This window comes from Camelina sativa, chromosome 5 (assembly GCF_030686135.1).
Source record: "Camelina sativa cultivar CO46 ecotype springtype chromosome 5, ASM3068613v1".
Lineage (NCBI taxonomy): Eukaryota > Viridiplantae > Streptophyta > Magnoliopsida > Brassicales > Brassicaceae > Camelina > Camelina sativa.
In genome coordinates this window covers 3,324,935-3,439,008 of record NC_141884.1, presented here as the reverse complement: position 1 = coordinate 3,439,008, position 114,074 = coordinate 3,324,935, and the positions used below count along the sequence as shown (strand labels likewise).

At 35.5% G+C, this 114,074-nt stretch overlaps 21 protein-coding genes, 4 long non-coding RNA genes and 1 pseudogene across 47 annotated transcripts; 12 read left to right on the top strand and 14 right to left on the bottom strand.

Moving 5' to 3' along the window:
* Positions 1 to 14,069: 14,069 nt before the first annotated feature.
* LOC104785245 (uncharacterized) lies at positions 14,070 to 15,324 on the top strand. The gene is made up of 2 exons (XM_010510421.2): positions 14,070 to 14,370; positions 14,527 to 15,324. The coding sequence occupies exons 1-2, from the start codon at positions 14,221 to 14,223 to the stop codon at positions 15,190 to 15,192; spliced, it is 816 nt and encodes a 271-aa protein (XP_010508723.1). The 5' UTR covers positions 14,070 to 14,220; the 3' UTR covers positions 15,193 to 15,324.
* On the bottom strand, positions 15,196 to 19,002 carry LOC104785246 (65-kDa microtubule-associated protein 5-like). The gene is made up of 7 exons (XM_010510422.3): positions 18,084 to 19,002; positions 17,523 to 17,726; positions 17,202 to 17,426; positions 16,915 to 17,118; positions 16,338 to 16,493; positions 15,629 to 16,227; positions 15,196 to 15,533 (listed from the first exon to the last, which is right to left on the bottom strand). The coding sequence occupies exons 1-6, from the start codon at positions 18,396 to 18,398 to the stop codon at positions 15,676 to 15,678; spliced, it is 1,656 nt and encodes a 551-aa protein (XP_010508724.1). The 5' UTR covers positions 18,399 to 19,002; the 3' UTR covers positions 15,196 to 15,533; positions 15,629 to 15,675.
* A 2,172-nt stretch (positions 19,003 to 21,174) lies between these two features.
* LOC104785243 (putative calcium-binding protein CML35) lies at positions 21,175 to 22,680 on the bottom strand. Its single transcript, XM_010510419.3, has one exon. The coding sequence runs from the start codon at positions 21,976 to 21,978 to the stop codon at positions 21,304 to 21,306; it is 675 nt and encodes a 224-aa protein (XP_010508721.1). The 5' UTR covers positions 21,979 to 22,680; the 3' UTR covers positions 21,175 to 21,303.
* Positions 22,681 to 23,883: 1,203 nt separating this feature from the next.
* LOC104785242 (EMBRYO SURROUNDING FACTOR 1-like protein 4) lies at positions 23,884 to 24,343 on the bottom strand. Its single transcript, XM_019245526.2, has 2 exons — positions 24,280 to 24,343; positions 23,884 to 24,170 (listed from the first exon to the last, which is right to left on the bottom strand). Exons 1-2 carry the CDS (start codon positions 24,341 to 24,343, stop codon positions 24,010 to 24,012), a joined length of 225 nt encoding a protein of 74 aa, XP_019101071.1. The 3' UTR covers positions 23,884 to 24,009.
* A 1,830-nt stretch (positions 24,344 to 26,173) lies between these two features.
* On the bottom strand, positions 26,174 to 27,553 carry LOC104785241 (uncharacterized). Its single transcript, XM_010510418.3, has 3 exons — positions 27,114 to 27,553; positions 26,738 to 26,963; positions 26,174 to 26,314 (listed from the first exon to the last, which is right to left on the bottom strand). Exons 1-3 carry the CDS (start codon positions 27,157 to 27,159, stop codon positions 26,269 to 26,271), a joined length of 318 nt encoding a protein of 105 aa, XP_010508720.1. The 5' UTR covers positions 27,160 to 27,553; the 3' UTR covers positions 26,174 to 26,268.
* A 1,620-nt stretch (positions 27,554 to 29,173) lies between these two features.
* LOC104785239 (protein EARLY RESPONSIVE TO DEHYDRATION 15) lies at positions 29,174 to 30,300 on the top strand. The gene is made up of 3 exons (XM_010510417.2): positions 29,174 to 29,265; positions 29,501 to 29,861; positions 29,939 to 30,300. Exons 2-3 carry the CDS (start codon positions 29,522 to 29,524, stop codon positions 30,088 to 30,090), a joined length of 492 nt encoding a protein of 163 aa, XP_010508719.1. The 5' UTR covers positions 29,174 to 29,265; positions 29,501 to 29,521; the 3' UTR covers positions 30,091 to 30,300.
* Positions 30,301 to 30,767: 467 nt separating this feature from the next.
* LOC104785238 (uncharacterized) lies at positions 30,768 to 34,762 on the top strand. Of its 3 annotated transcripts, none has more exons than XM_087513074.1 (13): positions 30,768 to 30,991; positions 31,089 to 31,190; positions 31,343 to 31,435; positions 31,528 to 31,625; positions 31,782 to 31,833; positions 32,097 to 32,189; positions 32,566 to 32,676; positions 32,795 to 33,077; positions 33,259 to 33,680; positions 33,757 to 33,866; positions 33,958 to 34,016; positions 34,107 to 34,294; positions 34,376 to 34,762. In XM_087513074.1, the coding sequence occupies exons 2-13, from the start codon at positions 31,110 to 31,112 to the stop codon at positions 34,562 to 34,564; spliced, it is 1,779 nt and encodes a 592-aa protein (XP_087369200.1). In that variant the 5' UTR covers positions 30,768 to 30,991; positions 31,089 to 31,109; the 3' UTR covers positions 34,565 to 34,762. The 3 variants fall into 3 exon arrangements, with proteins under 3 accessions (XP_087369200.1, XP_010508718.1, XP_087369201.1); XM_010510416.2 differs by having other exon boundaries at positions 30,869 to 30,991; positions 31,338 to 31,435; XM_087513075.1 differs by having other exon boundaries at positions 30,877 to 30,991; positions 31,338 to 31,435; positions 32,097 to 32,267.
* A 281-nt stretch (positions 34,763 to 35,043) lies between these two features.
* LOC104788828 (glycosyltransferase-like At2g41451) lies at positions 35,044 to 37,646 on the top strand. The gene is made up of 10 exons (XM_010514608.2): positions 35,044 to 35,414; positions 35,520 to 35,669; positions 35,783 to 35,835; positions 36,055 to 36,163; positions 36,255 to 36,389; positions 36,485 to 36,529; positions 36,623 to 36,810; positions 36,907 to 37,048; positions 37,140 to 37,274; positions 37,369 to 37,646. Exons 1-10 carry the CDS (start codon positions 35,103 to 35,105, stop codon positions 37,582 to 37,584), a joined length of 1,485 nt encoding a protein of 494 aa, XP_010512910.2. The 5' UTR covers positions 35,044 to 35,102; the 3' UTR covers positions 37,585 to 37,646.
* Positions 37,647 to 37,708: 62 nt separating this feature from the next.
* Positions 37,709 to 40,851, top strand: LOC104785237 (DNA-(apurinic or apyrimidinic site) endonuclease, chloroplastic). The gene is made up of 12 exons (XM_010510415.3): positions 37,709 to 37,912; positions 38,032 to 38,221; positions 38,318 to 38,412; positions 38,542 to 38,621; positions 38,858 to 39,094; positions 39,191 to 39,486; positions 39,589 to 39,699; positions 39,799 to 39,942; positions 40,036 to 40,083; positions 40,161 to 40,241; positions 40,330 to 40,489; positions 40,565 to 40,851. Exons 1-12 carry the CDS (start codon positions 37,860 to 37,862, stop codon positions 40,684 to 40,686), a joined length of 1,617 nt encoding a protein of 538 aa, XP_010508717.1. The 5' UTR covers positions 37,709 to 37,859; the 3' UTR covers positions 40,687 to 40,851.
* Positions 40,852 to 41,144: 293 nt separating this feature from the next.
* LOC104785236 (embryo-specific protein ATS3A) lies at positions 41,145 to 42,709 on the bottom strand. The gene is made up of 3 exons (XM_010510414.3): positions 42,298 to 42,709; positions 42,064 to 42,171; positions 41,145 to 41,673 (listed from the first exon to the last, which is right to left on the bottom strand). Exons 1-3 carry the CDS (start codon positions 42,430 to 42,432, stop codon positions 41,371 to 41,373), a joined length of 546 nt encoding a protein of 181 aa, XP_010508716.1. The 5' UTR covers positions 42,433 to 42,709; the 3' UTR covers positions 41,145 to 41,370.
* A 1,271-nt stretch (positions 42,710 to 43,980) lies between these two features.
* LOC104785235 (peroxidase 25) lies at positions 43,981 to 45,768 on the bottom strand. Its single transcript, XM_010510413.3, has 4 exons — positions 45,442 to 45,768; positions 45,165 to 45,344; positions 44,899 to 45,061; positions 43,981 to 44,463 (listed from the first exon to the last, which is right to left on the bottom strand). The coding sequence occupies exons 1-4, from the start codon at positions 45,652 to 45,654 to the stop codon at positions 44,039 to 44,041; spliced, it is 981 nt and encodes a 326-aa protein (XP_010508715.1). The 5' UTR covers positions 45,655 to 45,768; the 3' UTR covers positions 43,981 to 44,038.
* Positions 45,769 to 47,140: 1,372 nt separating this feature from the next.
* Positions 47,141 to 48,038, top strand: LOC147943237 (uncharacterized). The gene is made up of 3 exons (XR_015558538.1): positions 47,141 to 47,255; positions 47,403 to 47,443; positions 47,541 to 48,038. It is a non-coding gene; the product is annotated as an uncharacterized LOC147943237 (long non-coding RNA).
* A 1,376-nt stretch (positions 48,039 to 49,414) lies between these two features.
* On the top strand, positions 49,415 to 50,059 carry LOC147943236 (uncharacterized). Its single transcript, XR_015598288.1, has 2 exons — positions 49,415 to 49,524; positions 49,736 to 50,059. It is a non-coding gene; the product is annotated as an uncharacterized LOC147943236 (long non-coding RNA).
* Positions 50,060 to 50,121: 62 nt separating this feature from the next.
* Positions 50,122 to 52,914, top strand: LOC104785232 (uncharacterized). The gene is made up of 11 exons (XM_010510411.3): positions 50,122 to 50,786; positions 50,870 to 50,957; positions 51,050 to 51,141; positions 51,245 to 51,363; positions 51,472 to 51,587; positions 51,683 to 51,810; positions 51,896 to 51,982; positions 52,103 to 52,163; positions 52,260 to 52,300; positions 52,385 to 52,505; positions 52,599 to 52,914. The coding sequence occupies exons 1-11, from the start codon at positions 50,404 to 50,406 to the stop codon at positions 52,656 to 52,658; spliced, it is 1,296 nt and encodes a 431-aa protein (XP_010508713.2). The 5' UTR covers positions 50,122 to 50,403; the 3' UTR covers positions 52,659 to 52,914.
* On the bottom strand, positions 52,858 to 53,486 carry LOC104785233 (uncharacterized). Its single transcript, XR_767333.2, has 2 exons — positions 53,349 to 53,486; positions 52,858 to 53,245 (listed from the first exon to the last, which is right to left on the bottom strand). It is a non-coding gene; the product is annotated as an uncharacterized LOC104785233 (long non-coding RNA).
* Positions 53,487 to 54,083: 597 nt separating this feature from the next.
* Positions 54,084 to 57,217, bottom strand: LOC104785231 (U4/U6 small nuclear ribonucleoprotein PRP4-like protein). 2 transcript variants are annotated; one of them, XM_010510410.2, is made up of 7 exons: positions 57,136 to 57,217; positions 56,954 to 57,028; positions 56,589 to 56,711; positions 55,664 to 56,390; positions 54,815 to 55,271; positions 54,523 to 54,720; positions 54,084 to 54,423 (listed from the first exon to the last, which is right to left on the bottom strand). In XM_010510410.2, exons 3-7 carry the CDS (start codon positions 56,656 to 56,658, stop codon positions 54,229 to 54,231), a joined length of 1,647 nt encoding a protein of 548 aa, XP_010508712.2. In that variant the 5' UTR covers positions 56,659 to 56,711; positions 56,954 to 57,028; positions 57,136 to 57,217; the 3' UTR covers positions 54,084 to 54,228. The 2 variants fall into 2 exon arrangements, with proteins under 2 accessions (XP_010508712.2, XP_010508711.2); XM_010510409.2 differs by having other exon boundaries at positions 56,954 to 57,047; positions 57,136 to 57,215.
* Positions 57,218 to 63,076: 5,859 nt separating this feature from the next.
* On the bottom strand, positions 63,077 to 68,271 carry LOC104785228 (uncharacterized). Of its 4 annotated transcripts, none has more exons than XR_015598284.1 (10): positions 67,988 to 68,180; positions 67,303 to 67,437; positions 66,414 to 66,513; positions 65,161 to 65,221; positions 64,941 to 65,072; positions 64,685 to 64,846; positions 64,549 to 64,604; positions 64,238 to 64,361; positions 63,723 to 63,782; positions 63,077 to 63,292 (listed from the first exon to the last, which is right to left on the bottom strand). It is a non-coding gene; the product is annotated as an uncharacterized LOC104785228 (long non-coding RNA). The 4 variants fall into 4 exon arrangements; XR_015598285.1 differs by having other exon boundaries at positions 64,992 to 65,072; XR_015598286.1 differs by lacking the exon at positions 64,941 to 65,072 and having other exon boundaries at positions 67,988 to 68,271.
* Positions 65,314 to 67,919, top strand: LOC104785229 (cytokinin dehydrogenase 1-like). Its single transcript, XM_010510408.3, has 5 exons — positions 65,314 to 66,197; positions 66,395 to 66,522; positions 66,631 to 66,891; positions 66,977 to 67,239; positions 67,329 to 67,919. The coding sequence occupies exons 1-5, from the start codon at positions 65,531 to 65,533 to the stop codon at positions 67,750 to 67,752; spliced, it is 1,743 nt and encodes a 580-aa protein (XP_010508710.2). The 5' UTR covers positions 65,314 to 65,530; the 3' UTR covers positions 67,753 to 67,919.
* A 36-nt stretch (positions 68,272 to 68,307) lies between the features above and the next one.
* LOC104785227 (uncharacterized) lies at positions 68,308 to 73,682 on the top strand. The gene is made up of 12 exons (XM_087513069.1): positions 68,308 to 68,797; positions 68,911 to 70,171; positions 70,260 to 70,499; positions 70,766 to 70,895; positions 71,028 to 71,180; positions 71,259 to 71,467; positions 71,565 to 71,634; positions 71,801 to 72,007; positions 72,372 to 72,607; positions 72,751 to 72,829; positions 72,913 to 73,047; positions 73,185 to 73,682. Exons 1-12 carry the CDS (start codon positions 68,503 to 68,505, stop codon positions 73,353 to 73,355), a joined length of 3,186 nt encoding a protein of 1,061 aa, XP_087369195.1. The 5' UTR covers positions 68,308 to 68,502; the 3' UTR covers positions 73,356 to 73,682.
* Positions 73,683 to 73,953: 271 nt separating this feature from the next.
* LOC104785226 (S-formylglutathione hydrolase) lies at positions 73,954 to 76,408 on the bottom strand. The gene is made up of 7 exons (XM_010510405.3): positions 75,811 to 76,408; positions 75,377 to 75,494; positions 75,185 to 75,232; positions 74,845 to 75,041; positions 74,545 to 74,643; positions 74,385 to 74,450; positions 73,954 to 74,287 (listed from the first exon to the last, which is right to left on the bottom strand). Exons 1-7 carry the CDS (start codon positions 75,943 to 75,945, stop codon positions 74,108 to 74,110), a joined length of 843 nt encoding a protein of 280 aa, XP_010508707.1. The 5' UTR covers positions 75,946 to 76,408; the 3' UTR covers positions 73,954 to 74,107.
* A 128-nt stretch (positions 76,409 to 76,536) lies between these two features.
* Positions 76,537 to 79,268, top strand: LOC104785225 (glycerol-3-phosphate dehydrogenase [NAD(+)] GPDHC1, cytosolic). 5 transcript variants are annotated; one of them, XM_087513072.1, is made up of 7 exons: positions 76,645 to 76,784; positions 77,032 to 77,142; positions 77,236 to 77,981; positions 78,071 to 78,292; positions 78,374 to 78,621; positions 78,715 to 78,854; positions 79,016 to 79,268. In XM_087513072.1, the coding sequence occupies exons 3-7, from the start codon at positions 77,324 to 77,326 to the stop codon at positions 79,137 to 79,139; spliced, it is 1,392 nt and encodes a 463-aa protein (XP_087369198.1). In that variant the 5' UTR covers positions 76,645 to 76,784; positions 77,032 to 77,142; positions 77,236 to 77,323; the 3' UTR covers positions 79,140 to 79,268. The 5 variants fall into 5 exon arrangements, with proteins under 5 accessions (XP_010508703.1, XP_087369198.1, XP_087369197.1 ...); XM_087513073.1 differs by having other exon boundaries at positions 76,665 to 76,885; XM_010510401.3 differs by having other exon boundaries at positions 76,537 to 76,784; positions 77,032 to 77,981.
* Positions 79,269 to 79,403: 135 nt separating this feature from the next.
* On the bottom strand, positions 79,404 to 81,899 carry LOC104785223 (uncharacterized; annotated as a pseudogene). Its single transcript, XR_015598283.1, has 6 exons — positions 81,631 to 81,899; positions 81,411 to 81,482; positions 81,240 to 81,308; positions 80,965 to 81,146; positions 80,606 to 80,815; positions 79,404 to 80,468 (listed from the first exon to the last, which is right to left on the bottom strand). The product of XR_015598283.1 is annotated as an uncharacterized LOC104785223 (transcript).
* A 982-nt stretch (positions 81,900 to 82,881) lies between these two features.
* Positions 82,882 to 88,214, bottom strand: LOC104785222 (calcium-transporting ATPase 4, plasma membrane-type). The gene is made up of 7 exons (XM_010510398.3): positions 87,750 to 88,214; positions 86,304 to 86,358; positions 84,297 to 86,230; positions 84,056 to 84,211; positions 83,807 to 83,978; positions 83,419 to 83,717; positions 82,882 to 83,335 (listed from the first exon to the last, which is right to left on the bottom strand). Exons 1-7 carry the CDS (start codon positions 87,918 to 87,920, stop codon positions 83,030 to 83,032), a joined length of 3,093 nt encoding a protein of 1,030 aa, XP_010508700.2. The 5' UTR covers positions 87,921 to 88,214; the 3' UTR covers positions 82,882 to 83,029.
* A 3,149-nt stretch (positions 88,215 to 91,363) lies between these two features.
* LOC104785221 (uncharacterized) lies at positions 91,364 to 92,883 on the bottom strand. Of its 2 annotated transcripts, XM_010510396.3 has the most exons (3): positions 92,680 to 92,883; positions 92,094 to 92,437; positions 91,364 to 91,803 (listed from the first exon to the last, which is right to left on the bottom strand). In XM_010510396.3, exons 1-3 carry the CDS (start codon positions 92,791 to 92,793, stop codon positions 91,626 to 91,628), a joined length of 636 nt encoding a protein of 211 aa, XP_010508698.1. In that variant the 5' UTR covers positions 92,794 to 92,883; the 3' UTR covers positions 91,364 to 91,625. The 2 variants fall into 2 exon arrangements, with proteins under 2 accessions (XP_010508698.1, XP_087369194.1); XM_087513068.1 differs by lacking the exon at positions 91,364 to 91,803 and having other exon boundaries at positions 92,090 to 92,437; positions 92,680 to 92,858.
* A 7,110-nt stretch (positions 92,884 to 99,993) lies between these two features.
* LOC147943235 (glycosyltransferase-like At2g41451) lies at positions 99,994 to 103,620 on the bottom strand. 11 transcript variants are annotated; one of them, XM_087513065.1, is made up of 11 exons: positions 103,346 to 103,549; positions 103,131 to 103,174; positions 102,921 to 103,018; positions 102,763 to 102,814; positions 102,258 to 102,534; positions 102,110 to 102,162; positions 101,785 to 101,893; positions 101,553 to 101,690; positions 101,424 to 101,468; positions 101,139 to 101,325; positions 100,748 to 101,057 (listed from the first exon to the last, which is right to left on the bottom strand). In XM_087513065.1, exons 7-10 carry the CDS (start codon positions 101,809 to 101,811, stop codon positions 101,149 to 101,151), a joined length of 387 nt encoding a protein of 128 aa, XP_087369191.1. In that variant the 5' UTR covers positions 101,812 to 101,893; positions 102,110 to 102,162; positions 102,258 to 102,534; positions 102,763 to 102,814; positions 102,921 to 103,018; positions 103,131 to 103,174; positions 103,346 to 103,549; the 3' UTR covers positions 100,748 to 101,057; positions 101,139 to 101,148. The 11 variants fall into 10 exon arrangements, 4 of the variants coding, with proteins under 4 accessions (XP_087369191.1, XP_087369189.1, XP_087369192.1 ...); XR_015598276.1 differs by lacking the exon at positions 103,131 to 103,174 and adding an exon at positions 99,994 to 100,607 and having other exon boundaries at positions 100,984 to 101,057; positions 103,346 to 103,561; XR_015598281.1 differs by lacking the exon at positions 103,131 to 103,174 and adding an exon at positions 99,994 to 100,607 and having other exon boundaries at positions 100,984 to 101,057; positions 103,346 to 103,554.
* A 310-nt stretch (positions 103,621 to 103,930) lies between these two features.
* On the top strand, positions 103,931 to 109,910 carry LOC147943234 (nuclear pore complex protein NUP93A-like). The gene is made up of 12 exons (XM_087513026.1): positions 103,931 to 104,094; positions 104,486 to 105,107; positions 105,232 to 105,548; positions 105,878 to 105,944; positions 106,245 to 106,375; positions 106,549 to 106,615; positions 107,005 to 107,268; positions 107,514 to 108,371; positions 108,449 to 108,747; positions 109,076 to 109,142; positions 109,417 to 109,476; positions 109,585 to 109,910. The coding sequence occupies exons 2-12, from the start codon at positions 104,742 to 104,744 to the stop codon at positions 109,657 to 109,659; spliced, it is 2,571 nt and encodes an 856-aa protein (XP_087369152.1). The 5' UTR covers positions 103,931 to 104,094; positions 104,486 to 104,741; the 3' UTR covers positions 109,660 to 109,910.
* Positions 109,911 to 114,074: the final 4,164 nt, after the last annotated feature.

Sequence of the window (114,074 nt, the reverse complement as noted above, 5' to 3'; positions counted from 1 at the left end):
CATAAGATTTCCAAAACGAGGCGTATGTACGTAATTTGAGTAGGATAATATAATAAAGCCAAGATCCTCAGCAATTGTCTTTTTGGCTTGATACACAACATGTGAAAGCCTGAACAAAACACCATGGATATATGTATATGTAAAGGATGTGTGTGCATGGATGAAGTGGGATAAAATGGTAAAATTGGGAGGGGAAGGTGATGGATAAGAACATAGGCCTAATTTAAGTTAAAAGACAGACAGAAGGAAGGAGTGAAATAAATTTTCATAACTGTTGTGAAATGTGATTTGATGGTTTTCTGTTTGACCGTTGGACCAATCCTCACCATTCTCCTTTTTCCTACTCTTTACTTTACTTTTTTCTTTGCTTTACTTTGTGTGTTTTTTATTTTTTTGGATAGGTATTAAATATTTCTCTAACCAGAAGATCCCGCAAACAAAACTAATTAATCCCTCGATTATACGAAAGAGCTGGGATATTCTTACAATCTAAGGCATGCACAGTAACCAAATGTAGTTAAAATATACCTAATGTCCAATTAACTATTAAGATTAACCTAGAAATATCGAAAATTTACTTATGTAACTATAAATAGGAGCCCTAAATCTTGTAAGCAACATGGATTTTTAATTTTAACTGAAAATTTCTCTTTGCTAGTTCATTTGTTGCTCAAATTGTAAATAAGTTTAGATTACTAAATTCATTTTCTTTTTTATTTTCACATGTTGTTAAGTGAGTGATCTTTTGTAAATTACATTTCTTGTGGACTGAATTATTTATTGACAATTAAATATATTTTAGGATAACTATCATGTATTATAATATTATATGAAAGATGTTAACATTTTGTATATTAATGGTGATGAAGATATGTTTCATAAATAAAAGAGAAATTGCACTAGATGGCAACATAATAGAATAACTAAGAAAATGGGTTAAAACATTTGTTTTTATGATTGATCATCCTTGTGTTTAAACATTACGAAATCCATATTTTTCTTATTTTGTGATACACTATTTTTATATAAATACTTAATTTATCAAATGTGTTTCTATTTTTTCATTTAAACATGTGATCTACTAATTTTAGGCTTTAATATACAAAGAATATCAAATAAATATGTTTTAAATGTAAAATTCATACAGTTTTTTTTTTTTCAACCAAACATTAATTAAATTAAAATAAAACTCCAAGATTGGTTACCCAAACCGGAGGAAAAGAGTTTACAAAAGAAATTTCTGAAAGTAAAGATCTTGAAGAACGGGCTAGACAATCTGCCCGTACGTTGAGCTCTCTAGTGATTCTGGTCAGGGAAAAGGAGGGGAAGCATGATCTGAGCACCAAAAACTCCTCCAACAGATTCGAAAAAGCTGGCCAATCATCAGGCATCTCCACCATCGCCACCAGTTCTGCACAATCTGTCTCGAAACTCTGACAATCCACTCCTGCCGCCAATAGTGACTCCATAGCCCAAATCAAAGCTTGTAGCTCTGCATGTAAGGATGTGGACCTGCGCCTTTGGCTCCGTGCTCCCAGAAGAAACGTCGAATTTTCATCACTACAACACCACCACCCCAGTCCCTGCAGAGGATCAGAACTCTTCCATGAGCCATCAATCTGACAACAAGGAAACACCCCCCGGTCCTCCAGCATATGCGTAATATGTAAATAGCTATCTGAGTAAGATTTGGCTTCTTCCCACAATAGTCTATCATTATTCGCCTGAAATAAAATTTCCATCGGCTCTGCCTCTAACAGTTTTATCACAAATAAAATTCATACAGTTTTATCACAAATTTTTTGAGTTTTTTTTTAATTCTTGAAACTATTTTTTTCTATTATTTGCTAGTAATTAACACTAGAAATTTGTCGATTGTGAATTAAAATTATAAGATGTCGTTTATACAAAACTTCAACTGAAATGAAGGTACAGTGGTTGTTAAAAGAAAAAAGAAAACTAAATCATATATGCTGGTAATCATCAAACAAAGCTATTATTCGACTAACATGCAAGAATCAAATCAATCAGGTAGAGAATGAAATTAATGTGAAACATCCAACCACAGAAGTCAAGACGTGGCTCTGATAATGGCGCAGTCGTGGTCCGAACCCATATATTCACCAGTTGAGAAAGCTGTATTTAACTAGTTGGACTGGACTGGACCAATCAAATTAAATTCATTCTTCTTTATATAATAATAACACATGGATGGGAGAGAGTGGGGGAAGGACATGGAGAAGCGTGTCGGCCGGATCGATAGGGTCCTTCTTGTTTTTTTTTTTTTTTTCCTTCTATTATTATAACAAAACGGTAGTATACAAGAATTAGTTTTATTACTTGGTCATTCGTAAACAAAGTTTTCTTTTTTATTTATTTAAAATACATTTTTTTTTTCTAAAAATGTAAGACCTCATATTAACATCTAAATTAATATGCCTTGTTAGAAAAGTTATTTTAGTTATTAGAATTTTTACATGTAATGAAAAAGATGATGGAATGAAGATCTTGTACGAACTATTTTTTTGTTTTGGTATATCTTTGTTATTTACGTCGTGCGTTTGAGGGGTGCACGTGCGAGATGATATTTTGAAGAAACAAAAAAAGCTATTTGTTTGGTAATTTCAGGGTAAAAAGGAAAGTGAGAAAAAATAAGAGAAAAAAGAATGACAACACACAGAAGGGCACTGACAGTCGTATGATAAGGAAGTGGTTCGATTTGACGTTTGACTTGTCTTTTCATTCTCTCTCTCTTCTTTCAATTTATACATTTTCATTTTTTTCCCTTTCAACCCATCTTACGTAGTAAATTGTAAATTGTAGTAATATTTCTTTTGTCAAACACATGAAAAAATGGTTTCTTTTCATTATTAACTCAGCGAAATTGATGTTTGTGTAATTGTGTATACAGAAATTAATAAATGTCCTATTTCTCGGGTCTTTTTTCTTCACATCTTACATGTCATATATGTGTGTATGTATATATATATAGGTAAAAGTTTGAAACACACCCTTGTCGTGATTGGCCTAGATTGCGTAAGTCTTGTTGTGTGTTGAGTTTTCCTTCCCACTCTGTCTTAGGTCAATTAATGGTCTTTTACACTATTACTAGGATTAGTGTTTTTACAAAAGACGAAAATATATATTTGGTGGTTTTCTAGAATTTGGATAAAGTCCTCAACGTTTTCACCAAGATTTTTAAACTGTTGCTTGTTAATAGCTGAGAGCTTATACATTTTGAATAGATACCTTGACGTTCTATATCTACAAACTGTAATGAAAAATACACGAATATTGTTTGTAAGAAATTACAGGTACGTAATTTTACTTTTTATCTGATTTTTTTATTTTTAAACAAAGAACAGATGGTAATTGGTAAAAAGATTGGGTAGTCATCTCAATTAGTTACCAGAGAGAGTAAATGGGAAAGCGGGTCCTGGTTTGACGGGATCCTAAAGTTTTTGCTACTTACTATTTGTATATTTTACCTATCTGAATTAGTTTCCTTAACACTCATTTTTTCTGTAAAAGATTCCGTAGCACTCAGTTTATTTATAGTTTATCATATTTCTATAAAATAAATATTTTTATTCAATAAACTTTTAATTTAGCGTAAAGTAATTATTTGAAATTTTTACAATAAATACAAAATGGTTGGAAATTATGTTTCGTTGATGTGTTTATCACCCAAACTATATAATCCATGTTATTTTTAAAAAATGGTTTAGGTCTATACTCCATCAATACTAAATTAGTAAAAAGAGACAAAGAAGACTCCAAAAATGTGAGCATAATTAGAATTAGTCTTTACTCTACATTAGAGTCCATTTTAGGCTAAATCCTTTCTAGTGACCCGACAATTCCACCTATCTTTAGTTATTGTATTGAAATTTGATTATCTTTAAATGTACTCACTAATTATATAAACTAAAGTATATACACTTTATGCTAATACATATAGATTCGGATGATTACGCGAAATATGTAGAAAAATATTTTTTATGATCAATGATTCTATGTGCATGTTTACGATCAATAATAATTAATCCAAACATAATTTAATTAACAATGAAACCCCACATTGTGTATTTCATATTCCATATATGCAACTTTCTGAAAACTTTTTTAAAACATATTTAAATTTATTCCCCATTCCTTTTTCTTCCCCTTTCTCTTTTCTTTATCTTAAGAAATTATTTTTCTGTCATTTGCTTGCTTTTTGTTTTCCATACCCCGACAGCATTAATTATTTATTTATATTACACGATTAAGGGAAAAGTTAAAAGATGCCACCTAAACATCTAAATATTAAACAATTAAAATTGATACGTGGAGAAATATTGATCACTCCATTCCTAAACTACTTAATTTTATCCACTCATACAATGCTTTTTTCTGTCATTTGCTTGCTTTTTTTTTCCTTTCCAAAACACTAAAAGCTTATAGTCTTCGTTTTTCTTTACAAACTTAAATATATAATTAAATAATATTTAAATATATAGTCGAGGTATGTGTGGATTACGTGTATGAAAAGTTAGAAAAATTGTACTAATGAATTATCTATAATAAGAACTCAAAGAAACAAGTGAAACTATTCACATGGCTAATTAATCCTGTTTAATTTGGCAATCTTCACTGTTACAGAACAGTGAACAACTAACGAAATGCTATATGAACAACATGGTTCCACACTATTTTAATGCATTACCAACTTTGACACACACCAAACATAAATATTTACATTAATTTATTAATAAATTACAGGAAGCCAATGGTCCAACTATATGCGAAAATTATGTATGTAGAATCACACTTGCAATTTAGTTCCTGACCTGAATCAGTGAATCTTAGACTACCTTCGAGAGTTTGCTAAAAGTCAGTAGAAAGTTTCCAATAGTCAAAATATCGAAAATAAATCGAAGAACTTTGATGACATATACTCCAAATACAACCGATGAGAAAGGATACATCAGAGCCCATCATTTCCCTAGCATGCTGACATACTCTCTAGGTCTAGGAAAGTGAAAACTCTAATAGTTTGAACAAGATTTGAATTAGCTAAGTATATTAGATTTTGTTGGAAAATACAAGCATATATGTACACATGCGTGTGATTGGGTGTATTATTTCTCTATATATATGTATGTTTGTATTGATACTTTCCCAAAAAGATGACGACAGCTTTGAAAGCAGCCGAAAATAACATGAACCTCAAGAAGTTCCACTCTTCAAAGCCGTCTTCAAGTGAAACTCCTGAAGCTGAAACATCAAATTAACAAACTTATATAGGTACCAAATAATTCATATTTAGGTGTCCACCAATAACCCATGTCTATGCTTTTGAATGCAAGCCCATTGGCTGAGGTCGCTTTGACTTTACTTGTAGCCTACAAATAAAATTATAGGGTTCTTGAGTATATGATATAAGTATTATTATAGGGTATGTATGTGTATATGGCCACAATGGATTCATATACATGCACGAATACATATATCTACATAAATTAAAGAGAGAGAGAGAGAGAGAGGAGGAATTTTAAGTGGAACCCAACTGAATGTTGTGAGCTGGTGATTCAAATGTTGATGGAAAATCCGTAGAGAATGAGAAGTGGATGAGCATATAAAATTAGGTTTTTTTGTGGAGGGAGTTGGGTCAAAACACCACCGCTCAAATTCTCTTTTAAGTGGTTGTGGTGGAAAATATATATGATTGTGATGATATTGTCTCTCTTAATGTTTGTGTTGAAGAAAGTCACCAAATATATTCTCCATTTCTACCATCCATTCGACTACTCCAAAGATCAAAACCTAATTGCAGTTATAGAAAAACACACACAAGAGAATCGAACTATCAGTCTACTAAAAAATAGTCAAATTATCTGATATTTAAATTCTTGAATACCAACAATATGTGGTTTTATACTGCACATAAATATAACATATCGCGAATACTTGAATAATAGTCTAAAATAGACCCAAACTTCAATTCTAGATAATAGTCTAAAATATACACACTAAAGTTTCTCTTTATAAAATCCACTTATCGCTTGAGGTCGACAGAAGTAAAATGATCCAATTTTATATCAATCCAATATTTTTAGGAATTCAAAATCCAATAACCTAATATATATGCACGCTGTTGTCTGGTACTCTTTTGGTGATAAGATATTAGATTTCTCGAGTAAACTTTTAGAGTTGACAAAAGTCACTTACAAACATTTGACCAGAATATTTATATGTTGGCCACATTATATTTATTACTGATTTTTGTAACTTTTGTGGAAAGTCCAATATGCTTCAGTTGTTGCAATGTACTAACATGGTCGTTGCCCTAAATCATTAGCGTTTGATATATACATCTACTTGACATTCCTCAATTCGTCTTTTGTCTTCACAGCTATCACATCAACCCGTCTATATATCGTGTGCACCCTCCTCCACATATTAGAATCGGTTCTAGAATTTTGTTTTTCTTAATGGGATTTGGAATGATTATACGTCTTCATTGGATTAAAACAGTTTACCTAATAATCTCGAAGACACTTCGAATCGAATCCCTTGCAATCAACTTGCCTAGTAGTCACACGAACCGACAAAAGTGTGTATGCGTAGTTGATTCCAGTTAAGAATATTCTTGCAAATTTCTCATAATACTAGCCACTAGAGACGCAAAAAAATGCATAAAGATATTAAAAATATTAAAATATTTGTCTCTGCAATATATTATCTTCTGCGTCACTGCGAGTAAAATAATAAAATATAAACTATATGACTATATCTATAGTTTATTTATAATGATATATGTTTTGCAATTTCTTACCAAAAATAGTATGACAATTTCAATTAAACCTTTATAGGATTATGTATGGTAGTCTGTAATCTAATAATACCAGAAGAAGAGATATAATTAGAAATGATCTCTCCAAGGCTTGGTACAACAACGAATGAGGAGTTTTCTAATATTAATTGAAAACATAAAATAATTCAAACAACATTTATATATTCCAAAATTATATAAGTATGAGCAGTAAATAATAGAAAGTATAATATCCAAATCAGTTTGAATTAATCAAAATTATAGGAATTAACGTATCTTCTGATTTTCATTTTTTTTGGAATTTAATGGTCATCTTCAGCGCCAAGATATTTATTTTGGTGATTTTTGGTTGTGTTTTTGGTTGCTACTATCCAGATTTAACTCCGCGCGCATGCATGTTAACAAAAATTTATGTTATGTATAATTTTATATTTGTGTTACATATGATGTTGAAAGTTTTTAAATAGAAATTTCTCACTAGTGATCATTATAAAAGTTTGTTAAACAATTCTTATGATTGGTAGGTTTCAATAGTGTATAAGTATAACTGATGTCAAATACTAATGTTTTACTAATATAACAAAGAAAGATAACAGAATACATCATTCTTGAACGATAGGAAACGAACCGCTACTTTAATCACTTAAAAGCAACCAAGTACACATATACATAATAATTCTTGATTCTATAAGTAATCTTGACTCTTTTTCAAATCGCTACTTTAACCACTTAAAAGCAACCAAGTACACATATACATGAGCTATTATAACATTATGCACTAACTTCATGATGTGCATACGACAAAGTAGTGACATATTTGTATTATGGGGTACAAGACAAGGCCCTCGCTCTTAATGTCATCCAGATGGAAGATAAGGACAAACTAATCCATCATTTCTAAACCTCTGAAAGATTTTAGTTTTAATTGCAATCTCACACTAGAGTTAAAATTGTATTCCGATATTCTACGGTAATTTTCACGAAAAAAGAGAGGAAAGCCTAAAGATTTATTTTTATAGTAATTTAGTTAGATATAATCATATAAATGATCAAATGGGAAGAAATAATCATTTAAGAAAACTAGAAAAAAGAGGAGATTAGGCGTATCTTTCTTATAATGGGAAAGGGACTTGACAGGAGAAAGCAGATGAAAATTAAAGAGGAGCACACACTTCACACTTGATGAAAAGAAGAAAGTTTGAGTTTTGGAAAGCATTTAACAATTAATTAAATAAACTATAATAGTATTAAGAGTCAAGTGGAGATTCTTTTGTGTTGTTTATTTTGATAATCTCGGTCCCATTGGCCACAAAAAAAGTTAAATTAGTAAAATAAAAGGAAACTTTTAAAGTTGGAATTAAAAAAATAAAAATACATATTATATTCATATTTAGTTCACCATCACTAAAAAATTATTTCATGGATCCCACATTATATATTTTCCCTCAAATCATCCCAAAAAAAGAAAATCTTTGGCAATTGTGAGAATCAGATGCAAATAACAGGACACAAAAGATTTGAAACTAAACCATATTTATCATCATATATTCATACCATTATACATTTATATAATGTACACATCTATATATAACCTAAATATATAGAATATTATATTTATGTGTGTATATAATTTGGCCCAGAAGAAAAGGTAGGGGATTAAAAAAAAAATAGGTGCTTGAGTCATATTGCAGGCCTTTAGGAGACCAGTAACCCATCTGTATAAATTAACACCGAATGCTAAAAGTGCTTATTGTTTTTCTTAACTATAATTATTACCAAACGATATGCGATGTTCAATTAACAATAGAAAGTTACCATATCTATATATTTACATGCAGTTTCACAATATGTATATATGTTGCATGTGTGTGTAAAAGGTAGACAAGGAAAGCTGGAATTTTACTAGGTTATAGATTGCTGCAGAAGGAGTGTTTGTTAAGGATTGCAGGTGATTTGAATTATGCAGAAAAAGGGAAATTTTATACAAGTGGTGTAGCAGTAAACTTAAGTTGCTTTTTTTCAACAATTAAAACATTTTGTTTAGCATAGATATATGTTCAATCCAAATAAGCGAATCAATCTGAATCTAAAGGGGGAAAATATCGTTCCCAAAAATCTTTTTTTTTTTCTTTTCAAAACCCTAATTAAGCTTCTTTTGTTTAATGGTAATATTTTTTCTATATACCAAAAAGTGAAACGAAATATTTTCTATATACTATCTTTTAGGTCCAAAATAAAATGAACTTTTAAGAATGATATATGTTTGCGACTGGTGTATAATAAGCGTAATATCGTTTTCCGAATGTAGCACCATATATTCCTATCTGGCTCTAACAAAACATTAACAGCAACCTAATTAACCGGTTGAGCCAATCACATTGGCCAAATAAAAATACTCATCATAACATAACATTAAAAATAAATAAGTCTTAAAATGTGTGTAATTAAAATTTTGTTGGGATGCAAAATGATAAATGACAAGACAAGACAATGGTGTGTTTTATTGCATGTGAAGAGATGTGATGTTGACTTCTATGACTTGACCTCTCAATCTCCTCCTCTCTCTGTCTCTCTTCTGCTCCTCTCTTACTTATTTTTTTTCTTTCTTTTTTTTCATTTTCTTACACTTTTCATTAATCCGAACATTTTAAATAGCAAGCAAAAACATCATCCCTCATTCCCTCTTAATTTATTATAATAGTAACATTTTATTATCAAAAACGCACCAAAACCAACACGCACATACGAGGGACTGATCAGTTCGCCCTAATATTTTTTCTCTCTCAGACACTATTCCCGAAGCGCCGCTACCAACTCTTCTCCCCGACGCCGGTAGAGCTCCGGCTCACCGGCGTCGGGTTCTACCTCTTCTGGCAAGCTCTACAATCCTCTACTGCATCGTTTTCTCCTTTGTTTCTTGGTCTCTTGTTTTCCCTGGAGTTCCCTCGAGATTCTGGATCTCAACTCCGAGCATGCTTCAGCTTCGTTCTCCCCTCCCCCTGCCTCAGTTTCTGGTGAATCGTCTCGATGTGCCTGCGCCTTCGTGGTCCCAGCCACGAGATGTTCCCTCTGAGTCCCCTGAACGCCCCAATTGCCTTGATTCCCGCCGATCTTATCGCCTCTTAAAACTGTCAACCGCAACAACTCTCCGCTCCTTGGAAGTTTTTCCCCTCACCAAGTGGTTTGCTTGGCTGCAACTGGACGGGAGCTCTGTTTTGACATTGGAGCCGATGAAGACTTTGACGGTGAAATCTACATCCTTGGCGCTCCCTAGCATAACATTGATTCCGCTCTCCAGGTTCGATTTTCACTCTTTACCCAATTTCCTGGCCTCTAGGATATCTTGGTTAGTTGCGTTGCCCCTGAACTGGAATATGCGTAGATCCGCTAAAGCTGTTTTGAACCCAACCCGTCTAGACCTCTGTGTCACCTGGTTGCTTGGTTGTACTCGACAAGAAGGTTCTGAATGTAAAGTCTGCATCCTCAGAACCGGTTGTGATAAATTTACTTCAAGCTCAAAATCTTTAGAATCGAGTTTCTCTACTTGGTCAAGTCGGGGTCCCCTCGGTAGTAGAGTCTCGGTTTCTTTTGATATGCTTGACATCTATTTGTTTCGAGGAAAGTTGATTACGTTGGTATGGAGGACTGCATTGCAGAGCTATGTTCTTAACCCTGAACCATCTCTCTGGCGACTTATGCTGCTTGCATCCGTTGATCCTATTTGCTGCATATCACCAAACCCTCAACTCCTTCAGCCTCAGTGTATAACTAGGCTTAAACTCGGCACTATGGTTCCACCTCTGCGGAGTGGGGATTACCGCTGTTTAGCCAGTTTGTTCTCTCCATTATTTCCTTGTTCCAAGCTCTCCAATTTGCATACCATCTACTTGTTGAAGTTCCCTCATTTAGGTTTGAAGAATAGGGGCATTATGATCACCATTCCAAGGAGTAGTGGTTACCCCAACCTCTTCAAGCTTCCCCCTCTCAACCTTAAAACCGCAACCACTTTTACAGTGATCGGTAATCAGAGCATTCACAACCCTGCTCACACCTTAGACAAAGCACTACTTCGTGTAGACTTTCTCATTTCGATGAGATCCTCAGCTTTGACTGCTTCATCGCCACCCAGTCTTCGAATCAAGACAGTGGCCACCTTCTCTTCCAATGACTTGTTCATGGAAGCTGCATGGATATTTCTTGACCTTACATGCTCCAGCTTGCTATTCAGCACTTGGTCCATAGCTCTCAAGATCCTTATATCTTTGCTACTATCTATCCTTGTACTATCGTTGTCTTTAAATTTGGGGTATGCCCTCTACTGTTGTTTAAGCTATTTCTACCTGCTTTGTATGTTACTTTCTAGTTAATGGAATGAAAGCATATGGTTGTTCAAAACAAAAAAAACCAACACGCACATACATGCATGTACATAGAATAGTAAAATTAAAATGAAATTTATATCGTATTTACCCTTATTTTATCTTACTTTTGGAACATTTTCTAACATAGCGGAGAATCTTGAGTACCATTGACTTCAATTTTCTAAATAAAAATTACTATTATTAAAATTTAAAACGCTATTTTTATTTAGTAGGCAATAATTACATGAACATTATTTATATATCTATCACATGAGAGGTCTCTTCCTATTATACGATTATGCGAAAATAGCGGCTTTCAAAATAACAGTAGTACGGCCGAGGCGTCTTACTTTAAACGGACTCCGTTTACTTCAAGTCCGACTCAATTTCCGACACGTGTCCAACACTTCACTATCATCTGACTAGCAGCTGCTTCTGCTACCACTCCCTAACTCAATATTCCAAATTTAATACAATAAACCAACTTTGCTCTGTAATCAAACATCATTAGTCACGTAAACGTCTAAGACAAACTTTTTCTAACTGTGCAATAAAAAAACTAAAACTATACTATTATTTTCATATTATACACAGTATCAAATGGTAAAAAAAATTATTATGTGATGAATGGTCTCCATCTACACCAGATTTGTTTTTTGCAATGACCTAAGTCCAACTTTTAACCATGTGTTGAAAGCGTCCATGTTCACGGGCTAGCTAGCTACTTAACTATGATTAAAATGAGCACTCTTAATTGAATTAAACAGTAGTTATACATGCATTATACTAAATGATTCGGTTAGAATGTAAATACTAATTTATTTGTAGAAGCACTGACTTCCACATGACATGATTAGGCCTACTACAGCTTAAGTCTCAGTCTCCGTTTCATGCGTCTCTCTCACTCAATGTTTATGTGCAGTGGTATTAAATGAATAATGATGTGAGTGAGCCTTTGCATATATAACCAGAGAGAGTGAGAGAGAGACCTTTGTGCTGAACCAAAAGCTCCTCACGAAAATTCCTTTTGTTTCAGACGATAGGGAGATAAAGAAAGAGCTAGCTAGAGAGAGAGAGAAAGTGACAATTGAAACTTGGGAGTTGGAGTTAAGCTAAGAGATACCTGAAACTTTCTGTTTTCTCTGATGACTGTGACCATTGGACTTTGCTCTTCCCAGGGTCTATTCATGCTTTTGTATGTCGTATTTTCAGTTAACTCTAGTAGAATTATTTTTTCATCATATATATTGCATAAAATAATATTTGGATTCGACTAAAGTTTTGCTGTGACGCTCTAATGAAAACATTTCAATATTTTCCTTTTTGTATTTTTTTTTTGGGTCAACATCCCAAGATTTATTATCTTACAAATTTCGTATCTTCAAATTATTTGTTTGACAAGACATATACTTGTTTGATTTGAAATCATAACAAGAAAAACGTACTTATGTGTGTGATTGATACCCACTCAATAACAATGTTTTTTGCTGGTACGTGATATATATCTACCTAAAGGAAACACATTCTTATAGATCAATATGCTTTTCAAATGAAACTAAAAATAACTAGACACAATGGCCATAAAATGTTATATAGTAACTAGACACAATGGCCATAAAATAATTAATGTCATGTAAATAACAACTAGTTAATGGAAATCTATTGATTTAATTGAAATAGGTAATCTACTTTGAGAGGCATGAAAGTGCTTTACAATCATTATATGTCCAAACATTGGGGTAAGAAGAATTATGTTCTTCTTAATTAAACAAAACAAAAAATTCAATAGTGTTTTTCTTATGTTTGATTTTGTTATTAAGAGAACAGAATGGTTTCTAATTAAATACATGTATAATGTATATAAAGTGTTCTATGCAACTCTTTATTAAAAATTAAAGTGTTATATGCAACTGTATAGTATAAATTCCAAATCAGTTGTAGAAGATAGATAAAGGTTTCTCTGATATTAATACACTTGACCGATAGAAAATGAGTATTCCCATATATCAAAACTTAATCCATAACAGCATTCTTATTATTTATTTTGAATTGCAGTACCCCGAATTATATGGTACGTATGTATATATATAGTAAATGTTTTTATGTTGTACCACAATTATTCAACTTTGATAACTTTGCACAATATGGTTCACGTGTTATAAAGTTGTTCTTGATTCCCGATATGCTATCAAAGTGTCGATCAATTTAGAATCCAAGGAAAAAAAAAAAAAAGAAACTCCATAAAGTTAATTTATAAATTACTAAAGTTAGCATAAATTAAACTATATATAGTAATGTTGCATTTGTGAACTAAAAATATATATATATATATATATATATATATATCGATACGTAAAATCAAATAAAAGAGTCAATGACTCTCAATGGTGAAACAAGTTAGTGATTATATTAACTTTATTTTTTTAATCGAGGGGCCAAAGAAAGGTAAAAATAATAATGGCCCGACAAATAAAATTCGACATGATTTAATTAAGATTTACCATTAAATTTGGTTGTCACTTTCATAGACTTTTTTCACCAATTTCCAGATCCCTTACTTTTACAATTCTGTTTTAGGGAATTCTCAATATTCTAATTCAAGTATCAGTTTAATTAATTATTAATCTCCTTTTTGAAAAACGATTTTACAACCCACTCAATTATATATATATTTTTTTTATTACAGTTACAAAAATACTCTGTGGCAAGAAATTTTAGAAAGGTACTTCCAGAGCTTCCTTCCAGTGATATCCTCCAATATGCCTTTGATAAACTGATTAAATGGGTCATTTGTTTTTTTTTAATATTGGGCTAATTAGAGTCCATAAAAGCCCATCTAAACTAATATTATTAACAATAGGACCTTCCCGCGAAAGTCACTGTATTTGATGAATTCAAGTTTGACCCTCTTCCTCTCGAATCCTTCTAACGTATGATAGATAGATACATGGAATCCTTCAAACCCACAAAGTTAAAAGATTAAAAAGCTTTTGCGTGTTTAAAGAAACAAAGTAAACATCCGGAAAACAAAAAAAAAAAAAAATGGCGAAATTATTCATCAAGCAAGCCGAGCAATACGCAGCAGCCCGACCAAATTATCCAATCAAACTCTTCGAATTCATCGCATCGAAAACACCGTGCCACGACCTTGCTTGGGACGTAGGCGCAGGTAGCGGCCAGGCCTCACGATCGGTAATTTAATTTTCCAATTTTCATGTAATTAGTCTTCAATTTTCTTTTTGTATTTATTCAACCTTTTATCTATATATATATATCATGTTATGTGTTTGATACACTTTTGATTCAATATCAATTCCGACCGTTGTTACTAATTTTAATCTTACTCAGCTAGCGGGAATATACAAGAAGGTGATTGCTACGGACACGAGTTCAAAGCAACTTGAATTTGCTGAAAAGCTTGCCAACGTCCGTTACGAACTGACTCCACCGACGATGTCATCAACATCTGAGATCGAGAAGCTAGTGGCAAAAGAATCATCAGTCGATTTAGTCACAGTCGCACAAGCCCTTCATTGGTTCGACCTCACGAACTTTTACAGCAACGTGAAACACGTTCTCAAGAAACCAAACGGGGTGATCGCTGCCTGGTGCTACACCAATCCGGAGGTTAACGCCGCCGTGGACAAAGTTTTCCAGCGGTTTTACGATGAAGAACTTGGTCCTCATTGGGATAAAGCGAGGCGGCTTGTGGAGGATGGGTACAGAGGAATTGAGTTTCCGTTTGAGAAGGTGGATGAAGATGAGTCAACGGGAAGTCAAAGTCTTCCGGTTAAGTTTGTGACGGAGAAAGAAATGGTGTTGGAAGAGTATATGACTTATCTGAGGTCATCTTCGGCGTATCAGACGGCTAAGGAGAAAGGTTTGGAGCTTTTGACTGCGGAGATGGAAGGAGAGTTTGCTGATTCTTGGAAAGAAGATGGGATTGAGAAGAAAATTGTTAGGTTTCCGATTCATTTGTTGATCGGAAGAGTTGGAGAAGGCCGTCGTGTCTGAACTCTGAATTGATGATATGTCACACACACTTACGCATTTCGTCGAACACTTGTGTGGGTCTGTCTCACCCAAGAATACATTTGCTTAGATATTATTTTTGGAATACAACTGAGGCCACAATATTCATGATAATCTGCAATGTGTCTGCTTATTATTACTATAGTAACAAGTTTCTTGAGACAAATGTTATTGTAATATGGAAACACTCTGGGTTGCATTACAATTTTGTGTCAAGAACTTGCAGGAGACAGACTTTGCAATTTCATTTCTTTCTTTTTGTTTTCCATCAAACTCCATCTTGACTCCTCTTCATATATCTCTCTTCATTGTTATACCTGCATCTGTAAAGCAACTAGTTGGAGGAAGGAAGCATAATCCAATGAACCCGAATCAATTTTAGAGCTGAAAAAAAGCCTTTCAAACCGAGACCTCTTACCTCAACAAATTTCCTCTCTTCACTTTCTTCCTTCCTCTTGTAGAAAATTAGCTGTAGCTATGACTAGTTTCCACTATTCCAATTTCTTCCTCCTCGCTTCTCCTCTGTTCATTTTCTTCCTTGTCTCTTGACTCTCTTCTTTGCCGAGAACGTTCGAGAGAATACCTCTTATACTCATCAGCACCAACATCTAGACCACCGGCAGACTTTGTAACGCCCTCAAAGAAATGTTTTGCCGCAACTCCAGCTGCTGCACCGTAAGTGGCTGACATACGTTCCTCTATTTCTGGGAGAGTGGAGAAGCTTGCAAAGAGCTTCTCCAAGTCTTCAAGAACTTTTAGAGGCCTTTCTTTACCATCGTTCGGTAATATTTCCTTCATAGTTTCTATCAGCCTGAGCGCCTGCCCCAGGAACACATACGCGTTAGCCTCATCTATCCCTTCGCAGCCTTCTCCTTGTGCATCTGGATTAACTGGCTGTTCCACCTGCAAGATCACTTGCTTTCCCGGCTGTAGCTGCTCTGCTGGATCAGACACCCGTGTCCTGTCTATGGCCATGCTTTTCTTCAGGGCATTCAGTCTTTCCACTTCATCTTTAGCCTACGAACAAAATATTAGAGTTGGGAAAAAAGTTAGATACTCGCTGACAGGGACATATCAGAATAGATGAATATGATATGTAACTAAGGGGAGAAAAATAGTCGCATTACCTCCCGAACAATGTCCAGACCGAGGCACCCTTTTTCCAAGGCATCATCAGCTGCATGAGAGAGTAAACTACTCAAACGGTCAAATCTTCTCCTCTCATCCACAGGGGTTTTCATTAGTTCCCACAGCTCATGCATGTTTCTTACCAAATTCCGTAACTGTAAAGAAATAAGAAAAATAGATCATCAATCCTAACTAGCCATGGTTTGCTTTTGTGGATTTCCAGAATTTCTTCATTCCAGTGAAAAATGGTACAAGGCTACTGAATAAGAAAGTGATTCTCCTAATCCTGAATGCTATAATGAGAAATCATATACATATACAATAAATCAGCAAAGGTCTTGACTGCTGTTCCGACCTGCATGTTACTACATATTTTAAAAAAGAAAACAAAATACTAAAAGATCGCAAAGTGATAACAATGTCTAACTTTTGTCAAACATATGGGAGAAAGTGAATATCCTTTCTCAACCCAACGTGTAAATCAGCAAACTGTGCACTACTCTATCAGGATAACAAATGGTTAAAGTATAATGCAAAAATCTATGTCAAAATAGTTCCCAAGTATTCATTGATCACCTGATGCAGCCTCCGACATTTCTCCTTCTTCTGAGACTCTACAAGTTTTGTCAATCTAGCAAGAGTAACATCAGAGATGCTTTTTGATACCCCGGTCAAGCTTTTATGGACTTTAATCAAGGCCTCAGGGAAATCAAATGACATTATCTCTGACAACTCATGGATATCACTGAGATGAGAGTTGACTTTCTGCAGCCGAGCAGCCTGAAATTGAAATAAAGGTAAGTACATAACCACAAAACGTTTTGAAACAACAAACCAATGTGTACACATAAATATAGGATAACCTTTTCATTGTGAAGATATTGCAGATGTGCTCTAAGTCCATCCAAATTTATTTGAGTCAATTCGCCAGAGTTGCCAGGATAATCATTTCCGGCTATGTGAGAAGAGATCTCTGCTATTTGAGTCAGTATTCCAGAGAATTCTTTCCATATTAGATCTTTCTTCATCCGAAGATCTTCCAGTACAGGCTTTATAGTGGAGATGCGATGTTTTAAAGTGCCTGCTTTCTTCTCAAACAGAAGGAAACAAAACAACATACATAAGAAAAACCATATCTGCTCCCTGTAAAAGAAACAGATAGTGATGCTAAGAGAGTACCATACCCATGAAAACGAGACTTGTACACCAAGTGCAGATGTGAGGCTAGTAACTTCAGCTTCGGCTTCAGCTAAGGAACGCTGTAACTCAGCTCTGTACTTGCGAGTTTCCTCAACCTTCTTAGTGTATATATCCAGACATTCCTGCTCAAGTTCTAGCGTCATCTTAACTCTCTCATTGTAACTTTCACCAATATCGATCCAGAGGTTCTACATCAGCACAAAAACAAATTCCGAACTAATCAAGGAACGAAAGAGACAGTTATCAGAAGAAGGAATCAAAAGAAAGCAATCAGATCAGAAGCATGAACCCTAGCAAAACAAATTTGATACTCAATTGTGATTAGTTCTACATCAGCACAAAAAAAAATTCCAAACTAATCAAGGAACGAAAGAGTCAGTTAACAGAAGCATGAACCCTAGCAAAACAAATTTGATACTCAATTGTGTATCAACTCGCCGGAAATCACATTCGCCGGCAATTCAAAAGGCAGACTAACTCGAAACAATCCAGGGGAATGGATAAGCTACGGAGAAAAGCGAGAGATCTGAGAACATAGGAGTTACCTGCAACTCCTTAAGAAGGGAAGAGCGAGCAGTCGCGGTGGTGCCGGGAAGCGAAGCGTGACTGGTGATCAAAGAATTAGGCAGTGGCGCTACTTGTTCCGGCACCGGCAGATTTACTAATGGTTCAAAATCAGGATTCTCCATCCCGGAACAGAAGGAACAAGAGTGCGAATTGAGCAGCTCCTCAAGAAGGGAAGAGCTAGCGGTGGTGCCGGGAAGCGAAGCGCGACTGGTGGTCGATGATTCATGCGGTGGCGCTACTTGTTCCGGCGCCGGAAGACCTAGTGATGGTTCAATTTCACGGTTCTTCTTCATCTCGGAAAAGCAAATCGATCTAGGAGGAGCAGAAGATTCGAAATTGTAACTGCCTCTTTGCGTTTGAGTTTGGCGCGATGATCAGAGAGAGAGTAGTAGTAACACATGTTTTGAATTCTTCCTTTGGATCCTGATGGGCCTTTCATATTTACTGGACTTTGGGCCCCTTGTTTTTTTCTTAATCCTCTCGCCATATGCAATCGCACAAATGGCGGCGCCCTTGAGAGCGAGGATCCAGTGACACGTAGAGAAAACCGGACCGACTGTTTCGATGTTCGGTCACCGTCAGCTGATTCGAGGAACTCCGCATCATACTCGTAATGGACGACGTCGACGGCGACGATCGTTTCATCGAAGTTTCCGTTGTCGTTGTAACTGAAGAAGAAGAAAAAGAGGAGCATCATGATACCCAAAAATAAAATAAAAAAAGGAACATTTTTATTTAGCGTTGAGTGAGAGATTGAAAAGGTGACTTCAATTATGGGCCTGACCGTAGGCCCATCAAGAACTTCTAATGAGCCCTTTTTATCTTTTTTCTTTTTCTTTTTTCCCTCTAGTGTAGGTTCCCGATACATTTGTTGTGTTAGATAAGAAATGAGAGTATGGGACCGTAAGTGATGATGACAGTAGGGTGTCGACGTTAAGAAAAACCCGTGTTCATGTTTTATGTTTTGTAGTTCCAGCTTTCCTGGGGATCTAATCTTTCCCTGAGCCACACACACATACCGCACGCGGCATTTGTCCTATTCTCTCTTTACCGCACGCGTAAACTACACAACAATCAAAATAGTTTCCAAATTCCAACTCTAGTACAAAATTACACTAACTTATGTTTCTACACATCTCTTTTTTACAACACAATTATACTTTACTATGGTTGGTATGATTTGGGAGTTTTAGTGAGGATTTGTAAATACTATTCCAATTTTTACTGTTCTTACTTTTTATCCCAGTTGTTTTTGTTTGATAACCAACTAGGCAACAACATTGAAAGGAACATGCCTATCATCATTCTGGATGATGTTTCGTGGCTATTTCTATCCAACAAAATGCCAAAACACGTTCACACCTCTCAGAACTTGGAAGATATTACAAGCAGCCAAGTATACAATAATACAAATGTGTGTATTTTATATATGCGTGAGCAGACGAGGAAGCATCCCAAGAACTTTCAAAATTTGTAGCTATATGAAAAAGTCATATATAAATGTCGATAGATCCAAAAACACCACTATTATTGAGAAGTGCAAAACCAAAATCTAAAATACCATATCATTCTTGTTTGAAACATTTAAAACTGAAATAAGAATATTCAAAATTGAAACATTTTACCGAGAGTTAATCTCGTTGAGTCATTTCCATGTCATGAAGTAACACATTCGCTGACTAAATAAAGAGAGCCATGTGGAGTTGTACCCTATTCTAATCAACAGAAATCTCATAAAAAACTTAATAATAGAAATTAAAGTATTATTGAACTATACTTTCATATTATTTCTGTCGTCCCTAACATTAAAGAATTCATAGAAAGCATTTATACCTCCTCCGGCAGAGAGTTTGATTCTTTAAGCACAATCATGTTTCTACGCGTTGCTTCTTATAAATTTAAATGCATTGATAAAGTCCATTTACTAACTAACTAATTAAAAATTCTTGTGGTGGTTCGAACATTCTACACGTATGTGTGTGGTTACGATTCGAGAGAGACTCGGCTTTTATTGTTGGTTGGACCTTGTGGTGCATGTATCTTTTTCCGTTTACTTCCAATTTAGAATTCGGCGGATTCTATTAGGATTTAGAGTAAAATAATTTGCTTGTAAAAGGTAAAAATATATTCGCATATTTACCAAAAGAAAAAGAAGAAGAAACATTGAAGATGGGGAGGAGGGTCCATACTCTCCTCCATACACTCTAGACCACGAGTCGAGAGTGGAGTACAGTTGGTTGGCGCACTTGCTCTTGACAAATGTTGTGGACATAGTCCCTCCAAAATTTAATTACCATTATTCTTTTTCCTTTATACACCAATCAAACATCGTTAGAAAGTGTGAAACGTTTTCGGTAGTTAATACATGAAAAAAGATTGTTGACCAAAAATATTTCTGTAATTAGAATTTAGAACGTCGACCAAAACATGTATGATGTATATAGTCAATAGTCATAACAGTTTACATCAAATGTGTGATAACATTATGAATAAAACTCTTAAAAGAATATTATCTTCTATTCTTTTTTTTTTTTTTCCCAAGAATATTATCTTCTATGGAGCATATTGAAATTTTCTAAAGTGAGACGATTGATTGGTCCTAGACTCCTAGCTTTCAATTTTAAAGCAATTCGAACTATAACCCCAAGAATCACTCTGAATCCTTAATCATCTCAATCTCAAGAAGAACAATAATATTAGATTGAGATGATAAAACGATTAGTCAAAAAAAAAAAGTAATTAAGAAAGAGATAATGCATGCTTAATAATTGGAGATAGAGAGAGCTGATTGGTATATTTAGCCTTGATCTAGTCTTTCTCCTTCTCATCTACTTATTTTTAGCCACCTCAAACGCATCATCAAGTTATTAGTAGTAGATAATTACTTACTAGTCTTTTCACCTAAAGTCATATCTTTCAACAAACGGATGAGTGAAACTAGAAACATTTGTTCACATTAGAGAGACGTCTGGTTTAAATTAATTGTATTAAACCAAGGGTGAACGATTTAAGTGTTTGCTTAATTGCCGTTACGAAATTAATTAATTTAATAATATCCCCACCGCAAAATAGAGATTAAATAAATATATTTCTTTATGTTTATATGAAAAAAAGAGAACAAAAATAAAAAGAGCAATATATAGTGATGTCACCATCATCAATCAAACAAAATGATACTAATGATAATGATGATGATGATCAGATCATTTCATCGCTGGAGCTGCTTTGAAGCTCCATCATGCGGCAAAAGTCTTCAAAGCAAACAAAACCGTCGCCGTTTCTATCAACGGTCGCTATCATACGCACACACTCATCTAACGTGCACCGTTCGTCACCGATCACACCAAAGACTCTATGCAACTCCTCCGCCGATATTTTCCCGTTACGATCCGCGTCAAAGTACTCGAACACCTCTCTCAGCTCCTCCGTCTCAACAGATCCTTGTCCTGACGTACCAGCTACACGGCTAGCAAGGTCTTCAAGGCTGATACAACCACCATCGTCGTTATCTCCGTCGACTTCTTTAAGCATCAAACTTACCTCTTCTTGACTCGGCGGTTCAGGGCTTAACCTGCTAAGAAGCGCAGCGAGATCTCCTCTAGAAACAACACCGTCATCGTCACGGTCGATGAGTTTAAACGCTTGGACAAGCTCAGTGTAAAAATCTCCGGAGCTTTGAGGAGGGAGAACACTTATGGGAGTAGCGGTTGGACCTGCAGGTTTGATGAGGTTTCCGTAAGAACCATCTGAGGAAGAGGAAGAAGCATTTGAGCTGAAGGAAGAAGGATCTTCAGATCTGGAGACTGAAGCTTTTGATTTGGAACGGAAGAGACGTTTTGGGCTGATACGGCTGAGGCTAGCGGCGAGCTTCATTATCAAAGAAGAGAGATATAGAGAAAGAGAGATGAGTTTTGATTCTTGTTGGTTTGAGAGGAAAGAACGAGGAAGGAAGGGTATTAAATGGGAAGAGAAAGAGAGTAGCCATTGCAGCTTCCACGAAGCTTCCTTAGGAGAGAGTAGTGGTTTCGTGTTTTTTTTTTTTTTCCTTTTTTTTTTTTTTGATACTTCCTATATATACTCTCAACACTATCATGAATCATTCTTTATTTATTTATTTTTTATTTGATTTTTTCTTTTATTAGTTTGATTACATTTATTTACTACTATAATGAGTCCGATTCATCTGCCGTTTTTTAAAATAGTTTCAACGTATCTGTTGGGTAGGAAACAAATAGTATTACCTAATTTAATTATTTTGTTTAAAGTTTATTTTTCTCCTAAACATAGTTGGAGTAAAAGAAACAAAAAATGTTAATTGTCTGATTACTATGTTTTGGTGTTTTGTTGGATTCGATTTACAATTTATGGGTTCTGACATCGTCACAGGTATGCAGGTGCAGTGGTCGTCTAGTCATCCTCCCTCAAGAACCTAATTTTCTTTTTTAACTTTAGATTAATAGGTGCGTAATTATGAGGATGTTTTTGGGGTATTTTATTACTATGATTTAATTTTGTACTTGGCGTAAAGTTTGGTTCATGTCTCTTTTTCGTGACACGCGAAAGCATAAATCAGTAAGAAAATTGTGGTCTTTTTTGTTTTTTTTGGTAGTCAATCAATATTTTGTTCCTTCCAAAAAAGCCAATATTGTATTGTGTAAATTTCTCAACATTTGCATGAGTTCTTTTTTGGTGGGTTAACCTCGGCGTGGCCAAACACGTTGTGTGTTCCTTTTTTCCGTTATAAAGGATTTTTTATGAAACCAAAAGTATCGACAGCATTAGCAACAACAATATTAATTCAACTTTTTCGGCTATAAAAAATCGAGGGAAAATATCTACAGAACGAACGTAAGACGCACTACTTGGTTTGGTACGGCCGTGACCGCCTTTCTTCTTAAAAAAATAATTTGTGTGTCGAGAAATGATAACAAAATTTGATCGAACCGACTAGTTTATAACTTTATCTCTTGACATTTCGAAGATATTATAAAATTGCACTAGATTGATGATACGAGGCAAATTAAGAAAGTCTTTCTATTTTAGTTGCCTTCTCAGTATTTGAAGAAACTTTTATAAGGTTAATATATATATATATATATATATATATATATATATATTGGAATTAGAGCCGCCCCAAGTAGTAGTACGTCCTATGAATTATGTATGAATCTCCCTCTACTTGAAATCTCTCTAGTGTAGCATTTTTGCAAGCTACGTACTCCGATCCCTCGTCCAAAGACAAACTCTTAACAATCAAAGCTTCTAACTAAATAGCAACTCTTGTCCCCTTGGAAAATCAAAGTGATTGCTTAATGGATGTTGCAGTTTTGGATCCTGCTTCCATCTCCGAGAACATGACGTATATTTAGTGATTCGGGTTCATCAAGCATTAGAAGAGTTAACAACAACAAAAACATTTTTGATTTGTACGTATATCATTTTTGTGCGGGGACCATGCTAATCTACTCCAAAGAGATGCATATGGTTAAGTGGTTGAAAGAATCATCATGTGATTGACGACTAGAGTTCGAATCTTCATACTACGATTTCAATCATTGTAGGCCACTAGAAGTCTTAAATGGCAAGAGTGCCCTTCTTGTCGGTTGTCACAACTCACAAGTCTAAATGCTGAGACTCCCGGCCAGATTATGAAAAAAAAAGAAAAAAAAAAACATCAATACGAATCTTATTGTATATTACTTGTAAACGAAGTATCCGTACATATATAGTAACGATTACAAGATCTTTAAACCTCAAGATCGGGTCATGTGACTTGGGTCCAGTAGTATGTGTAATATGGAATACTCTTATTCTCATCGTTAAACAGATGCGAACACAAATGACAATAGATGTATATCTAAAAATGGAACATGTAGATGTAGATGAGTACTATATCAAAGGGTTTTAGCTTTGAGATTGACAATAAGTGGTGCAGTAATCTTTTTCAGCCCAACAAAGAGCTGGCGTTTTGGGGCAGCAATAACAGCCGCCTTCGAAAACATTGTTGCAGTCGCCAAGGAAGCATGCAGACATATCCACTTTGTTTGATCTTCCTATCCTCGCACCTACACATTTAAGTTGAAACACACATATATCAACTCAACTTTGACGGCTCCAAACCAAAGAGATATTTAGTGAACATTACATATGAGCTAGACAACTAATTATACATACATTGATGTAGAGCCAATAGAGAAAACAATAGTATGCAGACGAGAGATGCATGTGATGATTTCATGGTTTGAATATCTTAAAAGGATATGATGTTGTGTTATTTTAGTTATCTTACTGAGTCGTTGTTAAAAATCCAAAGCGCAAGCTTATATATATATAGGGAGGAAATAGAGAAGCTTAAATTAGGTAATACAGTATTTAAAGATAATATATACATATATATTTTTCTGCGGTCACAATCTTTGAGCTTTCCAAATATTTCGGTTTGTTTCTGAGGGCTGATCGTAGAAATTATGAAATTTCTTCTTAATCTCTAGTTTAAACATTTTGACATTTTGCAAACTAGAGATCAAGCTTTGTCAACAGAACACCTCTTACTTCAAGCATTTAACAAAACTACTCTTTTGTTCCCTGAAAAATCAATAAATGATTGCTTCATGGATATATATTGCAGTTCAAATTTCTTAAACCTCAAGAAGGGCACTGCGGTGAGACTTGGGACCAAGTTTTGTAACTAAAGGGTCGTCTTATTCTCGTTGCCAAACAGATGCAAAAACAAATGACATGCACCGAAAGGCCAAAACACTAATAAAACAGAGCACATTATTAGTGGTCATAAATACAACTTCATTACCACCCTCACCCTCTGCGTCGTTCCTAAATCTCAATATGCCAGGAATCATCAACTGTTTTTGTTGTAAATTGGAGACATATAAAAGTTCATATTTAAATAAGGAAATTTATGAAAATTCGAGTGAACTGATATGGAAACAAGAAAAATTAGAAACCATCGTTGCTTTATTCTTCTAGTTGTTTCTAGATGCGTGATTAATGTCAAAGGCGCAGATTAAAGACTTTTCAAACCCTAACCAATCTAGACTTTTTCATCAAGCAAAACTCGTAAAGCCCAAGAAACTTCAAAGTCCCAAAATCACTCTGAACCCCTTATTCCACATTCTATATATATAACGAAATAAAAGGAATACGAACCACACGAAAAATACTTTTATACACACATTCACAAAGTTGTTGAGTTTCGTTCGATTTGATTTACAATGTCGGGCCTTCTTCAGTTCAATTTTTTCCCAACCGATTTCTATTATCCGAGGCCAAGTCGAGTAGAATGTGTCGACAAGACTAAACCTTGTGTTCAATCAATGTCGACAAACGGATTTAAGAAAGAGAATGCGATTGTAGTCGGGGGAAAGAACCAAAGCTGTTTGATTCTTTATGTCAACGGCGAAACAAAACGGTATGGGTCGTCGCCTGATGATGCATCTACGTTTCTTGAGTCTTCTTCTCGTCATTATGACTTCACCAATTCGGCTTTTTTAATTCATGGGTCATGACTGTGATGGATGTCATGACTGTTTGGGATTTTTTAAATAGATTATTGCGATTGTTATGTTTATGTTTGTACTAGTTGCAATAACTTATCATACTAATATCTTCATTCCCCTTGATGACAATTGCTATATCATTTTCATACTAATCTTTATTCTCCCGGATTAAAACCATCACCTAACAGCAATAATGGAACCAAACCAACCCATGTGGCCATGTGGATCCGAAGACTGTACACATTCAGTGAAAGTTCCACGCGAAACGATTCTATTTCTTTCAATGATATATGGACGAACCTATAATCATTGAGATATGAATTATGAACATAGAGAGAGATTTTTTTCATTCTAAAAGCAATTAAACTATGGCATAGAATAGTGTGTCTCCCCACCAATTTACATTCCCATTGTAAAAAAAAAACCAAAAAAAGAACAAACTAAGCCAGAACGTCAAAGAGACGAATAGTTAATGTGATGAACCGAAGAACATAAAACATAAACGAAAGAGAATCATCAGAGAGATCCAAATTTTTTTTTTAAATGCCCACAAATCAATTAAAAGGTTTTTTTTTTGTTTAACCAAAAAAAAACCCTCTTACAATCAAATCCCGAAGAAAGCTTTTAATAATGTAGAGAGACTCCACAATCAGAAGCAAACATCCAAGAGACAGCAACAGCACAGTGCAGCCATACTGCAAACACAAAAGTAACAAAACATTGTTCACATCTCAGTTTCAATAGAACACAAAACAAACAAAACCTTGAACAAGTAAGATTCGCAAAACCAAAACAAGAGGAAGCAAAATCACAAATCTAGTTTGCTTTTTAAACATACAATGTAGTAGTAGTAGTAGTAACCAGTACATGCAAAATCACAAAACCAACATCAGATTCACACTCTTCTTAAGTAAAAAAAACAAGAAGCAAAGACATAATAAGCAGACGCACACAAAAAAAAAGTCAAGATACAGAGAGAGGAATATTCTAGCTGGTAGCACATGCACATATAGTCTTAAGAATCTGTAATGAAATATTCAGATAAGGGAATAAAGTCAAAATTATACTAATAAAAATCAGAGTGTGAGAGTGAGCGTTAGAGTGAGTGTTAGACTAACCATCCTTCAAGAAAGCCAGGACTGTTGTTCTGTTGTTGGTGATGCTGTGGTGGAGGAGGGTACTGTGGAGCGTACGGTGGAGGATAGCCTTGCTGAGGAGGGTAGCCTTGTTGAGGAGGATATCCCTGAGGAGGATAGCCTTGCTGAGGAGGATATCCTTGCTGAGGAGGATATCCTTGTGGTGGATAAGCATCTTTTGGTGCTGGATATCCCTCTGGTGGATAACCTAATAATAACAATTCAGATCCCAAACACACACACATAAATTCAGCATAATCAACAAACAGATCTAATGATAAAAATTAACAATTCTATTCAATTACTGATTAATACGAAACCGGAATTAGAGAAAAGATAATTGAGAAAGAGGAGGGACCTTGGGGAGGAGGAACACCAACGGGAGGTTGATTGTACTGGCTCATTGTTCTTCTTCTTGATCTCCTCTTTTCTTCGAAATATATGAAAAAAGTCGTAGAAGAGGAAGAAGGAGATCACACGAACCCTAGAGAGAGAGAGAGAGAGATCCAAAAGTGTGAGTCGGAAGAAAAGTTTAATAGAGAGAGCGATAGACGAGGAAAAAGGAAAAGGAGGAGAGTGTTTTAAGTAAAACGCGTTTTTTAATTTTGGCAGTTATTATTATTATTTTTTCTTGTTTTTATCCATAACTTTAGCGTTCAATACGATGATGAAAACGAATCAACAAGATTCACGCGGTTTCTCAACTGTTGCTTTTTCATTGGTTGTTTAATTGTTCGTTCTTCTAGTGTGTTGTGTTGTGTTGTGTCTTAAAAAAAAAATGAAAATCTAGTGATGCCTGAAGTTGTCAGTATATTTTACTTTTGATTTATACTATTAAGAAGAAAATCAATATCTTATTGACTCTTTGACTTTAAATATTACTTAACTTGTTAAGATATGTTTTTTTTGTAACATGGTAATTGAATGCATACGAATACCAAAATACTAATTGAAATTAGTTTTTCTTCTCTTGTTGATCACAAGTTCACAACCATTCAAGCTCAACTCATAATAGAATAGAAGATAAGCCATCTAAATTATTCTTTCACATTTTTATACAAAGGTCCTTATTGTATCCAGTGTTTACACAATCGTATCCCTCAAATTCTTAATTAGCTATTAAAAGTTACTAATCAAAGATGTCACCTTATTGAAATAAACTTGAGATCAAGATCAAAACCAATAATGCACTTTTAGTTAGTCTCTTTAACTAGCTTACTCACACTTGATGTCCTACAAATTATGTCATGTTCACACATTACTTAAGACGATGGCATATGCTATAATATACTTTTGGTAACACGATACACCATTAATCTCATTTATTGCCCCAATGAGATAGTCTAGCAAGAAGATGAAACACAAGATGCTAAAAAGCACAAGCTGAGAACTACTATAAGAATACTGAACGAGCGTTAAATAGTGTATTATGTGGGATTCTATCTGCAATTTAGCAAATGCTAAAAAAAACTTCAATGTGAGTTCAATTTCGAAAACGATGGTACAATATTGCAATGACTAAAAGAGGGATAACTTTCTCTAAATCAGATCACCACACAGATCTAGCATGGAAAAAAAAAAGATAACATAATCATATAATCTCCTACTCTTGTTAACTTACAGAAAGTATACAAACTATCATATTGGTCTAATCCAAGGATGATCTTAAATTCATATCAAACTCCTCATTAAACCAGTTATATACAAGTTGAATGATTGATATTGCACGAAACCAGTTACAGTGACACACACTTGACAAAATATGGCAGACCCCACAATCATCAGATCAAGCCAAAGCCCGAAAATAACATCACTATTGAATATTCCTAGTCATCCTTAATCAATAGTCTCCTCTGAGATATTTTCCTCTTCTAAATCGATCACAAGACTAACTTGGAAATTTAATTATCGACCGAGTTAAACAGAGATCACCTCGAATCAAACAACTACAATATGTAACCAAACAATCTCTTAAACAATTCCTACCGTATTTTAGTAAGAGTAGTGTGATGTCTGCTCAGTAACTAAAAAACAAATCATGAGTGTGTTAGGCCCATTACGTAGATAATGGGCTTATATATTGGATTAGGTTCTTCCTAGACTTCTCTACCTTATCCTCTTCCGACCGAATTTATTAAAGATATTTTATTAAAAAAGAATAAAAACAATTTTAACTTTTAGTGTGAGTAAGCCAACAGGATTGGAACGCTAGCAAAAGAAAGTCAAAAAAAGCCAACAGTAACGCGTCAACACGTGGACGGCAGATTTAACTCAAAACCATGTTAGCTATGGGTCCAGACCTACCCACTTGTCTCTCATCTTTTTAATCATGCCCACGACTTTCCGAACCTCAGCTTCGTCACCGAACCTCACTTTATATATTAACTACTCCTTCCTCCCTCATCTTCTCGCAACGTAGGTTCTAGTCTCATTCATCCTAATCCATTTCGCTTTCTTCAACAAACAAAAAAAAAAAAAAATCAACTTGCAGATATTTTCTCAGCCCCAAGGTAAAAAAAGATCATCTCCTTCTTCTTCTCGATTTTGATAGATGAATCAAGTGATTTGTATCTTCAAGTTTTAGATCTTTGTCATGATCGTGTTGATCTATCTGAGTTTGACTAGTTTTGAACATATGTGATGATGATCAGTAATTTGATTTTATCTTTTAGATCTCAACTGAGCTATCGGAATATATACAGATCTATTGATTTCACTGTGTAATCTCTGTTATTGTGTGTGTAGATCTAAGAGTGTTTTTAAGAAATGGCGATGGTATCAGGAAGACGATCTACTCTAAACCCGGACGCACCTCTTTTTGTTCCGGCAGCTGTACGTCAAGTGGAAGATTTCTCACCGGAGTGGTGGCAATTGGTGACGACTTCGACTTGGTACCATGACTATTGGATCAGTCAGCATCAAGGTGCAGATGGTTTCTATGACAACGGTGAGAATGAGAATGGTGGTGGAGGTCATCAGGTCGATGTAGCTGATCTTCTCCCAGAGTCATTTGATTTTGATGACATGGAAGATTTCTTCGACACTGCTGAGTTTGATCAAGGTTTCGATGGTCAAATGTTGTACCAAGCACAGCCTTCTGAATTTGGTAAGTTTGGTTTTGATTCTTCTCAATATGCAAAAAGCAAATCCAAGCCTAATTGTGTTGTTCTATCTATGTATCAGGGTTAGGAAAGAATGGTGAGATGATAAGGAAATCAACTGGGAACAGGAGTCCTAGATCGTACGTAGAACCGGCTAAGTATGCGGAGAAGCCAGCCAAATGGGGAAACCAGAGGGTTGCTGCTGCTCCCAGAAACATCCATCAGCCTCGCTAGAGGGTTTTGGGTTTGTTGTTAAAACTAGTCAGAGCAGTTTGGGTCTGTGTATCTTATCTTAGTCACCACCAATGTACCCTTTGTAATTTTCTGTAACTTCTGTACCTTTATGATGTTCATTCTCAACTTGTTGTTATCACAAAAATGTAAAAACATAAAAAAAACAAATGTAAACTTTCAAGAGATATGAGAAACTAGTGTTCATTTCCATTAATGTTTCACCAAAGTCTTCTGATTCAACTGTCTAAAAAGAGACAAAAGTACATTTCTATGATATAGAAGAGTTTAGGAGTTGGTTATACTGAATCCGTGATGGCTAAAGAGGCAGTTGCATCAATCAATGTTGCTTTGGCTTTAAGACCAGGAGAAACCAATCCAAAACTGAGATGTAGAAGCTTTTCACTTGCCAACTACTGAAATGTTCAGTTCTCTACCAACTCTGGTTTACTGATATAACAAGCAAAGACGCATTAATTCTTGGAACATACTTCACCAAGTGAAAGCACTTGTTGTCAACCTCTGTTTCCAAATATAGTAGCTCTTTCCTGATCTTTACCATATGTGTTCAATGTCATTGTCAACCACACCAACCTGAGATACCCATCAACAGAACTCATGAACACATTTTTGAATTGTTAACCGGATTTAGTAAAATTTCCCCAAAAGAACGAGACTTTGACATTAGTATACTATAAACTCGAAAGCGTTCCAAAACACTGAACTATTAATTACGTAAATGCCCTTTGAGTAAATGTATTTATTACATTCGACGTTTCGTTTCGTTTCGTTTTAGTATTTTTCATTTTTCTGCAAAGTAAAAAATTTCGAAATCCCGCTCGAAATTTTACTATGGCGCCGAAGAGGAGAGCATCGCCGCTGCATTCTTCTCTCTACCCTATCGGTAAGAACAATCACAAAGCCCTCGATTTTTTTATTATTAATTCCCCCGATACTCAATCAAATGAAGCGTCGTGTGTTTTTATTTTGATTTCTCAAAGGTGATTACGAGGTCGCAGTGGATGGTAAGAGTTTCACCTGTGAATCAGGAACCAAAAGCATTGAAATCAAATTCCCCAGAAACAACAGAGTTAAAATCTCAGGTTCGTGTCCTAGGATTTGATTATTGAATTCATTTTCATCTGTTAATCTTAGACGGCTTCTATAGCCAAAAAAAAAATGTGTAGCAAATGCTAAAGTTCTCTCTTTTATCTGCTGCTTTTAAGTAGTTTATTTTGTTTTATGTGCAGAGAAGGATACAATGGTTTCTGCGGATCCGAAAGAACACATGTTTCTTCTTCTTAATCCTCGGGATGAAGATGAGTTTTTTACCAAATCTCATCTTCAGGTAAGTTGGTTTCTGACCAAAATCACTTGACAGTTGATTTGATTTCTTATGAGAAATAAAGGCATTAACTTTAGTAACTTAAACTCTTTCAGGAAGTGTTGATGTTATATAGCCAAGAGTTACCTGACATGAGATACGCTTCAAACACTGGGAAACAATCTGCGTTTCTTGAGAGATGTGTCTCTAAAGGGTATATAAATCTTCTTCTTTACCATAAGTTCATAACCTTTCTTTACTTGTTTCAAGTTGGACTTTTGTTGAGAGTTGTTTTGGCTATTTTTCACTAAAATCATTGGGAATGGAACACATTTTCTAAGCTCTATTTGCACATTTCACTCTCTTGCAGAAAGTATTGTTCATTGGTTTTGAAGTCCACGCTTGGTGGAGTCTCAGATGAGGTAATTAAGAACCTTTAGTTATTTTCTCTAGTAAGTTCTTGTTCAAAAGCAGCTTAGGCCCTAGATGAATTTTGATGATATCATTGATATGTATACACTATGAAATTTTCACAATTTTGTTAAAGATTTGAAATTTTTATGCACTTAGGAGTTTACTGTTTTGTTCCGACAGGCAGAATCTGTTTGATTTAATCTACCAATGCATTTTAGATTATCTGCTTTACTGCATCTGAGTTGTATTATTTGGCGTGTGCTTTTTGTAGATCTTGGCTGCAATCACCTATCAAATAGTCCCTGCTGATACACAGTATGCTGAGATACCTCTTGCTGCTGTAACATACACACACCAGAAAAAGGTTCGTTTTGCTCTGACTCTTTGACACTTACTGTTGTAAGTCGCCATTTAAACAGTAACATACACACACCAGAAAAAGGTTCGTTTTGCTCTGACTCTTTGACACTTACTGTTGTAAGTCGCCATTTAAACTTCTGCATTTCCTATTGGCAACAGTTTGAGAAATTGTAATATCTCTTATTGAGCAATGCTTTACCTAAGGTCTTATGCTTAATAGTAAATGTCTAGATCTTGCATACCTGGATTAAGTGTTTTATAGTATTTTACACCTTTTTTTCTCTTCTTTATGAAACTGGTTTTACACTTTTACTAAAGATAGCTTGCTAGGAATCTCATCAAGAAAAGATGTAGATTGGTTTTAATTACTGCATTTTCAGGGTTTTGGTAAACTCATCTATGAAGAATTAATGAAGAGACTCCAGAATGTTGGCATCCGAACTATATACTGTTGGGCAGACAACGAATCTGAAGGATTCTGGCTTAAACAGGTGACTATAATTATCACTATGTTTATTATTCTCGGAGTTTATCTTATAGTTTGTTGGATGCAAACTATATACCATCTTCTGATGTTCGGTTTCTTGTAACTCTTTGCGAATTGTGCAGGGATACATAAAATTAGCAGAGGTAGACCACAAAGGAAAAGCAAAGAGATTGCACATTAAGTCTAATATTCGAAAAGCCTTGTGTTTTCCTGGCGGTTCAACTCTCATGCTTTCTCATTTGAAAAAGGAATCTTCTCTTAATCCTGCCAACCTTGAGATTCCCTCTTCATGGAAATATCAGTCTGAGGGATCTCCACAGTCAGCAAGAAATAATGGCACAAGTCCTGTGGCTGGAGATTCAGTTAAACTTGGAGAGAGCTTTGGTGAAAGCGTATATCTTGACTGTAAGCTTTTCAACTATTTTCTATGATTAAGACCCTTTATTTTGTTTCAATTGTTTTCACCAAATAGCCTAAGAGAATGTGGCTACAAACAGATGAAGTAACTCACGCACGTTCCTTTTGTGTAATACCATACTGTGAAGCATTTGAATTTTGTTAAATTTTCTGTTATAATCTGCCATAGGTCTCTCTGGTATCAGAAGTCCAATAGACTCGGCCACAGGAAAGGAATACAACAACGTGAGTTCTGATCAAGCTACCACAGCTGATAGTGAGACCAAATGTTCCACACCGGGGTTGAAGAGATCTTGGGAAGCTTCACTGTCTTCTCTGCAATCCAAAAGGATTAGGGCAAACCAGAATAATGACTCTGAGATAGCAAAACTCGATTTGACTCTCAGCTCTGCAAAGCAATCAAAAGACGGTGCCTCCTCCAAAGTGGATATAACTAAAGATCCTCTGCCCCCCACAATTTGCATAAGAAACAATGTTGAACAATGTAGAGCGACGACTGGAGTAGACATGGAAGCTCATCGAAATGGACAAGACTATAGAATCTTGCTGATGGACATTTGTGATGAAAACAAGAGAGCTTGGTTAACAGAGGTATATTACTTCTATTTCATGTGTTCCTAAGATGTGTGTTCTATTCACCTTATGTTGTCTTCTGAATTCTGTGCAGGTTATAAGAAAACTTGGTGGTGTTGTGACCTTGGATGGTACAATGAGCACACATATTGTCACCGGAAAAGTCAGGAAAACTCTAAATTTCTGCACTGCTCTTTGCTCTGGGTTAGTCTCAAATTTACTGACATCATATTAGTGAATTTATGCGTAAAACATAGGAGTAACGCGGTTTATGGTCCATCATACTTGCTTGCAGGGCTTGGATAGTATCACCAAGTTGGTTGAAAGAAAGTTTCCGAAGAGGAAGATTTGCTAGTAAGATGAGACAAACATTTTTTGAATAATCTACTCTGATGGGTACTTACTAAGGAATTCTAATGCTGACACTATGTTTTTGTTTAATAGATGAAGCTTCACACATACTGCGAGACGAAGAGTACCAGTTAAAATATGATACTGATCTAAAAAGCACAGTTCTTAGAGCAAAAGCTAGACCAAACTCGTTGCTTAAAGGATATGACATATGCGTTGGACCCAACATTGAGTTACCTATCAAAACTTCATCTGCTATCATCAAATCTGCTGGTGGAAATGTAAGTAATAGCTTTACCTCTTCTTTCAAGTGTAACACATTTGAATCGAAAACATTGTAATTTATTTGGGGAAATCTGCAGGTGATAAGTGGGGTGAAAAAGGTAAAGGAGACATCAAAAACGATATACATAGGATGCGAAGAAGACACAGTGGGGGCATTATTTGCAGCAAAGAAAGGAATTTGGACATTCAGCAGCGAATGGTTAATGAACTGTGTCATGAAGCAACAACTTGAGCTTCAAGTTCCTCAGTTTGTTGAGTCCTTATGATTGATTTGAACTAGAAACCTCTATGATCTTTTTTAGCTTGGAAAAATTCCACTTTATCTTTTATTTTTGGGTTTTATTATGGAAATGGTAGAGACATTGTAAGAACTTGAATGGGATAGGCTAAGAAGCTCAAGTCGCCCATCTATTTATGTATAAAAATAAAACTGTGTTACATATTTAAAACGAAGGTTGTTCAAAGTTGTCTGGCGTTACCAAGGATTAATTTACTTCTTCAGTTTGTAGACTAAACCTTAAATGCCATTAACACAAGTCAAAAGTCCAAAATTAGATTGCCAAATCTCTCGAACTCCCCATTTAAGTACTTAGCAAAAATAAAAGTTTCTTCTTAATCCAAGAAGTGTTTAATTATTTAATAAGCGCGAAGATTGAAGAAATTACAAGAATGGCCCAACTGATAAAGATAAAAAACGGCTCCTTTAAATTCAAAACTCCTCCTTTCAGGTTCAGGTTCAGAATAAGATCGTCGTCTCCCTCAAAGATCACAACACCTCTCTCTCTGCTCCAACCTTCACATCACATGGCGGATCTCTACTCCTCTAAACCACCATCGTCTTCTTCCTCACGTCTTTTCTTACTCATCACCTTTCTTCCTCTTTCCTTGGCCTGCTTCGCCTTCCTCCTCCAATGGCGAGGCGGAATCAACGATTCAGTTACGCAATGGTTTGAAGATAACTACAAATTCCCAGGTATGTCCACCACCGTCTTCGAGAAACGAACCTTTACCTCTGATTCGAGCTGCGTTTCTCTTCTGGGTCAGAGCCGTACACAGTCGTTTCCTTATCTACGAGATTGGAAGCTTCCTCATCACAAGCCAGATCTTAAACCTAAGGTTTAGACCTCTTAAATCCTAATGTGATGGGTTTTGATAAATGTTAAGACTTTATTCATTTGATGATGAAAAAATCGGATTTTTATTGGTTGAGGTTGTGTGTAGATATGTATAACGACGAGTACTTCAGCTGGATTAGAGCAGACGCTTCCATGGATATTTTATCACAAGGTCATTGGAGTTTCAACCTTTTATCTCTTCGTTGAAGGCACTGCTGCTTCCCCAAATGTGTCTCGAGTTTTGGAGACCATCCCTGTGAGTTTATTTTCGAGTTTTGTTTTGTTACAGTTGATCTCTGTTTTATGAATTCTGATTTTGTCTTTTATGTTTTTCTTCTAATTCCTAGTGACATTATTATTTGTTTGCAGGGTGTAAATGTTATATACAGGACAAGAGAACTAGAAGAAGAGCAAGCTAAAAGGTATTTAATTCTTGTGTTTTGTCTGTCCTTAAGTTATGGATATAGAAGAAGGAACCACCTTTGTTCATATAGACAGAGCCTAGACATATTGGTGACTGATTGGTGTGCTCGTGTTTTGCTTCTTTTCATATTGACATATCAAAAGTGAAATGGTTGTTGTAGAGGTGTTATTTCATATCATTAATTTGAATTTCCATCATATTTTTGTTGGTTTTACAGCCGGATTTGGAATGAGACTTGGTTAGCCAAGTTTTTCTACAAACCATGTAATTACGAGTTATTCGTGAAACAAAACTTGAATATGGAAATGGGAATCACTATGGCAAGGGTACTTGTTACGTTTGACATATTTAGTCAGTCAGTCACTAGAAAAAATAATAGACTATATAGCCAACTTTTTCACATTCTTGGTATATTAGGATGCTGGTATGGAGTGGATACTGCATCTTGACACTGATGAGCTTGTACATCCTTCTGGAGCCCGTGAATATTCCTTGAGAAATTTGCTCCGAGATGTCCCTGCAGAGGTGGATGAAGTTCTCTTTGCAAATTACGTGAGTCAGAAAAGTCTTTCAAGACATTGGAATTGAGGTTTTTTTATATATCTTCGGTTTGATGATGTGGATAATCGCAAATGTTCTTGTTTCAGGAGAGCAGCGTTGAGCGAGATGATATCAAAGAACCTTTCACTGAGGTACACAGCATTATCATATAGAGCTTCCTATATATCTTGAGATGATGCTCCTATGAGTTTTAACAGATCCCAAAGTGTTTGTTTAACTTGTAGGTATCAATGTTCAAGAAGAATTTTAAACATCTTCCCAGAGATGTTTACTATGGAAACTATAAAAAGGCAACTCGTGGCAATCCAAACTATTTTCTAACATATGCAAATGGGAAATCTGCTACTCGGATTCAAGATCATCTTCGTCCCAATGGTGCTCATCGATGGAACAACTACATGAAGAATCCAAAGTATGTTCTTGTCCTCTCCTCACTTGGCTTAAACATAGACATCCCCTTCTCTTGCTTTAGTAATCTGACATTGATCCCGTCTTTGTTGTGTGACAGCGTCATGGAACTAGAAGAAGCTGCGATTTTGCATTACACTTACTCAAAATTTTCAGATCTTACTTCAAGACGTGATCGATGTGGCTGCAAACCAACAAAAGAAGATGTCAAGAGATGTTTCATGCTAGAGTTTGACAGATCTGTAAGCTTGGGATTTATTATTCTTTTAGTTACTTGTATAGTTCTTATTCATCACATCTTTGTATTTCTCCTTTTTTTTTTTCTATCTGCAGGCATTCATCATTGCTTCAACATCAACTTCAGAGGAAATGCTCCAATGGTACAGAGAAAGAGTTGTATGGACTGACGAGAATATGATACTAAAACTTCTTAGGAAGGGGATTCTGACTCGCATTTATACACCAATGGTCAGTTAGTTTTATAATACCAAATCCAAAAACATTACATGACCCTCTTGAGTTCTTTTGATCCAACAAAAAAGCTTTTCCAATCTTTTTACAGGTTATAATCCAAGAGCTAAAAGAAGCCGGTGTTTTCAGCTCAGTGGTAACTTCAGCTCACAACTCTTCAACCTCAAGCATTACTAAGAAATCATCATCTCAAGCAACTACAAGAAGACTGTTGGATTTTGATCTTGATGATGAATCTCAAACAGCCTCAGCGATACCACCGCAGTCATCTCCAAGCCTGGATACAATCCAAAATGTTCAATTTTGACGTTCTTGAAGATGTTTACAAATTTGATGTAGGATTTATTATACAAGAGATGCATTAGAGCAGAATTTGTGGATCACATTGGTCATTTATACATATATATACATTCTATGTAATAGTGACAAGCGTTTTATCAAAGAGTGAACAAAGAGAGTGGACGCGTGCATATACGCGCGCGCGAGTGAAATTGGGGAATCGCGTTTGTGAAAAGACGCTATTTTTTTGGCGGTTCTTTTCTCCCCCCTTCTCTCTCGGTTGGGCTGTGTGCCCTTAATTCGATGAACAAGGTTCTTCAGTTAGGTCTCCAGAGCTCCGTCGTTAATGTCGCCAAGTACGGTTCTGTCTAAATCTTTTAATTAATGTTCAAATTTCGGATTTTTTTTCTGGGTTGTTGTTTTATATTCTGAATTACTTGCTGTGGTGAAATTTCGTGATTGATGGTGATTCTAGGTTTCTGGTGGTGCCTCTTAGGTGTTTAAGAGCTGGTTCATATGTCGTTGGTGTTGGAGTAGGAACAGTAAGTTTCAACAAGAGGCTTATGTCAAATGCTACTACGGTTAAATCTATACCTTTCTCTATCAGCAACAACAACAGCAACAGAAAGGACCTCAAGATAGTTGCAGCAGTTACTGATCAGATGGTTGGTGCTAAGTTTGGGGGATTCGTTATTTAGCGAATCTGGAAATTATTTTAATAAGGTTTTCTTGTTTAATTGTTGGTTTTTTTTGATGCCTAGGGAAGTGATAGTGATAGAGATGAAATGGGAACTCTTCAAGGTGATAAAAAGGAAATTGAGGCGATGACGGTTCAAGAACTGAGAACCACATTGAGGCAAGTTTTTATATATTCTCTTTTCGTTTTTCTCTTCTTGCTGCTTCTTTATTGTTGTTGCTGTGGACATGCAAATTTTCTTAGTTCTTTGATGTGGAACGTTTGTGTTACAATGGTTTTCGAATACAGGAAACTTGGCCTACCTGTGAAAGGGCGCAAACAAGAACTTGTCTCAACGTTACGGCTTCACATGGACAGTAATTTACCGGGTATGTTACTGCAACATCAAGAACACACACGTTTCTGTTTCATGCTTGTTTGCATTCTAGTGGTCGTGTACGCTTGTTCCATTTGAACTAGAATGATAATTGATTAGTCCTCGAAACTGCTATAGCTTCTGATTATTTGGCAAATCCGTTAAGAATTTTGGTTTGGAGCTGTTTCTATTCTACATTTTCTCTCTTTAAGTAAGAAAACCAAGTCTTTGATAGTGTATCAATTTCAGGTGAGAGTTCTGGTTCAGAACAGAAGGAAACTACTACTTCCACCCGTTCAGAAAGTGTCACGATCAAAAGAAAGATCAGAAGCAGGGAAAAGCTTGCTGAAGATGATTGCATTAACTCTGAAGCTTATGGCATTGAAAACGGAGAGAAAAGAGTGAAACAGTCTACTGAGAAAACTTTGAAAGCTAAAGTTTCTTCTAAAGCTATCTCTAAAGAACAGAAATCATTGACTAAAACAGGTTTGTCACTTGTTAAACTAAACGAATTATATGTAATATATACCGGCATCTCTATAAGAGTATTTTATAACATTTTGTGTGCTTAAAATTTCGTAGGTAAGCAGCAATTTCTGTCAAAAGAGGAAGCATCATCAACTATCTCTAGTGAAGTTCTGAGTCAGAGTGAACCGTGGACTGTACTTGCTCATAAGAAGCCTCAGAAGGACTGGAAAGCTTATAACCCAAAGACAATGAGACCTCCCTCTCTACCAGAGGGAACCAAGCATGTGAAGGTTATGACTTGGAATGTTAATGGACTGAGAGCATTGTTGAAATTAGAGAGCTTCTCTGCTCTGCAGCTTGCCCAAAGAGAAAACTTTGATGTCTTGTGCTTGCAGGAGACTAAACTCCAGGTCATAATTTTAGGCCCTTCTTAAGTTGTTTCTGTTCTATATTTTAACCATTACCATGTTAGAAATATCTTGTACTGAAGATATCTATCAATGTTATGACAGATGAAGGATGTTGAGGATATTAAGAAAACTCTTATTGATGGCTATGATCATAGTTTCTGGTCCTGTAGCGTCTCAAAACTTGGTTACTCTGGAACTGCAATAATCTCACGGGTAACAGAAGAATGTGCTTATTTGTTAGTTAATGTCCATTTGATCTGATATGTTAAAATCACATTGTTTGTGTGTGTAATCAGTTTGGTCTTTTGACAGATAAAACCACTCTCAGTTAGATATGGTACCGATCTATCTGGATCAGATCATGACATGGAAGGACGCATTGTGACTGCTGAATTTGACTCATTCTACTTAATAAACACTTATGTCCCTAATTCCGGAGATGGCTTAAAAAGACTGGTACTCCTTACTGCTTTTTGTTTCTATTGTTGACAGATATGAGTTATTCAGTTTTCTTTGAATTTTAACGAATGGATCTTGTGGGTTTTCAAGTCATATAGGATCGAAGAATGGGATCGAACCCTCAGCAATTACATCAAAGTATGAAACTTTCTATTGGAATTTCTTTATTTTTTTGTACGTGTTACACAAGCTCAATGAACCTTTCGCATCTACAGGAGCTAGAGAAGTCTAAGCCTGTAATCTTGACGGGTGATCTAAATTGTGCTCATGAGGAAATAGACATCTTCAATCCTGCGGTAACTAACTTGAGTTCTTTTCTCTCTTCTTTCATTGAAGACCAATATATCTCGTTTTTCATGCTTTTCCACCAAATCTTTTATTAAGGGGAACAAAAGAAGTGCTGGTTTTACAATAGAAGAAAGGCAATCCTTTGGTGCAAACTTCTTAGACAAGGGCTTGGTAGATACCTTTAGAAAGCAACATCCTGGAGTAATCGGTTACACCTATTGGGGTTATCGCCATGGTGGCCGTAAAACAAACAAAGGTATTAAAGTTGTTTGGTACACATATTCAGATTCATATTTGTGGTTGTTAAACTGGTGAAATGGTGTGAAATCAGGATGGAGACTGGACTACTTCTTGGTGTCCGAATCAATCGCAGCAAATGTCCATGATTCTTACATCCTCCCTGATATTAATGGGAGTGATCATTGCCCCATAGGCCTAACTCTCAAGCTCTGATTTATCTAGAGTTACACCACTCCTAGTTTTTTTTTTGGGGCTAAAGTTGTAATGGCCTTTAAGGAGAGAATCACATGTTTTGCTTGACAGAGAACTATGGTCATGTTAATCAAGAATAATTTAAATATCAGTAAACAAACCCCAAACAATCAGAGTCTTGTCCAATTTGTTGGTATGGTTTTACTTTCATTGCCCTCACTGCATTTTGTGTTCACTTAATAGTTTACTTATGCATTTTGTGTTCACTGCATCAAGTAAACAACGATTTTATGTGACGAAATCACATTCTATAAAAAACATAAAACTAAAAGCTAAATACTTTTAGTAGAGGTCTAGAAGAACAAGGGAGTTTGATACAGAGCACTTATGTAGAGGTCTAGATAGATATGGATCGTTTGTATTAAGGATATGTTACTTTTTTGTCATTCTCGATCAATTTATAATAAATTGCAATATCCTTTTTCTATTTTTTGTTTGCTTGATATTTTTATTTTATACTTCTTTAAAAAAAAAGCTAGGCTATAGAGATCAAATAAAAGCATCAACATACATGTTATCTAACAAATACACTCAAGAGCAACACAATAATTGTACTTCTCTCTCCATGTGTGTTCTGCCATGCATAAAAATGGGAATTCACTGATACTCAATCACAAGTCCTTGCTTTTATGTTTTGATCAAATCTTACATAGCTGCGACGGAGTCAGTGATGATGGGCTGAGAAGAAGACTTGGTGTTGCTAATGCCATTGCAGACGTTAAAGCCGTACCAAACAGAGTTAGGCAAAAAAAGGTTGTAGTAGAAAGTGACAGATCTGATGGATGAGCCGTAGATTTTAACGTTCTCTGGTTTCCAGCCGTCGGATCCTTGCCTGAGGAGGTAGATATAACAGACGTCGCGCATACACGGTCCCGATATCTTGTATGTGTCTGATGAACACTTTTCAAATGTCCTCGAGTGTGGATCGTCTAGTCTCTTCACATACACCTGGACCAACAAAGTTTTTTTTTTAAGAAAAAACCAAAATAAACAAGAGAATTTCACATTCTGTATGCATCATCGTAACTACAAGTTATTACTTATGATTTATATAATTTTGTAATGTTAGAAATATTTTATTTTATTAATTTCGTAGAACTATTAAATTTATAATTATATCGAAATATTAATTTATCGAAATTAGGAAGATGAGATTGGTCAAACCTAAGCCAAGTTTCTTGGATCTCAATATCCAGATAAAATCAAGAAAAAAAAAACATTTCAATTTTCAAATACCGAATTAGATTGATTACGGATTAATTTGTTATTGAAGCAATCCGATAAATAAATATTATGTAGATGCAAAACAGAGTAACGAAGTTTAGAAAAAAAACTGACCTCGTTGCGGTAGACATCACCAAAAGCAATACTGATCTTATCTCTAGTGTAAGACACAGATGAACAGCTTGTTTTAATGATCACCGTGTAAGAACACACACCCGCATTCTGAAAATTATATTCGATCCCAAAATATTATTATTAACAAGAAAAAAAAAAAATACAATTCCACAATTCATGGATCACACAAATCTTGATCAATGATTAAATTATCGAAAGAATGGTATTTATTACCTCTAGCTTTGGTTTAGGGAGAAACGAATCAATCGGACGAGGTTTTGCGGTGATGAATGATCTCGCAGAGGAAGGCGATGCAAAAGAGCTTAAAACAACAACAACAAGAAACAAAGAAATCGCTACTCTGACCATCTTTTTTTTTTTTTTTTTTGTATGTGTGTGTGAGTTGAAAAAATGTCGGATGGAACAAAATGGTCAGATCTTTTTAGTTAGTGGTTTGGAACAAAAACTAGAGTATTGTTGTTATCTAAGACCGACACGAGGATCACGATCGTATTAATAAATGGGAGAACGAATTTGATATTCTTTTGTTTGCTTGTCACGATTTCATTGGTTATCTTCCTTTTTTGCCAACTAGAATTTACTTGTCTTTTATGCATTGTTTTGCACTTTTGCTCAAAATCATTATAAAAGGAAAACAGTAGTAACTGATAGAAAGAAATATAACAAAACAGGATTATACTGGTAAAAAATGGAACATGATCTAGTAAAATTATCTATAACCAATGAATTTTATTGACTAGATTATTATTATTAAAAAAAATTCAATGTATCTTGGAAAAAAGGGAAAATTTTGATTGTCTTGTTGACCAAAATTAAAGAAGACCTGTATTATCATCATTTCATTAATTAATTTGAAGAAAAAGTGTTAAAAAGAGTAATGTACATATCTATATATATATATTTTTTGTTTGTCAGATCCTACTATATTAATTGAGAAGTACAAATATGAAACTAATCTTAAAATGTGTAAAAAATTACATTCAATTACCATTAGAAAAAAATAATTAAGCTTAATTAACTAATTTAAATAAATATTATTAATTAAAAAATAAAAAACATTCACATATCAAATATTAAAAAATCTAAAATAATCTAAAATAATATTTTCTTTCTCTAATAAATAATGGACGAAATTACTAATTATTTTTTTCAAAAATATATAAACTAATCAGAATTTTAAAAACTAAGATTTTACATCCAAGTATACAATACAATTATTTTTAATAACTAAATTCGAAGATTTTGTTAAGTTTTCAAATTATGATTCTCCTATCACCTTTATTTTATTTTATTTACAAATTGTTTGGGATTTTCATATAATACTTATAATTTAAAATGCATATTTTTTTCTGCATATGTTGTGATTTGAATTTTTTAAAACGAATATATATTTACTTATTGTATGAAAATGTGTGTTTTAATTTCCACATTGGCAGGTTGGTAAAACTAAATTTATATAAATGATAAATTAATAATTTTTATTTGCTCACAATTATAATATTAAAATTACTATTTTATATTTCATAAAATAATGATGCAAATACAACAAACAAACAATATAAAACTGTAATAATACGTCAAAAATAAAATACTATAATATTTTAAAATAATTATTATTCAAATAGACTAATAAATTTACATAACAATTTAAAATAAATATTATCTCAAACAAAATAACTTTTTTTTAAAAAATAAAATAATAATTTTTATTATTATATTATATGTTTTTCTTTTAAATGTTGACCCGTGCTTTAAGCACGGGATATATCCTAGTTATAAAGTATAGTACATATATATTTTACCATTCAAACAAATGCAATACTTTACACTTTTTCAAGACAAACAGCACACTAAAAAAAAAAAAAGATCAAAAGACAATTACGAAACATTCAATAATTAAAATTCTGAAACATAGAGAATCTTTATTTATTATACGATGTTTTTAATATTCAAACTAGTAGTTCACCTTGGAACAAACTTTCCTGACCTCACCATCCACGTCTGTCTTTACATCAATGGAACTCATTTTAATCATAGCTTTACCAAACTCATAATCAAACCTAAACCCTAACAAACCTCTGAGACGACTTGCGTACTTCTTCACCACGGCGTTTGTCTCCGCGTCCGACCAAAGCCGTTGGTCTGACTCTAGAATAGCGTTGCCGTCGCGTAAGTTCTTGTAGAAACTTTCATCGAATTTTGAGGGACTGCCGATGTCAAGAGCTACACGTTTTGAACCGTCTCCATTGGGAGGACAAAGAGTCTTGAGCTGTGTAAGAAACGATGGGCTTATGGTTGGGTCGGAGTTTCCGGTCACAGTGAAGTTGTATAGACGGTAACGGAAGAAGAGACAGTCGGTTTGTCCTATTGTATGTGCACCTGTTCGCGTATAGATTAGACATATTTATGAGCCAACTACTTGGAAGGGAAAAGGTGAATATAATGGATCAGAGAAACAAATCATGCCATGTTCAATATGCACAATTCTAAGTGTAATTAATTACTATTTAAGATGGCCTAACGCAAGGGTGTCTCAAATATTCCCTTATCAAAAAAGACCAGAAGGCAAATTTTTGTAAGCTTAACTTTTAGTCACTTGCGTAGTTTAACTTTATTTTCATGTTGGTATGTGATGTCTAGTGCAGACATACCTTATATACTTCCAATTTTTGAAGAAACTCTACTTATGTTTCTTCTGAACGTATGCATAGAGTATAAATTTGAAAAGAATAAACCAACTTAACAAGAAATTAAAAAATAATTGGTTTTAAGCTTTAAATATCAAAAAAGAGAGATATAGAAGAATAGATATACCGAGAAGAGTAACGAGATCATGAGTATCCAATCCTTTATCTAGAAACTTTTGCTTTTGAATAGCAACAGAGTCGAATGGAGAAGGTAGATTCGATGCTTCCGATGCCAACGAGATTCTCCCGTCTTTACGACCCGTTGGTACTCGCCAGCTTGGTCCATCACTCTTGTTTCCCATAAATTAATATACGGAACTAGGTGATATTAGTAATTGGAAAAACTACCAAAGAAAATTAAGTAACCTAATTAGGTTTAGTAAACTTGCGTACCAAGTCGACAGAGTCACGAGCAGCAAGTGCAAGTATATCTGCACATGACACAACTCCTGGACACAACGACTCGAGCTTGGCTTTTGCATCATCGATTACTTCCAGCCCTCTTAGACCGAGATTTGCTAGAGCGGCTTGCTCCGCAGATTTCCCTTTGATTAACACCGAACCATCACAACCCTAGTATTATATATGTCATGTTCAAAGTCAACAATCTAACTTGCATATAATTGATACAAGGAGGTCAAGATTAAAAAAGAAAGAAAGGAATTGAAACCTGAACAAAACAGTCATGGAAATGAAGCCTAAGCAAGCCAGGGGAAATTGTGGGATCAGAATCAAAGTGAGATTGAACAGTGGATCTTACTATCGACTCAGCTTTCGGACATGAAGTTGAATAATAACCATTTTTTAACGATTGGCTTCTAACTTCTTTTCCCAACACCAACACTAACACTATTATCATTACATAACAATACTTGACTCCCATTTTTCTTTACTCTTTCTTTTTCTGTTTTGGTTAATTAGCATGCAATGATGTTCAAGACCCAACTTATACTTATATCCACTCTCACACACATACATATGCCTTTTTGTCTCAATGGAACCGTGTGGGGACACATAGTGCCTACTTCACTTTCCTATTATTTACGGGAATTGTTTTTTTTTTAATTGATTTATACTGGTATATACACTTGGTTGCCACTATGATGAATTAATGGGTTTGGATTTATAATAGTTTTGATATAATTTTATTCGGAAAAAACACATGCGCAATCTACGAGTTTCGTGCTAACTAGCTAGTGCTAACGCCCTTTCAAAATCTGTTTAAACCTTAAATTTTTTAATTTTATCAAACCAAAAAAAAAAAACTTAATTTTTTGAAGAAAAAAGGAACAGTTTAAAGAAACAACAAAATACGTCCTTTCAAAAATAGTTTTGATTCGTTTGCTTTACTAAAAGCGTCTTTTGATCTCACCTCAAACTTTAGCAATCGATGAAATAAGCAAACGTGTTCACAACTTGATTGAGATATAAGCCGTCACTATTTCCCCCCTTTCACATCAGCCTCTCTTGTAGTTCCTCTTGTTTAGTACTATTTACACACACCTTCATGATGAACATAGCATGCATGCTATATAGTATTGATAGACTTTTTCCAAGTGTTTTATTATTTATATATATTACGGAAATTCATTTTATGGTGCCAATTTCCGTTAAATATATTTGGTCGTTCTGTAAGTAATTTAGTTCTTTTCTTTGTAAAAAAAAAAATGCCTAATCAGAAGCTGTAAATGGCTACAAACATGTAAGATTAAGATCGAAAATCATGCATTATAAAACCTATCGATACAAAATATATCCTCACATTTAGCTCATAATCGTAATCATTTTCCAAGTGTCATTGTTGGCCTGTTCGGCTGTTCCAACTCTTTAACCCCTTGTTTACAGATTAATAATTGTAGCTTCAGGTCTGTTATTTTTGAAATTGTCCATATCTTTCTTATTTGCAATGCAATAACAGTGAAAATACTTCTCCCTTAGTCCATTGCACCTTTAAAATTCTTTTTTTTTTGACACATGTATATGAAACACAAAAGTCAAAACAAAATTATAAAGAAAGTAATACTTTATTAAATACTTTAATGTGTAACAAGTGAAGTTGTAGATTGGGATGTTACAATATGTCTGAATCCTGATCATCATCAATAATTTATTTTATGTAGATTTTATATATTTAAACTTATACTCTTACATTTTGATATGTTTAATCTCTAATCCTAAAAAATAAATATACATGGATTATATTTTTATGGTCTTAACTAAGTTTAGTTTTATTTTGTATACATGAGTTGTTTTTCCATTATTTCTGATAAAGATCCCAAAAAAAAAAAATCAATAGTATCTCCTCTTTACAAATTATGTCTTATATACAAACAAGTATCAAAATCTAGTAGAATATATAAACTATTTTAGACTATGATAAATTATAGTAATCATACAACTTTATGACATAAATCATAAACTGTTTTTTTTTGGGCAAAACATAAATTCATAATCCTATGCATCCAAGTTTCAATTAAAGAAAGGGTACTTGATCATGAAAACTGTAGTTAGCTACTAATTAAATGATATTGTATTGTATATTGAGATATTTTCCTCTCACTATAAAAGAAGAATTGTGTAATTATAAAAATCTAATCGAACATAACTCATATACTTGTGTTTTTACTCTAGATTTGCGAAGGTAATATATAAAACTCTTACGTAGATTCGAGGTACATTAGCAAAAACTTAGATTTTTTGGTACATTAACAAAAAAACTAACACATAATTTAGCAATTCTAACATTATTTTGTTATGTTCATTCGTAAGGGACCTTAAATAATGGGAAACATGTGTCGTCGTGGAATATCCAAAGATAGTGATAAGTCTAGCAGCAGCTCTTCAGAGAGTGATACATCTTCTTCAAGAATTTCATCTCCGAGTGTCGATGACGGAAGCCAAGAAAGTAGTGATCAAGTTTCAGCGTCTCCTACTTCTTCTTCTTCAGCGTCGCCTACTTCTTCTTCTTCAAGAGTTTCAGCGTCTCCTATTTCTTCTTCTTCAAGAGTTTCATCTCCGAGTGTCGATGACGGAAGCCAAGAAAGTAGTAGTCAAGTTTCAGCGTCTCCTAGTCCTACTTCTTCTTCTTCTTCTTCTTCAAGAGTTTCATCTCAAAGTTCCAGTGCTAACAGTCGATCGAGCAGATAGATCTTCTCATCTTATAATCGATCAAAACATCTTTAAAATAAATATTTTTCTTTGTCAATTTTCATGTAATTACATAAAAGTTTGTTGAAATTTTATGATAATAACTATATTATTTATTAATAATCTTTTAAATATGAATTCTGAAATTGTCAATAATTCTGAAATTGACTAAGGGAGAAGTATTTTGTGTTGTGTCATTAGGATGTGTTGATACAAAAATAATTCTAAACAAAATTCTCATTTCTCAATGGCATATGTTTATGTCACCTAAGTTAATATTATGACACAACACAACATAGGTTTGTTAATGCGCTAATCCTAAAGATAGGTTTAAAATCCTAATGACACAACACAAAATACTTCTCCCTCAGTCCATCGCACCTTTAAAATTCTTTTTCTGGACATATGTATATGAAACTCAAAAGTCAAAACAAAATTATAAAGCTTAATACTTTATTAAATATTTTAATGTGTAACAAGTGACGTTGTAGATTGGGATGTTACAATATGTCTGAATCCTAATCATCATCAATAATTTATTTTATGTTGATTTTATATACATTAAAACTTCTATAAATTAATACTCGATAAATTAATAATCTCTATAAATTAATAAATTTCTCCAGTCCCAAGTTGGAACTAGTGTAATTTTGGACACAATTCGATAATATAATAAAATAATAACTTTTTGAAAATCTTTTATAAATATCATCAATAGTATAAATTAATAATTATATAAAATTATCTAAATAGATGTATATATATACACATGTATTTTTATTAGAGTTCATTTAAGTTTTTTTACTATATAAACATCTTTGAACGTTATCTTCAAAAAATTATAATTGTTATTTTCTTTGTAATTGATTTTATAAATATATTATTTATAACAATTAAATATATTTTAAATTCTTTTTGACCAAATTAAGAAAGTTTTTCTATAAATTAATAATTATTAATTTACCGATAAATTAATAGATTTCTATGGTCCCAACATTATTAATTTATAGAGGTTTGACTGTATTTAACCTTATATTCTTACATTTTGATATGTTTAATCACTAATCCTAAAAAATAAATATACATGGATTATATTTTTATGGTCTTAACTAAGTTTAGTTTTATTTTGTATACATGAGTTGTTTTTCCATTGTTTCTGATAAAGATCAAAAAAAAAAATCAATAGTATCTCCTCTTTACAAATTATGTCTTAAGTACAAACAAATGTCAAAATCTAGTAGAATATATAAACTTTTTTAGACTATGATTAATTAGTAATCATACAACTTTATGACATAAATCATAATCTCTTTTTTTTTTTGGGGCAAAACATAAATTCATAATCCTATGCATCCAAGTTTCAATTAAAAAAAAGGTCAACTAGATCATGAAAAATGTTGTTAATTAGCTACTAATTAAATGATATTGTATTGAATATTGAGATATTTTCCTCACTTTTTTTTTTGACAAAAAGATATTTTCCTCTCACTATAAAAGAAGAATTGTGTAGTTGACAAAAAAAAAAAAAAGAAGAAGAATTGTGTAATCATAAAAATCTAATCGAACATAACTCATATACTTGTGTTTTTACTCTAGATTTGCGAAGGTAATATATATAAAACTCTTACGTAGATTCGAGGTACATTAGCAAAAACTTAGATTTTTGACTACAAGTGGTTGTTGCATTCTTAAAACTAATTAATCCTTAAGACGAAGAAGTACTATTTGATTAATTTGGAAATACATTACAAAAAAAAAAAAAAACTAATACATAATTTAGCAATTCTAACATTATTTTTGTTATGTTCGTTCGTAAGGAACCTTAATAATGGGAAACTGGTGTCATAAGGGAATGTCCAACGATAGTGATAAGTCTAGCAGCAGCTCTTCAGAGAGTGATACATCTCCGAGTGCCGATGACGGAAGCCAAGAAAGTAGTAGTCAAGTTTCAGCGTCTCCTAGTCCTACTTCTTCTTCTTCAAGAGTTTCAACTCCAAGTTCCGGTGCTAATAGCTGATCGAACAGATAGATCTTTTCATCTTATAATCGATCAAAAATAAATAATTTTATCTGTCAATTTTCATGTAATTACATAAAAGATTGTTGAAATTTTTATGATAATAACTATATTATTTATTAAATAATCTTTTATATATGAATTCTGAATTTGTCAATAATTATCTTCTTCTGTATTATATATCACGCTGATGTGTTTGCTACATAAATTAATTCTACACAAAATTCTCAATGGCATATGTTTATGTCACCTAAGTTAATATTATGACACAACACAACATAGGTTTTGTTAATGCGCTAATCCTAATCCTAAACTTTTTAAGGTTTTATTTAACATGACACGGTGTCGTATTGCACACACGTGGCGAATCATTATTGGTCGTTGTGACGCATAACTGGAATTGCTCTGAAGAATCCAACCTTTTCTCAGGCGAACGGGGGAAGACGAAACGAGGGCAACGAATCCGCCATGGCAGCTCGTAAGAGAGCTTCCACGATGTCAGTGTCCAACAAACCGGATCCAGCGGAACCCAAATCAGCGCCACCGGAGCAGAAGATGACTCGAAAGACCGTTGCTGCTTCCGGTGAGGAGTTCCGTCTCGCGCCGCCGAAACTGGGAGTGATCTTTGTGATCTCTACTCTTCTCTGTTCTCTCTATCTCTACCTTCTCTGTTTTCACTATAAGGTTGAAAACGAGCTCAAACGCTCGATTCTGATAAACGCGGGGCTTAGCTTGGTTGGGTTCTTCGTCACACTCAAGATGATTCCTGTTGCTGCCAGATACGTTCTTAGGCGTAACATGTTTGGTTTTGATATTAACAAAAGAGGCACTCCTCAAGGTGATATTAAAGTGTGAGTCTTTTTTGTTATCTCTCTAGTTGAATCCTCTCATTACTTCTTTTTGATCAGCTTAACAAATTACTATGTCATCACAGGCCTGAATCATTGGGTATTGTTGTGGGAGTTGTCTTCTTGATCGTGGCGATCATATTTCAGTATTTCAATTTTACTGAAGATTCAAATGTAAGTGTGTGCAAGCTTGATGGGTCTTGTTTTGTTGATCTTTGTGGCTGTAGTGTGATTCTCATCATCAATGTTTTGATGACTTTGTGTAGTGGCTTGTGGAGTATAATGCAGCACTAGCGTCTATATGCTTCATGATTTTGCTTGGATTTGTAGATGATGTCCTTGATGTGCCTTGGAGAGTGTTAGTTCAAATTCCTCTATCAATTTACTGTTTTGATGAAATTCACATGCTTGTCGTCTTTGGTTCACTTTGTTCTCTCTCTCTTGTCAATTACAAACAATAGGAAACTTGTCCTGCCAACTTTTGCTACCCTTCCATTGCTGATGGCTTATGCTGGACATACGACTATTGTTATACCCAAACCTCTAGTTGCTTTTATTGGCTTGGAAGTGCTTGATCTAGGTAATGATCAAGTTACACTAATTTAATACAAGTTTGACTTCCATAGTTATATTTTTGGAGAGAGGTAAAATGATTATGATTAGCTCAATATATGTTTTAATGTGGCAGGACGTATATATAAGTTATATATGGGGTTACTTGCCGTGTTTTGTACAAACTCTATTAACATACACGCTGGTCTGAATGGCCTTGAAATCGGTCAGACTGTTGTTATTGCTGCTGCTGTAAGTCCTATAGTCAATATATAATGTCTCTGAATTCTTCTCTCCCTTTTTCCTTTTTTGGGTTAAGATATGATACATACCACTTTTTTTTGTAGATCCTGATACACAATGTTATGCAAATCGGATCATCTACTGATCCCGAGTATCACCAAGCTCATGCCTTCTCGATATTTCTTACTCAACCGCTGATGGCCACGTCCTTGGCAATGCTTGCTTACAATTGGTAAAATCACTCAAAGCTAAACGTGCTTATAGATTAGTGGAAGTGATGCTTTTTCTGACTATTCTCTGCAATTTTCTGCTGTTAGGTATCCTTCTTCAGTTTTTGTTGGAGACACTTACACAGTATTCGCTGGGATGACTATGGCAGTTGTTGGCATTCTTGGTCACTTTAGGTATACTTCCAAACCCTCTTATCTTCTCTGAGGCACCTGCACTTCACTATTACATGGAAACTACCAGCTAGTGCATGACCATGCAACTGATTCCCATGCCATCTTTCTCTTCTGTTGCAGTGAAACCCTCCTCATCTTCTTTCTTCCACAAGTTCTGAACTTTCTATTGTCGCTCCCTCAGGTTTATATCTACTTTTACTCCTCTGTGGCATACTTAAATCTCGTCAACTCATGTTTCAACCATCTAACATAATATATACTAATAATAACTCTGCAGCTTGCTGGCATTGTGAAATGTCCGCGCCATCGTCTCCCGAGGTAACCATCTTTATGTTCAATTCTTTTTGTAGACTGATTAAAGAACAGACAGCATCACTCACCTCGTCTTTTGAAAATATCTAGGTATGATACAGCGACCGGATTACTGACCGGCACAAAAGATGGGACACTCGTCAATGTTTACTTGAGGTTGTTTGGTCCTAAATCAGAAAAGTCACTTTGCATCCATCTTCTCGTCTTCCAGGTAGGTCTCAAGTCTCAGTTATATGTATATATCACCACTGTTCGTATGTAAATTCCCAAATAATAATTGCCATTTTGTTTGTTTCTACTGCAGGCTTTAGCGTGTGCCTTCTGTTTCATACTTAGACACTTTCTTGCTGGTTGGTACAAGTAAAATCTGCAACCTGAAAAAATCTTTAGTTGCTCTGTTCTTCAGACAAGCCACAAATACAGAAACATTTAGTTTTAGTTTCTTGTACAATCTAATATAACAACGTAAGATGGTTTGAACTTTGAAGTAACTCGTGTAAACAAAGTTGACTCATTTGCGGCAAGATTCTCAAAGACATGACAATGTATATCATCATCATCAGTTTACTCAAAAAACTTACCTTTTTATACTTAAAGAGAAGAGCAGAAAGAGTTCAAATTGAAACAACGAACATAACTTTTTAAAAATCCACACAACTCTCTCTCTCTCTAGGTCAGAATCCACCACAGCATTTAATTTAATTTCTACCCCAATGAACACTAACAACAGAGTTAGTGTTGGTTAAAAAAGCAGACAACATATTTTAGGGTTGGTCAAATTTCTCCCGCGCTTCCGTCACTTTACTCAGTAAAGTCTCAAACGCGCTCTTTAAGTCCAGCAGTTCTTGATAACTCTTTTGGTCGAGATTTGCAGTCATGGTATCCAAAATCTCAAAAATGCTTTCAAAGGCTTGGTCCGTCTTTGACACGTTCCCGACGGATGCATCCATACTACCAAAATTAAAATAAACTAAAGGCCTTAATAAACAAACGAAAAAGCTCATATAAGATCCAAATTTTTTTTTTTTAGGGTTTGAAATCGGATCTTTGTTACCTCATTGGCTGCACATCCTCTTCTGTAGTTTGTTGGAACTGGAAAATGGAAACTAGGCTTCTTCGTTCAAATTGAGAGAGAGACGAAGGCAGCTCTAAAAGAGTGGAGGAGTATTATTTATTTGTTATGGGCCGTTCGGTCTCTCTTCTATATTGGGCTATTCACACAATTTTTTTTTTTTTAAAAACCCATAAATGCCCACTTAAATCAAATAATGGGTTTTATAGATAGGAAAAAAGATGAAAAAAAAGAGGGTTTTTTTTTGTCGAAAATGAAGAAAATAGCGGTGCGTTTAATTCAATGTTTCACAAACTTTAGAGAAAACATTTTCGAGATTTTTTTAGCAGAATTTGTAATGTTAAACCTTAGGGAGGAGTGTATTGTCCTCGTCAAGGATATATGCCAATCCACCTGCCATCCCGGCGGCTACATTTCTACATTTCTACATTATGACATATGGCGTTTAAGACATTATTAAGTTCTTGGTTCTGGTTTCTGGCTCAAGGCTGAGAAAGTGAGGTGTTACTTACTTCCCAAGTACAACGACACAACCACCAGTCATATATTCACAGCAATGATCTCCAGTGCCTTCAACTACAGCTTAAGCTAGAGAGTTTCTAACCGCAAATCTTTCTCCTGCTTTGCCTCTGACAATTACAGAATCATTACTTTAGTTTCTTGTACAACTAATACAGCAACGTAATTTTTTGTTAAGATGGTTTGAAGTAACTCATGTAAACAAAGTTGACTCATTTGCTTTTGTTGAACAAAATGGCAAAAATTCTCAAAGATAATGTATCATCATCATCCTGAACTTGTATAGATCCCGACACGATATCAATAACGATTTAATGATTCTCTATAACAAACAAGCTTATCTCTAAAGATCTATGTCCATTGTATCTTTCCCTTCATCTTCATCATCACCATTTCCACTGCTCGTCCAAAGCTTGATGGTGCGGTCATGCGATACAGTTGCGATACACGAGCTATCTGCAGTGATATCTAGCGAGGAGACTTTTGACTCATGTCCTGCTAAGCTTTTGACGAGCGAGAAATCTCTTCCCGACCATATCTGTTACACAAAATGTAAGAAATTAGAATCAAACTATAAGCAGATGAAACACAAGATTAATAAAAAAGTACTTAGGAAAGGGACTACAGAAGTACTTACATTGACTCTCGTGTCGTATGAGGCAGTGGCCAGGAAGTAGCCTTCTTGTGGTTCATACTTCACTTGAGACACAAGGTTAGCATGAGCTGGGATAATGTACAGTGACTTTCTCATTCTTAGATCCCAAATACGGCATTGATTATCCTCACCACCAGATGCCAAGTGATAACCATTAGGAGAGAAATTCACTGAGAGTACCTGGAGAAGCATATAAAGCAGAGGAGATTAGAAATAAGGTTAGTAAATTAAGAGAAGTAGAATACCAAGGGAACAAAACTAGAATGCTACTTACAGGCTTGATGTGTCCTTGGAAGACAAGAATACTCCTACCAGTGCGGAGATCCCAAACCCGTGCGAGTGAATCAAGCCCAGAAGAAGCTGCTAATGCTCCATCTTGTTGAAATGCAATTCCATAGACACTGCGACTGTGACCTTCTTGCAAAAGCAGCTCTGCACCTGTGTTTATATCCCACAATCTCCATGTTTTGTCAAAGCTGGTTGTTCCCAGGTATCTTCCTGATGGGTGGAAGGCAACGCGTGCAAGACGATCCAAATGACCTTCAAAAGTTTGTAGCAGCGTTCCATCAGTTTTCCACAGCTTTGCAGTTCGATCAGCAGAAGCAGTTGCTAGACAATCATCCACAGGGGAAAACACTACATCAGTTGCACGTTCTTTGTGGTCCTTCAAGATAGCAATCTTTTTTGTAACTTGAGGCATCTCCCACAATTTCGTAACTCCACTTAGAGAACTAGACAAAAAAAAAAACAAATTACTAATCAGAAGAGAATTACAGAAGTCATGAACCTCGAGAATGTGTAATGCAGATAGAAAGGGCAAATGCACTAGACATGGAGTATGTAATTTATAAGATAAAACTGTACGCCTAACTAACATCATGTTTTTAATGCAAGGAATTGAAACTGAGGAAAATCAGCAGGTTCAGTATTTAAGAACAGGATTATTAACATACTTGTCAACTGATATATCAATGAAACTAAAATATGCAGGTAGAATGTAGTCTAGTCCAGGTAATTCTAATCAACTAGAGACGAGCAAAAATGTCTCACACCTAAGAAACTATATGTGGAGAATAAGTAAGTTTGTGCTGGAGAGTATGAAGGAGATAGAAGAGAGACATACCATGTGGCAAGTATTTTTCCATCGCGAGAGAAGGAGCAGCCAGTAAGAGGACGATCGTCTCCAAAATTACTGCAATCAAGGACCATGTTTCTAGCCTGCTTTAAAGCCCACTTAGTCTCTGCATCCATATCTTCATCTGGATCATCCCTCCGCCGCTTTGCACGCTGAATCCTGACAGCAGCTCTCTTGGTAGAAAACTTGGCAATTTCTATTCTAGCCTCTCTAAGTTCCTTTGGACCCTCGGTAAAGAAAGGGTATTCAGGTACATCATCATCCACTTCCTCTTTTGGAGCCGCATCTTCGTCGTGAGCTTCAAGTAGTTTATCCAACTGCCCATTCATATCAAGCCTACCCATAAGCTGAGCCAACCTAGCTCTTCTCTCCATTTCCTGTTCTCCAAATAGAGTAATGGGCTCCCCAAGTCGTCTAAGGCGATCCCTAACTGATTTGTCATTTGTTGGAACTGCGACAGCAGCAGTACGACGCTTTACCATCAAATCTTGCATCGCCTTTTCCTGTCTTTCTCTGACCTGCCTACTCCCTTCAGATATCTCAAAATGTTCATCGTCTGAATCAGAATCCGAGTCACTGGTTTTCGTTTCACCATTTTGTGAAAGAGGTGGCCTAAAAGTAGGTGGGCGGGAAACTGGAGGATGTGGCATCATTGGTATTGGGGCCATTGGTGGAGGGAAAGAAGGAGGAACCACAGGTGGTAAAGCAGAGAAACCTGAAAGTTGCAGTAAAAGTGAGACGTCAATCACTAGAGTTAATAATGATCACGAAACCAAAGAAAACCCCAACACACTTTCAATAATAATTTGAAGAACGAAACAGACAAAACAAACTCTCTACCAGGAATAAGTGAAATAGATACAAGGGAATTCAACAGCATGTAATCTTAGATGTAACAAAGCTAATGAATTACCTGGAACTGGAGGTGCTGTGATTTGAGCAGTAGGTGTCAATGACACATTATCTTCCTTGTTGGGTTCCATGATTTCCTTATATCCCCAAAAAACACCACCGAAGCAACAATCTAGAGAAAACCCTGGAGCAAAGAAGAATTCCAAATCAGTTCTCTGGGACTTGTATACACGTAAAGAGGGTAGCTTTTAATTCTAAAATCGAAGTATCAGTGCTCTCTGGGGAATTTAAACAAACACCTAACAGTCAAAGTATCAAGCTTTCAATAGTCACTTCATAAGGGCATACATACTCTCGTGTAGTTCAAAAGACACAAAGAACCAAATTAAAATCAACAGGTTTCAGAAACTGGGATAGTAATTTTACCAGGAATTGACGAAATCCACGAATCTCGTTAGTCTCGAGATAGACTTCTCTGCTGCTCCCCAAGCTCCGTGTATCCTGAGACAAAACCCATAACCTAATCAACAAACCAAATTTGTTAAAAACCCAACTTTACGAGAAACAAAAGAGAAGCTGAATCAGAAAAACAAAAAAGTAGTTCATACCTCTCCGGAGACGGTAGCCAAAAACCGGAATAGAGAAGAGAGAGAAGCTGAGATTTTCCGATTTAGAGCTTAAAGAGGTTTTGAGTAGACAGACATAAACCAACTTTCTGAAACGGGTCGGTTCATATTGGGCCTTTTCATAATGGGCTTTTCCTTTATTCTTTTTTTGGTGACAGATACTACGACGTTTCTATTTGTAAGAAATCAATAAATCAATGAATTGTCTTGCAACCCCAACTCCACAAAGTTTGATATACTCATTGTACGTGTGTGTGCACATTAATGTTTATCTTCATTCTTCATGTTTCTAATTGTCCACTGAAACCTTTTTGAGTGTTTTATTACTCATTCTCTAAACCTTGAAATACACGACCCATGTATAGTGCAGCACCGTTGCAAATATACTCTTTCTGTTTATGGTATCTCGCACACGTTGTGGTTCTTTGGGATGTTTATATATTTACATGGCAATAAATCGTCGGTGCTATATCCTAGTTGGCTTTCGGATACCATAATCCATGTACCCTTTTTAATATACTAGTTATTAAGATATACACATAGTTTATAAATGTGCTAAGCTTCCTTTTACTTAGCTCATCTAGAGTATTGTATATAAGAGACGGATGTACATTCATATTCATTAATGAGAAATATTCTTCCCAAGTTAATACTAGTCACTTGTTCTATACTTATCTTTTTGCTTCTAAGCAAACCCTGATTCTCTAACTACTCAAGTCAACTACAAGTGACATTGTGCTTATATGTGACTACTCAAGTTAACTACAAGTGATATTATGCTTATATGTGTTTTATTTTTTTCTTTGACTTAACCTTTCTGTTATATCTTATATGAAGATTAAGGATGGGAATTATCGTTATACCAATACTAATAAAAGTGAGTTTGGTTCTATACTATGAACAGTAGAGAGCATGCAGCATGTTACGATAAAAAAACGATCTAATATTTTGCTAAGATATTTTTTTACAGTTTTAGTTGATTTATTTTCGAATATTCTCATATGATTCTCTTACTAGCATGATTTGATCAAAAAATTTGGTAGCCTTTCTATCATGTTTCAATAGAGTATAGCTAATTCGGGCAATATTCCAACATAAATCTGAAACGTGACATGCAAAAAGTTATACGAATAAAATGGGTGACCCTTACTGTTACCGCCCCTGTTTTACTATCAGTCGCATATTTATTTTTTCCACAGTGTTGGTTTCTTTCTGATGTCTCAAAAGTTGGCCGACCCCACAATCTTTTTCTCACACAGTGTAGTTAGTTTTTTTGGTGAGTGGTATCAATCTATCAGTCAAATGAGTCAGTCTGAGATTCAAGATATTGATCCTACCATATCATATTAGTATCCACGTGGCGCAAGCCAAGACATGGCTTAGAGGAGGGGTCCCTAACTCCATAGGGCTCGTGACATTGTTCTCCAAATAAAGGTGGTTCCACTTTGCTGAGACTTTCAAGCACAGCCATTAAGACTTGCACTTCTTCTTCTTCTACTACTTCTGGTTCCTAAATCTTGTCTGCTCAATTTCTAAGTCATTTAAATGTCTTTTCGTGTTATCTCTCAAGTCCTTTTCTTCCCCGTGTTTTTTACTTACTTTCTATCTAGTGCAGTGGGTGAGGAAATGGCTCCACTTACCACGTGAAGATAGCTTGAAGATAAACCCTTTTTCTATGTTCTATAACCCTCAATAGACAATAACTCACTTGTCACTTTCGTCTTGAAATACTTGGGACTTGATGCTTAATCATTCCTTGTTTTGAATGGCTTATTTTAGTTCTAAGATGAGATTTCCAAGATTTACTAGCTAGTTCATTGAACTTAATTACACAAAGGATCTATGCTTTGAATCTTGTTGATAAAATTTTCCTTGTTATTTCACTGTTAATTTAATTCTTTCAGAAAGCACTCACAGCATATCTTCTAATGTGTCCCTACTTCTTCAGAAATTGTTCTACGAGGTACTTATTATTCCATTTTATTTCTTATTTTTACTGTTATCGTTTGTGCCCACTAAGACACAAGCTTAGCTTTAAATTACTCGTTCACATTTGATATGATCATTGTTTTTATTCTATTTTTTTAGTCTAATCTAATAGTTTCACGACCTTAATTATAGACAAAACTTGTCATATGGGGTGTCACATTATGCCTCTGAAATGATTGTGTTACAAACTTTATGCAAATGCTTATTATCTATTTGGTTATTTCTCCATATTATTCAATAGGGGTCCAGAGACGACTGATTTGTCACAAACTGATTGAGTCTTTATTAAGACATAAATTAAAACAGTTACTGAGTTGTTGCAGAAGACTCTCCAATGGTGTTTCTATGTAGAGATGTAGCTTTCTTGTGATGTAAGAGTACTCTCTCAAATCTTGAAGTTGCGCATGCAGAAGATGGTCATTGTCATTAATCTTAAGGGATCACTTGGCCCTGGCCTTCGTTTCCTTTCGAACCTTTTTTCCCCCTTTGCAACCAAAATTCAAACTTGTGAAAGGGATAGTGTCTGCCACATGTTATATATATTATATAAAGAAAACTCAACTGTTGTTTTCACTTTCATATACCCTTTTCATGACTAGTTGCAGCACATAAGTGTCACAGTTTTCTCTTAAGACGTGACCTAAATACCATTTTACATGCTATTTTCGTCGTAGATAACTAATTTATCTGATGCAAGTTTTAAATAGTTCAAGTTAATTCATATTTTTAGCCTTCCAATTTTTTCATTTAATATATAAGGTTTTATACTTCTGTTATATGTACATGTGTGTGATCTTTGTTTTTAAATATTGGTATATCATTCTTGTGAATACCAATTATATGCATATGTTAAACTGTACGTACATAGTGTATTAAATTTCACCAGGGGTAAAATATTTTTGCTTGACTCCCTTGATAGCAATAGGTCACCTAATTTTCATTTACTAAATTTCATTATTCCTCAGTGTTATTCTTATTATTAATAATCGAAGTTTCTAGTAATTTTGTAACTTATTATGTCAACTATCTGGTAAGAATATGGGTGTATCTGTTGACTTGACTAGTACTAGTAAACCAATAGACTACAACCATTTGGCTATGAAATATGAAGTTCTAACTTTAAGATATAGAGTTTAATTATAACTTTGCAAGATACTTTATAAAAAAATGTTTATATTTTTCCCTCAACAAGTCACACCACTACGAAATTTATGATGGAGCCCATTAGATTTGTAATCCCGACCACATAATATGATTTAGGAAGAGATTATGCCAACATATTGTTGAAATTTAATCTCAATATTGTAAGATGAAGAATATATGGATCGGAGTTTGTCTGTCTCATCATGCTTAATTTTGACAACAACAATCTAAGAAAAAGAACAAATAAAACATAAGGAACACTAAACTAAGCTACAACCGATCAATCATATTTTGTATTCGCAATCAAATATATCTTGTATGTAAACGTTAGAGTAGATCGTGGATTAATTACAGTCTATAGATGAACGAGCCCTGACTAGTCCGAAACCATGTATATATTCATGAGGATCCACGTTAGAAAATTTAATATATATATATATATATATATATATATATATATATATATATGGTTTTGAACTTGTCAGGGTATATATATATGTAGGTCTAATTTTCTGATATGATAAACATTAATAAAGGAGCTATTCCTCCCCAAGACAAGAGAAAAAAAAACGGGATTAGATTATATAATATGGTGCGTTGCACTAAAACCACAGAATTTATAATTAGAATATAAAAAGCTTTATTTTGTTCACACAATTGGTCTTCTTTTGGTTTCTTGATCCTCCAACAAAACCATCAAATGCTATAGTTTTTTGCCTTGAAAATATTATTAAGAAAAGGACAAGTGCTGTGTTTATATATAAATAAATGATACGATTAGATATTCGAAAAACAAATCTTAATGAATGGTTCTCTTCTCGCGCTTAGAAAAAAGGTTATGTGCAGTATCGTTGTTGTTGATTACTCCTATGGGGCTAAGGTTCCACAGTGATTATAGCATAAAAAGGAAAACGAATCATACCTACATATGTTTAAATAAAACCCCTACTCTTAACTCACAAATTGTGGATTAATAAAGAATTGGTTGGCTTGGTTCAATGTATTTCATGGTAACATACGCACTATCAAACTAGAGCAAATATGTATATTGATTACGTTAGTTAGATAAAATATGGAAACTTAGGTATAAACGTAAATAACAATCCTTACATCTATACTAGTATTTTTGCAGCAGTTTTTGCTCAAAAATCTGTTTTGGAATTATATTCATATCCAAACAAATTTAGTTAATTCTCTCTATATTTTTATAACCAAACAGAATTAAAATATTTTAAATATCCATATATATAATATTCTATAATTAATATAGATATTAGAAGATTTATTCCATATTAAAAAATATATTCTCCTATCCTCTTTTTTTGATTTTAAAATTTAAATATAGTGAATCATCATATAATATATAAAGTTAATAAAAATGTGAATTTTTCCTGCATATATTGTGATTTAAATTTTTTTAAACAAACATATATTACTCAATTAATATAAAAAGTGTGTGTTCAACATACATATATAGTAAATTTACTGTATATATAGTAAATTATAAAATTTTAAGAAGATTATAATTTATAACTGATATATCTAAACTTAATAAAAATTTTAAAATTATGAATATTTAAACATACTAAAATTTTAAAATAACACAAACGAGTTATATTACATGACGGGTTATATGATATTACATGATTGAATCGATAATACTAAAAAATATAATTTCATTAATATGATATTTCAATACGGGTTAAATCCTTATTTTACTATTTTAACAACACCAATATAAAATATGTCGAGTCAAACTGATTTACTTAAGATTGTATTAAACAAAAATTATTGTGCGGTATACCACGAATTATATACTAAAATCACTAAAATTAACAAAAGAGTGCATTAGCAAAATTAGTATTAAAATAGTACATTAATAAAAGAATAGAGAAAAACTTGTCCTGCGGTGTACCGCAGGTCATATATAATCTAGTTGTTAGTAAAATCATAATTTTGTGTGTAATGTAACATCAAATACAAACAAAATATATATACTTAAATATAACTATTAAGTATATATGTTTTAATTTTTTGTTTAGTCTAATTACTAGTTAAACTACCTAGTCATGTCCTAAGCCTAAAGTTTGGGCAATGAGATTCATTAATTCCTAAAGGACAAATCTTTGATATTTAAATCAGATTATAAGATTGCTTTCTCAATGAACAATTCGAGCTATATAGTCTAACATGCTAAAACACATTCATTGTTAGACAAACTAATTAGTTCTCTTCCCCTAAATAGACACGTAATTTGTCTTCTTACCCTAAATAGTAAATAGACAACTTTGTACAAGTAAAAAAGCATATGTTGAAGATTTGCTTGGGGATTTCTTTGCAATAATTAACCAAAAACCAAATGAAATTAGACTAATATTTGTTTGGTGAACTCATAGGGTCTACATCACAAGTTATTTTTTCCTTGACACGGGTGTACAACAAACACAAGCTATATAGGCAAATTGGTAAGTAGGCTCAAGACCCAAAAATAAAAAGTTTTAAAAACTTTAAGATGAAAATTGCAAGCGGAAAGAAGAAGAAGACATATAGTTTTCTGAAACGAAAGAAAGATAATAACCCATCACTGCAGAAAAAAGGTATCCCTCTAATAATTGAAGACAATTGTAACCTAATGTCAACGAACTTAGCCAATGAGCCCAAACTCCACCTCGACGTTCTATCTTGGGACCATTTCTCTCTCTCTCTCTTTTTTTCTTTCTAAATATAACTTGAAATTGAGATATCACTAATTATTTACAATGGTGTATTGGTAATGGATCCTAGGCATCTCGACTTCAAATCCGGTTAAAGAAATATAATGGAAAATTTAGATACATGTATCATATATAGAGTAATGATTACATTAATACGTTTGTGGATTTGTAACCTTATTTTTGCGGCAATGGTGGTGGTTTAATATTATTCATATTTGTACTCATCATGATGCCACCTAAACAGTCTTAATATGCCCAACTATCTTCTTATTGCAATCTTCACGGCGATTTACCTGTGAAATTAGCAAAAACAAAAATAAAAGAAACTTTTAAGTGGAAAGTGACACTACAGTGAGACCTGCCAAAAAACTCGACAAGTTTGAATTAAACAACTTAAAAGAATTCACCCACAGAACAATAAACTTTTACAAAGAAAAAACCAACAACTTTGTGTCACTAAATCTATAGAAATGTCAATAATGTTGCTGTACGGAAAGGGATTCACTTGGGGTCTACAAAAATTCATGGTGTTCTTTGATGATGCATTGATATTCTCTATAACAAGAAATAGGAAGGAAGAGAGATACATCATTCATCATACTCGATTTTTCATGATATCGATCGAAGTATAGCATGAAGAGAAGGGAGTTGTTTTGTGCCACTACTAGACTAAAATACTCTGTTAATAATGTCATAATATAGAAGAAAGTGTATCTTACTTACAAGGGTAGAAAAAAGTGTCTTGTGTGTATTTGTCCACTACAGCGACCAAGGTATTGTGAGCTACGATTACAATAACAAAGGTGAGTTAGCCAATGCCCCCAATAATTGGGACAATGTAATCATGATAATATTAAAAAAAATAATGCAATAAAGCAAACAGAAAATAGAAATGCAACAATGAGCAATGAACAATGAAAGGGTGCTTCTTTAGTCACAGAAAAAGGAGTAATAATGTTGAGACCACTGGTTTTCATTGCACACAAAGTCACATAAGACAGATACACGACGAAGGGTAGTTATTCACTGCAAAATTCTGTTGACATAATTGGTCACTGTAAACTTTTTTGCTTCATAGACTCCTGTGAGTCATTATATCCTAAGATCTATATATTTGTTGGATGCCACTTAGTCACTTACTATTACTCAAAAAGAAAGTAAAGTAGAAGAAAGAGTTGAACATTAATATCAGTCTTAAATTTTCAACACTTCTATTCAAATGAGAAAAGAATCAATACCGTTGATTTTAATTTATTCGCAATGCCTCCTTTGTTCAAACTTGTCACTCCTCATTGCCATCTTCTCCATCCTTTGCTTCCATTTTTCCCGACTAATGTAGCTAAGGCCCCTACATCTTTCAATCTCACAACAAAAAGACACAACACATACTCACAAGTTAACACTATACGTAAATCATATCTTCTATGTTTATTTATTGCAAGTAGCACACAGCGCCATTGATTTATCTTTTTGAATTTTCCTTTCTTTATCACCTCCAACTAAGATCTAATTACTCGTGAAAAAAATATCATGACAAGGCCTTACTTACTTGGTCTTTCAGGACCACCAATAAGTATATATATAGCATACAATCTTTTCTGTTCCCTGTTCAATATGTCATGCTGACAGTTAAAAGACTTTTGTAATGAGATAACACAAAGCACTTCAAAATGCAGCTGTGGTACTTTTTTTTTCGTTTCTTAAGCTATTTACTGCAAGCGAGGACACACATGAACAGCACCAGGGAGTCCGAAAACATGTATACGCAACAAGATTATTTTTTCTCTAAACAATATGGAAGAGGAAGCTTGGTTGCAACACGTGTTTAGGACAGTTCTGTATCCATCCTGCCAGGAAGAGTAGCCAGTGTTGATGTTTGGTCCTAATGGGTAAACTTACTTCCAAGATTTATAGTCAAATTTAAATACTGCATAAACTGACAGGATCAAATGATGCAAAATGGTCCCAATAAGCATGATCCAATTAGGTTACCAGACTTGGGTGTAGAGGATGGTGGGCAAGATTGTCTTCTCTCAAACTGAGCTCATGTACAATGAGACCCAAGTAGGGGCCCTAGAGTACATGCTCTGACAGTGAGCGTAGCCAAGAGATAAATTTATAATAAGAAGAAAAAAGTATGCAGTAAAACAAGAGTTTTTACCTTTTATGTAGGAAATCTTGGCAGGGAGAGAATGTATGTACCCGGGATGTGAAATATTAACCTACCATAAAAAAAGATGAAACTTAGAAGTTGGAAATACTTTTCTAGTAACTTTCACAATATATATAATATACAAAAAAAATGAAATAAAATGCCACAAAGATATCTTCATTTACAGTAAGAGACAAAAAGTAATGGCAATCCAGCTACATAGTGAACCAAGTATATGACTGTACCGCCCAAACCTTTCCTTTAAATTCCTCTTTCTACCTCCTTTTTTTTTTCCTGAGAGTACTCTAAACCTCAAGTTTACTTCTACTTCCCTCATATCATTCCGCCTCTTTTTGCATTTTCTCTCAAGAAAGTAGAAATGGGACTGACCTCATCCTTAAGGTTCCGTCGACGAAACAACAACACTTTCCTCAGAATCTTCATTATCTTGGTTCTAAGCTGTATACCAGGTAGAACCAATCTTTGTTCCAATCATTCTGTTAGTAACTCAAAAGATCTACCTCCATCAAATCCTTCAGATATTCGTTCCTCATTAGTTTCACTAGATTTGGAGGGTTACATAAGCTTCGATGATGTCCACAATGCCGCCAAGGACTTTGGCAACAGATACCAGTTGCCACCTTTGGCAATCCTACATCCGAGGTCTGTTTCTGATATTTCATCAATGATGAAGCATATAGTACATCTGGGCTCCACCTCAAATCTTACAGTAGCAGCCAGAGGCCATGGTCACTCGCTTCAAGGACAAGCTCTGGCTCATCAAGGTGTTGTCATCAAAATGGAGTCACTTCGAAATCCTGATCTATGGATTTACAAGGGGGAGCAACCGTATGTTGATGTCTCAGGTGGTGAATTATGGATCAACATTCTACGCGAGACTCTAAAATACGGTCTTTCACCAAAGTCCTGGACCGACTACCTTCATCTGACTGTTGGAGGTACTCTTTCTAACGCTGGAATCAGTGGTCAAGCGTTCAAGTATGGACCCCAAATCAACAACGTGTACCAGCTTGAGATTGTCACAGGTATGTCGTTCATGCTATACGTCTATATATGGTAGTCTAAAAAAAGGCATCTCTTCAGAAGCAAAAACACTGACGACTTAAATAGTTTTGGACTCTAAATAAGTGTGCATAGGCCCCAATGTGAAACATGTAACGCACGATTGTAATTTGCACCAACAAAAAATGATATAAACAATATATTTTACATATTGAATCAGGGAAAGGAGAAGTTGTAACCTGTTCCGAGAAGCGGAATTCTGAACTTTTCTACAGTGTTCTTGGCGGGCTTGGACAGTTTGGCATAATCACCCGGGCACGGATATCTCTTGAACCAGCACTGCATATGGTAAAGTTCTATCTTGAGCATGGCTGCTGGAAAATGTAACTTAGTCAAAATATATACGCTATGATTCTAAGCACCAGTTAACTGATACAGTCAAATGAATGTTAATAGGTGAAATGGATCAGGGTACTCTACTCTGACTTCTCTGTATTTTCAAGGGACCAAGAATATCTGATTTCAAAGGAGAAAACTTTTGATTACGTTGAAGGATTTGTGATAATCAATAGAACAGACCTCCTCAATAATTGGAGATCATCATTCAGTCCTAATGATTCCACAGAGGCTAGCAAATTCAAGTCAGATGGGAAAACTCTTTATTGCCTAGAAGTGGTCAAATATTTCAACACAGAAGAAGCTAACTCAATGCATAAGGTAAGATGTGAAAGCAAATATATAATGAAAGTTAGTTAACTTCTAACGAATGGTTGCTAACATAACGAATGGTTTTGCCCTGCAGGAAACTGACAAGTTACTTTCAGAGTTGAATTATATACCATCCACTTTGTTTTCATCTGAAGTGCCATATATTGAGTTTCTGGATAGAGTGCATATTGCGGAGAGAAAACTGAGAGCAAAGGGTTTATGGGAGGTTCCACATCCCTGGCTGAATCTCCTGATTCCCAAGAGCAGTATATCTAAATTTGCTACAGAGGTTTTTCACAACATTATCACAAGCAACAATAACGGACCTATCCTTATTTATCCAGTCAATCAATCCAAGTAAGTGAGCAAAATGCCAAAACCATATCCTTCCAATGATTTCATTAACATAAAATTACTAACCATATCCAACTTTTCTTTTGTTGCAGGTGGAACAAACATACATCTATGATAATTCCAAATGAAGATATCTTCTATCTCGTGGCCTTTCTCCCCTCTGCAGTGCCAAAATCCTCAGGGAAAAATGATTTAGAGTACCTATTGAAACAAAACCAAAGAGTTATGAACTTCTGCACAACAGCAAATCTCCATGTAAAGCAGTATTTGCCTCATTACGAAACACAACAAGAGTGGAAATCACACTTTGGCAAAAGATGGGAAACATTTTCACAAAGGAAACACACCTACGACCCTCTAACGATACTAGCTCCTGGCCAGAGAATATTCCAAAAGACAACAACAAGAACAACAACAAGAACACAGTTATCTCCAATCCAACTCTCAAAGTCAAAAGCAGTCCTCAAAGGTACCACAAGAAGAGCATCAGTACAGCTAAAACCTAGAACTGTATAAAAACACAAACGTATCCTGTGTCCTTGTAACGGCTCAGGCTAGGCAGCAAGAGATTGAAAAATTCTTTCTTTCTTTCTTTTTTGTTTCTTTTGGTGAAAGAACAAATTTTACAGTCTGAAACAAGTGTCCCTTACATATACTCAAAAACATAATCTTTTACAATAACATCTTCTCTCTAAGCCCCTTTTATAATCTAAAAAGAAATCTCCAAATCAGAACTCACAAAGAGACTTACCTTGAAGAATCGACTTTGGAATCTCAATTGAGTTCAGTAGCCGCGGAACGGGAGAATCAAAACCTAAATTGGCGCCTTTACGCCATGAATAGTCCCGAAGAAGAGCATAGAAGAAGCTTTCTTCTTCTCTCTTCTTCAAATTGTGAGATTTTTTTCAAAATTTCGCTTCGTCTGTCACACGCACGACACGAGTACATACACACGTGTGTTTGTATATTTGTATAAGTATTATTTTAATTAAATTAAATTAAATTAAATTAATTTTCTGGGAAACAGACGCTCCAGGAATGGTTCTCGTCTTCTTCAATTGGTAATAATAATAATAAGCAAATCCCAAAAAAACCCTAACGGTACTTAGTGTGTTATAGGAAGCTAAATACATTTCACCTACATCTTCACCTCTGCACGCAAGAGAGCTGATTCGTTTCACCTACAGATTCCTTTTCTAAACCCCTAAATTTTCGATTTTTTGTGATTTTTGATTTTTGAAAAAGAATCGAATATTTTTTATTTGGATGTCTCCTGCGGCGGTGGAGATTGGTTCTCCGGTTGAAAAGTTCTCTTCTTTCTTAAACCCTAATCAAAATTACTCTGAGTTGTTCCCGGAGAGTGTTCCCACTCACGATCAACGAAACATGGACGCTTCCTTCTCCTTCGGGTTTGGTGGAGCTGGTTCAGGACAACAACACACCAAGACTCGTCAAAAGCCGAGGCTTGTGAAACTTAGGAAGAACGGTAGAGTGGTTAAAGGACCCTCTTTTTCCGGCGAGGTTTTTTCAGGTTTCAATCCGTTTGCGCCGCCCAGTCAAGGTAAAAAAAAAAAAAAAAACTTTTTTTGTTGGATTTGTGCCGGAGTTGAGTTCAATGAAGATCCAGCTTTTGATACTTTGTGAGCTGATTGGTTTTTGTTTTTGTTTATGTAGGTAGTGAGTCACCTGGAGATAAATGTTTCGTCTTTGGAGCTAATGGGAATAGTTCTGGTGCAAAAGCTAGTCCAGGTAATGCCACGGTATCTTCTTTGTCTGATGAGGAGTTTAGTACACCTATAGGAGACTCTGAGTTGAGTTCGGAATCCACTAAGGAACATTCAGATAGAGGTGTGAGAAAGGTAGATAATGATAATCGTGAAAACGTCAGACAGTGTAGTGAGAGCACAACTTGTGATGCGAAAACTGGACTTAAGTTTGATAGCAAGTCTAACAGTGTACAGTTTGCTCATGGTAAAAGTAAAGTTGTCCATAAAGATGGTCCTGGAATGAACCTGGCTGATGACATGGAGAAGCTTAATATCAGTGAGTCCAGAGTTCATGGTGGCAGCGACTATGAGGAAGCAAGGAAATCCAATAACACACCTGTGTTTACTTTTGGTAGTTTTGGAAAGCTTGATCCTAAATGTAAGGAAGGTGTGGCAACATCAGGGTCATGCTCTTTCAGTTCCAATGGTTTTCACGAAAGTAAGAATGCAGAGGATGTAAAATCCCGTTCCAAGACTACCAACATAAACAACTTACCAAACACTAGCTTTGGTACAAGAACATCCTTAGATGATTTGAAGGTACCCGAATGGGATCCTACTTTGCTTAAGAACAGTCTTTTCCCAGAAATGAGTAGAAAGTCAGTACATGCACGAAGAAATCGTTTGTCCAAGGACAGGAAATCGAAGAACGTCAAGGAAAAAATGAAACAGCGTGAGCCAGATCGTTGCAACAATCAGACTTCTGAGGGAATTCAGGCTCAAGAAAAGCTCAACTCCCCTGGATATTGCTCACCGATGGATTATTCTCCATATCAAGGTGAGAAAGCCAGCAATCAATTTTCAACAGAAACTCCTCTAACATCAATTGATCCCGCACATTCAAGCAAACATGACAATTCCCGTTCTAGCAATGACGTTAAGGTTGCCTCAGCCAGGGATTCATCTCTCTTCACAGCAGAGGATCATGGAAGTAGTTGTACGCCAAAATTTTCTTTCTCAGCATCCACCTCTCAGGGAACAATACCTCATAAAAAGCTTCAAGCTGTAAAGAAATATAGGAGGAAAGTTAATAACAGTTTGCCAAAAAAGAATCTTAATGCAACCATGCGAAACAATCAAGAGAATCAACCTGTGAATACAGGTCAAGCCAAAAAAGACTCAGGCTCTACATCGATGATGCCTGATGTCTGTGAGGTTTGGCGACTAAGGTATCATATACTAACTCAAGAACTTGAACATTGGTGCTTTTTGTATATTTTCTTTCTGAGAATTGAGAGAAGTAATTTTGTGTATCAGGGGAAATCAAGCCTACAAAAATGGTCATATGTGTAAAGCTGAGGAATGTTACACTCAGGGTATTAATTCTTCCCCGTCAAGTGGTAGTTCAGAATACTCTGTCAAGCCTCTTGCACTGTGCTATGGTAACCGTGCAGCAGCAAGGATTTCTCTTGGAAGACTGAGGGAGGCTATTAGCGACTGTGAGATGGCTGCTTCACTTGATCCAAGCTACATTAAAGCGTATATGAGAGCTGCAAAGTAAGTTTAAGGCGTACTTCTCCCAGATGGTTGTTTTTCAGAAATTAGTGTATCACTATCACCTCGAGTCAATTTGTCTTTTTTGGTATTTGCTTAAGCTTTATAGCTTGATTTAGTAATCCCGCCAGCTAAGGTTTTAGATAGAATTTTCTTGAAGTTAGCCAAGGAAGTGTATATCTTAAAAATGAAGTTTGTATCTAGTAAATCAATGATTATGTTACTTAATTGAATTTGATTTATTCATATTTCTTCAATGCTTGCTTCAGCTGTCATCTTGTGCTGGGGGAACTTGGATCAGCCGTGCAGTATTTTAATAAATGCATGGAATCCACCTCTACTGTCTGCTTGGATCGACGAAGTACTATAGAAGCAGCTGAAGGTTTACAACAGGCTCAAGTATGCATTCTCTCCTAGCTATATCACTTTCTACCATGGTCTAATCAAATTAATTTTGCCAAGAATGTGCTGAATCGGCTCATACTTCTGGTAATGTCTAATTGAATATATTTTGATTTTACTTACCGGCAGAGGGTAGCTGAATTTACCAGCTGTGCATCCATATTATTGGAGAAGAGAACACCTGATGGTGCATCTGACGCATTGGTTCCAATTTCCAATGCCTTATTGATTAGTTCATGCTCAGATAAATTGCTTCAAATGAAGGCGGAGGCGCTGTTTATGGTGAGTAGCATTTCCTTTTCAGCTCTCAAAAATTGAATTTTGCTTTCAGTGGACATGATCTCCCCTGTGAATTTGCAGATCCGACGTTATAAAGATGTGATCGAGCTTTGTGACAATACCCTTCCGACGGCTGAGAGAAATTTTGTTTCAGCAGGGACTGGTGGGACGACAAATGTTGATGGATTGGGGTCTACGCATCACAAGCTGATAGTTTGGAGATGGAACATGATGTCCAAGTCGTACTTCTACTTGGGGAACCTTGAGAAGGCCCTTGATATATTAGAAAAGTAGTAAACACTATTTCTACCTTGTGCTATAATGAATTTATTGTTATGCATGTATTATATTTATTTGTTTGCTTAAAGTGTATGTTTTGCTCCCCAGGAATCAGGGAGAGTGTCGTGAGTCACCAGTTTCTTTAGTGGCCACCATTTCTGAACTTTTACGTTACAAGGTATGCTTTATGTTGGAACTTAAAAATTCTTCTTATTTCTGTGTGGTAAAATGTTTTCTTTAACATCAATAGGTCTGATACAATCTTTCATTATGCTTCTCTGCTGAATACAAATGTTTTTTCTTGCGTTGGTTACATTTACCAAAGTTTTCTTCTGTGATTACAGAACGCAGGTAATGAAGCTGTTCGGGACGGAAAGTATATGGAAGCAGTAGAGCAGTATACTGCTGCACTATCAAGAAATGTTGACTCACGCCCTTTTGCAGCAATTTGCTTTTGCAATCGTGCAGCTGCTAATCAGGCCCTAGTCCAAATAGCTGATGCAATTGCCGACTGTAGTCTTGCCATGGCTCTTGATGAAAACTACACGAAGGTATATGATCATATGTTTTCTTTGAACTTGTAAACAAGCACACATGAACCTTCCTCTGAGCTAAATAGAATGCTTATGAAGTTTTGTACTGGAATTGCTATAGGAAGGTGCAGTAAGATTCGTTTGTGGAATGCCCATTTCCCTAAAACAATATTTACTCACAAACAAACAAATTTTATAGATCTTTCAAGTTCTCAAATAAGAACACTCCCACTTAGCTGTATAACCACTTAGATAGTTATATTGTTTAATCAAGGAGCATGTATAACCTAATTTCTTGAAATGTGGCAAGGTACTGAAGCGGCATGTAAACATCGTTGAGGTTTCATTGAAATATCAACCTGACTTATTTTTCCATTTTCAGGCAGTCTCCAGGAGAGCCACATTACATGAGATGATCAGAGATTATGATCAAGCAGCTAGTGATCTCCAGAGGCTTATCAGCATTCTCGTAAAGCAAAGTGATAAGACAAAAAAAACGCCAGAGGCATCTGCAGAGCGTGCAAGCAGCAGGAAAGAACTAAAGCAGGCCCGTCAACGGTTGTCTGTGATGGAAGAAAAATCTAAAGAGAGCATTCCTCTGGATTTCTTCCTCATTATGTATGCTAACTTTTCGCACAGTCAATTATACCATTCATGTTATTGGCGACGAGACTACAATTGAATACTCTATGCACTAAATTCCACTATAATTGTATGCTGATATTCAGACTATCTTCTAATCTCGTTTTGCTAATTTGCAGGGGAGTGAAGACAACTGACACTGCTGCTGATATCAAAAAGTCATACCGTAAAGCAGCTCTTAGACATCACCCAGACAAGGTTACCTAGTGTTTTACTGGCTGACAATGGATCCAAATCATTATTTTACATCTGCTGATATTACCTCTTTGATGTGTATTCAGGCTGCACAGATTCTTGTCAGAAGTGAAAGTGAAGGACCGTGGTTGAAGGAGATATTAGAAGAGGTTCACAAGGGTGCGGATAGGCTCTTCAAAATGATTGGAGAGGCATATTCAGTTCTTTCTGACCCAACTAAGGTTCACTTTCTCGCCTCTTATGCCTACAAACCTTTTAAGCGTGATTCAGTTTGCCCCCTATGAACACTTACTAGCAATAGAACATCCTAGCACTTGCCACGTATGATATGTTACTTATCAGGTTTTTGTTTTAACAGAGGTCAGACTATGAACTTGAGGAAGAAATTAGAAAAGCCAAGGCATCTAGAGAAAGCTACAGAAGAAGAAAAGCTGCGGAAGAAAGTAGCCCAACGTATCAGACAAGTGCAACCAGGCGATACTGGAGGGACAGCGGGAGTACATACCGAAATACGCCTTCTTGGTGGTAGAACCCTGAAATTCTAGGCGACATTAGGAAAAGGAACCCAGTATTCTTTTTTTTGGTGGTTTAAGCAAAGAGGGATCCACTGGATTTCTCCCAGGTGAGTCATTCCAGAGCTGGTGAAGTGTAAAGGGTTGCTACACATCAGTTCAGCAAATGATACCAGCTTGCATACTAAAGAATTGTTTGTTTCAATGGTGAATAGGGCAACTCCTGCGAGGTTGTGACCCAACTACGTTGTCTGAAAAATTGATGATTGTACTGTTTGTACTTTGTAACACATTGAAAAGATAAAGAAATGATAAATCTAATTTGGTCTGAACTTATCTTAAAAGCGTCTGAAACTCTCAAAATGCTTGACTGAAGCTTGAGTTGCTTGTTCATAGGTGATTTATACTATAGCTTACGGAAGCGATAAATTTATACATTTATCCAAATTTTTCTGTAACATTTGAGTCTGCCTCAGACAACATTTGAGTCTGCATGTTGTCCTAAATTGGCCGCTCTTTTCATGCTAAGCTTGGTAAAGGAAACACTATCTTTGAGTCTAAAAGGCTCTCATCTTGTACATTTATATGTGTTCTTTTGTCTGGTTGAATTAGGTATGAAGCAAACATGGATTTTTTAATATTATTATTATTGTAGACAAAAAAGAGCACACAGAGCAGTTACTGAACACAAAACATTACAAGTCTACTTCCTTTATTGATACTAATATTTGGACAAAGCCAAAGCTGGTTGCCAAGTAGCTGAAGTGAGCTATAACTTCAGGGCCTGAGCATGGTGACTGATGTGGTCTTCTATGAAGGTGGCGATAAAGTAGAAGGAGTGGTCGTATCCTGGCTGGAAACGCAGTAAGAGCGGCGCTTTCACTTTCTTGCATGCCTCCTCAAAATTTTTGGCCAATAACTGATGAGGGTAGAAATTGTCGCTTTCTCCCTGAAATGGTTGAAGGCAAAGATGGTTCAGGCTCGCAAAGTAAGGCTCGCAAAGTAAGACAGATAACCAGCAAAAACATGGAGTTAATGGATTTTACCTGATCAATTAGAATTGTAGCAGACAGATTGTGGAACTTAGAGATAAGACAAGTGGCGTCGTATTCCTGAAATTTCCAAAACGAAGTATGCATCAAACTTGGGAGATGGATATTGTGTGGCGGCTATATGCATATTGAATTCTTTATAAGTTGTTTTTACCTCCCAAGCAGCCTTGTTGTCACCTAGATAATTGGTGAATGCCTTGTGTCCCCATGGACAATTTATGGGGTTGGCAATCGGTGCAAATGCAGACACAGACTGTACATGTTACAGAGCAAGTGATTAGAGTGAAATAATGATATAGGAGAAACACGAATTTGGTTAAAGCACATTTATCCACCCCCATGAAAGATATCTACTTTTTGATTTAAGATTCTAAGTCTCAAGCATCGTACTCAAATCGTACTCAAATGCAGTGCCAGTAGAAATTTCGAAAAATACTTAGAAGTAAATAAATACCTTGTACTTATCGAGGTTCTTGAGGTATATAGTAAGAGCTCCATGTCCACCCATGGAGTGTCCAGATATAGATGCATTTGCTGTGTCAAGCTGAGAGAAGTTATCACTCAGGAGTTTTGGCAACTCTTTGACAACATAGTCATACATACGCCAGTTCTTCCACTTTTCCTGAGTAGCATTGAGGTAGAATCCAGCTCCTAAGTAGAGGAAAGAAAGAAAAGCTTATCACCATTCATTGTAATAATGACCTGAATACATGAATACTACCAAACCAATAAATCTAAAGCTACAACTGGTTTGAAAGAATGCAAACCAGAAGAAGCATGTAACGTTTGCATACCTACACCAAAGTCGTAACTGTCTGCTTCTCCTTCAACATTTAGTCCTCCTACAATATCAAAACCATCACACATAGTATTAAAAAACCAAGGGAAGCTGATAAACCAGAGTAAAAAAACATGGCAAACAGACAGAGTAATTTCTACAGGGCAGACATGACAAACCAAACAAATGAAAATACTATATGGCTCACTTGGGGAAGTATCTGGAGAAACAAGAGCAATGCCATGAGTAGAAGCAGCACGTTGAGCACCAGATTTAATAATGAAGTTCTCGTCTGTGCAGGTGAGACCAGAAAGCCAGTAAAGCACCTGTCATTCAACAAAAAAGGAGAATCATTTCGCTAAAAAACCAATCAATGGTTCTGAAGTAACATTATTTATGCATCCAAACATAGATCAAGGCAAGTTAGGAATACAAAAACAATCATGCAAAACTAAAGTCTTATTCTTTAGCACAATATGGAAGAAACACACAGATAACAACAGTAACTGAGAAAAAAGTGACAAAAGATCCATTATTTACTGTGGAAACAGATCAAATCACTACACAGGAGCAAGAATCGAGAAAAATACAACAGGAAACTGAGATCAGAGTATTGAAAAAGAAGGAAGTTATATAACATACAGGAGATTTATGGGAAGATGAAGCAGAAGGAGGGAAGTAGATGGTAAAAGTCATAGAACATCCTAGTGTCTCACTGTAGTGTTTGTATCTTTTGTTGTAGCCATTGAACATCTTCGTGCTCCCGATCTCCTCCATTCTCTCTCTCTCTCTCTCTGTAAAGTTCAAGCAGAAACAACAGAAGCTGCGATGAAGACGATGATGATGAAAAGACGATCGAACTAGAGAGGTCTATCGGTTTCTACAGTAGACAAGACTCTTTAAAGGCCCAATTAAAGAGTCTTGAACGGCCCATTAATTTTACCGTTTTAGTCAAGAGCCTCTGAGTCGACCAGAGTGTTTAATTTCATTAAGCAAAAGAAGAAATCAGTTTCATTATAAAGTATGATGTATTTATTAGGGTGATCAAATCATTACTATATATAAACATTGACATATCAAGAGATAACGCATATTTTTTTTTTGAGGAGGTCCCATTGATTAATTAATATGTTTTTTCGGTGTAATAATAAATGCCAATATCTATCTATAAAAAAATTTCCATAAATGTTGTTCAGATTGTACAATCCAAAAAAAAATGGAGGGCATAGTATATTAGTATAGATGATAGAGAAAGCGAAGAAGACTGGTATCCATAACCATAAGAGATGGGAGTAATTTATTTTCTTGTGCCATTAAATGACTCTATCGGTGTGTATACCAAGTTAGGCACCTTCCCCTTAGATAACAAGAGCATAAACCACAATAATGTTAAAAAATAAAGTCTCTCCCTTTTCCTCAACTGTACCCATCAATGCTTATGTCCATCCTTCTCCCTTTTGCTCTGTATTTAATTTAACTCATCATCTGCACTGCATGCAAGTTTTATGCTTTTGATCTATCTTCTCATGCGTTTTTTACTTTCTTGATTTGGCAATTCTCATGAGTTGATGTTTTTGTGAGAGATCTTTTTTTTTTTATGGTTGCCGACACGAAAGGTTTGTTCTTGACTTGTGTTTTTATTTTTTTATTTTTTATTGGAGATTCTTGTTTTTGGTAGATGAACAACTCAAAGACGGAGCTAACAAAGTCTTTTTTGGTATTCCATTATTTTATTCCATGGTCTTTCCTCTGCATTGTGTGTCATGTTTGTAGTATCATTACTATTTAAAGGAATTTTGGTTATCTATCAATATGCATAAATGTCTGATTTTTATGATTTTGTCCCCTTTTCTTACATGGCAGCAAAGAAGCTACAACTCAACTTTTGTTTGGTGAGAAAAATCTGAGTTAGCGAACCAAGAATATCTTTAATTCCTTTTGGAACAAGGAGTTGGTTTGATTGGTAACGCTCAAGTTGGTCTCTCTCTTCTTTTTTTTCCTTTTTCAAATCCAAGTTGATTTCTTTGTTCTCTCTGAATCCTATAACCAATATATATAAATCTATAGTGGATTGCATAACCACCAGCAAAACACTTCCTAGACTTTGTTCCATTGCCTTTGGTTTGTTTGAGTTTCTTGGAGTGGACTGAGAAATATGGTGGGTAGCATTGAGGCCAAGAGCCTGCAATCAAACGGTTCTGTAATTCATCATAATGGTCTTAATTTGGAGGAGAAGCTTGATGAGTTCCGTCGTCTTTTGGGGAAATCAGACAAGGATCCGCTAAGGATTGTAAGTGTTGGTGCTGGTGCTTGGGGAAGTGTTTTTGCAGCACTTCTCCAAGAAAGCTATGGAAGTTTCAGGGATAAGTTCCAGATCAGGATTTGGAGAAGAGCTGGGAGAGCTGTTGATAGAGCAACTGCAGAACATTTGTTTGAAGTGATCAATTCAAGGGAAGATATCTTGAGGAGACTGATACGACGTTGCGCTTATCTGAAATATGTCGAGGCAAGGCTCGGTGATAGGACACTCTATGCGGATGAGATTTTGAAAGACGGGTTCTGTCTTAACATGGTTGACACTCCACTTTGCCCTCTTAAGGTTGTGACAAATTTGCAAGAAGCTGTGTGGGATGCTGATATTGTTGTTAATGGATTGCCTTCAACCGAAACACGTGAAGTGTTTGAAGAGATTAGTAAGTACTGGAAAGAGAGAATCACGGTTCCTATTATTATCTCTTTGTCAAAGGGTATTGAAACTTCTCTTGTACCAGTTCCACATATCATAACTCCAACAAAGATGATCCATCAAGCAAGTAAGTTTCTCCTTCTTGACTTTGCTCTTTTATTTGACAATCTTGCTTAGTTTTCTTGAATTGGTTATTAATTTTGGTGTTTGTGGTAGCTGGTGTGCCTATTGACAATGTACTGTATCTTGGTGGACCGAACATTGCTGCTGAGATATACAACAAGGAATATGCCAATGCTAGAATATGTGGAGCTGAAAAATGGAGGAAACCACTAGCAAAGTTCTTAAGACAACCTCATTTCATTGTTTGGGACAATAGTGATCTTGTGACACATGAAGTAATGGGAGGCCTCAAGAATGTCTACGCCATTGGAGCTGGTAAGTTTCTGTGTGTACACAAGGACTTCAGTAATTACCTAAGGTTTTCACACTTTGATCCTTGGCGTTTTACTTTTTCAGGTATGGTAGCAGCGCTTACTAAAGAGAGTGCTACAAGCAAGTCTGTGTATTTTGCTCATTGTACATCTGAGATGATATTTATAACTCATTTACTAGCACAAGAGCCTGAGAAACTTGCAGGGCCTTTGCTAGCTGACACTTATGTGACCTTATTAAAAGGGCGTAATGCGTGGTACGGTCAAATGCTGGCAAAGGGGGAAATAAATAGAGACATGGGTGATAGTATAAGCGGCAAGGGAATGATTCAGGTATTCAATCTGTGAAAACAAGTCTTGAAAGAAGTTTGAAACTTTTAGGAATCAATTTTACTGATGTGAATGTGGGATTTTTTTGTTGAATAGGGTGTTTCTGCAGTGGGAGCCTTTTACCAATTGCTTAGTCAGTCAAGCTTAAGCATATTGACATCTGAAGAGAAGAAACCTATAGCCCCAGTCGAGTCATGTCCTATTTTGAAGACACTCTACAAGATACTCATCACAAGGTAAATATGAAATCTGAAAGTTTCTAATCTTCCAAAAATGTTCAAGTTTGGTCAGTCAGGTTTCTAGCTTTCATGAATGTTTTGGACTTCTTGAGACATTGAATCATATTATAAACTTGCTTCTTCAATTATTTAATGAATTATGTTGTTCAATTTTGCAGAGAACAATCAACACAAGCTATTCTGCAAGCATTAAGGGACGAAACATTGAACGATCCTAGAGACCGTATCGAGATTGCACAGAGCCATGCATTCTACAGGCCTTCCCTTCTTGGTCAGCCTTGATTACTCAATGTCAATGTATAATCCAAATTTGTTGAATCTTATTACGCAGACATACGACATAAATTACTTGTGCAAGCTGCAGATGGTTCATTGAAACATCATAGCTTTATTGAGAGGGGTAGTTCCACATCTGTCATATCTTAAATTTGATTCTTGTTTAGTCTCTTGAGTCGATGAAATTCTTGTACTGTATCATTTTCTTTATGATCCATGAGAGTTTTGTTTGCTCAAAAAAAAATTACACTAGAAGAAAGAAAACACACATTTTTAGTTACTAAACATTTATCAACTTCATTATCCCAATAAGTATTCTACTTTTAGACTATTTTGAAACACTGCACTCTAAAGCCAAGCAAGCTCCATAGAGTCGAACAAACAAAGAGAAGGACTGTTCTGTAAGGCCTAATGTTAACTATACCAGTGAGATCGGTTATGAGTCCATTCTCTGCTTTGTACAATCGGTTAACTGGGGTTTAGATGATTGGTTAACCGTTGAAGCAGATCTTCTTTCTTGAGCTTATAGTAATGTGTTATTTTCAGCTCCTTTGCTATGCTTCTTAATTCCTTGCCAGTCTTGTTCTTCAACTCACTTACTGATAATGATTTCACCGAGTCACTTACAACATGTCCATCTCTCTGGCTTTTTCCGTCTGTCGAATCCAACAATGAATCTGCATGCTGTGTAGGAACACTTGAACCCCTGATGGTCCCAGATGTCGACTGGGCTGACTTTTTAACTAGATCACTATTGATCTTTCCAGCTCCACCTTGTACTTTCTTCTTGATGTTTGTATTGTCGCTGTTGTTAGACTGTCTCTGCCTCTTCTTGTTAAGGACTGACCCAGGATTCAACAATGCATTACCCTCTGATTTTTTCCGTGCCTCAGTAAGCAAGTTTATGATCAACTCGTCTTTAACAACAGTCTTCACCACGGCTCCAGGGTGTGATTTTTTGCTTCTCGCATCGCATGGGATTTCTCTGCCTTTGTCTGGTTCATCGCACATTTCTAAGAGAGACTCTGTGGTAAAAGGTTCAGAAACAGTTACGATGTCTTGTACGCTATCGCTTTGCTGATGATCCTTCAAAACTTCTCCATCTTCGTTTGTAGCGTTTGACTTCTCCATCACCTTCTCACTAGTCTCTAAGAGCAATGGTTTCAAAGTGGAACCTTCAATATTCTCTCGGCTTATTGCAGATGAAGATTTACTATCGGGAGCTTGTTTTACAGGATCAAACTCAGTAACCAAGGATGAACAAGAATGCTCTTCAGCTTCCTCAATCTTGCTTGCCAACACAGGGCTAGAAGAAGTATCTGCATCTTCCCCAACCTGTCCATCATTAAAAACACACAGCATTTTACTAGAAACATCCAAGCTGCTCATTGAAGGTCTTTAAGAACAAGAAGTTGCATTGAAAACAAGATTCCCATGACAATGGATTCAGAAAAGAAGAAATCTTTACAAACCTCAGCTATTAAAGGATCATTTGCTGCAGTCTCCTGAGGCTTCAATCTTGCCTCTGGCTCTATTTCTTCAGTGTCGTTACTAGAATCTCTGGTCTCAGTAGTTACAACAGTTTGAGCATCACTGACACTAGATGTGTTTTCATCCTCATCAAGAACCGATTTTGAAGAACTTGTATCAGCATTTGGAAGAACGGCACTGAGAGTCTTGTCCTGTAAAACAACATAACAAGTTAACACTCCTACTCAATCTGTATAACAACATAACAAGTTAACACTCATACTCAATCTTTAAAACAACATAACAAGTAACTCCTACACAATCTATAAATAAACAAAATCAAATATTAAAAGTCTCTTACAGAATCAGAAGAAGAGCCTATAGGATGCTGCGAGTCACCACTCCCAGAAGAAGCCGTATCATTCTGAAGCGAGAGTGAATCCTTGTCAAGTTCAACGATCACAACATCTTGCTTCTTCTCGTTCAATATCCGCCACACTAGCTCACAGTACCACTCGTTCTGAAAATTCTCTTCGAGCACATCTAAAAAGCCAAAAAAGGAAGGAACTTTTCTCAAAGACAATCACAGTGATGATACGAAAACAAAAACAAGTAAAGCAAAAAATACATGAGTACCTGTTCTGTAATCAAACCAAAATTCACAACCACGCAGTGTCTGCTTACGAAAAGTATCGTCTTTCACAACTACACAAGATGTAAATTATTAAAAAAATCAAAACTTTAAGCATCAGTCAGACAGTCACACAAGGAAAGAAACAGTAAACAATTCAAACAAGCGAAATTTACCAAATGGAGGACCCCAGAGATCATCATCATCATCATCCATGGTGGTCACAACAGTAAACCGCAAAATTCATCCTGTCAAATTAAAATAAAAAAAACCAACCTTTTTCACACCCACATTCCCACAATTCAGAAGTAAGAAACAAAAAAAACAGTGAAATCTATCTTTAACCCTCGAAATCAAAATGCAAAGAAAAAAAACCACTGGATGAGTAAACCATACCGAGAAAGAAGAGCTTCTTCTTAGTCGATGGATCTTTAAGAATCTCAGAGATAAAAAGCGTGTTTTTTTCTAGGGTTTGGAGAAGAGGTCGGCGAGAGAATTTAGGAAGAGAGAGAGAGAAAAAAAAAAAAAAAAGGCTGGCAGTGAAAGCGACGAACACTCTTCTGCAAAAATATAGAGAGAGTAGAGTGTGTAAAAGAGTAAGAGAGAGAAAGGTCGGTTGAAACGGTGAACGGGGATGCTACAAATGGATAACCCAACGGTGGCGCGTGTACCACTCCAAAAAAATTAAAGCCGTTTTATAATGAGTTAAACCGGAAAATAATCTTAACCGTCAGATTTGTTGACTTTTTGTTTGACCATTGTCTTTGTTGGTAAAATATGTTAGTCTGTGTTCGAGTTTACTGTACGCTTCACTGATGATGGTTTTTTTTCAATCCGACGGTTAGGACTAAATGACGAGTCAAAAGATGGCCAGAATCGTAATAAAGTGTAAGACCGAGGGTGTCCCCACGAAACTTCGAAGATACGCTTTTTTTTTTATTATTTGACATCTGAGAGTGACGTCCGTACAGTTTTATTTTTGCTTTTCCAAAGATTTTTATAAACGTAACCCAAAGTTCTTAACTTATAGTTAGAGGATTATGAAAAGTGTATTAAGTATTATCATTATGCTTATGCATAATTTCTTACTTTCCAAAAAGCATATGAAGCAAAAGTTGGTGTTTCTTTTCTTTCTTTCTTTCTCTCAACCTTTATTTGACGTTTTTATCTACGTGTGTGTGTGTATACAGCAAATAAAGCTATTCGATATACGTTGATGTGAGAGTATTTTATATGCTATGTGATTTGATTTAACATGTCATCTAGAGAATAACATGTCATTCTCTTTTACAATTCAATGAATACGCGTTTTTTTTTTTTTTTTTTTTTTTTTTTTTTTAACTTTACGTGTAGGTGTTCTTCTATTTGTAAATTATAGGCTTCACCTTTACGACAAGGAAAGATAATGATGTATATACATATCACATTACCTAAAAGGCTATAACCGTAGATGTTTATAGGATACGAAAATAGTAGATGTCAATTGTTGTCATTGTCACAAACGAATCTTGTCAATATAGTCAATAGACTAATCACATTACGTATTTAGTATCTACTAAATACTTCTAACAACGTGTTTGTTTAATGGCGTTCAACAGCAGCGAGAGTTTACATTACAACCACAAGTTCGTATAGAGAGGATTGGAATAAGTGAAAAAACAAAATTTTCATTCGTGGTAAAAGAAATAAGGATGTGCAGTGCCAGTAGTATCCAAATAAGCAGAAAACTTACATATTTGAAAATCACTATGTGGATAACAAAAAAAAAGAAAAAGATGAACATATAGAAACGTTATCAGGCAGAGTTGGAAGAAGAAGGACCAGAAGGAAGCAGGTCGTAGCCATCGTGATGGTCACAAGACTCCACTGGTATGCATTTGAGGATGACGGCTACAATCATACTCAATGATCCTATCAAGATTGATAATAACCAATGTTGCCAGCTCAGCGGAACGGTGCTAGCAAATGCTCCAAGAAACTCCACTATGACCACTTGGAACACTACCGTCACTGTCATTACCCATGTGAAGACCCAGCTATTGAACATTCCTTTGAACACATTTATCTTCTCTATCTCCCGGCTATTGATCTCATTGAATACCTGTTTTTGCATACCATTTGATATATCATGTTACTTATTCTTTATATAAGAGTTGAGTTAGTGTTTTTGTTTCAGAGCGGTACCTGGCAAAAGACAAAGGAGTTGAAGATGACTGTGTTGAGAACGGCTGTGGAGTCAGGGCCATCGAGTTTGAGAATTGACTTGCCTGCGAAATTGAGAATTCCCAAGACAATCAACTGGTAAACGCTTTGACCTGCGATGTTTCTCCACATGGTTTTGGTGATGAAGCTAGCAGTTCTAGCGATTGGTGCACGTTTCATTAAACCTTCATTGGGAGGTTCTGTTGCTAGAGCCAATGCACCAAGTGTGTCCATGATCATGTTGACCCAAAGCAGTTGCACAGCAGTGAGTGGAGCAGATCCTGGATTAAATAAGAAACCAAAAGAAACAGTTATTATATATGACCAAATAATAGAAGAAAGACAGTGTCTGAATGTTGTCTGATGGTACCTGTGATGCAAGCAGAGACGAAGTTGATGATCAGAGCAACAACATTAACAGTTAGCTGGAACTGAACAAACTTCTGAATGTTTATATATACAGCACGTCCCCATCTAGCGACATTTACTATTGTTTTAAAGTTATCGTCCATGATGATCACATCAGCATTCTCTTTTGCAACCTGCATATTTCGGGAACGTTAAATCTCAAGTCTTTTTGATTAACCAAACCAGTATTAAGAGAATAACTAGGGGTTACCTCTGTTCCAGCTATTCCCATTGCAAGTCCAATGTCTGCTTCATGCAATGCAGGAGCATCGTTTGTCCCATCCCCAGTCACTGCAACTACCTCTCCAATTTTTCTCAAGTTGCTGACTAAAGTATGTTTGTCCAGTGGCAGAGACCGAGCCATTACCTGAAGGCAGAACCAAGGAAATTTTAATATACTTAACATTTTCAATAGGATAACAATTCATTCTAGCTACCATATATCAAAGAACCTGAATTTTGGGGATAATGTTCCTCATTTCGTGAGGAGACAAATCCCGGAATTCTGAACCTTCTATAGCTAAACCTCCTTCAGTAAATATGCCACATTCCTTAGCAATTGCTTTGGCTGTGCTTATGTTATCTCCAGTGACCATACGGACAGTGATTCCAGCAGCTTGACAAGTCTGAACGGCTTCCCTAACACCCGGACGTACTGGATCTTTGATACCAACAACTGCTATCATTGTGTAGCCTCCATCAGGGAGATCTCCACTAGGAGCTTCATCTAGATCTTTGTAAACCAAGCAGAGAGTCCTCAGAGCCTCTGAAGCAAAACCCTCTATGATATCAGAGATACTCTTAATCCGTTCTTCAGTCAGTGGAACAGATTCTCCACTCGAGTCCACAACATTCTCGCACATTTTCAACACTATTTCAGATGCTCCTTTGCAGAAAGCTCGTGCACCACCTCTAGGAAGAGCTATAAGAACAGACATTTTCTTCTTGTCTGAATTGAACGGCTCAATCTTGAGTATCTTATGCTCTTTGCGTTGTGCGCCAAAATCACCACCTAAAAGCAAACCGAATTCGAGTATTGCTCTTTCCGTTGGGGATCCTAGGATTTGAGTGTTTCCATCTTTATCCTTAACAACTTCAGAACCAGTGTTCTGAAATATGCCCTGCAAAAGAATACTCTGAACTTCTTCTGGTAGTTCTAACTGAAAGCCTTCTCCACTTCCCTCTTGCCTCTCTTGAACTTTATCACAGATCCATACTTTGTTGACCACCATGTGATTAGTAGTCAAGGTCCCTGTCTTGTCAGTGCAGATGCAAGTAGAAGAACCCATAGTCTCGCATGCAGCAAGATGCCTCACAAGTGCCCTGTCACTCATCAGCTTCTTCATAGCAAATGCCAAACTTAAGGTCACTGCTAGAGGTAAACCTTCGGGTACGGCAACGACAATGATAGTTACAGAGATTGCAAAGTAGTCAAGTAGCGTCATTGCATCTTCAGATGACCAGTTGGTGAAGCTACCAGATGTTGCTTTCTCCAAGACAAACCTTATGCACAATACCAGAAACGTAAGCACAGCAAAGCTTAGACCAATCTTACCAATTATTGTTGCAACCCCATTGAGCTTCACCTGCAGAGGAGTCTCATCTTCTCCACCATCAACCAGCGTCTCCATCAACTTTCCCCACTCAGTCCTCATACCAACTGACGTCACCAGCATTTTTGCAGAACCGTTTTGAACTTTGGTTCCTGAAAGCAGAAAAGGCTTCTCTCTACTCACATGTGACGGTTCACTCTCGCCCGATAAGCTTGACTCGTCTATCTCCAAGTTGTATCCAGATATAAAAATCCCATCAGCTGGAACTTGATCCCCAATAGATAGATGAACTACATCTCCAACGACCAAATCATGAATGGAGATTTCTTGTCTGTTCCCATCTCTGGTGACCTGTACAATAATCTTCTTCTTCTCTCGATCCAAGTCTCTGAACTGCAAAGATTGCTTGTAGTCGCTGATCGCAGTAACCATGACAACCAAGAGTATACTTAGCAAGATCCCCGTCCCATCATACATTCCCTGTGGAAATCCTTCTGTGGCAACACCCACGCCTATTGATACTACAGCGCACACCATAAGGATGATAAGGGTTATGTCATGGAGCGCTTCCCAAACAAACATAAAGAAAGATCTGGCTGGTTTCTCAGTGTAACGATTTTCTCCATATATCTTTTCCCTGGTAGGAACTTCACTCGAACGAATGCCTTCAGAGAGAGATACAGATACTTTCTTAGCAATTTCTTCAACTCCACCTTTGTGTAACAAGCTCTTAGTGTCATTTTTGCGAACCATAGATGAAAGTTCATCTGCTTCAATAGAGAATCCGGCTCCCTTAACCTCATCACTGAGCTTGTATTCCGGCCTAGCAACAGCTACAGAAAAGAAAAGTTAACATCACCATATAAACTCAGTCACCATATAAATCTAGTAGCATGCATATCTTACCATCGATGAATTGAAGAGCTGCCTTTTGAACGTAGAAAGCAACTCGGATCTTTTCCTGATAATGAGTAAAGAGAGTGAGGTAACAGATAAATTAAATCACCACAACATGCAAATCTTTGGTCATATAGGAAACTGAAGAAGAACAAATCCATTGCTTGCTTAATTTTCATTATGTTTTCTAAGATAGTAGGTTTCTGCAAGACTGCAACACCATTGGAACGTCAATTATATCACTGATCTCATCTTACAAAACACAACTAAACCTATTGTAGCCAAGATATCTAGGGAACCAGGATTATTAATAGCATCTAAAGTGCTAATCAGTCCCCTCACTTTAAGATCTGAGTTTAAGAATGGAAGCTACAATCCCTTTCTTTTATTCAACAGTTGGGCTATAAAACATTTTGCTTTATTTAAAACAGACTAAAAAGTGATTCAATTTCAACGCTAGAAAAAAAAAAAAAAAAGAGACCAAAAGGGAAAAAGAAGAAAAGACAATGAGCTCTCATCATATCCAAAAGAATCCCAAAAATGCTTCTTTATTAGGTTTGTGCAAGTGGGGAGAGAGAGAATAATGGTGATATCTCTGTTTCAGAACCTTACGAATAGACACACTAGGCGAAGTTTCCTTGTAACTTAAGTATAGCAATTGCACACAAGAAGTCAAAGAGTCGTACTCGTACATAAGTCAAGAACTAGATAATAAATTGAAGGAAAAAACAAAAAATGCTAATTATAGATGAAAAAAAAAGGCACAAGTATTGAAAATAGAATTCGTCCTTTGGTGTTTGGATTCAGTCGCAAAAAGAAGAGTTAGAAACTAAATAAAAGGGTCAGACTTTTTTTTTCGTGGCCTCTCAAATTGGCTCATCCTTGTTAGTAAGCTAACGACAAGAAAGCATCCATATGTAAAAAAACACAGTAGAGGACACTAGTGAGAAACTATACAACTTAGATGTCATTATCATATGTGTGGTTGGCAATTAAAATATTGGTTTCCCTAAATTGAATATTACACAAAGATAACGACGAAACAAATAATACATCCCAACTTATATATTACGTTATGATTAATGACCCAAAAAAAAAAAGATAACACATTTGTACATTTATACTATGTCATTAAGATACAAATTAAACAGTTTTATAATAATGCTTTCTATTTGCACCAAACAAAAAAAAGACTTTCAAGAAAGTGTAGAAAAGATACAAAGCAAAAAGATGATTAGACATTGAGTTTTTTTTTAATTAAATCCTTAATTCACTCAAAAGTGGTTTTAACTTTTCATCACTATGAGTTTGAGTTTTCATGAAAAAGGAAAAGTCTCCTCGTAAAACTATACTTAAACTTTTTATGCTATCTCCGTCGTTGTTTATGAACACGACGCCGTCACGAAAAAAAACAGAACTCGAATAACAAAAAGATGAGAAAAGAAAAATTGGAACCTGGATCTGGTGTCTCTTGTTCTCGTAGTCAGCAAGCTTATCGAGATCCCGGATGTTACGAAAACGACGAGTACGGTTCTTCACGATAGAGACGGACGACCTCCATCTCTGTCGAGCTTCTAGCGACGGGTTCTTCGCGTCCACCTCGAAATCCCGTAGCAAATTAGACATTGTATAGATTAAACTTCGCCGGCGCGAAGTCAGCTGAGAGAGTCTGAGACTGAGAGAAAGAGAAAGAGGATTGAGCTACGGATTGGTTTGAGAGAGTAGTTGCTTTTATTGGATTACTCAAACCCGACCCGAATTATATGCTCCGATATAGAGCCCATATATTCAAATTTCATTTTTGTCTCATTCGTGATTTCGGATAATTGATCCGACCCGGTCGAATATTTATATTTTACAATTTGGTCCACATACATGTTTGTGTTGTGATAATATTTTTTTTTTTTGTATGTCTTTATCAAATTTGTAAACCTCAAAGATCTCTATGCTTTATAATTGTTTATTTTTTACTAGTATCTATGTATGATGCTATGTCACGTGAGTAGATTACAGATTCACAATTATATACATTTGTGTTTCCGAGAATAATTAAACAAACTACAAGTAGTACACACATTATAGTATATTTCTACTAAGATATGATTAGGCCGGTTATACAAATTGAAGTACTATATGATGTTTGGACTTTCCATTTGCACATCACACATAATCAAATTACAAATTGTCAAACATTCGGCAGCTTATTTAAACTAATCACATTATAAAAAAAATAGTAATTGATTGGTTAGGAAAAAAAACATGTTGCTTTATTGTATTCAAATAATGGATGGATTATTAAAAAAAAAACCACTAAAAGGGGAGTGAGATGCGCCGCCTCGACTGTGGAGGAACCAGAGCACTTGACGCTGCCGTGCTACGAATTTTTGTTCTCATTTCCCTTTTCAGTTTTTGGTTCGTAAAGACTTTTCATATTATTCCTTTTTCTCTCACTTTTAAACTTTTTAGGCATATCTTTGGATTAAAAGTCAGATTTTTTCTTAGTTTATATTTGTATTATGATTTAAGTATTGATTTAAAAAAAACAAATACATGAATGTAGAGGTCGATCACTATTATCTCAGGACTAATCGTCTGTAATAAGATCAAAGCTCAAACCAACCTTTGCTTGAATATCCAAAACCATACAAGATTTTGGGGTCCCATTTGTTGGAAATAGTATAAAACAGCTAACATGTATTTTGTCGGTAAAACATCCAATTGCAAGGACTCTCTTTTAGCTAAATAAATAGCCTAATCATGCTACTCCCAAGGCATTTTATCATTGCAAGAACATTCCAAAATTACAACAACAAAAAAGAAAAAGAAGGTGAAAAGAAATAAGCTTATGGGGCAAACACACACTCAAGGCTTTGGACTTGGAGAATGTGACATTGTTGATTCAAGCTTGCGTAACCAGTTAACATACTGATCCTGCTCCTTCTTGTTCAGGTGACACAAGAGGAAATTGGTTAGGTCTAAATCATATCGGTTAAAAATCGAACCAAACCGAAACGATTTCCATTAGGTTAACCGAATCAAACCTAACTCATTTTAAAAATATGTTTTACCGGAGAATCGAACCTGGTCCACAACAAACATGAGCATGAATTGTGGCCACTGCGCCACGTCGAAAATTTAACAAATTCATACGTGTTAATTTATATAAGATAATAACAATTAAACTATAAAACCAAACAAATAGCATATATGTTTAGACCAAAATACCAAAATATATTAAATAAACCAAATATCTAGAAGTTTTAGATATATTTGCTAACTTCTTTCCTTACTAGTCAGTTTTTAATATTTTTGATATTTTTTCATTAACTGATTTGAATTTAATGATATATTTGCTAAAATGATTATTTTGTGTGGACTTCAATTAAAAAATTATATATCTATATATCTATATAATATAAATCAATGTTTGATCCATTTTCATAAAGAGAATAAACTATCCTCATGACCAATGTAAATCTCACTAATTGACCATTATAATATAAGAAAATCTAATTTTATGTAATACTAAAATTTGATATATCACCACCAAAATGAGCAGCAAATTTGTATTAGCCAGTTTAGACTAATCACCAAAACATATATTCCACTCCCTCCGTTCCTAATTGTACTTGAATTTTTTTTTGTGCACCAAATGTACTAGTATATGTCTTTTTCTTAGTTCAATTTCTTTGTTATTTTAGTGTTGAACAAGATTATATATATATATATATTATTACATCAAGATTATATATATATAGATATATTATTACATCTAGAACTGCGAGAGTTAAATGTTAGATTTAAATTTTGTTAAATAGGATTAACTTAAGTAAACTATGTGAAAAACAGTTCCATTATTTATACATATTAGACCAACAAAATTCTGATGCCTCCTACTCTACTTTATTTTAGGATAACTCCACCTGATTTGTTTTTTCTTGGTCGAGGAGGGAGGATAATCTCGGATCTTTCAATCCCTAGAAACACACAAAAAAAAAAGAATGGATTCATACAACAGTTTCGCTCAGAAATGCGGAAGCATCAAAACTGATTTACATAGGATGGCGAATCAGACCCAAGGTAGAGGAAGGGTAGCAGTGTTGGCATACCACGGACCAACGGATCGAAGAGTGATCCATGGCGTACCCAGGTCAGCATCTCCCTCTCCCTCTCAACAGAAACAAAATCGGAATTCTGTATATTATAATGTCAGAATAAGCTAGAATCTAAGGCTTTTAGATATTCTAAATTTTAGATGTTCTAAATTTTATGTTATTGGAATTGAATTTGTAATATTTAAAAAATATTATTAACAATAAATTACAAATACAAAGACAAATTCACTTATACACATGACATACATAAATTCGAATTTATGAATAAATAATATCAATTGTTGTATTTTAATAGTCAATCAAACTATCAAAATGTAAATGATGGATATCTAGAAACTTAAAACTTAAAAAAAAAATGTAGCTATCTTTACGCCATGTTACAAAATATTTTATATTATTATAGTTTGAAAATACAACATCACAATTGTTTATAGATATGAGCTTTAGCAAAAACGTACATTATTATATTAACATATATATCTATATATATGTGTAAATTTACATTATTATTAATTTATGATATTATTGGGACCATGTTGTACATGAGAATTTCAAAAAAAAAAAAACCGATTTCCATTAGGTTAACCGAATCAAACCTAACTCATGGTAAAAACATGGTTTGCGGACACTGCGCCACTTCGAAGATTTAACAATTTCATACGTCTTAATTTATATAAGGTAATAACAATTAAACTATAAAACCAAACAAATAGCATATATATAGTGAGATGCGCCGCCTCGACTGTGGAGGAACCAGAGCACTTGACGTTGACGCTGCTTTTCAGTTTTCGGTTCGTAAAGACTTTTTATAGTATACCTTTTTCTCTCACTTTTTAAATTTTAAGGCATATCTTTGGATAAAAAGTCAGATTCTTTTCTCAGTTTATATTTGTATTATGATTAAGACAACAAATACATGAATGAGGGTATGGTTTATGTACAGATCGATTACTATTATCTCAAACCAAGCTTTTCCTTGAACATTCAAAAGCATACGATTTGGGGTCCATTTGTTGGAAATAGTCTAAAACAGCTAACATGTATTTTGTCAATAAAAATATTCCCTCCCTCAAAAACATCCAATTGCAAGGACTCTCTCTTTTAGCTAATAATGCTACTCCTAAGGCATTTTACCATTGCAAGAACATTCCAAAATTACAACAACAGAAAAAAAAAGAAGGTGAAAAGAAGAAATAAGCTTATGGGGCAAACACACTCAAGGCTTTGGACTTGGAGAATGTGACATTGTTGATTCAAGCTTGCATAACCAGTTAACGTACTGATCCTGCTCCTTCTTGTTCAGGTGACACAAGAGAAAATTGGTCAAGTCTTCACTTATTCCCTTGGATATTAGATATCGCCGTAGTTCATAACATAGTTTAAAATCTACTGGCCTACAAAGAAGAAAACAACATCGGTCATTGATATCAAACAAGCTACATATAACCAATAACAGTCTGCTTCTTTCTTTGTCGATACATATGATAGAACAACTACTCCAAGCAAAAATGTAACCAAATGCTTTGAGGTTTCGATGAAGTAACTAACTAACAAGTTCAACCTAAGTTGTTAAACCGAGAAAAATGCCACTTTTAGATGAAATTGTAAGTCTGCAATGCTAATTACAAGTGTAATTAGAAGAGCTCAATCTAGCAGTGAGGGGGAGAAGGATATAATGATTCACCTGAGGAAGTTATCTCTATAAGTAGAAGAAGGAGCAGACACTAGAGACCGAGTAAAGCAGGCTCTCTCGACGTCGAAATGAGAACATCCAGATCCTGTTTCGTAAACGCGGCAACCAAAATGCAAGATAGAGCTGAGTGCAGGCTTTTTGATACACACTTTGGCAAGAGCTTCCCTAGGAAACACTAGATCATCATCATCTTCTATTATTATTGGTTCTGGCTTCAGTAAAGCAGAGACTACAACCTCCTCCCCTGAATCAAACTCTCTCCTCAGAACAACATCTTGGCTCTCAGGAGAATCCCATTCCAGTTTGAAATCTCCAAGAGAACCAGTCTCAGCACCCTATATATATAATGTATGTACTTAGCTTTTAACAATTGAAAATCCTAGGGTTTATGTGATTCAACATCGAATACTCTAATGTCACTCAATCCAGAAAAGAACAATAAAAATGAAATTGGAACTGATAATAGAGTCAGATCAAACTAATGTTGAGCACCATTTTGATCGAAAACTCAACCGAGACTATATACACTGAGGGTCTGAGACACAAAGGAGAAGAAGAAGGAGATAACAAACTATACCTGGAAACGAGGGTGAGAGATTTCGTGACGAATTTCAGATTGGAGGATCTTCACTAAACCACCATCTTCAACAGCTTTCAATCCTCGTTTCATAATCGGATTCAACTTCCTCATCTCTCTCTCTCTCGAGTCTTTTTTTTTTTTTTTTTTTTACTATTTCCCCAAAATTAGCTTCCCTCAATCTGCAGAACACAAGAATAGGGACTAAAACGTGGTCCGGTTCGGTTTTCTTCAAGAATAGACATTCGGTTATCACCGAATTTCAGTAAACCGGAGTTTAAAAACGAATTCAGTTACTTGCGTAAATCATGTAATTAACAATTAATTCCATCAAATCATACAAAACCTTATGTCCATTAAATCATAAGCTTCTCCCCTATTGGACCGAACCGGGATTAGTGAACAATAACCGATTGGATAGTTGAAAATAACTGAACCGAATCAAACGGCATTCATGTTAAAAATATGCTTTTCCCAAGAATCGAACTCTGAATCCTCTACAAACATGACCGAACTGTGCCACTTCAAAGATTTAGCACCAATAGCATATATATTTAGACCAAAATATCAAAATATTTTAAATAAACCAAATATCTGAAATTTTTAGATATATTTGCTAACTTCTTTGCTTATTAGTAAGTTTTTATCTAATCCTCACATTTTATGAGTTAGTTTAGTAATTAACCTCTTAATTTGGGTCAATCTAGTTGTTCTCCCTATTTTATATTCTATATTTTTTGTTTTGGTATTTTTTCTGGTATTGTTTTACTACTTATTTCATCAGAGGAGTAAAGAAGTCAACGACAGAAGAAGAAAAACGGCAACACATAATAAGACAAGGAGTAAAGAAATCGATATAGTTAAAGGTGTAATTAATTCGAAGTATAGTCATAGAGAGGTTTGTGAAAATGATGACTTTCGTGTTGTATAGATGGAACCATTATTCTTGATTTTTCTCTAGCTATTGTTTGAAATGGTGTCATCTTTTTGTCCATATCTAACAAATTGAGAGTTGTAAGATCAGAAACCATTCCATTTATATATTGTCGTCAAGATGATGTAAGAAAGCGTGGTTAATTAATTACACTTTTTAACAAAAAGAACAAAAAAAAGTATAGTGGGTAACAATTATAAAGATGATTCCATTAGGAAAATGCATTGGAAAGGTTTTTTTTTAATTGGGTTTAAGACTTTAGGACAATATGATTAAGAGCTCTGTTTCACCATATCTTCGTCAACGAGAAAAAAATGTGATTAATTGGATATACTATGCCATCAATTAATTTATCTTTTAATTTAACGCTTCAGATCTGTATAAATTCAGTTTTGATTAATTTTTTAAAAAATGATAAGATAATTAATTTTAGTTAAATTTAAATTTATATCATTTTATTTTTAGACAATACCAATTTTTTTTATCAAAATCCACTATATATCAGTATATCATAACTTACGCAAAACATGACATGTTGTAAAACTATTTACTTATATTACAGAATATAATACTAACAAATTTATGCAACCATTTTCCCCCAAAAAAAAAAAAAGGAAGAAAAGAAAAAGGAAACATATATATTTTTACTGAGAAGAGCTAATACTATTACAGTACTTTTGTTGTTTTACGATTTACTTACCTTTTATTATTGATAAGAATAATTCTTGGTGAGAAAATAACCAGAAGATATTTAATGTTTAATTTAGTTTTATATGTTTTAATACTATATTTATTGTTAGTGATAGTATTTAAAGCTCAAATTTGTTACTTAGATATTGTTTCCTGTCTTAATGGATTGTTGATATAATTTTTGATTCAATGATCCGAATATTGATTACATTTAGGATTTATAAGTAGAATGAATAATTGTTAATATTGTTTTAGAGAATTTTAGGATTTTTGTTTTAAAATATGATTATTATGGTTTTTTCAAAAACTTTAAAGGAAAACAGAATATCGTTGTAAAGATATTTTAGAAATTTTTGGTATTAGTTATTGGTTTTTTTACAATTTTTTAAAGATACTATTGTAAATAATTTTTTAATAAGTAAAACTAAAATGGTATAGCACAAAAATGTTAATATATATAATATATATATATATATATATATATTTTATTGAGAAAGAGCTAATACTTTATACTTTCGGTGTTTTAACAAATTTAATTACTTAGGTGAAACCTAATTTTACTTTTTACTTTGTTTCCATATAAACTATCGGATACATCCCTATCAACAATGAAACCCTAGCGGCTCTAAGAGCCCTATATTTATAGAGCCCAATATTTATATTAGCGTGTAGCTCTAAATTTCTTCAGCAGCAGAAATCGCTAACGTTCCTTGGTCATGGCCCCTCCGGCTCGGACGGACGATGTGCATACACTCAAGCGAGATATCAAGCAGATGGCAACGGCGGTGCAAGCTCTCGCCATCCAGAAAGAGGAGGATTACATCAATGTCCAGCCAGAAGAAGTGTGCAATAATGAATATAACCCGTTTGCAGAAGAGCCGTGGGAGCAAGGGTTCAAGTTTGAACTTCCGGAGTATCATGGCGGACAATCGGCGGAAGAGTTTCTCGATTGGATCTTTGCGGTCGAGGAGACTCTTGAGTTCAAAAACGTACCTTTGGAGCGACGTGTTCCCATGGTTGTGATGCGGTTCCGTGGAACAGCCGCAGCTTGGTGGTCGCAACTAAAGGCAGCGCGCGCACTGTCGGGTAAACCTAAAAACATGTCATGGGACAAGCTGAAGAAGAAGATGCGTAAGATGTTCTTACCATTCAACTACGATGAAATGATGTTCCAACGCTTGCACATGTTGCGACAAGGAGAGGATTCAGTAGAAAAATATTCCACCCAATTCTTTTCCCTTTTGGTGCGTGTTGATCTGCAAGATTCGGACCAGCAAATAGTGGCTCGTTTCGTTGGTGGCTTGCGGAAAAATATCCGAGACCATCTTTACTTGCTGAACCCTCTCACTATTGCTGAAGCTCGTCAACAGGCTCTCGCCGTGGAAGCTCGTCAAAAGGCCGGGTACGACAAATATGAGTTTGTATGGTGTTTAATTCCTGGCTGCGTGCCATTAGCTTTTTGTCTTTTGCTTTTTGCTATTCAATAATGTTCGAAAAGCATGAAGAAAAACAAGAAGAGACGGTAAGACGACGATCGAGAAGACTCCCATGCAGCCCTATCCTATATTAATTTGTTTTTTTGTCATTATCCGGCAGCTATAATTTTGAAATTTTATAAATCGGTTGGGACTAGTACGGAAGAAGTCATGAGATATTAAACTAATATTATATGTGCATTGGAGTATTTTGGTCTCCCCTTACGTACGTGGAACCCCATCTTATTATATATCATTAAGGTTTTTCAGGGAAAACATGTTTTATATAGTCCAACGGACGTGCTTACACAATTAATATATGAATAAGAATGAACGACAAACCCTGCATGCCTTAATTTACCCAAAACAAATCCTTGTCTAGGATCTTTCCTGATGATTTTTTTGCTGCCCTGATTATATATATATATATCCGGTCATACCTCTTCGAGAGAAGAAACTATGATCTCAATGTTGTAGGCTTATAGCTAGCTAGTAGTACTGGCTGCATGCACTATTTGTTCTGCAAATGGTTCTTTCTCTCTTCACACCACCGGAAAAAAACATGTGTGTAATAATTGTTGTAAAAACCTTTTTATCTTTTTTTTGTGTGTCCAAACATTGTTTTTGTTTGGTCGTTACTCCTTTAGTGTCCAAACCTTTTTATAAATCACCAATTTCTTCGGTAATTATGGTATTATTGCAGTTTCTGTAATGAGGCCAAAACTAATTAATTCATCGCCATCAACATAGTCGGTCATTAGCCCCAATTAATCAGCTACGTACAGAGATTGGTAAAGAAGGTGTCGCCAACAAATCTCAAAAACTTTTGGTTCAACTTCTATAATGGTTATTGAGAAAATTAGATTCGTTTATTTTATAAGACTCATAATTATAAGATGTGATATAGTTTGCTTTTGTGAAAATAGTGATATGAATTTCCTAACATTCTTAATGCCTTTTATTTTTCTTAATGATAGGGACCGATGCAGACTCTCTATTGGAAGGAGGGTATTTCTATCTTGTTTATGGGGAAAAAATGATAGCCTCTCGTAATATACAGAGATTTTTTTATCAACATTTATGAACATCGAGTAAAAAAGGTGTAGAAGGTGTCGCCGACAAATCTCAAAAACTTTTGGTTCAACTTCTATAATGGTTATTGAGAAAATTAGATTCGTTTATGTTATGAGACTCATAAATCATAATTATAAGATGTGATATAGTTTGTTTTTGTGAATATAGTGATATGAATTTCCTTACATTCTTAATGCCTTTTTTTTGTTCTTAATGAAATGGGACCGAGGCAGACTCGTACGTCTCTATTGGAAGGAGGCTATTTCTATTTTGTTTATGGGGAAAAAATGATAGCCTCTCGTAATATACGATATTTTTTCAACTTTTATGAACATCGAGTAAAGTCGTATTTGGACTTATATTATGTGTCACGAAAATATGAAAGACTCTCTACCTACGTACACGTGACTAATTGACTTATTTGAAGATCTATATGGTCAAGTTCGAATTTTTTTTTCTTTCAGGCATGTTTTATAGACCTTTTAATTAGGACAGACCACCGCACATACCGCACGCAGTGCTACACTGCTACCCCTCGTCCCACTTGTCAACATGGACGGACCCCTTTTGCTTTTCATTTCTATCAATTATTTTTTCAATTAAAAGTTTTTTGTATTTAGTTTTTTTTTTTGAGTTCTCTACTCATACAAATACAATACATTACTTTTCGATATCATCATTAACATTATGTTAAATAGTAATATGTATATGCTAATAAATTTCTATCGAAGTTTAATAAGTGTTATTTCACACATTTCAAGCAAATTAAGAAATTATTGAATTTTACATATTTATCCTAATAAGTGGTTAATAATTTAAATTCAATGAAATAAAATGTAGATTTAAGGATAAATTAAAAAATTTAGCATAAAAATACATTGAAAATGGAGAATAACGCTCTTTATAAAAAAAAAAAAATAACTTATTTTTGTGAAACAGAGAGGGAGTAACAATTTTGGGCAGAGCCAACATTTCGTGCCATTGGTTCAGAATTTGGGAGAGTGGAGGCGGTGGATATCGACGGTGGGAGGGTGAAAGTGACTGTCAATGGTTTCAAGCCCTTATGCTTGGTCACGGTAATTGAGTTCTACAATGGACAGGAGACTATAGTCAATCTCCGATATGAGCGTCTTCATGGCTGCTGCAAGAAGTGCTCTAGCTTGTGCCATGATGAGGATAATTGTCCACTATGGGCTACCAATAAGATCACCCCGGCTTTGCATGTTCCGGTGGAAGATGATACAGCTCGACCGATGCAAAGTTACAAAGGAGCAGTTATGAATGACAGGAATAACAGAAAAGGCAAGGAAGTGGATACTCGGAGATCATCTCAGTCTGGTCAGCGTCCACCCAAAGGTAAACAGGATGCAGGGTCAAAGAACCGGACCTCAAGGGAAATGGGCGAGTCTTCCAAACCGCGCCGGTCCAACAATTCTGGGGGGTTTAAGGATTACCGCCAGAAGGTTAGAACCTCCACGACTGTGGCTCCTTCTGTGGATGTGGCTCCAGTTGGAGAGCTGGAACCGGGGCAGATTCCGGATCAGGTCGTGCATGTGGCTGTCCAGACTGCAACCTTTGGGGTTCCACCTCCGAAGCGGGTTCGGAGGCCTCTTTTTCAGGAACGCGATCTGCGAGAAGAGGTGATTTTGGTTGATGCGGACTCCTCAGTCCCGGGTGCTGGGTCGGCTTCACAATCCACTGGTTCTGGTGCTATGCAGGATAGCTCAACTCAAGTGATACAGGCAACACTCCAGTACTTGTGGATGAGTCAGGAAAGTTACCGGTTTCGACAACAGCAAAGGAACCTCTGGAGGAGAATTTTGATCAGCAGATGGAGGAGGTCGAAAAAGAGGTGGGGGAGACAACGGTTGATGATCCTCAGCAGCAGACTGATGGTGATATGGAGGTTTCGGTGGAGGACCCTACCTTGGATCCAACGGATATTGGATCTCTCGGAGGAGAAACAGCAAACTCAGGTGCTGGCCCCGTGGAAGCGATACTTGGTTCAGATGCACCCGCTGTCATGGTTCCGCGGGCGGAAAAGGCTAACAAGGGGAAACCTCCTTTGGCTCTCAAAGGAGCTGCTTCCAGGAAATTGAATGTGTACTTACGCACAACACCAAGGAAACGCCCTGTCCCTAAAGAGGCGGGAGAAGGATCAAACATGAGGAACCCAAATCAGGAGAAGGATCCAACTGGTGGAGTCAAGCCACCCAAACCAACAGCGGATAAATGAAGATTTTAAGTTGGAATTGTCAGGTATTGGGGAATAAAGCAACTTTTGGGTATCTCAGGGATTTGTGGGGAAAGCATAGACCTGATTTTTTATTTTTATCTGAAACTAGACAGCCTATATCTGTTCTGGAACCTTTTGTTGGTCATTTTGGTTTTTCAAATTTAAAAACAGTTTTTCAAATTTCTGTTTTCAAATTTAAAAACAGAAAATATGATGGGGTCAAGTTCGATTTTTTTTCTTTTTCTTTCAGGCCTTTTAATTAGGACAGACCACCGCACATACCGCACGCAGTGCTACACTGCTACCCCTCGTCCCACTTGTGAACATGGATCCCTTTTGCTTTCATTTCTATCAATTATTTTTTTCAGTTAAAAGTTTTTTTGTATTTAGTTTTTTCTTTTGAGTTTTCTACACATACAATACATTACTTTTCGATATCATCATTAACATTATGTTAAATAGTAATATGTATATGCTAATAAATTTTTATCAAAGTTTAATAAGTGTTATTTAACACATTTCAAGCAAATTAAGAAAATATTGAATTTTACATATTTATCCTAATAAGTGGCTAATAATTTAAATTCAATAAAATAAAATGTAGATTTAAGGATAAATTAAAAAATTTAGCATAAAAATACATTGAAAATGGAGAATAACGCTCTTTATATATAAAAAAAATTTAAATAACTTATTTTTGTGAAACAGAGAGGGAGTAACAATTTTGTTGGAATCGTAAAATGGAAACATATGTGTACTAATTGTTGTAAAACCTTTTTGTTAATTATGATTTACTTCCGGACAAGAAAACAAAAGTGTGTGTCAAAATTAAACCTTTTAGTTATGATTTTGATGTGATGTGGTGGAATAAAACGTGTCATTATCAGAGATTGAAACACACACAATTAAGTAAAACAAGAAACAAGTATGTAAATTGAATCATTTAGTTCATGCATGTTTGCTTGAACACTTCGCAATGATAGAATATGAAGGTTCAGAAATGAAGTTTGAAGGCTCTGTCTTTAGCTAGGACATCAAAAGTTCTGGGGGACACTCTGAGAACAGCTGGGAATATTGTCTACTTGCGTCAGAGAAATTTCAACCAAGCTTTTACCCTTGTCATCCGAATCCCAGACCGGCCATTCAAAACTTGTCTGTAGAGACTCTTTATCATGTCTGCATCAGAAACCCTCGGACATGCAGCTGCAGATTTCGATAACTGTTTCTGCACTGGAAAAGCTGATCAGTGTCATATAGAATCTTGGTACCCTGACTTTAGAGCAGGTCGCTCTCCATATCTTTGGTTGACCCTAAAGCTGGCCTGGCATACAACCTCGTTTGGCCAACCTGACCATTTCACAAGCACCCGCAAACGCTCCCATCGTAATGAATTACTTTACAACAGCGTAGATCTCCTCATGCTGAAAACCATTCCCATGTTTGAGAAACAAAATAAGTAGTGAGAGACTCAACCTTCTCTGATTCATCCTAAAGATCCGAGTACAATACTCAAAATCACCTGTATCAGATCAGAAACAGGCCTTATGGATTATTTTTCGAAGGAAGAGCAATGTCTATTGACTTAAAAGGGGAAGAAAGAAAGGTAGATGCATGTCACAGAGAAACAAAATGACGAACAAAGTAAGGAGGCTTAAGAGGTAAAGGGAAACAACAGATTTTAAAAAGAATGAAATTATAGTTACAGACACAAGGATGAACCATACACACAAGGACACATTGATGCTTCAGAGTTAAGTCTTCAGTTAACACGTTTTTGTAGGGAAGCCCAAAGCTTTTAATAGAAATTCATCAAAAGCATTGTAGCTGAAGTGAGGATTAAACCGCAAATAGAAGTTGAAGATAACAAATCATCAAGAGATAAAAGTGAGTCTCACAACAAATCTAAAATGCGTGAACACATGAAAAAGCTCAAACCCTCAGGAGACAGGGCATTTGTCGTTCCATGACGCTGTCGCAAAAAAGATGGGATCAATGTCAGATTAAGAAAGCAAAAGAATATCTAAGCCAAGGTGAGAGGACAAGAACATACTTTGGGTTCTTCATTTGTAGTTCCATCGATGAGCACCATTGGGCCGAAGATGATCTTGAATCCGAGCAGCAGATTTTCCATTTGCATAGGTTAGAAAATAGTTTGGATTGCCACGAGTTGCCTTTTTATAGTTTCCATAGTAAACATCTCGAGGAAGATGTTTAAAATTCTTCTTGAACATTGATACCTACATGTTACAAAAAACACTTTGGGATATGTTATAGATACTCATAGGAGCATACATCTCAAGATATATAGGAAGCTCTATATGATAATGTTGTGTACCTCAGTGAAAGGTTCTTTGATATCATCTCGCTCAACGCTGCTCTCCTGAAACAAGAACATTTGCGAGTTATCCAAACCCGAAGGAAAAACCACAATTCCAATGTCTTGAAAGACTTTTTTCTAACTCACGTAATTTGCAAAGAGAACTTCATCCACCTCTGCAGGAACATCTCGGAGCAAATTTCTCAAGGAATATTCACGGGTTCCAGAAGGATGTACAAGCTCATCAGTGTCAAGATGCAGTATCCACTCCATACCAGCAGCATCCTAAGCAAAAGGAGAGAGAATGTGAAAAAAGTTGGCTATTCTATCATTTTTTTCTAGTGACTGACTGACTGAATAAGTCAAACGTAACAAGTACCCTTGCCATAGTGATGCCCATTTCCATATTCAAGTTTTGTTTCACGAACAATTCGTAATTACACGGTTTGTAGAAAAACTTCGCCAACCAAGTCTCATTCCATATCCGGCTGTAAAACCAAAATGAGATGGAACTTCAAAAATAACACCTCTACAACAACCATTTCACTTTTAATATATCAAGATAGCACACCAATCAATTATACCACTATTTCTAGGCTTTGTCTAGAAAAACAGATCAGTTGGTTCCTTTATGTCCTTCATATCTTTACCTAGATAGCTCTAAATCCATAACTTAAGGACAAAACAAAACACAAGAATACTACCTCTTAGCTTGCTCTTCTTCTAGTTCTCTTGTCCTGTATATAAAATTTACACCCTGCAAACAAATAATGTCACTGTGAATTACAACATAAAAGACAAAATCAGGATTCACGAACAGAGATCAATTGTAACAAAAAAAAGAAAGCTCACAGGGATGGTCTCCAAAACTCGAGATGCATTTGGGGAAGCAGCAGTGCCTTCAACGAAGAGATAAAAAGTTGAAACTCCAATGACCCTGTGATAATATATCCATGGCAGTGTCTGCTCTAATCCAGCTGAAGTACTCGTCGTTATAAATATCCATGGCAGTGTCTGCTCTAAGACCAAAACGAACCTTTTTCTGGTGTGTGTATGTTACAGCAGCAAGAGGTATCTCAGCATACTGTGTATCAGCAGGGACTATTTGATAAGTGATTGCAGCCAAGATCTACAAAAAGCACACGCCAAATAATCAATTGAGATGCAGTAAAGCAGACAATCTTAAATGGGATGCATTGGTAGATTAAATAAAACAGATTCTGCCTATTGGAACAAAACAGCAAACTCCTAAGTGCATAAGATTTTCAAATTGTGAAAAGTTCATAGAAAATACATATCTTTAAGCTGCTTCTGATCAAGAACTAACGAGAGAAAATCACCAAAGGTTCTTAATTACCTCATCTGAGACTCCACCAAGCGTGGACTTCAAAACCAATGAACAATACTTTCTGCAATATAAGTGCGATTAAGAAAATGGGTTTTATTCTCAACAGAAGTCCAACTTGAAACAACTAAAGAAAGGTTATGAACTAATGATAAAGAGAAGATTTATACCCTTTAGAGACACATCTCTCAAGAAACGCAGATTGTTTCGCAGTGTTTGAAGCGTATCTCATGTCAGGTAGCTCTTTGCTATATAACCTCAACACTTGCTGAAAGAGTTTAAGTTACTAAAATTAATGTCTTTTTTCTCATAAGAAATTAACTGTAAGAGCAGCCTAGACAGGATTAAAAGAAAACCAAGAAACATGTTAGAATGATTACCAACACTCTTGGAAAACAATGTAGCAACATCAAAATATGCGCCTCTGTAATGACTTATATCAGCTCTTATTAGCAATGGCAATGACCACAGAGGGTACTTTAAAAACAAATATGACTAAAGCTAGATGCTCCTTATATCTGCTCTCTAGGATACTACTAGATTCATAGTAGATGGATAGATAAGTTTAAAAAAAAAAAAAAAAAAAAAAACTCACACTTGAACATTTGAGTTTTTTTAAACCAAACATGTTACGCCTCAGAACGCATCTCACAGGAACAAAACATGTTACGGGTTGTTGTACATCGTAAGAAGCTCTCTTACGAGCTGCCATGGATCGGAGGATTCGTTGGGCTCGTTTCGTTCCCCACGATCTGGATTTGAGTTCCAAATTAAACTCGTTCTCTCGTCTGAGAAAAATATTATAGCTTTTTATTTTTATTTTTATTTTTATCCCACTCTCTCGATCTCAGGCAAAAACAAAAGTGAACCAAAAAAAACAATTAAAATTAAGTCGGTTATTAGCCGGTTTAGTCTAAACGCGGAACGTAATTAATTTTTTTTTTTTTTTTTTTTACGAAATTAGAAATTCAGTTTACTTGCGTAATCAAGAAATTACATGTAAGTAACAAAAAAAAAAAAAAAAAAAAAAAAAAAAAAAAAAAAAAAAAAAAATTCAGTTAATTGCGTAATCAGCTAATTAAGAAATTAAAACTAAACCGGTTATTAGACCGGTTTAGTCTAAACGCGGAAACTTAATTCGTTTTTTTTCCCCTTATAAACAAAAAAAAAAAAGAAAAAAGAAACATTCATCGTCTTCAACCTCTGAACATCCCTTTTTTTTTCGTTTCCCTCTGAACATTCATCGTCTTCGCTGACCTAATTGTGTGTTTCTCTCAGTCTCAGCTTTATCACAAGACTCACGCAAGCCTCAAATAAATAAACTCGCAAGTTTGTTTTCCTCAGGTACATCGGTTCATCTTCAACCTCGAAATTTTTTTTGGTTTCCCGTTTAGCTTCGCATGACCTAGGTTTTTCAGATTTCGCCTGTTCGGTTTTTTTTTTCACTAGATTTGATTAGTTCTCAGGGCTCCTGGTGAATTTTTTTTAGCGAAATCCCCAAATTGATTTTGGCGGGAAAATCGATTACTTACCTAATTGTTCATCCTAGTTTGTTTTTGTATGATGATCGTTGTTCTAGTGACTTCGCCTGTTCGGTTTTTTTTTTCCACTAGATTTGATTAGATTAGTTCTCAGGTGAATTTTTTTTAGCGAAACTTTATCCCCAAATTGATTTTGGCGCCAAAATCGCCTCAAATAAGCTCTGATGATGATGATGATGATGTTTTTTGAACAGGATGACTTCTTCTCCTCCTCCTCCTAATCCTCTTGTCCCTGAGGAGGAGAAAAAACTAATCTCGCAGCATGTTAGTTTTGGCTTGAACTTTAACAAATTTGCTCACATCAACTTCAACTCTACTCATCACTTTCAAACACTTTCTAAAAAACGCAACCCAGCCATAAAACTCAATACTCCTGTGGTGATTACTTCTATTGTTGCAGCAGTGGTTCTTGCTCTAGGTTTGCAATTCCTAAAAAAAAACTAAAAAAACATGTGCCGTCTTCTCTTTTTTCTCTTTTTTCTCTTTTTTTCTTTGACAAAAACTTGGAGATTGCGGGATATAAACACGGGCGCAGAGCTGCTTTTGCAAGAAGGTCACAGTCGCAGTGTCTATGGAATTGCATTTCAACAAGTTGGAACATTAGCAGCTTCTTATGGGCTTGATTCAGTGAACTTCTCTCCTAATGGTTATCACTTGGCATCTGGTGGTGAGGATAGTCAGTTCCCTACTTGGGATCTAAGAATGGGAAAGTCATTGAACATTATCCCTGCTCATGCTAACCTTGTGTCTCAAGTGAAGTATGAACCACGAGAAGGCTACTTCCTGGCCACTGCCTCATACGACATGAAAGTCAATGTAAATACTTCTCTAGTTCTGCTCTTAACTTTGGTTCTAGCTACTGCTTCTTCTGCTGATCGATTTTTTAGGGTTGTTGATTTTAAATTTATTTTTTCTTGGTTAAACAAAAAAAAAAACATAGGGTTCTTCTGTAATCATGTCGGATGCGTATTGTACGGATTGTAAGAAGGAGACGGAGTTGGTGTTCGATCACTCCATTGATGAGACCTCTGAGTGGCGTACCTTCGCTAATGAGTCTTCCAACAGCGATCCCAACCGTGTCGGTGGTCCAACCAACCCTCTTCTCGCCGATAGTGCTCTCACCACTGTCATCGCCAAGCCCAATGGTTCCTCCCGTGATTTCTTGTCTTCTTCTCTCGGGAGGTGGCAGAACCGTAACTCCAACTCCGATCGTGGTTTGATTCAAGCCTTTAAAACTATCGCCACCATGTCTGAAAGGTAGTCCCATTTTCTGATTTTCGTTTATCACCCCCCCTTCTGAGATATTGGATTTGGACTTTACAAAGCATTGAAAACGTTTAGATCACATGGTTTCTTAATGAGAGTACATGGTTTATGCAATGTTGTCTCCGCTTGGTGATTGGTCTTTGTATGTGCTTGCTTTGATTTATATCACGCAGCTTTCGTTATTTGGGGATCCACCTCTTGCATTATTGTTACACGTTTGAGAACCCACATTGTCAGTTACAGAACAAAAGGAGGTTCCTTTTTTAATGTTTCATTGATTCTGTTGTCTTTTTGGTTGTTGTTGTTGTTGGACATTACAGACTACTCGCACGGGAGGGAATCAATGCAGAGCAACTAGCTCGTGATCTTAAATCTTTTGAGCTCAAGGTGAATATTTCTCTTATTCTACATTTCATCTTTAGTTGTGATTCTGCTTCTAATGTGCTTGAATGAATACTTTGTGTTTCTTTTGCCTTGAGATAAGAATAAGTAGTTTTGTTTTTTTGCAAACGAATTCATCATCTCTTGCTGTCGTCTGCTTATTGGTATCGAAGACATTAGACTCCTTCCTTTGTATGCTTGCTTGCTTACACATCTCTCAGTTTGCCTTCAGCTTTTCAAATGTGATTAATTTGTTGGCTGCATTGAATTTGTGGTTTCATAGCTCTCTACTTGCTGATATTGCAGAGAAGGTTCTGCTCTAACCTCGGGATGTCCAACCATGCGGTTAAAGCTGCTCAGTTGGAAGCGTTATCGAAGAAGCTCAAGGCTAAAACCCTAAGGAACGAAGCTCCTTCTCAGTCTATTGCTGCCACTAGGTAATCCCCTTCACCTTCAGTTTTATATTTTCAATCAGTTGTGGAGTGCTAATTTGGGTGGGAGAATGAAACAATTGAAATGTTCCTTCATTACTCAACCTTTCAAATGGGAGTAGCTAGTGTCCACAAGCAAGTGTTGATTCTATTGTCTTTGATGTTGTTGGACATTGCAGACTACTCGCACGGGAGGGAATCAATGCAGAGCAACTAGCTCGTGATCTTAAATCTTTTGAGCTCAAGGTGAATATTTGTCTTATTCTATCTTTCATCTTAAGTTGTGATTCTGCTTCTAATGTGCTTGAATGAATACTTTGTGTTTCTTTTGCCTTGAGATAAGAAGAAGTAGTTTTCTTTTCACATGGTCCTCAAACAAATTTCTTTTTTTAAGTTGTTTTTTAGCAAACGAATTCATTATCTCTTGATGCTGTCCGCTTATTGGTATAGAAAGATTGATTACTTATTACAGAGGCGCATATTTTGTTGTTTCCTACTTAAAAGTTGTCAATTGTATATTTGTACTATGCAATCAATAATCTTTAAAAAGACAATGGATATGGATGATTGGCTTAGTGACAGGATATATTAGAGGGTTTGGATGCTAAATATTGCATGTGAATTTGACTTGGCAGGATGATTGGAGAAAAGAAAAACGTGACTTCCTTCAGAGCCTCAGCAGAATATCAATGCTACCTAAAACGAATTTCACTGATACAAGCAGAGAGGCTCATGCTGGTCAACTAGTGCCGGTGGCTTCAAGTCCTCGAGTGTCCTCAATACCAGGCAAAGAACTTGTGGCTCTGGCTAACATACCCATTCATGAGAAAAAGGCATACATCTATGGAGAGGTTGTGAAGAAACTTAACACTTCAAAAGAACGAGGCTTGCCATTTAGAGTAAGGATTTCCTATACCTTGACTTAAAACTTAGTACTAGTTCACTTTCCTTGAATTACTGTCGATACGTCTAGCTGAAAACTATTAATTTCCCCTAACTACTTTAAGAAGTCAAGCTAGAATTGTTATAACTTTTTGTTCGGTATGCACTCTACCTCTTATGCAGCAGCCATTTTAACTGGCTACCCTCATATTGACTGTTTGGGTGTGCTTTCTACTGATCCTAGTTTTGACTTTTTGTACAGCCTGCTATGTGTTTTAAGGACGCTTATGATACTCCTGGTGCTGAGGTAACTCGCGGAAAATCAGTCAACATGCAGAAGAAACTTTTACTCTACACCATCATTTCTGGCTCCCGTAGGCAAATTGAGCGCATACTGAGGGATCTGTCTACACTATTCAACACAATTGAAGATTTCTTATGGTTCAAATTATCATGCATAAGGGACGTCACTGGTGGATCTTCATCTGTGGTCCTGAATGATGGCCTTGCACCGTACAGTTTAGATGATCTTCAGGCCTATCTCAATAAATTTGAGCCTTCATACTACACGAAGAATGGTAAAGACCCCTTGGTATATCCATATGTTTTGCTTCTCAGCATTCAGTTGCTACCAGCTATCATGCACTTATCCAAAGAAGCAGGAGATGGAGGGTATAATATCGATGCTCTTCATATAGCTATTTGTCTAGTGGACCATTCCGTTTTACCAGAAGGCTCTGGGACTGGCCACAAACTAAGTGTGATGGATCCTAATGCTGAGGCATCTAGCATGATAAGGCAATATGGGTCAATGTTTTTGCATCATGGAGATTTCCAAATGGCGGTAGAGTATTATGCACAAGCTGCTGCTACTGTAGGTGGGGGACAATTAGCTTGGTCTGGAAGAAGTAATACGGATCAACAGAGGCAGAGAAACTTTATGCTGAAGCAGCTGCTGACTGAGATTCTGCTTCGAGAAGGTGGCCTTTACTTTATGCTTGGGGAAAGAGGTTCTGGTGAAGAAGGTCAGCTTGGAAGGTTTTTTACTGATTCTAGATTGCGACAGCAGTTCTTGGTTGAAGCTGCGCATCAATGTCAGGAAGCTGGATTATATGACAAAGTAAGTAACTTCTCATCTAACATTGTTTGGAGCCTAAGTCTTTTATAGAATTTTCACCATGGTTTTCATTTTCCCAGTCCATAGAAATACAGAAGAGAGTCGGTGCATTTTCGGCTGCCTTGGAATCTCACTCCATCGATGAGACCTCTGAGTGGCGTACCTTTGCTAATGAGTCTTCCAACAGCGATCCCAACCGTGTCGGTGGTCCAACCAACCCTCTTCTCGCCGATAGTGCTCTCACCACTGTCATCGCCAAGCCCAATGGTTCCTCCCGTGATTTCTTTTCTTCTTCTCTCGGGAGGTGGCAGAACCGTAACTCCAACTCCGATCGTGTTTTGATTCAAACCGTTAAAACTATCGCCACCATGTCTGAAAGGTAGTCCCATTTCTGATTTTTTCGTTTATTCCCCCCCTTTTGAGATCCCCTTCTGAGATATTGGATTTGGACTTTACAAAGCATTGAAAACGTTTAGATCACATGGTTTCTAATGAGAGTACATGGTTTATGCAAAGTTGTTTCCCGCTGGAGATTGGTTTTTGGATTTATATCACGCAGCTTTCGTTATTTGGGGATCCACCTCTTGCATTATTGTTACACGTTTGAGAAACCACATTGTCAGTTACAGAACAAAAGGAGGTTCCTTTTTTAATGGTTCATTGATTCTGTTGTCTTTTTTGGTTGTTGTTGTTGTTGGACATTACAGACTACTCGCACGGGAGGGAATCAATGCAGAGCAACTAGCTCGTGATCTTAAATCTTTTGAGCTCAAGGTGAATATTTGTCTTATTCTATCTTTCATTTTTAGTTGTGATTCTTCTTCTAATGTGCTTGAAGGATTACTTTGTGTTTTTTTTTGCCTTGAGATAAGAATAAGTAGTTTTGTTTTTTTGCAAACGAATTCATCATCTCTTGCTTTCTTGCTTACACATCTGTCAGCTCGCCGTCTGTTTTCAAATGTGATTAATTTCTTCTGCCACTATATGATGTTTTTTTCTAATTTTTTTTTTTTTTTTTTTTTTTGCCGTTTTTAAATACTCTTCAAAGACAACATTTGAGGATGTGTTTCCTGCTGAGGCGACGAGCGTTGAAGAATACCTGCAACAGGTACTTTTGTTTCTCGGATGTTTACTACATATATTATAATATAGATTGATTGTCTTGGTTGGCGATGCATGGCCATTATGATGTGTGTTGTTTATTGTTTTGTTTTAGGTTCATGAAATGGCTATGGTATCAGCTATACAGGAAGCCCAAAAGGATAATGTTCGAAGCTTTAATGACTACTGATAAGCCATACATAGTGTACACAAGGAAGAAGACACGTGCGACTGAAGCGTAGGAGAGGAAGGAGCACGTGACTAAGATTGTATATAAGACTTTACTCTGTTCGTTATTCAGTTTTATGCATTGTTTGGTGATTGTTAGCGACGTATGTGTTGCTCTGGAATCGAGTTATTGATCCGGTGATGTCCCGGAGGCTCATTCCGTTATAAACATTGTATCCTTCAGATAAGAAATAAAGATTACGTATTCATTCTTATCAACTACATGATGAAAGTGCTGGAGGTTTGTATTCTTGCTATCCATATTTCCACTTTAACTTTATTCGTTACTTCTTTTTCCTCCTAGTATTTGGTTTCTTCTCGTTATGCTTTTGCATAGAAAGATTGATAACTCATTACAGAGGCGTTTTGTTGATTCCTACTTAAAAGTTGTCAATTGTACTATGCAATCAATAATCTTTAAAGAGACTTTTCATGGATATGGATGATTTGCTTAGTGACAGGATATATTAGAGGTTTTGGATGCTATATATTGCATGTGAATTAACTTGGCAGGAGGATTGGAGAAAAGAAAAACGTGACTTCCTTCAGAGCCTCAGCAGAATATTAATGCTACCTAAAACGAATTTCGCTGATACAAGCAGAGAGGCTCATGCTGGTCAACTAGTGCCGGTGGCTTCAAGTCCTCGAGTGTCCTCAACTCCAGGCAAAGAACTTGTGGCTCTGGCTAACATACCCATTCATGAGAAAAAGGCATACATCTATGGAGAGGTTGTGAAGAAACTTAACACTTCAAGAGAACGAGGCTTGCCATTTAGAGTAAGGATTTCCTATACCTTGACTTAAAACTTAGTACTGATATTGTGGTTTCATAGCTCTCTATTTGCTGATATTGCAGAGAAGGTTCTGCTCTAACCTCGGGATGTCCAACCATGCGGTTAAAGCTGCTCAGGAAGCTGTGCAAAAATCTGAGGAGTTTGACATAAGGTACGTTTCAGTTATCTCTCCCCAGATACTCGTGACCAAGATGGACATAGCAGAACTGAAAGATCGTTATTTGGGATCTTGCAGGAGGAGTCCTATATCAATAGCGGCAGTGGTCATTTATATCATAACCCAGCTTTCTGATGACAAGAAGACTCTCAAAGGTTTGTAAACTTTGTAAATTTGTAAATTTACATTTTCTCATCTCTCTTGCAAATTTGTAAACACCTTCAAGAAAGTCAAAATTGAACATTTTGGATGGTTTCGAAGCTCGGAGATGATTGTGGAGGTATCGCTGAGGCTGCTTGAGATTCACCATCAAGATCATACTCCAACAGTCTCCTTTGAGATGATTTCTTAGTAATGCTTGAGTTTGAAGAGTTGTGAGCTGAAGTTACCACTGAGCTGAAAACACCTGCTTCTTTTAGCTCTTGGATTATAACATGTAAAAAGATTGGAAAAGATTTTTGTTGGATCAAAAGAACTCAAGAGGATCATGTAATGTTTTAGATTTGGTATTGTAAAACTAACTGACCATTGGTGTATAAATGCGAGTCAAAATCCCCTTCCTAATAAGTTTTAGGATCATATTCTCGTCAGTCCATACAACTCTTTCTCTGTACCATTGGAGCATTTCCTCTGAAGTTGATGTTGAAGCAATGATGAATGCCTGCAGATAGAAAAAAAAAAAGGAGAAATACAAAGATGTGATGAATAAGAACTATACAAGTAACTAAAAGAATAATAAATCCCAAGCTTACAGATCTGTCAAACTCTAGCATGAAACATCTCTTGACATCTTCTTTTGTTAGTCTTGTCCATTTGGATGAGCTTCCAAGATTCACCGCTTTGCATTGTTCAACATCGTTTCTTTTGCAAATTGTGGGAAGAGGATCCTTAGTTATATCCACTTTGGAGGAAGAACCATCGTTCGATTGCTTTGCAGAGCTGAGAGTCAAGTCTAGTTTTGCTATCTCAGAGTCATTATTCTGGTTTGCCCTAATCCTTTTGGATTGCAGAGAAGACAGTGAAGCTTCCCAAGATCTCTTCAACCCCGGTGTGGAACATTTGGTCTCACTATCAGCTGTGGTAGCTTGATCTGGAGAACTCACGTTGTTGTATTCCTTTCCAGTGCTGGAGTCTATTGGACTTCTGATACTGGAGAGACCTATATGGCACATTATAACAGAAAATTTTAACAAAACTCAAATGCTTCACAATATGGTATTACACAAAAGGAACCTGCGTGAGTTACTTCATCTATTTGTAGCCACATTTTCTTAGGCTATTTGATGAAAACAATTGAAACAAAATAAGGGTATTAATCATAGAAAGTAGTTTAAAAGCTTACAGTCAAGATATACGCTTTCACCAACGCTCTCTCCAAGTTTAACCGAATCTCCACCCACAGGACCTGTCTGCAATATAATTATTTCTTGCTGACTGTGGAGATCCCTCGCACTAATATTTCCATGAAGAGGGAATCTCAATGTTTGCAGGATTAAGTAAAAAAGATTCATTTTTACAAATGAGAAAGCATGAGAGTTGAACCGCCGGGAAAACACAAGGCTTTTCGAATAGTAGACTTAATGTGCAAACTCTTTGCTTTTCCTTTGTGGTCTACCTCTGCTAATTTTATATATCCTTGCATAATTCGTAAAGATTTACAAGAAACCGAATATCAGAAGATGGTATAGTTTGCATCCAACAAACTATAAGATAAACTCCAAGAATAATAAACATAGTTTACCCTAAGGTTTTGACGAGGTTCCTAGCAATCTTTGGTAAAAGTGTAAAACCAGTTGCAGAAAGAAGACAAAAAAGTGTACAATTCTATAAAACACTTAACGCTGGTATGAAAGATCTAGACATTTACTATTAAGCATAAAACCTTAGGTAAAGCATTGTACAATAAGAGATATTACAATTTCTCAAACTGTTTCCAATAGGAAATGCAGAAGTTTAAGTGTCAAAAGAGTGAAGACCAAAACGAACCTTTTTCTGGTGTGTGTATGTTACAGCAGCAAGAGGTATCTCAGCATACTGTGTATCAGCAGGGACTATTTGATAAGTGATTGCAGCCAAGATCTACAAAAAGCACCAATTGCATATATATTTAGACCAAAATACGAAAATATTTTAAATAAACATATATCTGAAAGTTTTAGATATATTTGCTAACTTCTTTCCTTACTAGTCAGTTTTTAATATTTTTAATATTTCTTCATTAAATGATTTGAATTTAATGATATATTTGCTAAAGTGATTATTTTGTATGGACTTCAATTACAAAATTATATATCTATCTAATTATATAAAGTTGGGTTTTGAAAGTTAGTCATTAACAAGATTTTGACATGTGTCAAGTTATCAATCTTAGATTTTGACATGTGTAAAACGTTAATATTTAATAGGAGGAATTTGATTACAAAAAAAATATTTATATTTTGTTTTAAAGAATATTAATAATGTGAAAAGATAATTATCAAAAATTACAGAATTTATAAAACAATACAAAGTTTTAAAAAATAATTATAAGGATATCATATATATATATATATATATTTCATAAAATTCGAAATTATAATATTATTTACTTATTTTTAATTTTAAGTTATTAATTCTACAAAAAAATGGATTAAGGAAATCATACAGTTAATTATTAATTCTAAATTTTGTAAATATTTACTTCTATATAAAAATAGATAGTCTCATATTTAAATAATTTATTCAAAAACACTGTTTTCAACTTTGTTTAATTGGGAATTTCTTTTTTAATGGGAAGGTAAATTTTTCGTATTTTTTTAAACCAAAATTTTCTCCTGCTTTCTTTTTTTCAGTTGGGGTTATGTAAGACTAAAATGTCGACCCGAAAAAATTAATATATGCGTCTTCTTTTCCAAATTTTATTGTAGTATTTTTAGATTGTTTTATTTAATTAATATTTTCATCTTTGAATTATTTGGGATTCATATATTACGTGCTTATTATTTTCTCTTGTTTCTTTAATTATGTCAAATTAATTTTCTTCTAATTTCTCAACCATGATTGGTTGGTCATAAACCTTTTTTTTTTTTTTTTGCAAACATAACTGTTACCATTAGTCATTCAATCCCAAAGAGAGATAGCGAGTAGAAGCATCAACCTAATGGATGGATAAAATATGCTAATCAAACACAAGCTTACAACAAACATAGATAGATAGATGGTAAAAACATAAATCGTTGTTGATAGATCCATAGGAGCTCAAAGACTTTGACAACCTAGTTTGCGAAAATGTTTAAAAGAATTGATTTGGTCATTTTTTTTTTCACAAAAATTGATTTGGTCATATATGTCACCAGAATGCACTTATTTTTTCGGTCAAAGCTCCTGAGAGAATTTCATGATGGGTAACCTTCCTGGAAGTGATTGTCGGAACTGTGCGAGTGGGGA

What these genes read in the sequence shown, in the direction of transcription:
- LOC104785245 (XM_010510421.2), top strand. Translation starts at nt 14,221, where the DNA reads ATGGCGAAATTATTCATCAAGCAAGCCGAGCAATACGCAGCAGCCCGA. An exon ending in GCGGCCAGGCCTCACGATCG is followed by an intron (nt 14,371 to 14,526) that starts GTAATTTAATTT and finishes AATCTTACTCAG; the next exon opens with CTAGCGGGAATATACAAGAA.
- LOC104785246 (XM_010510422.3), bottom strand. Translation starts at nt 18,398, where the DNA reads ATGAAGAAGAACCGTGAAATTGAACCATCACTAGGTCTTCCGGCGCCG. An exon ending in CCCTTCTTAAGGAGTTGCAG is followed by an intron (nt 17,727 to 18,083) that starts GTAACTCCTATG and finishes GTGCTGATGTAG; the next exon opens with AACCTCTGGATCGATATTGG. An exon ending in AATATCTTCACAATGAAAAG is followed by an intron (nt 17,119 to 17,201) that starts GTTATCCTATAT and finishes TTTCAATTTCAG; the next exon opens with GCTGCTCGGCTGCAGAAAGT.
- LOC104785243 (XM_010510419.3), bottom strand. Translation starts at nt 21,978, where the DNA reads ATGAAGCTCGCCGCTAGCCTCAGCCGTATCAGCCCAAAACGTCTCTTC.
- LOC104785242 (XM_019245526.2), bottom strand. Translation starts at nt 24,343, where the DNA reads ATGAAATCATCACATGCATCTCTCGTCTGCATACTATTGTTTTCTCTA. An exon ending in TCTATTGGCTCTACATCAAT is followed by an intron (nt 24,171 to 24,279) that starts GTATGTATAATT and finishes TTAAATGTGTAG; the next exon opens with GTGCGAGGATAGGAAGATCA.
- LOC104785241 (XM_010510418.3), bottom strand. Translation starts at nt 27,159, where the DNA reads ATGAGCCAGTACAATCAACCTCCCGTTGGTGTTCCTCCTCCCCAAG. An exon ending in TGGTGTTCCTCCTCCCCAAG is followed by an intron (nt 26,964 to 27,113) that starts GTCCCTCCTCTT and finishes TGTTATTATTAG; the next exon opens with GTTATCCACCAGAGGGATAT. An exon ending in CCTGGCTTTCTTGAAGGATG is followed by an intron (nt 26,315 to 26,737) that starts GTTAGTCTAACA and finishes TTGTGTTTGCAG; the next exon opens with TATGGCTGCACTGTGCTGTT.
- LOC104785239 (XM_010510417.2), top strand. Translation starts at nt 29,522, where the DNA reads ATGGCGATGGTATCAGGAAGACGATCTACTCTAAACCCGGACGCACCT. An exon ending in AGCACAGCCTTCTGAATTTG is followed by an intron (nt 29,862 to 29,938) that starts GTAAGTTTGGTT and finishes TCTATGTATCAG; the next exon opens with GGTTAGGAAAGAATGGTGAG.
- LOC104785238 (XM_010510416.2), top strand. Translation starts at nt 30,940, where the DNA reads ATGGCGCCGAAGAGGAGAGCATCGCCGCTGCATTCTTCTCTCTACCCT. An exon ending in TTGGTGGAGTCTCAGATGAG is followed by an intron (nt 31,834 to 32,096) that starts GTAATTAAGAAC and finishes TGCTTTTTGTAG; the next exon opens with ATCTTGGCTGCAATCACCTA. An exon ending in TCAAATCTGCTGGTGGAAAT is followed by an intron (nt 34,295 to 34,375) that starts GTAAGTAATAGC and finishes GGAAATCTGCAG; the next exon opens with GTGATAAGTGGGGTGAAAAA.
- LOC104788828 (XM_010514608.2), top strand. Translation starts at nt 35,103, where the DNA reads ATGGCGGATCTCTACTCCTCTAAACCACCATCGTCTTCTTCCTCACGT. An exon ending in AGCCAGATCTTAAACCTAAG is followed by an intron (nt 35,415 to 35,519) that starts GTTTAGACCTCT and finishes GGTTGTGTGTAG; the next exon opens with ATATGTATAACGACGAGTAC. An exon ending in AAGTTCTCTTTGCAAATTAC is followed by an intron (nt 36,390 to 36,484) that starts GTGAGTCAGAAA and finishes TTCTTGTTTCAG; the next exon opens with GAGAGCAGCGTTGAGCGAGA.
- LOC104785237 (XM_010510415.3), top strand. Translation starts at nt 37,860, where the DNA reads ATGAACAAGGTTCTTCAGTTAGGTCTCCAGAGCTCCGTCGTTAATGTC. An exon ending in GAGATGGCTTAAAAAGACTG is followed by an intron (nt 39,943 to 40,035) that starts GTACTCCTTACT and finishes TGGGTTTTCAAG; the next exon opens with TCATATAGGATCGAAGAATG. An exon ending in CCCTCAGCAATTACATCAAA is followed by an intron (nt 40,084 to 40,160) that starts GTATGAAACTTT and finishes TCGCATCTACAG; the next exon opens with GAGCTAGAGAAGTCTAAGCC.
- LOC104785236 (XM_010510414.3), bottom strand. Translation starts at nt 42,432, where the DNA reads ATGGTCAGAGTAGCGATTTCTTTGTTTCTTGTTGTTGTTGTTTTAAGC. An exon ending in TCCCTAAACCAAAGCTAGAG is followed by an intron (nt 42,172 to 42,297) that starts GTAATAAATACC and finishes TATAATTTTCAG; the next exon opens with AATGCGGGTGTGTGTTCTTA. An exon ending in GTGATGTCTACCGCAACGAG is followed by an intron (nt 41,674 to 42,063) that starts GTCAGTTTTTTT and finishes TTGTTGGTCCAG; the next exon opens with GTGTATGTGAAGAGACTAGA.
- LOC104785235 (XM_010510413.3), bottom strand. Translation starts at nt 45,654, where the DNA reads ATGGGAGTCAAGTATTGTTATGTAATGATAATAGTGTTAGTGTTGGTG. An exon ending in TCCATGACTGTTTTGTTCAG is followed by an intron (nt 45,345 to 45,441) that starts GTTTCAATTCCT and finishes ATATAATACTAG; the next exon opens with GGTTGTGATGGTTCGGTGTT. An exon ending in CTCGTGACTCTGTCGACTTG is followed by an intron (nt 45,062 to 45,164) that starts GTACGCAAGTTT and finishes ATGGGAAACAAG; the next exon opens with AGTGATGGACCAAGCTGGCG.
- LOC104785232 (XM_010510411.3), top strand. Translation starts at nt 50,404, where the DNA reads ATGGCAGCTCGTAAGAGAGCTTCCACGATGTCAGTGTCCAACAAACCG. An exon ending in CTTGGAAGTGCTTGATCTAG is followed by an intron (nt 51,364 to 51,471) that starts GTAATGATCAAG and finishes TTAATGTGGCAG; the next exon opens with GACGTATATATAAGTTATAT. An exon ending in TCCATCTTCTCGTCTTCCAG is followed by an intron (nt 52,506 to 52,598) that starts GTAGGTCTCAAG and finishes TTTCTACTGCAG; the next exon opens with GCTTTAGCGTGTGCCTTCTG.
- LOC104785231 (XM_010510410.2), bottom strand. Translation starts at nt 56,658, where the DNA reads ATGGAACCCAACAAGGAAGATAATGTGTCATTGACACCTACTGCTCAA. An exon ending in CACAGCACCTCCAGTTCCAG is followed by an intron (nt 56,391 to 56,588) that starts GTAATTCATTAG and finishes TGCAACTTTCAG; the next exon opens with GTTTCTCTGCTTTACCACCT. An exon ending in CATACGACACGAGAGTCAAT is followed by an intron (nt 54,424 to 54,522) that starts GTAAGTACTTCT and finishes TTTGTGTAACAG; the next exon opens with ATATGGTCGGGAAGAGATTT.
- LOC104785229 (XM_010510408.3), top strand. Translation starts at nt 65,531, where the DNA reads ATGGGACTGACCTCATCCTTAAGGTTCCGTCGACGAAACAACAACACT. An exon ending in CCAGCTTGAGATTGTCACAG is followed by an intron (nt 66,198 to 66,394) that starts GTATGTCGTTCA and finishes ATATTGAATCAG; the next exon opens with GGAAAGGAGAAGTTGTAACC. An exon ending in TTGAACCAGCACTGCATATG is followed by an intron (nt 66,523 to 66,630) that starts GTAAAGTTCTAT and finishes GAATGTTAATAG; the next exon opens with GTGAAATGGATCAGGGTACT.
- LOC104785227 (XM_087513069.1), top strand. Translation starts at nt 68,503, where the DNA reads ATGTCTCCTGCGGCGGTGGAGATTGGTTCTCCGGTTGAAAAGTTCTCT. An exon ending in GTTTGCGCCGCCCAGTCAAG is followed by an intron (nt 68,798 to 68,910) that starts GTAAAAAAAAAA and finishes TTGTTTATGTAG; the next exon opens with GTAGTGAGTCACCTGGAGAT. An exon ending in AGGCGGAGGCGCTGTTTATG is followed by an intron (nt 71,181 to 71,258) that starts GTGAGTAGCATT and finishes GTGAATTTGCAG; the next exon opens with ATCCGACGTTATAAAGATGT.
- LOC104785226 (XM_010510405.3), bottom strand. Translation starts at nt 75,945, where the DNA reads ATGGAGGAGATCGGGAGCACGAAGATGTTCAATGGCTACAACAAAAGA. An exon ending in CAGTTACGACTTTGGTGTAG is followed by an intron (nt 75,042 to 75,184) that starts GTATGCAAACGT and finishes TCCTCTACTTAG; the next exon opens with GAGCTGGATTCTACCTCAAT. An exon ending in ACAACAAGGCTGCTTGGGAG is followed by an intron (nt 74,451 to 74,544) that starts GTAAAAACAACT and finishes TGGAAATTTCAG; the next exon opens with GAATACGACGCCACTTGTCT.
- LOC104785225 (XM_087513071.1), top strand. Translation starts at nt 77,324, where the DNA reads ATGGTGGGTAGCATTGAGGCCAAGAGCCTGCAATCAAACGGTTCTGTA. An exon ending in AAAGATGATCCATCAAGCAA is followed by an intron (nt 77,982 to 78,070) that starts GTAAGTTTCTCC and finishes TGTTTGTGGTAG; the next exon opens with CTGGTGTGCCTATTGACAAT. An exon ending in TACAAGATACTCATCACAAG is followed by an intron (nt 78,855 to 79,015) that starts GTAAATATGAAA and finishes TCAATTTTGCAG; the next exon opens with AGAACAATCAACACAAGCTA.
- LOC104785222 (XM_010510398.3), bottom strand. Translation starts at nt 87,920, where the DNA reads ATGTCTAATTTGCTACGGGATTTCGAGGTGGACGCGAAGAACCCGTCG. An exon ending in AGCTCTTCAATTCATCGATG is followed by an intron (nt 86,231 to 86,303) that starts GTAAGATATGCA and finishes TCTTTTCTGTAG; the next exon opens with CTGTTGCTAGGCCGGAATAC. An exon ending in TGGGAATAGCTGGAACAGAG is followed by an intron (nt 83,979 to 84,055) that starts GTAACCCCTAGT and finishes CGAAATATGCAG; the next exon opens with GTTGCAAAAGAGAATGCTGA.
- LOC104785221 (XM_010510396.3), bottom strand. Translation starts at nt 92,793, where the DNA reads ATGAGGAAGTTGAATCCGATTATGAAACGAGGATTGAAAGCTGTTGAA. An exon ending in TCTCTCACCCTCGTTTCCAG is followed by an intron (nt 92,438 to 92,679) that starts GTATAGTTTGTT and finishes TTATATATATAG; the next exon opens with GGTGCTGAGACTGGTTCTCT. An exon ending in TATAGAGATAACTTCCTCAG is followed by an intron (nt 91,804 to 92,093) that starts GTGAATCATTAT and finishes TCTTCTTTGTAG; the next exon opens with GCCAGTAGATTTTAAACTAT.
- LOC147943235 (XM_087513063.1), bottom strand. Translation starts at nt 101,811, where the DNA reads ATGGAAATGGGCATCACTATGGCAAGG. An exon ending in TGGGCATCACTATGGCAAGG is followed by an intron (nt 101,691 to 101,784) that starts GTACTTGTTACG and finishes CCTTTTGCTTAG; the next exon opens with GATGCTGCTGGTATGGAGTG. An exon ending in AAGTTCTCTTTGCAAATTAC is followed by an intron (nt 101,469 to 101,552) that starts GTGAGTTAGAAA and finishes TTCTTGTTTCAG; the next exon opens with GAGAGCAGCGTTGAGCGAGA.
- LOC147943234 (XM_087513026.1), top strand. Translation starts at nt 104,742, where the DNA reads ATGTGCCGTCTTCTCTTTTTTCTCTTTTTTCTCTTTTTTTCTTTGACA. An exon ending in CATACGACATGAAAGTCAAT is followed by an intron (nt 105,108 to 105,231) that starts GTAAATACTTCT and finishes AAAAAAACATAG; the next exon opens with GGTTCTTCTGTAATCATGTC. An exon ending in ATCGCCACCATGTCTGAAAG is followed by an intron (nt 105,549 to 105,877) that starts GTAGTCCCATTT and finishes TGGACATTACAG; the next exon opens with ACTACTCGCACGGGAGGGAA.